At 48.4% G+C, this 142,518-nt stretch overlaps 2 protein-coding genes and 1 non-coding gene across 5 annotated transcripts in view; 2 read left to right on the top strand and 1 right to left on the bottom strand.

The window, feature by feature from the left end:
* Positions 1-50,063, top strand: part of SLC36A1 (solute carrier family 36 member 1) — a 50,145-nt gene extending 82 nt beyond the window's left edge. Inside the window, exons 1-12 of one of the 3 annotated variants that reach the window (XM_037044858.1) lie at positions 1-164; positions 12,044-12,210; positions 14,348-14,495; positions 19,564-19,654; positions 20,501-20,589; positions 21,251-21,346; positions 23,574-23,658; positions 24,101-24,319; positions 30,503-30,601; positions 33,189-33,355; positions 37,091-37,260; positions 49,520-50,063. The exon at positions 1-164 is cut by the window's left edge and continues 82 nt beyond it. In XM_037044858.1, coding sequence (XP_036900753.1) covers positions 14,353-14,495; positions 19,564-19,654; positions 20,501-20,589; positions 21,251-21,346; positions 23,574-23,658; positions 24,101-24,319; positions 30,503-30,601; positions 33,189-33,355; positions 37,091-37,260; positions 49,520-49,791 — 1,431 coding nt within the window. In that variant the 5' untranslated portion in view covers positions 1-164; positions 12,044-12,210; positions 14,348-14,352 and the 3' untranslated portion in view covers positions 49,792-50,063. Of the gene's footprint in view, positions 165-12,043; positions 12,211-14,347; positions 14,496-19,563; positions 19,655-20,044; positions 20,088-20,487; positions 20,590-21,250; positions 21,347-23,573; positions 23,659-24,100; positions 24,320-30,502; positions 30,602-33,188; positions 33,356-37,090; positions 37,261-49,519 lie in introns of those variants that run through there. The other 2 variants (XM_037044857.1, XM_037044859.1) reach the window with 2 other exon arrangements.
* Positions 25,062-25,164, top strand: LOC118986225 (U6 spliceosomal RNA). The gene has a single exon (XR_005066326.1). It is a non-coding gene; the product is annotated as a U6 spliceosomal RNA (small nuclear RNA).
* Positions 50,064-63,887: 13,824 nt separating the features above from the next.
* FAT2 (FAT atypical cadherin 2) lies at positions 63,888-134,372 on the bottom strand. The gene is made up of 24 exons (XM_037044856.1): positions 134,283-134,372; positions 112,323-115,602; positions 110,053-110,367; positions 105,574-105,632; positions 103,891-104,202; positions 102,685-102,895; positions 100,880-101,019; positions 100,011-100,292; positions 98,741-98,951; positions 93,828-97,886; positions 92,060-92,256; positions 90,953-91,106; positions 88,792-89,025; positions 87,134-87,517; positions 84,865-85,079; positions 83,795-83,932; positions 83,061-83,204; positions 82,560-82,757; positions 77,941-78,751; positions 74,974-75,119; positions 70,875-71,316; positions 69,000-69,117; positions 66,936-67,393; positions 63,888-65,873 (listed from the first exon to the last, which is right to left on the bottom strand). The coding sequence occupies exons 2-24, from the start codon at positions 115,579-115,581 to the stop codon at positions 65,341-65,343; spliced, it is 13,020 nt and encodes a 4,339-aa protein (XP_036900751.1). The 5' UTR covers positions 115,582-115,602; positions 134,283-134,372; the 3' UTR covers positions 63,888-65,340.
* Between the last annotated feature and the right edge of the window lie 8,146 nt (positions 134,373-142,518).

Raw genomic sequence — 142,518 nt, 5'->3', positions numbered from 1 at the left:
CTGGGTCACGTGGCGAGGCCCGGAAGCGGCTGCGGGGCAGCTCGGGGAGATGGGGAGACCTCCGCGCTGAGACGGGGTGAAGTGCACTGCACTTGAGGCGGGAGTCCCAGCCGAGGCCGAGCGGGAGCGGAGCCGGAGCCGGAGCCGGAACCGGAACCTGGGCGGTGAGTCCGCCCGCGCTGACAGGCTGCGGCTGGGGAGGTCGGCCGGCGCCTTCTTCTGGGCGCCGCGGTTGCTCAGGGTCCGCCACCGGCCGCCTGGGATGCGGGTCCGAGTCTCCCGGGCTCCCCGGCCTCAGCGGCGGTACCCCACGGCCACCCCTCCTGGGAGGAGGCGACCCGGAGACTCCCTTGTCCCCCACGCTCTCTCCCTTGACCTACCTGTCCTATTTGACAGGTGGGGGAACTCGGGTCCAGAGAGGGGAAACATCACCCAGACGACCAGCCCGGGCTGCGGACACGCCTCCGAAAGGAGTCGGGCTGTCGCGGGCAGGTCGCCAGCCAGTCACTGGCCGTGTGGGAGCCGCTCCGCGGGGACCTGCTAATTGTGGGTCTGCGGGTCACCGAATACCAGCCAGATCTGCAGGGACCTTGGAAATCATCTGCTGCACCGCCCCCCGCCCCCGCCCCAGCGCTGTCGGGGAAATCGAGGCCCGGGAAGGGGCAGGGCTTGCCCAAGGCCACCCAGAGAGCAGGTCGCAGCGCCGCGCTTGGAAGCCCGGTCTCCCTGAGCTCAGCAGCTGTTGCCTCTCCACCACACCGCCTCTGGCGGAAAACTTGACACGTGGAAGGCACCCTCTCCCGGGCCCCCTTCTCTTATTCCTCTCCCGGTTTCCCGCTCTCCACCACCCCGTTGGGTTGGCTCTGGGTGTGGTCCCCTGCTTGGTGGACGACTGTTTTCTGCGAACTCATCATTCTGTAGGTTTTGTTTCCAGCCATCCTGCGATTTTGTCGTAAATTCTATCAAAATAGGACCTGGGAGTCGGGGCGCGCTCCTGGAGGGCAGGTGACTCGCAGCTGAGGTGGTGGAGAGCCCTGGAGTTAACGCGGAGCGCACACAGATTGTTGCCTTCTTTTTCCCCGTGGCTGGTCCGATTCGGGAATGGTGATGGTTTCAGTGGATGTTTTGCAGTTGTTTGAGGCTTGCCGAAATGAGATAACGGCATGGTGTGATGGAAAGAACCGAGATTGGGGGATGAGGAGCTCTTGTTCTCGCTCTGACACTGGGCGCTGCAACCTTGGGTGACCCCCATCCTCGTTTGGATTTGGGTTTCCCAGCCCATACAAGTGGTGGAACTAACGTCCCCCAGGGCCTCTTCTGCCCTGACATGCTCTGCGACGAGGTCTGTTTTCTATTCAGAGAGTTTCTTCTCCCTGGTGTACGTTAGTATCTGCCTTGCAAAAGGCTTGTCCAGCAAGCAGTTTCCCTAGTTACCTTATTTCTTTGTAGGTTGCCATGAAATCCTCCTCTTCTTTCTTCCTATCTCTGCATGGTGGCCAAGCAAAGTGAAGACAGCAGAAAACGAGTTTGACTGTCTCTTTTTTATTGTTTAAATATAATCAAGGACCTCCTTGGCTCTTGTCAGATGAGGCTGGTAAACAGTAATCAGCTCGTACATGCAGAGCCCATGCTCTTTAAAGATGTTCTCAAAGTCAGGAAGTAAGGGGCTCAAAGGGCTTGGCCGTTTGCTCTGTGTCTGGGACTGCCTGTCTGGGATGCAGGCTGGTGCAGCAGGGGCTGCTCTGGCAATGGCATCACGTCTCTCTCCCTTTGTTTTCTGGTTGTGCCATTTGTAATGGCCTGCTTGTGGGTTCTTGTTTTCCCTTGACTGGCCAGTTGGCCTCATCCTTGTGGCAGCTCGAAGTGCTCAGAGTGGCCTCTTCCATTTTCAAGGCAGTGTGAGGAGGTGGACTCGTTTCCTTTGCAGTAGTCCAGAGATTACAACCAAGACCAGTCGATGGAAGTGCCGTATGGAAAGTGGCTTTTGCGTGACCTTAAGAACTTTTAAAGATTTAGGGCTTTCTTGCATTGCACCACAGCGCGTGGAGGTCCCTGTCACCAGAGCTAATTGTCACTGGTTGATTACTTTTGGGGGTGTTGTGGATTGTTGTGTTGGGTGGAGTGTTGGAGTCAGGTTTTAAGTTTTCTTCCAGTTCAGAGGTTCTGTGCGATTCCAGGGCTGAACTGGTTAGCACGTGGGATATGCAGCAGAACAGAGAGATGCCCACTTTGGGGAATTCTCTGTTCTTCCCCTTGCTTCAGATAGCTATCCTCATGTTAAGTACTACTGCTTTTTTGTTTTTCTTTTTAATCCCCCCTTTCCCTGCCAGTGAGAATCTCTTCTTTCAATTCTTATGTCTTCAAGGCTCAGATGCTGAAGAGTCCTTGCTGTTAATACATTTCGTCTTCCCACCTTGACCTGAAGCAAGATCCTGGAACTGGGTTGAGTCAATAGACTTTGGGGCTTACTTTTGGAATTTTTTTAATCCTTACCTGAGGACATGCTTATTGATTTTAGAGAGAGGGGAAGAGAGGGAGAAAATTTTGGAGGGATCGGGGGGGGGGGAGAGAGAGAGAGAGACAGAGAAACATCGATGTGAGAGAGAAGCATTGATTGGTTGTCTTTCATACATACTCTGACCTGGGATTGAACTTGCAACCCAGGTTGCCCTGACCAGGAATTGAACCCCCAACCTTTCAGTGTATGGGGTGATGTTTCAGCCAACTGAGCCACACCAGCTAGGGATTTGGGGTCTACTGTCACCTTCCAGAAGTGGGTGACCGACTAACCACTAACACCTAGCTTTTCTCTTTGTCAAATAGAAGAAACTCATACTGAGTCTGTTTCCCTCAGTCCGGGCCTGAGAGGAATCCTGAGCCTCCTTCCTTCAGCCAGGCCTCGCTGGCTGGGTCTGAACACACAAATCCAGCCTGTGTTGAATGGGTGTGGGGCCTGGTGAATGGGACATTGTGAGTACACCAAAAGGGAAGCCCCGTGATGCTGCATTTGGTGTGGTCTCTTCTTTCCTTTCCCAAACATTTCCTTGGAAGCCTCGATATCCAGGGCTAGTTTTCAATGACTCTCTCTAGTAGGAAAGACTCCTCTGTGCTTCCCTTTTCCATGAAATTCACAAATCTGTCTGCCTGGGTTTGTAGGATGGTCATGGCACATAGATCACCATTCTCATGTTGGGGACCTGGCTCAGCACTCCAAAGTGATGGAATGAGGAACTATTGCAGCACTTAATTTATAAAGTGAACTTTCTGACTTCCTGTCCTTGAACTTCTCTGCAGTAATCGTTACAATTGCTACCATTAACGAGGGTCCATTAGGGACCAAGCAACATATCACATCTTTTCTTTCTAGTTTTATAACAGTATTGTTATGTAGGTATTATTTTTTAAAAAAAATATTTATTTATTTATCTTTAGAGGGGAAGGGAAGGAGAGAGGAAGAGAAACATCAATGTATGGTTGCTTCTCATGCATCCCCTGCTGGGAACTGGCCCCTGCCGGGAACTGGCCTGCAACCCAGGCATGTGCCCTGACTGGGAATCGAACCACGATCATCTGGTTCGCAGGCCCGAGCTCAATCCACTGAGCTACACCAGCCAGGGCATGTAGGTATTATTAACAACATTTTTCAGATGAGGAAACTGAAGCAAAGGGAGATTAATTTGCTCAAGGTCACCAAACTGAGCTCTGAACTCATGTACTTTTTATTATGCAGAATTCCCTCATAGACCCAGTCATAGATCATTTATGGTATGGTAGAAAAACACTGGACGGGGAAGCTGATGTGCTGGATTCTATCCCAAATCCTTATCCAGCTGGGGTTTTGGTTTTCTCACCTCTAAACGGGAAGCTGGAGCTCAGTCTTCTGTAAGTCACAGCTGGCCCTAACCCTTAGTGATTTTTATGACCATGAAAAATCACGGTCATGATTTATGATGGTGAAAAACAAGTGTGTTTGCCTAGTCAGCTCCTTCTGTATGGAGCCCGCTGAGCTCAGCAGCTGTCTGGTGGCCACCCTCACACCAGCCTCTTTCAGGCAGGAGTCTGTTTGTGGAATGTACTTCTGTCGTAGATTAGATGGAGTCCTATCTGATGCTCTTTAAAAATAAATCACGTGGCAGAGGCCCACTTCAAGACACATCAGAATCGAAATGCCAAAGGTTAAAGATAAAGAGAGGATCTTAAAAGCAGCAAGAGAAAGGTTAGTTAGTTACGGGGGAGTTCCCATAAGACTATCAGCTGATTTCTCAAAAGAAAGTTTGCAGGCTGAAGGAATTGGCAAGAAATATTCCAAGTCATGAAAAGCAGGGACCTATAGCCACAATTGCTCTAACCAGCAAAGCTATCATTTAAAATCAAAGGGCAGAAAAAGATCTTCCCAGACAAGAAAAAACTAAAGGAATTCATCACCAGCAAACCATTATTATGTGAAATATTAAAGGGACTTAAGAAAAAGAAGATCAAAACTCTGAATAATAAAATGGCAAAAAATACATATCTATCAACAATTGAATCTAAAAAAATGAACTAAATAACCAAGAAGAACATAAACAGAATCATGTATATAGAGAACATTTTGATGGTTGCCAGATGGGAGAGGGGTGTGGGGAAATAGGTAAAGAGGTGAGGGGATTAAGAAGTACAAATAGATAGTTGCAGAATAGCCCTGGGGATGTCAGGTACAGTATGGGAAATGGAGCAGCCGAAGGATTTATAAGCATGACCCACGGACACAAACAATGGTGGGAAGATTGATTGCCCGAGGGAGTGGGAGGTGCTGGGTGGATTGGGGCAAGGGAGAAAAATCTCGACAACTTAATAGCATAGTCAGTAACATACAATTAAAAATAAATAAAATCTTTAAAAAAGTAAAAATGAATCGTGGCAGTCAGAAATGTTCACTCTTCTCCCTGTAGATTACTGCATGTAGCAGCACAGTCTGTGTCCTTGTTCATGTCTTCGAATTCCAGGAAGAGAGAAGAGATAATGCTGCTTCTCTGGGTTCCAAAGACCAACCCAGGGTAATAGTTTCAGCGTAAGGGGTGGCCGGCACCTTTAGTCGGCATATGGCACCAACCCGTGAACTCTGGTAGGAGGTGTGGTGTGGGGTGTAACCATCAGGATGAGACATAGTTGTTTTTAGTGCTTTATAGAAATCTACTTGTAACCAAGATGATCTGGTTCATTAAAAATAAAATGCTCAGGTTGAGTCAGATTGGGCCCAGAAATCCGTTTGAGATTTTTTTAGCAGTTTTTTTGAGATGTAATTCACATATCTCAATACAGTTCAGATATAATAGCATACGGTTCAGACATTTAAAGTGTACAATTCAATGGCTTTTAGCATATTCACAGAGTTGTGTAACCAAACCATACTCACTTTTAGAAATTGTCTCCTTAACCATCACCCCTTGATCACTCCCAACTCCCTACCCCAGACTCTGGGCAACTACTAATCTACTTTCGGTCTGATTCCCCACTCTGGACTCTCACATGAACAGATTCACACAATACATGGTCCACTGTGGTTGACTTTGTTTGGTTAGAGTAATCTCTTCAAGGTTCATCCATGTTGTAGCATGTGCATTTCATTTCTCTTTGTTGTTGAATGATACTCTATTGTATGGATATGCAATATTTCCATTTATCAGGTTATTTCCATTTTTGGCTATTGGGGATAATGCTGCTGTGAACATTTGTGTACAAGTTTTTCTGTGGACATATGTTTTCATTTTAATGTGTACTTAGGAATGGAATGGCTGGGTCACGTGATGAATATGTATAGCCTCTCAAGGAACTGCCACATGTTTTCCGAACAACTTCACCATTTTACATTCCCACCAACAGGATAGAGGGTTCCAGTTTCTCCACATCCTTGCCAGTGCTTGTAACCTGTCTTTATTGTAGCCATCCCGATGGGTATGAAGTGGCATCTCATTGTGGCTTCTGGTTTGCATTTACCTGATGGCTAATGGTGTTCAATATCTTTTTTTTATTGTTTTCTTTTTATTTTTTTATTTAACTCTTGTTCAAGTACAGTTTTCTTTCTTGTATTCCCAGCCCTGACCCCCAGTGCTCCCCACCTCCCTCCCATTTCCGCCCCCCACCTTAGTTATTGTCCATGTGTCCTTTATACTTGTTCATGTGAGTCCTTCCCCTTTTCCCCTGTGATTCTCTCCCTTCTCCCCTCTGGACCCTGTCAGCACATTCTGTATTTCAGTGTCTTTGGTTACATTTTGCTTGCTTGTTTGTTTTGTTGTTTAGATTCCTGTTAAAGGTGATATCATATGGTATTTGTCTTTGACTGCCTGGCTTATTTCGCTCAGCATAATGCTTTCCAGTTCCATCCATGATGTTGCAAAGGGTAGGAGCTCCTTCTTCCTTTCTGCAGCATAGAATTCCATTGTGTAAATGTACCATAGTTTTTTGATCCAGTCATTGACCGATGGGCATTTAGGTTGCTTCAATATCTTTTTTTAAAAATATATTTTATTGATAATATCTTTTCATGTGATTATTATCTATTTTCACATCTTTGGTGAAATGTCTGTTCAGATCCTTTGTCCATTTTTATTTGGCTTGTCTGTTTATTACTGAGTTATATAGTTCTTTATGTGTTCTGGGTACAAGTCCCTTATCAAAAATATGACTTGCAGAAATTTTCTTGCATTCTGCGGCCTAGCTTCCATTTTTTTGAAGGTGTAAGAAGCCATTGGTTAATCCAGTGTCATGAAGATTTATGCCTATGTTTTCTTCTAAGAGTTTTATAGTTTTAGCTCCTACTTATAGGTCTTTGATCCATTCTGGTTTAATTTTTGCATATGATGTGTGGTAGAGTTCCAATTCACTCTTTTGCATGTCAATATTCAGTTGTCCCAGGACCCGAAATTGAAAAGGCTATTCTTTCCCCATTGAACTGTCTTGGCACCCTTGCCAAAAGACTGTAGATGGCCCTTGCTGGTGTAGCTCAGTGGATTGAGTGCAGGCTTCCAATCAAAGGGGCACTGGTTTGGTTCACAGTCAGGGTGTTACGGAACAGAGGTCCAAGGGGGGGGGCAATATTTGGGCCAACGAGGGATGCCAAAAACTGCTACAGAACAACAGGGTCCCCTCCCAAGGACCGTATACTAATACCTACTGGGCTCATCTGTCCACCGCTAGTTGGAAAGACATCTCTCAATGCCAGAGATTTGTGAAAAGGAAAGGAAAGGTTTATTTAAAGCTGTATAGACTTAAAGTAGTGACCCGATGTCCCCATAAAAATATCAAAGTTCTTTAGATAACCACAGATGCCCACAGCACTTCCTTCCCCCCTACCGTGTCTCAGGAAAAGAAGCTCACGTCTGTGTTTCAGGCCGCTGGCACCGTCAGCTGTGTTGCTGTCCAGGCAGGATCTCCAATTAACCCAAAGTCATGGGGCACCTTCTCATGGCCCACTGGCAAGAGTTCTTTGTACCCATTTTTCCAGTCAAAGTCTCTCCTGCTCCCAGGCCATGTGGCCAAAGGGAGCATCCCAAAGCCATGTGGGCCTCTTCTACCAAAGCTGCAGGGGTCCGCATTCTACCAAAAGCTCGTGTCTTTCTTCTTCACCTGGCCGCAGGGATCTCCATTCTGGCAAAGCACGTGGTTCTTTTTCACCTGCGCAAGAGGGGGTCCTAACTCTGCCCAAACCACATGGCTCTCCCTTACATGACTGCAGGGGTCCTCACTCTGCCCCAAACCTCGTGGCTCTCCTCCAATGGCTGCGGTATCTGGGTTTAAATCCCTGAGCCAGTCCTCCCCTGCAGCCCCATTTTTGACTCCTCCCACAATCGGTTACACCTGCCAGGACTCCCATACCCTCCCAGCTTTACTGGGCTGCCATAGTGAGTCTGGGCAGGTGTGGCCCCATGGGGTGGAGCCAATCAATTCAAAGCTCTAGAGAAGGTGCTATAACTCAGGGGACCTGCCCCCCTCCCCCTTACATCCTGGGTAGGAGCCACTCCCTTCTCCCTGGCTCAAAACTTAGCCACAGATATTTAACATATCTATAAAACCAGTTAAAGGTTATAGAAACCAACTTAAATGACCATTCCAGAGGTTACCTGTGAAACTTGCTATGCAAAACAGCTCTCAATGGCCTTGCTCCTTTGTCCCTTCCCCCTGGGGGTGGGGGAGGTGAGGACATCTTAATATTTCCTGGACACCCTGAGCTCTGGACCTCATCCCAAATCCTTTTCTGGGGCCCCCCTTTTGGCTGCGCCCTGTTACAAGGGCACATGCCTGGGTTGCAGGCCAGGTCCCCATTGAGGGCCACATGAGAAGCAATCACATGTTGATGTTTCTCTCCCTCTCTCCTTCCCTTCCCCTCTCTTTAAAAATAAATAAATAAAATCTTTAAAAAAAAGACTGTAGGTGTGCGACTCTCAGTTCTATTCCAGCTGATCTGTGATGTCTGTCCTCATGCCAGTACTGTGTTGTCTTGGCTACTATAGCTTTGTACTAAGTTTTGAAATTGGAAAGTCTCCCAACTTTGTCTTCTTTTCTGGAATTGCTTTGGTTAATCTAGGCTTCTTGAACCACTATATGAATTATTTATGCATATTTTATTTATTTATATTTTTTAAATATATTTTGTTGACCTGGCTGGTGTAGCTCAGTGGATTGAGTGCCGGCCTGCGAACCACACAATCGCAGTTCGATTCCCAGTCAGGGCACATGCCTGGGTTGCAGGCCAGTTCCCAGCAGGGCCAGTTCCCAGCAGGGGCCAGTTTCCAGCAGGGGATGCACGAGAAGCAACCATACATTGATGTTTCTCTTCCTCTCTCCTTCCCTTCCCCTCTAAAGATAATATATATATGTGTGTTTGTGTGTGTGTGTGTGTATGTATTTTGTTGATTATGCCATTACAGTTGTTCTATTCCCCCCTTCATTCCCCTCCCCACTGCACACCCTCTCCCACCCATATTCACCCCTTTAGTTTATCACCACTCGTCTCAAGTTCTTTAGATTCTATATTTCCCCTACTATTCTTGCCCTCCCCCCCATCTATTTTCTACCTCTTGTCTATGCTATTTTCTGTACCTTCTTCCGCCTTCTCCTCCACCCACTCCCCTGTTGCTAACCCTCCATGCGTTCTTCATTTCTATGGTTCCACTCCTGATCTAGCTGTCCTCTTGGTTTGCTTTTGTTTTAGGTGTAGTTGTTAATAACTGTGAGTTTGCTTTCCTTTCACTGTTCATATTTTTCATCTTCTTTTTCTTAGATAAGCCCTTTAACATTTCATATAATAAGGGCTTGGTGATGGTGAACTTTTTGAATTTGATCTTATCTGAGAAGCACTTTATCTGTCCTTCCATTCTAAATGAAAACTTTGCTGGATAGAGCAGTCTTGGATGTAGGTCTTTGGATTTCATGACTTGGAATACTTCCTTCCAGCTCCTTCTTGCCCGTAAGGTCTCTTTTGAGAAATCCGCTGACAGTCTGATGGGAAGTCCTTTGTAGGTGACTGTCCCCTTATCTCTTGCTGCTTCTAGAATTCTCTCCTTCATTTTAATCTTGGCTAATGTAATTATGATGTGCCTTGGTGTGTTCCTTCTTGGGTCCAACTCACTATATGAATTTTAGAATCACTTTGTCAACTTCTGTAAAAAGGCAACTGGGATTTTGATAGGATTCCATTGAATCCGTAGATTGTTTTAGGGAGTATTACCATCTTAACAATATTAAATCTTCTGACCCATGAATACTGGGATTTTTTTTCATGTATTTAGGTCTTCTTTAATTTCTTTTGGTAGTGTTTTGTAGTTTTCATGTAAAAATCTTCCACCTACTTGGCTCAATTTCTTCTGAAGAATTTCATTCTCTTTGATGCTATAGTAAATGGAACTTTTTTCAATTTAATTTTAAGATTGTTCATTGCAAATGAATAGACATACAACTGATTTTTTTGTATATTGACCTGGTATCTGCAGCTTTGCTGAACTTATTAATTCTGATCATTTTTTGATCATATATAATTAATAATTATATATATAATGTATAATTCTGATCATATATTTTGTTGATTATGCCATTACAGTTGTTCTTTTCCCCCCTTCATTTTAGAGGATAATTTTCCATGTGTTTACAAGCCTTCTTTAAAAGTATTGCTTAGCTTTAGGCATGAAGCTAAGTAACACTTTGGTGTTACTTGTTCCTCCCTCTTGTTTCTCCTCCCTAACCCTCCCGTGTGCCCTGAGAGAGACCTACTAATAGGTATAAATGGATTCTCTCTCCTTCTTGGAAGCGAGTGACCTTGTTTATTGTTCTGAATTGGGAGTAGAATCCAATGAGTAAATTCTTAAATAGCTATCTTGAGAACATTTTAGTATTTTCTGAAGTGCATTTAGGATTTTCAAAAGTATGAATCTGATAGGTGGGGGAAAGAAAGTTTTTATTATTAGTGGTCTTCCCTGGAAGTTAAGGAGATGTAAAAACAAACAAACAAACAAACAAGTATAATGAGCCACTCCTCCATCTAAAAAAGCAAAAGTGAAAGTGATAAAATCCAACATGGGCAGGATTATGCAGAGACGGTCATGTCCATACACTGCTAATGACAGTGTCATTTGTGTGGTAAGAACCATAAAATGAGCCTGTTCACTTAGTTCAACGCCCAAGGATATGACTCAGAAATTAAGACCTATTCATGTGAAAGCATTTTAGCTGTGTGATAAGCCAGTTATTTGGGAAGAAAGAAGGAAGCCCCATGTCTCACTAGTGAAGCAAAGGGACTTGACTTTGGGAGGTGAGCGCATGGTGCGGTGTGCAGGTGACATGGTGTAGGGTTGTACACCTGAAACCCGTGTGGTTTTACAAACCAGTGTCCCCTCAATGCATCCAACAAAAAAGAAGTAAAATTAATAAGATTAATTTTATGTGACAGTGCTTTGCAACTTGTAAAACATGTTATAAAAATGATTTTTAGCTCTGGCAGGGTAGCTCAGTTGGTTAGAGGATTGTCTTATATGCCAAGTTTGCAGATTTGATCCTCGGTCAGGGCACATACAAGAATCAACCAAAGAATGCATAAATAAGTGGAACAATAAACCTTTCTCTCCATCTCGCTCCTTCTCTCTCCTTCCCTTCCATTCTGTCTCTCTGAAATCAATAAAATTTAAAAAATTACTATAATGATTATTTCTATTATCCTAAGGTATATTATCAATTTCCTCCAATATGCAAATCAAATGTAGTAATAATAATAAGAATAAGCAGCACCTTGAAAGCACAAACAAAAAACCCTTCCACATGGCGGGAATTGGCAACCGCAGCAGGGGACTTGGAAACCAGTTTGCATCCAAGGGAGGCCAGAGGCAGCATGGCCTTAAAGGTTAGCGCTCAGTGGGGACAGCTAGAAAACAAGAGGAGGAGGACTTAGTTGCCAGAAGGAACTTTAGGGAGTGACTGTACCCACCCTCTGTCGTGCTTGAATCTCTACTTAAAGCTCTGAGAAGGGTTTCTGCTTGGCCTTTTCCAGGGATGGGGAACACACTATCTCCCAGAGCGAACCATTACATCTGGACAACTCCTTTTGATAGAAGTTTATTCCTTTTGTCTAGCCAAAGACCTGCCTCCCTTTATGTTCCACCAACTGATCCTATTTCTGACTGATCTTTGAAGCCCCACAGAACAAGTCTTATCTCTAGGACAGCATTTAAAGGCAGTTGTTATACCTCCCAGTTGCCAGGTCTCCAGGCTGAGCCTTCTCAGTGCTTCCAACCATTCCTTATTTAGTCGGCATCCATCCGTTTCCTGATCCTGGTGCTGATCTCTGGCTGTACCATAGTTTGCCATTGTTGCCTTTATAGTGTGCTACCTGGAACAGAACACCGCGCGTTGCAAAACTGCCCAGTGATACATGCCATGTACCTGGGGTCTCTTGTCCTGGTGCAGCCTAGGATTGCATTGGCCTTTTTGGCATCTCTTATTATATCATTGACTTCTGTTACACTTATCAACTGAAACCCATATGTAGCATTTTGTTTTTCCTTTTCAACATTCACAGAGTTGCCAAGCCACATCTCCCACATCCTGCCGTTGGTTCTTGGACTTTAGATCTATGGATGTCAGCTTCTCTTTGAATAGTAATCTGCTGTGGGCAACTTCAGCTTTTATACATGACATAAAGAGGCACCTTTACAGTGTTTGGAATGAATTGAGCATCTATACCAAGTAAGCAACAGAGTGCTTTCTTAGTTAATGGGGAGGGATTGGGGAGCTTGTCAGGCCCTGTATGCTGTCCCTTCTTCCTCAGTAACATGCAGGACTCACTTGGAAAGCTTTGTTCCTCAGACACTTTCAGTATGTTGGAGGAGACTAGAAATTAGCTGTTGTTTGCATAGATAATTACTTCGTTGATTCCTGGAATATTAGAGCTAGAGAGTTGTTGAGAGAGATTTTACTTCACCCCCTTCTTCTTTTGCGTGTTTGGAACAAAGACCCTAGACATATAAAGAGAATTGTTCGGGTTACTAAGCAAACTGGTAGTAGAGGCAGCTTTAGAACCCAGGACTTGTAAGTTACATATAAACTAGCTTATTAACCTTTGTCTGAATGATAGCTTTCAACTACTTTATAATTTTTTCCTTGGCCCCTTCATGAGTTTAACCTCCCCAGAGCTAGCTTACTTTCTTGAGTTCCTCCAGCATGTGAGTGATTGGCACCCTCTTAGATACTTAGCAGAGAAGCCGGGCAGGATCCTCTCTGGGACTTGTGAGCCTTTTGCTGACTTTCTACCAGGTACTTTCCTTGTGAGATGACGTGGGGACCCACCTCCACTATAGCTGATGAGAGAAAACGAGGTCACCCTGGATCACTCAGGTGCCAGGGTGGGGGCAGTTTCTGAAAAGAGCCCTGGGACCGGACCTGCGGGAGCACTCAGCACAGAGCTACCCTCTGACAGCTAGTGTTGGGGGTCGGGTGGACAGCGTGTCGCCATGGCCGTGGGAGGTCTGTCTCCTCACAGGTCTCTGCGATAGCACGTCCGACGCAGGGCAGGCAGCCAGCCTCATGCTTCCGGAGAGTCCCTTAGAAGCAGGCAGCTATGCTAGTCTGGCATGTGTCGGAGAGATTTTTATTTGTGACTTTTAATGTTCATGTACACTTTTTCTCACTTGATTGCAGGTTCTTGGAGGGCAGAGAGTTGAGTCTCTTTTCATTACATTGTTCCCTTGCTGCTGCTGGCACGGTATTCAGTGTATGTTTCCAGACTCGGGCAGTGGCATCTACCCGGATGGAGCAGAGCGGACCCCTTCATCTTTTGTGGGGTTGATTTTTCCCCTATAAAATGAGCAGTTGGAGTGACTTCTGAAGGCTCTTTTTAGCACCAATCTCTAGGATTCGGAGGGCCCATACACATCCCCAAATGGATCTTTATTGTGTGTCTTAGAGAAGTCACTCTTCCTTCTGTAATAGTGCTACTGGGAAGTCTGCCCAGGGGGTACCGCCCTCACCATCCTTCCCCAGCACACAACAGGAAGGCTGCTTCTTTCACCATCTTTTAAAAATTGGCAAATCTGTGAAAATAAAAAGGAAGAGAGGTTGTGGAGGGGAGCTGTTGAGACAAGAGCCAGTGGTGAATACCTCACACACTCCTGGTCTTCCTCTGTTCTTTCAGCTGCCATTTCTCAACAGTCGGGCTTGGTTGCAAGAAAAGAGTCCCAGGGTCGGAAGGAGAGTCACTGTTAGCTCTTAAGAGTACAGGAGAGGCCAGAGGTCATGGCAGAGACAAAGAGAGAGTCATTTGTGGCTCTGAGATCTGCTGGGGAATTTGAGCAGAACTGGATGATCTGGAAGGTATTTCTTGAATGCAGCAAGGTTATTTCTCACCAATACAGAGGAAAAATAGGATACGGTTAACAACATTCAAGTACCTGTCTTCTGAGAGCTTGCTCTTGGGAAAGATAGAAGTAGGTACAATTTAACTGTTCAAAGTCCAATAAATTAGCTCAAAGGCAGGGATTGTTAATCCAACCTAAGGAACGGGGAGGTCTTCCTGCAAGTGTTTATATGCTCCCCTGCCCCTCCCAAGAACGCATCACCTCTGCTCTGTCCAGGAGATCTAGAAACCAATGAGTGTGGCACCAATTGGGAAGGCTGGGAGGTGGGAGCTGAGTCAGCGTAGCCTGCCCAAGTGAACTTTGCCCCTTTTCCATTTTCATAAATACAGACTCTCACATTGTACTTAATCCATAGTACAGTCACCATTGAGCTACTGAAGCAATGGCTGCCTCTGCCCCAGAGCCCACCATGGGCTTAGAGCTAAAGGCCCCAGACACTGGAGGTCCTAGCACTGACCCTGTCCCCACAGCTACCATGTCCACACAGAGGCTTCGGAACGAGGACTACCCTGACTACAGCTCCACCGATGTGAGCCCGGAGGAGAGCCCATCCGAGGGCCTGAACAACCTCTCTTCCCCGAGCTCCTACCAGCGATTTGGGGAAAGCAGCAGTACAACGTGAGTAGCTGTTTCTTCTACCCTCCTTCAAGTCCCTAAGTTCTGTATCAGCAACACAGTCTCCCTTGGAGTTATTTTTTTAAAAGATTTTATTGATTTATTTTTAGAAAGGGGGAGGGAGTTCGGGGAAACAGAGGGAGAGAAACATTGATGTCAGAGAGAAACATCTATTGGCTGCCCCTACCAGGAACTGAACCTGCCACGCAGGCGCATGGTTTGACTGGGAATCAAACCAGTGACCTTTTCACTTTCCTGGACAACGCCCAACCAACTGAGCCACACCAGTCAGGACTCTTGGGGTTATTTTTTCTCCCCATTTGACTGATTCCCCCACTCAACAGATTAAAATAAGGTTAGACTAAATAAGATTAAAATAAGGTTAGACTAAATACAGATCAAAGAAGTTGGGTGATGAACAGTGAAGAGATTTGAGCTCCTTGCCTGCCACTCTATAGTCTGTTACTCTTTGTTAATTTAAACTGTGTTGGTCCTAGAAGGTTGGACCGAGTCATGCCGAGTAAGACCATGAACATGAGAAAAACTTACAGGGAGAACATTCTCTTAATTTAGAACCACAGGCCACCTGCGCCAGAACCTCAACTACTCTGACCCCACTGGAGCCTCCTCTGCAAAGGCTCTCACTGCTGTTACCAAATAGCCAGTTCACTTGGCAGAAGAGGTGGGAAGAGGGAGGAATAACTTTTCCTGCACTTAAAAAAATCAAGGGGTTGATAGAGGAAGATCTGCTTTGTATTCCCTGAGAAGGTGTCATGTTTCATCCCTGGAAACCTGAGTCCCAAGGCTCATCTGTGCTGAGTTTGGACCTCAATTTCCCCCAAAGTAAGATAACATTGAGGACCTCGCTGTGAGTCTGTGCTCACTCTCTGGTGCTCTCCACTCAAATCAGAAGGTTCAGAGGAGTGTTTTCTATTCCACTGAGTTATCTGATTAGATCCCCAATCTCAGCAGACCCCTGACCTTTCCTTGGGATCTTAGCACCCCATCCTTCGCAGTCCTGTTTGTGCCTCAAGCTTCACTATCACCCTTGTTGTGTTCCCTTGTGGGTCGGGTGTGACTTACTCAGGGATTCTTTGTGACCTAGATTTATTCTGTTCCCTGTGGCCTCCCAGCGGTCCATGGAAGTTTCTCTTGGAGTTCATTACTAGTGAAGGCTTCTCTGGCTGCAGTCTGTCCTGGTGTAGGGCACTTTGCCAGGTGAATGGGGATAGAACCAGAGGATCTGGACTGATCACATTACCAGCCGCTCTCCGCCACTAGCTGGTTTCTGCTTGCAAATCTTCAGTCTCTGCAGTTTATTTGTCCTGTGGAATGCTTCCATGGAGTCCCCCATCTGCTTGCATGGTTAGCTGATGGGAAAGATTGCTTGGAGCACAACCGGGGAGCAGCGAGGACGCTCTTTTCTCCCAGTATTTTCCACCCAGTTGGCTTTCCCCAGGCAGAAGGAGCTCCACATGCGGCCAGTGACGTGCGTTAGCTTCCCTTTAGAAGTCACACTTGTTATTGTGAAATATTTCTTGCAAGCTTCCCTTTATAGTTTCCTTTCCAGTTTTTGCTTCTTGTTCTCAGGCAATTTGTCTATGCAGTGCTTGCCATATGGTCTAGATTTTCATTTTTAAAGGGATGTTTCTGAAGTTCAACACCAACCAGCTAACAACTTCAGAATGGTAGCTCATTGGTTTTATGTGTCCTGAAGCTGACCTACGCCTGCTAGCTGTCTGAATATCTCTTTTTTCCACATTGGGTTATAACTAGTAGTCAACCCCAATTATTTACCCTTGTTTGTTGGAAATCAAACAAACAAGAAGATACCTTCCTTGGGCTTTTATTGGGACATTTTTCCATGGCATACTTTGTTCTGAGTGGCATCTTGCCCTGATATTGTGATACTAGGTAGGTGACCTAAAAACCCATCTATAAGTGATGGCAAGTGTCATAAGTGAGACCATCACTGCAAGGAAAACAGTCAACAGTATTTGTAGCCCACAATAACATTTGAGCTTTCAAAATTAGAAAAAAAAACTTGTATCCAGCACTGTGACGTGGACAGCTTCCCACTGTTTAAAGATTTTCTGATGAGATCAGTGACAGCATTAATAAATTGGGTTTTGATATTATAAGATTCTTTTCACATATTATATTGTTCCCAGCAGTAAGGGAACAATGTAATGAATATTACATATTACAAGAATATTAGATATTCTTGGAGGGCAGAAAGTTGAATCTCTTTTCATTACATTGTTCCCTTGCTGCTGACATGTTATATTATAATATGTCAGCGTTTGGAAGAGCTGCATAACCCAGAGAACCATATCTTCCAGGAGTTCAAAGTGTGATGTTAGAAAATTGTGCATAGGTATAAGATCATTCAAAGAGCAAGATCACGAGTGGGTTGTAATGTAATAGAAGATGAAAAGTTCAGATTCCCCTTACAACCAACTTCCAAGTAATGACCACGTGTTGAGTTTTGGTGTGGGATCAAAGAGAAATCACCACAATTTTCTGAAGAGGTGATTAAAATACCCCTTCCTTTCCCAACTCCGTATCTATGTGAGGAGAGACCTCTGTGCACTTCCGCCAGCCCACAGCGTCTCACAGCAGGGGGAGTGCAGAGGGAGACAGTCCAGTTGTCTTCTATTCGGCAAGACATGGAAGGGGTCTGCAAAAAAATTAAGTAGTGCCATTCTCTTAACAGTTCATTTTTTTTGGAAAATAGAGTTACTTTTCACTAAAAATTTGTTATTTATTTATATCAATATGTAGTAAGGTTATTGTTATTTTAAATTAATAAATATTATACCTTGATTTTAATTTGTAGTATAGTATATATCAACAGACATAATGCACATAAGCAGAAACTATTTGGGATCCTCAATAATTTGTAAGTGTGTTAGGGATCTTAAGGCCAAAAAGTATAAGAACTACTGATTTGGAGCATAAACATAACCACAGAGATTTGCAAGGCTTCTTTACCTTCTCACCCCACTCTCTTGCCCTCCCCATAGTTAAGACTTTGCAGTCCCTGGAGCTGATTTTGTGATACTCATATGGTTTTGGGTGATTCCAGCTTGGGGCCATTGAGTAAAAGGAATAATTTTGGTCAATTGCATTGAGTCCTGGTGCTTCAGAGCTGAAGGGACCTTGAAGAATTTGTTGTCGTAGTCCAGTCCCCTCACGCTACAGGTGAGACATCTGGCCCAGAGAAGGGGAGGTAGTTGTCATTTGGAGTTAATGGCAGAGCCAGGGCTGGGAGGACTTGGTCTCCCACGAAACCCAGCTCAGGCATTTAGGGGAGGGATCTGGGAGAGCTCTGGGAGGCAAGCTGGTTTGGTACAGTGCTTACCCTTGCTAAGACGGAAATTGGATTGGCTCGTCATCTTGCCCATAGTCTCCTGGTCACTGGCTGCTGATAATGGAGGAGTCACCACCGGACCCTTGCAGTGTGGTCCTTAAGCTATTTCCTCAGAATAGTCCAGAAAAACACTCAGCCTCTTGTTTTTAGGCTGGAAGTAGTTTCCTTGATTTTTCCTGAAAAGCTTGGGGACAGTAGGAAATTCGAGAGGTTTTCTTCCTGGAGGTAGAAGGAAAAAGGTTACCAAAAGTAAAATTTCTTCCCAGAGGGTAACGATGGGTTTGAGATGGCCAAATAACATGTGTTATTTGCTTTCTGTTTCTCCTGAATTGCAGATTTGAAGAAATGTGCTTAAGCATCATTTTGGAGGGATTTAGGTTATTTGTGCAGAAGAATTTTAAGACAGTGCCAGGGATGAAATCTTGAGTCAGTCTGTGATTTGGGTGTTGTTCTGGAAGTAACAAAGAGTAGAAAATGCTGAGGATAAGGCCACTCCTCTGCTGTCAGTTCTTTGAGGTCTTCCCATTTCCTAGGGAAAAAATAGAACTTCGCTACCCATGCTATCCCCACTGGAGTGACCATGAAGCTGACACACCCTTCCATGTCGGCGTTCCACGTTTCTCTCTAGGCTCCTGTTCCAAGGCCTTTCTTCCTCATCAGCATACTCAGAAGCCCTGCCTGTCCCTCTGAGCTCTGCTCAGGTCTCTCCCTTCGGAGCCCTCACCCGCCTTTGCTCCCTGGATGTTGTTCCTGGCTCTTCTTCGGATAGGGAGCGATCTGTCTACTTCAGACACTGTTCCTTTCTAGAGACCAAGGTCCTTATCTGACTCTTATTTCAACCCCTGCATTAACACGATGTTTTACACAGGATACAAATTTGCTGAGTGAAAAAGTGAACAAGGAAGTGTGAGAGGCTTTCCAATTATACCTCAAGGGGACAGTTTGTATAATGGGTGAGGGGGAAATCGGTCCTCAAGGCAGAAGGACCAGCTCGGTGACTGAGAGGGCTCCAGTCCTAGGGCTCTATGGCATTTGACTTTTTTTTTAGGCAAACTGTGCTAAGGACATTTGGCCTGTCGAGGTGCTGCATGACTTTTATTCTCTTCACTTTCCATAAAACTTTCTTTCTTATTTTCAAACAGGAGAAAATCAAACTTAATATATGCACAAGGAGAATTCACATAAGTATGAAAATTCTCTCCATAAAATTTCTGTTAAGGGTTTCGGCTTCTCCTTTCTGTTTCCCCTGTTCTCTGATACTCCTGCCTGTCCTTCCCAGTCAAGTTTGTCATCTTCTGTTATAGTATGGGGTTCAATTCTTCCTCGCGGACAGATCTGTGGTGAAAACCAGGCCTCGGCACACTAGGAAAGGACAGAGGGTCAGAGACAGTTCTACCACCCCTCCGATCTGATCTCCAAGAAAGGGGATTCTCGGAGATGCCACAGGGCGCGGAGCTTAGAGTGAGCTTGGGGGTCAGACCGCCTGCGTTTGGGTCCTGGTTTGAGTCTTTACCAGGTGTGTGACCTTGAGCAAGTTGCTTTTTCACCCATCCAGTGAAGTTAGTCCACAACTCATAGGGTTGTTGTGGAGACTGAATGAGATCATACGTGAAGGCACATAGCACTGTGCTAAGTGCTTAATCAGTGTTAGCTCCCGTTGTTGTTAACGTGCCCTCCTCTACCTTCTTCTCACTTCAGATGGTTCCAGACCTTGGTGCACTTGCTAAAAGGCAACATTGGCACAGGACTCCTGGGGCTGCCCCTGGCGGTGAAAAATGCGGGCATTTTGGTAAGGGCTTGCGTCAGTGGGGGGAAGTTTCATGACAAATTAAGATAGTGGATTTAAAATTTGTTTTACTTCATTTAAAGCATTATAAATGGGAAGCTTTTAAAAAATTAGCTGGGAAAAGTAAAAATTCAGATGTTCATTTATCTAAACCTACTTATTGAGCGCCTTTTGTGTGCAAGGCAGTGTGCTAGACTCTTAGGGTACTTTCAGTGAATGAAAAAGAGGTTCCTGCCCTCATGGAACTTATTTTCTGATGTGGAGGATGTGCTTAAAATGTTAACTAAAGAATTAGTAACAGAAGTCCATCCATTTTCTATATAGTCTTTCTGTACCCTATCTCTAGATGACCAAGTCTGGGAATATTTTTCTTTTATGATTTACTCCCTGTAGACTGCCTGTCCAAAGCCATTCTGATTTTTGTTAGAGCTAGAGATAGCTCAGAGATGGGGATTTTTCTTAGCTACAGGCTGTCTTTTTTGATCTGGTATTGCTTTTAAAAGAATTTTGGCCCTGCCCACACCTCTTAATCTATCCCCTCTTCCCAAACAGTCACAGGAGCCTGCTGTTCTGTTACCGGCAGTGGTCTTAGAACAGCCTTATCTTGTGTCTTCGCCCGTGAGGTTAGCTCTCTGGAAGGCAGATAGAGGTCTGGACGATGCCCGCCTCACTGAGCCAGTCTCCGCAGTCACACTTCTGTCTCTGATGCTGGGCCAGAGGCTCTGTCACTGAGAAGTGCCTTAGTAGCCTAGTGTAGCGCTCTGATCATTAGCAAATGCGGTCTCTGTTGGCTCGCTCCTAATCCTTCCTGTGTGTCTCTCCCTCTCTTGCCCGTGACACCTATCCCAGATGGGTCCCCTCAGCTTGCTGCTGATAGGCATCGTGGCCACGCACTGCATGCGTATGCTGGTGAAATGTGCTCACCACTTCTGCCGCAGGTGAGAGCCCTCTGAGCTGCGTCTTGAGTGACAGATTGACCTTTTAGGTTTCATTACTTGAAAGTGAGCACTTACACAGATAAGCCTAAATTTTTAATGCTAGCTAAATGTCATTGCTGATTAACATTGCCCTGTTATTTTTGTTTGATCAAACTCTGACGCGTTTGATCATGTGTCATCTGTCAAATTTATTTACGTCTAGTGGACAGAGAGCACATTATATATACATTTTTTAAAATATTTTATTTATTTATCTTTAGAGGAGAAGGGAAGGAGAGGGGGAGAGAAATATCAATGTATGGTTGCCTCTCATGCGTCCCCTACCAGGAACTGGCCTGCAACCCAGGCCATGTGCCCTGACTGGGGATTGAACCGCAGTTTTTTGGTTCGCAGGCCCGAGCTCAATCCACTGAGCTACTCCAGCCAGGGCTGTTTTTATATGCTTCATAACACAGTATTTACCCATTGAAATAGTTCTACCAGATGGTTGTTGACTATAATGAAAGTAACTGTCCCACTGACATGACACTTCTGATCCTTGAAAGTATTTGATCCAGGATTCAGGGATGTTTCCAGGGTGACAGATGAGGAATGGGCCCAGGTCTCTGAGCTACCTTTGTGCTGTCTTTGTCTAACTCACACACTCTGCTCTTCCTCCAAGACTGAACAAGCCCTTCTTGGAGTATGGGGAGACAGTGATGTACGGACTGGAATCCAGCCCTGTCTCCTGGCTCCGGAACCATGCACACTGGGGAAGGTAACTGGTTTCCTTTCTCATTGTGACTGTAGCCTCCAGATAGGGGTGAGGTGTGGGAGACAGTGTAAGTAGTGGGAAGACCATCATTTGGGTTAGCAAGCTTGAGTTCCAGTTTGGCCCCCAGCAGTAATCTTAATGACCTTGGGCTGTGTGACCCCTCCCTTCTCGGGGCCTTAGTTTCCTCATTGGCCTGAAAGATCTCTATAGATTGTTCCAGCTTTGACAGTCTATGAGCAGGGATTGTATTTAATTCCCTCATTGTGCTTATATATATAAAAGCACCCTCTCATAAGTGGTATAAAATAATTCTAGGTATATGGAGGAGGGGTTCTCTGAGGTGAATTATGTGGTCCCGGTGCTCCAGGGGCTTGTAGTTTTTCTGAAGAGAAAGGTGCGTGAGAATCTTGTGAGCAAGAGATCAGGAGTGGAATAAACCAGGAGGAAGAGAATGTCCTGAGCTGTGAATACATCCCAGGCACTCGGAGGGGAGACACTTTCAAGATTCCCTTGTATGCTGTGACAGATGAGAAGTGCACATGATAGGTGCTTTATGGGCAGGGTGCTGGGCAGGAGAAGGAAACCTGCAAGGAGGAGGTGAGGTGAGCTGGAGCAAATGGGTTCAGTAGGGAAAGAGACATTTCAGTGGAGGGGGTGGGGTGTCAGGAAATTTCTCCTCACGGTAACTTGTCGGATGCCTGACAGGAAATATTTTATGTTTTGCTTTCTGTTTGTGGAAATAGTACATTTGGATGTAGAGAATTGATACCATTAAGGGCTGAGTCCTTTTTTTAAAAAAAACTATTTATTTATTTATTTATTTAGAGAGAAGAGGAAGGAAGGAGAAAGAGAGGGAGAGAAACATCAATGTATGGTTGCCTCTCAGGCGCCCCCTACTGGGGACCTGGCCTGCAACCCAGGCATGTGCCCTGACTGGGAATCGATCCTTTGGTTCGCAGCCTGTGCTCAGTCCACTGAGCCACACCAACTAGGCTCCTTTTTTTTTTTTAAATTGAACCATCTTAAAACTATATTCTTCAGAAAAGCTCCTTTTTGTGGTTGTAGGGAGACCTTCACCTTCACTCCCTGTCAGCTTCCTTCTGTGGCAGAGATTTGTGTGATTCTTTCATCAGAATCATTTTCTGTGACCAGGAGATCACAGATTGCCAAGTGACTGCTGTTGGTTGGTTGGTTGGTTGATTGGTGACCAGTTCTTCCCTCTCCTGCCCTCTCTCCCCACCGCCTCTCTCTTTCCCTCTCCCTCTGTCCTCTCCTGTTCTCTCTCTCTCTCCTTCTCTCTCCATGGCTCACTCTGTCCCCTCTCTTACCTTCTCACTCCCTTCCTTGCTTTAATAAAATTAATGTGTACTTACAATAAAAAAATTATTTTTGAACAACATAAAAGATCAGAAAGTAAAAAGTAAGAGTATATACACTGTTCACAGTTGCATGGGTATCCTTTTGGAATACCTGTATACATAAACATGGACATGATCTTAATTTTTTCATATAAATTAACCATACTATGTGTGCTGTTTGGAAACTTATTTTTCCCCTTAAATCTCTTAGTCATTTCTCTATTAACCCATATAGATTTAACATATGCTTTAAGAGTGTGCCTGCTGTATACTCTTCCATTTAGGAATGGCCTATAATTTAATCATTTTTCTTTTGATGGCCCTATGGGTTGTTACCAGCTGTTGTAACAGTGCTTTACCTAGGAGTCTATTAGGGTACATCTATTTCTGTGTACTTATGTGAGAGTAGGTTGGTTCTTGGATTCAAGTTATAGAAAGAGACTGTGAAGGGGCCCACACTTCCCAGGCTGTTATGCTAAAGGTTTCCTGTGGCTTTAGAACAAATGGTGTGAGATGGGACAGGCGGGCCACAGGGAGAGGGAGATCAAGGGGCTGGGTGATTGTGCTGCTGTGTGTGCTCTGCTCAGGCCCTCTGGCCTGGGGATTGCCTGACCTCACACAGCATGGCAGACGAGAAGCCAGGAGGGGGACCTGGGAAACCACTAGACAGCAGCTGCTTCACCTTCCTCCAGAGGCCCAGACCGGTGGCACTGAGCATAGCTTCTCCTCTCACTGGGGCACACTGATCCTTGTCCCCTGGTGGGAAGGGTCTGTGATGACTGGGGCGCAAGCACCGTTCAGACGCCTGTCTTTCTGGGAGTCTCGCTCTTTCTTGTCATGATCTTTCATATTGCTGTCTTCTCCACCTTCAGGCACATTGTGGACTTCTTCCTGGTTGTCACACAGCTGGGATTCTGCTGTGTCTATTTTGTTTTTCTGGCTGACAACTTTAAACAGGTATGGCCCTGGTTAAGGGAGATGGGCAGGGAGAGGGAAAAGGAGGAGGGGGAGAAAGAAGGGGTGGGGGAGAACGGCAAGAGGTAAGTGGGCTTTCTTTTAAGGACTTCTTCACAAACCAGTTTTGATCACCAAAAGAATTGAGATTCTCTTCATAGAACAGGGTCTTCTGTTTGATTTCATCTGAAGACCTAGGGCATTGAGAAACTCCAATATCTTGTCCATCATCCTGTCTTTAGGTAAGATATGGTCAAACCCAGCTCAAATAACTGGGTAGCTGTGATAATTACGAAGATTGCAAAAGACAGTTCACCAGCCACAGACTTCTACACAGCCCTTTTCACACACCGAACCTTTAGTCAGGAACCCCTTCTAGTGGGAGGTTCACTGGCCTTTGTCATTTGAGAAGCTTCTTCTGTTTCTTGTCTCCCCCCTCTTCTAGGTGATAGAAGCGGCCAATGCAACCACCAATGACTGCCACAACAATGAGACGGTGATTCTGACACCCACCATGGACTCGAGACTCTACATGCTTGCCTTCCTGCCCTTCGTGGTGCTTCTGGTTTTCATCAGGAACCTTCGAATGCTGTCCATCTTCTCCCTATTGGCCAACCTCACCATGCTGGTCAGCCTGGTCACGATCTACCAGTTCATTGTTCAGGTACGAGTCCATTGAATAATCAAAGAAACAAACCAAACAAGGACATGAACCATAAATAGGGATAAGTTAACTTATGTGTGATATAGTCAATATGTACAGTGGGGGTTCTCAACTTCAGCCCTATTGACATTTTGGGCCAGATATTTCTTTGTCGTGGGGGGCTGTCCCGTGTCTTGTGGGGTATTTAGCAGCCTCCCTGGTCTCTACCCGCCAGGTGCTAACCCCTCCTCCCCAGCGGTGACAATCAAAATGTCTCCAGAAGTTGGTAAACGTCTCTGGGGGTCAGACTCACTCCTCTTGAGATCACTGACTTAAATTTTTCCCCAATTAGACAGTTAATACATACATAATTTTACAAGACTGGAAAATAGAGAAGAATTTTAAGATAAAAATAAAAACCAAGTCTTCTAATCCATGTTTAGATAAAATAATTCCTCAGCACTCCAGTTTTGTACTTGTCAAACTTATAAATCCAGTTATGGTTCCTGCTCGCACAGCCCGTGTGGGCAGACCTGTGGGGCTGTGCGTGGGAGCATGTCCGTGCAGACGAGCAGGAGGCCGGGCTGACCGAGAGGTGTCCTTAAACCCTGTGGCTGTCCGTGGGCACTCCATTGCATGCTGCCAGAACCCGAGAAAAGGCAAAGAGTGATAGCAGGAGAATAAAAGCCGAGCTTTTCAAAAAGCATTTAAATTCAGTTCCCCAGATAACTCGTCAGTACATACTCATTCAAGTGCAGGCAGCGCGTGCTTCGGCAGCGTGTACCGACACTGGAACGATGCAGAGAAAGTTAGCATGGCCTCTGCGCAAGGATCACAGACAAATTCGTGGAGCGCCCGTGCTCTCCTCTCTCTAAAATACATACATAAAATCTTATTAAAGTGTGGGCGACACCAGTGCCTGCCGAATGCCACCCCCCCACCCCGAGTCCCCTCCGCTCAGGCACCATGGGTGTGACTGGTCTGCCTCCTAGGTCCTGTGAGTGCACCGCACACTCCGTTAGTGTGTATAGAAGTCCGTAAAAACAAAAGCGTATTTTTGTTTTATTTTTTATTATAATTAAAAATATTATTGTATGTAGTTTTGGTCTACTCTTCCTTCAATGATAACTTAGAGAGCTTTCCATATTGATACCCCTGGTTTTACCTCATTCTGTTATATTGCTATATAGTGTCTCAGAGAATAGATGTGCCCTAGTTTATGTAACCAGCCCCCAGTCAACGAACTGTCAGGTCACTAATAATTTTTAGTATTATATCAGTATTATGACAGAGTTTTCTTATGCCTTCTTTTTTGTGGGCATGTATAAACATTCCTCCAAGATATTTATCTAGAGGTACAATTGCTGAAGAGTTTGCACTTTTGAAATTTTTACATTGTCAAGTTACTTTTTCCAAAAACTACTTACCAAGGACTTCGGCCAAGATGAAGGCGTAGGTGGAAACACTGTGCCTCCTCGCACAACCAAGTTTAAAGACAACAAAGTTTTAGTAGCAAAAATGGAGCCAAAACACAGAAAATTGAACTGTACAGAAGTTGGACAACAACGAACCATTCAGCCAGACCGGTAAGAGGGGTGGAGTCGGCGGCTGGGGGGGTGGGGTCACGAAGAAAAACTCGGCCAGACCAGGTGCACAGGCAGCTGTTGGCGGATCCCAGGCATGAGGTGGCGATGAGCGGACCCAGTGAGGGTGCAAGGCGGCTGGTTGACCACAGTCACACATTTGTGTGCAGATAAACCAGGCAGAGGAGGGAGCAGTGAGACAGACCGAGCGGGCTAGGGCCCCAGTGCTGGAAATTAAAGCCTAAAAGCACCAATTGAAAAGACTTCCTGGGTTGAGGTGCCAGGAGAAGCTCCCAGGCTCACAGAGACTTTGTTGGAGAGACCCACAGGGTCCTGGAGAATACATGGGCCCACACACCTGGGAATCAGCACCAGAGGGGCCCAATTTGCTTGTGGGAAGCCGCAGAGGGGACAGAAATTTGAGAGAGAGCAGAGCAGAGCAAAGCACCATTTTTTTCCCTCTCTGACCCTGCTCCCACATAACAGCGTCACAACCCAGCAACTGGGTCGCCCCACCCTGGTGAACACCTAAGGCTCCACCCTTCAAACATAACAGGTGCGAAGAGACCAAAACATTATGGCTCAAGCAGAAAAAGAACTCAAGGCCCCAGAGCCTATAATTCTAAGTGACCAAGAAATTGCCAGCCTCTCAGAGCACAATTCAAGACACTATTTATCAGGATGCTCACAGAACTGGTTGATTTTAGTCACAAATGAGAGGAACATATGGAGAGTACACTGATTGAAATGAAGGGAAATGCACAGGAAACCAACAGTGATGGAAAGGAAACTGGGACTCAAATCAAGGGAGTGGACCAGAAGGAAGAAAGAAACAACCAAACAGAAAAGAATGAAGAAACAAGAATTCAAAAAAATGAGAAGCTTAGGAATCTCCAGGACATCTTGAAACGTTCCAGCACCCGAATTATAGGGGTACCAGAAGGGGAAAAGAAACAGCCACGAGTGGAAAATTTATTTGAACAAATAATAAAGGAGAACTTTCCCAGTCTGGCAGAGGAAATAGACTTCCAGGAAATCCAGGAAGCTCACAGAGTCCCAAAGAAGGTGGACCCAAGGAGGAACACACCAAGGCACATCATAAGTACATTAGCCAAGATTAAAATGAAGGAGAGAATTCTAGAAGCAGCAAGAGATAAGGGGACAGTCACTTACAGAGGAGTTCCCATCAGACTGTCAGCTGATTTCTCGAAAGAGACCTTCCAGGCAAGAAGGGGCTGGAAAGAAGTATTCCAAGTCATGAAAGACAAGGACCTATATCCAAGATTGCTCTATCCAGCAAAGCTTTCATTTAGAATGGAAGGGCAGATAAAGTGCTTCTTAGATAAGGTCAAGTTCAAGGAGTTCATCATCACCAAGCCCTTATTATATGAAATATTAAAGGGACTTATCTAAGAAAAAGAAGATGAAAAATATGAACAGTGAAAGGAAAGCAAACTCACAGTTATTAACAACCACACCTAAAACAAAAGCAAACCAAGAGGACAGCTAGATCAGGAGTGGAACCATAGAAATGGAGATCACATGGAGGGTTAGCAACAGGGGAGTGGGAGGGGGAGAAGAGGGGAGAAGGCACAGAAAATAGCATAGATGGTAGGTAGAAAATAGATAGGGGGGAGGGCAAGAATAATATGGGAAATGTAGAAGCTAAAGAACCTATGACACATGGGCATGAACTAAAGGGGTGAATGTGGGTGGGAGAGGGTGTGCAGGGTGGAGGGGAATGAAGGGGGGAATGGGACGACTGTAATGACATAATCAATAAAAAGAAAGAAAAGGGGAAAAAAGCTACTTACCAATCTCACATGGCCTCCCTTCCACAGTGTAAGCGTTCTATCCTAGCCAGCACTGGATGTGTCAGTTGTTTCCATTTTGATCCCTCTGACGGGTGAACTTTATCTCATTGCCATACAGTTACCCATTAATGTGGTTTCTAGGAAAACTGGGTCGTAAAAAGTAGGGATTTCTGGTGTTAAAGGAATGACAATGAGTTTAGATTGTACTTAGTGAGCATTTACTGTCTATTCTGTGTCCTAGTAAGTCAGGTGGTGGCAGATACTGACTCTTCTGCAGAACTATTGTTTGAAGCATGAAATAAACAGGTTGCATGTCCCATTTTGTTAGGAGACTGGGAGGAGGGCCTGTGAATGCATGGGGGGTTAGTTCCAGAGTCTCTTTCCCCTGCCTCTGGCAGATGAAGTTAAAACAGAGAAGGGTAAATAAATTGGTTTACCTTGTAATGAGAGATCTCAGTCAGTCCCTAGGAACCACTGCGGCGGACACTCAAGATGAGGTAAGTGAGTGGCACACACACACCACGTTTAATCATACGCAGGGATCGGACTGTGGTCGTTCATTGCCAAGCACAGAGGGCTGAGGGGGGAACGTGGGTTGTGATGGCATCCCAGTCTCGGGTGAAGGTCGCGTCTGGTCAGAGCATTGTCTGTGCATAGTACACCCTGCTCTTTTGTCTGTCCATAGTACACCGTGAGGTGGTCCTGCTGGTTTCTTGAGAGCAATTCCAAGCCTCTGGGCTCAGCCAGGAGGTGTGTGGGATCAAGCGGCGCTGTCTGCTCTGCGTGCGGCATGGGAGAAGGCTGGTTCAGCCGTGTTGAGCAGCTTCATTTTGGCGTGGTGTGGGGCTAAAGATGCTCCCTCGGGGTCGTTTTTGTTGCTGCTGCAGCTGTTCCTCCTGCCCGTTCTTAGCATTTTGCTCTGCTTACCATGAGGATTCCACTGCTGTTTGATGTTCCTGAATTTTTACCTAATCCCGGTCATGTATGTGATCGGTGCTCTTGCTCCTCACACGCATGCCATCATAGGCAGCTGACCCAGGCCTTCCACCGGCGGGCTTCCCGGAACGAATGGGTGGCAGCGCGGCTCTGAGCAGAGTGCCTTGTCCAGAGGGGACTCCCAGTAAATATTTTATCACTGCATATCCTTAGTTCTGAGATGCATTTTTTCACAGTGTTTCCAAAACTGGAGTACACCTTTCCATGCTTACATACGTTCATCAGCATTTCCTCAAAAAGCTGTTATAATTGACAGCAGTGTAGAATTGAGGTGATAACATGTTGACAGTGAGCTGATTTTAATTTGTATGTTTCCTTGCATGTTAAACTTTTTTCTTTTACTTGGTTGGTTGTAAGTCAGTATCAATGACTGAGTATATAGAATTTTAAATTCCTTCTGCTGGCCTCATTCACAGCAAGTCCCCAGACATATATTTTGAAATCCCCTCTGCCACGCAGCCCGACCTGACCTACGAACCTGAACAGTAGTCCTCCCCTCTCAACACATGGCTCCTGTCTCCAGAAACCTGTGACTTGGGCGTCATGACAGCGCACTCTCACTCTGCTGTCTCATTAGAGAGCAGGAGTGTGCATTGTCTGTCTTCGTTCCAGTTACTGAAATGCTGCTTGTAAAGAGACCTAACTGATATCTTAGCAGCGGCTCAGTTAAAAGTATTTTTCAAATTCTTTATGTTTTAGGGAGACTGTAGTATAATTACTTTGAAACCTTTCAAAGAAAAGCCTATTACAGAGATTAGTACTAGATTTTCTCTTGCTCACTCATATTATTCTGTCAAACTGTTAGAACATGCCCCATACTTATCTCATTAATGCCTCTGTAGTTAAATCAGTTTTAAAACATTGTAAAAGGCAGTTGTAAAGTCAGTTTTTCCTTTAACCTAAGCAGTGTATACACAGGATTTAAAAAGCCAGATGCTAGGACAGCAGCTTCTGCCCCACTCCGTGCCCTGTCCCTTCGATGCTCTTGAGCGCTGGGCACTGCTGCCCGGTGGCGAGCCAGGCGGGGTCCTGCGTCTGCATGTCCTGCTCGTCCATCCTTACCTTGTACCTGCAGCTGACATGCGGCTTGGTCTTTATTTGCCTATTTTTAAATGTTCTTTTTGCTATTTTTCCCTCAAATGTTTCAATACTTCTGTCATGGGCCTGTCAATATTTCCCAAGTACTTGAACTTATTTATAAGAATTTTTTTAAAGAAAGAAAAGTAGAGAGGAAAAAAAAGAGCTCATCTAAAAATTTACCATCTTCCCTTCCAGCTTTATCTGTGTGGAGTGTTTAAATAGCTGTATCACGGTGAATATGTAAATTTAAGGTTTTTTTTTACTATTACTTCATAAGCAGTTTTCATGTGCTACTTAGTTATTGTACTTTTTATTTTTTAAATAGTGCATGGTATTCTATGGTATAGTTGATGTGAGTAAACTGAATGTTCCCTTGTTTGGGAACGTTTAGGTTGTTTTTAGTTACTAATATTAACTTTTTTCTATTTCGATTTTTTTTCTACTAAGATTAAATTTCTAGGGATGGGATCACCTAGGAAAAGAATGTGACTATTTTTACGCAGCCTTCACCATTTGAGTTTTTATGGTACATTGGGCTAATCCTTCCCCAAAGCAAGGAGGGTTCTCTCAGTCTGAAGAGAAAAATATACACAAGCTAAATGTCTCCCAGCCGTCTGCCAGGTGTCAGACTTTTCTCTCTTCAGAGACTCCAGGATGTAGATGCTGTTGGGATTCAGATCTTGAAGCTCCATGTGTTTAGCCTTTGCTTTGTTTTGTTTTCTCTTTTTCAGAGGATCCCAGACCCCAGCCAGCTCCCCTTGGTGGCTTCCTGGAATACCTACCCTCTGTTCTTCGGCACGGCCATTTTTGCATTTGAAGGCATCGGGATGGTAAGAGTGGCATGGCGATCCTCTGGTGCCCTTAGTGTCCCTGAGGTCTGCTGTAGGGAATGCTGAGTAACTGCTGTTGGCGATGAGCTTGTGACACTTAATGGCCAGTTAGTGTTTTAGGGATCCCATGGAAGTTCCTCCGCTCCAGCTTTTGGAAATAAATAGGATGTGATTTGAGAATGTTTACGTCTAAACCAGCTCTTTTGCACACCCACCTCCTGAATGTTCAGTAAGCAATAGTACGTGGCAATTAGGAATGCAGGATCTAGACTGGGTGAGGCCTCCTGCCAAAGAGTAGCCGTGTGACCTTGTGCATGGACTTAACCTCTCTGAGCCTTCACTGTTTGCCTCTGAAAAGTGATTTTTAATGATTAGTAATTGGTAGGGTTAGGTGAGATAGATATAAAGTACTTTGCACAGTTTCTGGCATATGAGCATTAAATAATATTTATTTTTATTAATAATACTATTGATTTTATTATTAAGTTAATAAATGTATGAATACTTGTTCCGTCCTGAATCATTTATGTGTTGTATTTTCTTTTTGTGTGTGTGTGATGTATTTTCTTTGTGTGAATGAACAGCTTTCACTCCTAGCTCAGCTTTCCCCCATCACTGCTGTGATTTTACCAAATTCTTCTCCAAAAGAGGGGAATCTGCCACTCATTTGTACCTAATTTGATTTTTATTGATATTTTTCATAATAAAGGTACAGAATTGTTCTCTGAAAAAAATGATTAGCTCTGCTGGTCAGGGCCTTAGGAAATGAGAAGATACTTCCCCTTTCATAGTATTTCATTTTCTCCCTGTTTGATTTCCCTACCACATTATATAAGCTTTTGGGAAAACCTAGAAGCTGAACTCATTTTTGTCAAAAGAGTGAGGAATTGTCCCTGCAGTGTTATGGACCACGTTAAGGCTCTGACATCACGCAGGAGGCTTTCTGAGTGAGGGTGTACAGGTTGTTGTTCTGAGGTTTTAAACTTTTTTGTATTCCTTCTTGGGACTTCCCACCACCAGGAAGAATGTCTCACCTTGACTCACAACACCAGTGCTTTCCTGCTGCTGGGGCAGGGGCCTGAAATGGGTCCTTGGTACAGCAGTGAGAAAGAAGTCTGGGTCCTCAGGACTGGGGAGAAGAGGTCGAGTACGTGTGGAAAGATGCCTGGAGATCCCGGCGTTGTCCCGAGTTTATCCGTTTTCCCTAACAGCGCAGTGCAGTAGTCATGCTTTGCTTCAGTTCATCAGGCAAGGCCTGCGTGTGGAGTCATTCTGTAATCATCATCACGTTTTCCTTCAAGGTCTCGCTCTCTCTTTTCCATTTCTACACTCGAGAGAACACGGCTGTTACGACTTAGTCTGGATGCGGGGGCTGTCGAGCACATCCGGGTATAGTGCCACTGCTCACTGTTCACTGCGCTCTCTGTGTTTGCCCCGCAGGACCAGGCCTGGCGGACATGGAGGAGAGGAGCTCCCTGCCCTCTGTCTCTTTAAGATTGTCCACAGGAGGACACTGAAGGAAAGCTTAGAAACAGACTCTTACTGGATGTGGGTCAACTGTAGCTTGAGAGCCTTGAGTTGGTGGGGTGGGGCTTGCTAAAGGCTAGCTGGAAATGCTCTGCGGTGCCCCTCAGAGCCCTGGGCTTTGGCTTGCGGGTCTGCTGGGGTGTGTCTGGCACAGGCCTGCTCTGCCTCATGGCCACAGGCACTCAAGGCAAATGAGTGTGGTGACAAGGCCAGAGATAGTTTGCAGGCTTTGCCCTGCATTGCTTTTCCTTGTCTGTCATGCCAGAAGCAGTTGATGGCAGATTGTGAAGGCCATCACAGTTATACCTGCTCTATTCGCTGTTGGGAACCAGTCTTCCTAATCTTCCTTTGCTTTAGTGAAGGTTAAAGAATGTCCTCTGCTCTGAGGGAGGAGGTGGCAAGGGTCAATGTTTGAAATGGGAGTCTGGAAACTGGGTTTTGTTACTCATCTCCAAGATCCTGAATATCCAAGGTCCTCTATGAAATCCTGCCGCCATCAGTACCTCAGTTTCTTTAACTTTGGGGGTTTGACTTGTCACTGCTGGTGTCTACCCCCTTTCAGGCAAGGTGACAGCATCTGTGGACTAGAGTGGCAGTTGTCCCTGACCTTTGTTGTGTATTCTTTGGACAGGTTGGCAAAGCTGTGATCTGGGGTGAGGTACAGCTGGCCTGTGCCACCGCCAGCATCTGTTCCAGGTGGGCACCATGCAAAGGGCTTGCTAGTTGCCAGGCGGCTGCATTCAGGGAACAAAGAGAACTCCCGCCTGCGGGGATCTCCTAGCAGGAGGCAGAGTACTAGCCGGGACGAGGAGTGTGGGCGCCCGTCCTGCCCATACTAGTGACTCAGGACTTCCCGACTGAGATAGTGGGCTTAGGTCTCCAGCTCTGTGAGGAGAACTCCTGAGGAAATGGCTTGCATTTATTTGTTTGTCTGATGAAGGATGGATGTGCTTTTGAGGAATCCTAAGGATGAACCACTATTTTCCAAGAATATGAAATTGTTTTTCTTGGTTATTAATGTTCTTTTCTGTGTTTTCTCTTCTCTCTCACTATTCCATAGGTTCTGCCCCTTGAAAACAAAATGAAGGACCCCCAGAAATTTCCAGTCGTCCTGTATGTGGGAATGGCCATCGTCACTGTACTCTACATCAGCCTGGGGTGTCTGGGGTACCTGCAGTTTGGAGCTAGTATCCAAGGCAGTATAACCCTCAACCTGCCCAACTGCTGGTATGTGGGGGAAGGTGGAAGCTTGGGGGCACTGTATATCTTTTGAATCAGTTTTTTATTTTTTTAATATTTTATTTATTTATCTTTGGAGGGGAAGGGAAGGAGAGAGGAAGGAAACATCAATGTATGGTTGCTTCTCGTCCATCCCCTGCAGGGAACTGGCTCCTGCCGGAAACTGGCCTGCAACCCAAGCGTGTGCCCTGACTGGGAATTGAACCGTGATTGTCTGGTTCACAGGCCCGCGCTCAATCCACTGAGCTACACCAGCCAGGGCCCAGTTTTTTATTTTTCAATTACAGTTGACATACAGTATCATACCAGCTTCAGGTGTACACTCCAGGGACTAGACGCTACGTAGCTTACTGAGTGATCATCCCCGGAAACCCCACACCCATCCGACATCAGACTGTAGCATCCTATTGACTACACTCCCCAAGCTGCACTCCACATCCCCGTGACCGCTCCGCAACGGCCAACCTGCATTCCCCGTCCTCCTCCCCTTCGCCCCTCCCCGCCATCTGGCATCCGTCAAAATGCTGTGTGCATCTGAGTCTGTTTCTGTTCCGCCAGTTTGTTTGCTTTGTATTTTTTAAAATTAATAGGTCAGAATGTGGATTCTTTCTCCTACTGATCTCTTAAGTCAGCCTGCATCACTTCAGTCCACTGCTGCCATCACCCGCAGGCCAGCGTCCCGCCCACCACGCCTTTTGAGCCACCTCCCAGCCTGAGTCTTAATCTTTCTCCAGATCTGGGCTGCCCCTTGTTACCTGGGTGGGCTGCCTGAGACCCCTTCAGTCTAGTTGTGCTTTCCCTTGTTGAGAACTCCTCAAAGGCTTCCCCGTGCCTTCCTTAATGTGCCCGTCAGGGCCCTGCAGGTTCTAGCCTGATTCCCACTCTGCGAGGAGGACTTGGTCTAAGAGTCACTCTTTTTTAAAAACTCTCTGATGTTTCACTGACTACAACTTCAAGTCTCAGTCAGATGCCCCTTCTTTCTGCTCCCATAGGACCCCATTAGAATCCTGTGGCAATTTTTATTCCATTGTCTTATAATTGTTCATCTCCCTAAACTACAAGGTCTGTGAAGGCAGCAACCACCCTGTTTCCATTTTATCCCAGCATGTGGTGCATGATCATCTCCAAGGGATTTTTTTAAAGATTTTATTTATTTATCTTTAGAGAGGAAGGGAAGGAGAGAAGGAGAGAAATATCAACGTACGGTTGCTTCTTGTGAGTCCCCTGCTGGGAACTGGCCTGCAACCCAGGCATGTGCCCTGAATGGGAATCGAACCACGATCATGTGGTTCGCAGGCCTGCGCCCAATCCACTGAGCTACACCAGGCAGGGCCTCCAAGTGAATGATTTTTGAACAAAAAGGAGGAATAGGCACTGAGACCGAGGCATTTTCTAAATGAGGAGATGTTATTAGGAAGCACCTGGGGCACAGAGGACAGCAGTGACTTGCCATGTCCTGACCCTGTGGCCTTGGACAAATCACAGCTTCTCTCTGCCTCGGTCCCTCTTTTGGGAGAGAGGAATAGTCATTCTTCCTGCCAGGGTTGTCATGAAGGTCAAACGACATGCATGAGAAACAGCTTTGTAACAGTGCACTGGTGTGATGGAGAAGTGGGCCAGCACCCTGAGCTTTGCTCTTTGTTTGGGTGAGTAGTTTGTATGGAGGCACATCTAGAATGGATTGTTTGATCCGCTGGTGGATGTACCATTTCTCCCTGGAAATCTGAGCCTGGAAGGGCCAAGTATCTAGTCCATTCACTTTAAACCATTCCAAACAGATGAGGGGAGAGGGCACATCTGCTTAGTTCCCCACCTGTGCCGTGCCTCTCCTGTGCAGTCGCTGACTTGGTGTGCACGTGGAGGCCTCTCACCGTGGACCGCAGGTGAGAGGAGCCCATCCACATCTCACTGTTCTTTGCTCTTGGCTGCTGTGTTATGAGGAAACACCGAGACGTATTGAAATGCCTTCCCGAAAAGTAGATGTCACAGGGTGTGTCCTAAGCAACAATTCTGTTTTGAAGATTAAAATTTCATTACGGAGAGCAGCTGTGAGCAGACACGGAGATGCCTGCTCAGTGCCCTGGGGACCAGAATAACCTTTTGGGCTGGCCTGGTTGTTGTCAGTGTTGAGCAAAGGACACCCTGCTGAGCAGGGGTCTGGGGACTAAGTTGGTTGTGTGGCCAGCCAAGTGGTAGCCATGAAGTAGGTCATCGTTTTTAGAAGCTCTTTCTGTCTCTTCCCTCTGATGCCTGCTTTTACACTTCCAAATGCTCTTGCCCTGTGGAGAATCAGATGGCAACTTGGCATAGCAAGACAAATGGATAGGGAGCTGCAAAAGGAGCCCACACAGCCTGAAGACAGAGACGAGCATCTGTCTTCTTTCCTCTGATATTCCAAGCCTGGCTATTCTAATCTTTCTGCCTCCATGCGGGAGCGGTTTATTTGGCCACCCCTGCAGGTGACTACCCTGATTCCAGGCTTCCCTGCACTCCAGCAGGCTTTGGTGCTGTGCTGAGTTTAATTATAGAGCCAGGAGCTGATTTTTCCAAAGAGTTTTTATCATCTATTCTTGGAGCAAGTGAGACCTTTTGTCAAACTCATTCTCTCCCCGGTGTTCTGCTTCTAGCATAAGAACATCTTCCAGGCATTAAGCTCAACCACAGAGAAATTTAGTGTACATTATAAATGATATAATCACCACTTTGAAATAGATTTCCAACAGGAGGAAGGCCAGTGTTTCTTGCTGCTGAATGCAGTAGGGTCTTGTTTGATGTGGCATTCTGCTTAGGGGCAGGGTAGTATTCCCTTTACGATCACGTGAGATCCTTGAAGACTTACAAGACTTCTTTTCTACTCTGCACAGTCTTAGGCATGGACGGGGTGGATGGAGGTATCTCACGGTGAGGCCGTGGTCTTCCTGAGACTCCACCGGCGGAGCAGTGGCTGCAGTGGGGCGGGCACATGGATTCTGCTCGTGCCACCGGGTCCTGCGTGGTCACCTTCCGATTCTGGGGAGCTGTGAATGGGATGGGGAGGACATGTATAAGCAGGCTTGCTACATCTTAATTGTATTTTAATTGCTTTCATTTTTGAAAGGATATATGCCCCTAGTAAAGATTCCAGATGTTCAGAGGATGTGCAGAGAATGTTAAGTTTCCACTCACCTCCTCTAGTCCCCAGTTCTACAGTTTTCTATTTCAGAGGCAACCGTGTTAGCCCGTTTCTTATGTTTCCGTCTGGAGATGTTTCGTGTATGTAAGAATGTCACTTATATGTGTGTGTGAGGGAGAATGGTTTTTCCCCTTTAAATGAATTGTAGCACACTGTAGAGACTGTACAGCATCGTTATTTTTTCACTTAATAGTATATCACGAAGCTAATGCCCCGTCAACACTGAGAGTTCTGCCTCACACTTTTTAAGTGCTCTGTGGGGACACCATGACTTACTGAACCAGTTCCCCACTGATGAACATTTAAACTGTTTTCAGTCTTTTGTTCTTAAATAATGCTGCAATGACACATTTTGAATATAAGTTTTTGTGCATATGTGCAAATATATCTGCAAAGTAAATTGCTATACATGAAATTGCTGGGTCCAGAGGACATGTGTGTTTGTATCATGGACAGATATGGCCAATTACAATGGGACCATTTTGCACTGTCCCTCCTAGTATATGTGCTTGTGTAGCCAGCTTTTAAATGTATCTGGGTTCTCCCCACAGGCTGTACCAGTCAGTGAAGCTGCTCTACTCCATTGGCATCTACTTCACCTATGCCATCCAGTTCTATGTCCCAGCCGAGATCATTGTCCCCTTCTTCGTGGCCCGTGTGCCTGAGCACTGGGGGCTGGTAGTGGACCTGTCTGTGCGCACCGTGCTGGTCTGCCTGACATGTGAGTAGAACACAGGGAATTGTGCTGTTTGTTTATTCCCAAAGGGCACCCAGCCTCCAGGGCTTCCCCTGAGGGAGAGCTTGCATTGGAGTGAAATCGACCTGCATGGGGTGAACAGGAAGCTTGGCATGCTCTCTGTTTCAGAGTGGAGGCGTGTCCTGATGGGGAGGTGAATTGATGACATGGGTGCTTTATAGGACATGGGAGTGGGGACCATTATTTATTTGTCAACATGGTATGAAATGCGACAGAGGTAGTCCAAAGTTATAGACGTATAATTGCTATTCTATATAAAATATGATAAAGGACTAAAAGAGAGCCATTTAACTGTATTTGTAATGAGTACATGTTACTTTGATAGTGGGCACATGTTTTTTTTCTTTTTCTTTTTTAAATGTATTTTATTGATTTTACTATTACAGTTATCCCATTTTCCCCCTTTCATTCCCCTCCACCCTGCACACCCTCTCCCACCCACATTCCCCCCTTTAGTTCATGCCCATGTGTCATAGGTTCTTTAGCTTCTACATTTCCCATATTATTCTTGCCCTCCCCCCTATCTATTTTCTACCTACCATCTATGCTACTTATTCTCTATACCTTTTCCCCCTCTCTCCCCCTCCCACTCCCCTGTTGCTAACCCTCCATGTGATCTCCATTTCTATGGTTCCACTCCTGATCTAGCTGTCCTCTTAGTTTGCTTTTGTTTTAGGTGTGGTTGTTAATAACTGAGTTTGCTGTCCTTTCACCGTTCATATTTTTTATCTTCTTTTTCTTAGATAAGCCCCTTTAATATTTCATATAATAAGAGCTTGGTAATGATGAACTCCTTGAACTTGACCTTATCTGAGAAGCACTTTATCTGCCCTTCCATTCTAAATGAAAGCTTTGCTGGATAGAGCAATCTTGGCTGTAGGTCTTTGATTTCATGACTTGGAATACTTCTTTCCAGCCCCTCCTTGCCTGTAAAGTCTCTTTTGAGAAATCAGCTGACAGTCTGATGGGAACTCCTGTGTAGGTGACTGTCCCCTTATCTCTTGCTGCTTCTAGGATTCTCTCCTTCATTTTAATCTTGGCTAATGTAATTACGATGTGCCTTGGTGTCTTCCTCCTTGGGTCCACCTTCTTTGGGACTCTGTGAGCTTCCTGGATTTCCTGGAAGTCTATTTCCTCTGCCAGACTGGGGGAGTTCTCCTTTATTATTTGTTCAAATAAATTTTCCACTCGTGGCTGTTTCTCTTCCCCTTCTGGTACCCCTATAATTCGGATGTTGGAAGGTTTAAAGGTGTCCTAAAGGTTCCTAAGCCTCTCCTCATTTTTCCACTTCCCCCAAGCAAACTGGGCCCTTCTGGTGCTGATTCCCGTGTGGGTGGATCTGTGTACATTCTAGGACCCTGTGGGTCTGTCCAACAAACTCTCCTGTGAGGCTGGGAGTCTCTCCTGGCACCTCAACCGCCACAGGTGTTTTCCGTCAGTTTTGAGGCTTTATTTCCCCGCGCTGGAGCCCTGGATTGCATGGTCTGTCTTGCTCCCTAGTTTTGTCTGGTTTATCTGCGCGTGAATGTGGGACCACCTGGTCAGCCAGCGGCCTTGCATGACTTGCCCAGCCTCACAATCACTGCCTCACTGGGTCTACCCATTGCCACCTCGAGCCTGGGGTTACCGGCCGCCACCTATGTGCCTGCGGTCTGTCCACTGCTGCCTCATGTGCTCGGTGCCACCGCTTTTTTTACTGCAACCCCTCTCTGCCTGGCTGCCTGACTGATTCTTCCCCTCCTACCGGTCTGGACGAATGTGTCTATTTTAACTCCTTGGTTGTTGGACTTCCAGACAATTCAATTTTCTGTCAGTTCTGATTGTTATTTTGTTTCTAAATTGTTGTTGTCCTTATTTTGGTTGTGCAAGGAGGCACAGTGTGTCTGCCTACGCCTCCATCTTGGCCAGAAGCCGCCTGTTTTTTCAAGTAATCAATTTTGCAGCTTAACAATCTGAAGATTTCATTTCAAGCTACCTGGTACTCTTCTAGACATTTGGGGATGTTGGTCAAGATAAATGTGTTTCTTAGATATTTTTCTATCAATTAACCAGGTGTTTGATTTATTACTTTGTGTTTTAGTCCTCTTCCCCAGACCACACACTCAGGGGTGTGAATTAAGAGCACACCCTATTTTCTCTTGGTTGGAACAAGTATAAATTTAAAACAAGAATTAGTCCTGTTTTTTCAGAGTATGTGAGTTGATACAACAGAGAACCCAAAATGATTTGATCTGCGCTATCTAATTTAAATTACTAGGGTGTTTACTAATGCTTCCCAAACTGAAATGCTTGAATCGTATATTTTCTTTAGGTTGTATTTGGCTTTTTATGTTATTTTCAAAATTTTTATTCTTTTGGGACAAGATGTCTTACTTAGTACATTGAGACTTCCCCAGAAATCTCAGATTTTCTTATTATTCATTTTGTCTTTGGAATAAGTATAGGTCTCTATGATTTTTTAAAATTGAACCAGAATAGTGTTTAGGGAGAAATATGTGAATGTTGTCTGGCTTTTACTCATAGTATGGGAAGTCAGAAATGATTTTATTGGTTGCTGTTAGCAAGAGAAGGGCAGGCAAGAGACCATCCATCCTTTTTGACTGCCCACACGAAATACAGAGAGCAGGGTAGTGTCTGTCCCAGAGTAGACCCCTCGGGGGACAGCCTGGTGCCTGTACCAGAGTGGGTGTCCTTTGGGGAGTAGATTGGTAGCTGCCGTAGAGTGGACCTTGTCAGAGGAGCAGACTGTTCCTATCTGAAGACAGGCCTCTTCAAGAGAATGGCCTTGTGCCTGTCCCAGGATGGGCCTCCCCAGGGAACAAGCTGGTGCCTCTAACAGAGCGCACCTCCTCGAGCCATGTGCAGTTCTTTTGCGTGTCACTTAGAGAGCAAAGGGTAGAAGCTTATCATCCAGGGTATCTGTGGAAAGAACTCATTGGAGTGAGAAACTAAAGCCTTTTGTGATTTTTTTATTTAACCCTGGGCAGCACTCCTGCTGAGGATTTATATCTGATTGGTGCTGGGTGGGAGCCAGGCAGAGGGTGGACACTTTGATTTTTCCAGGCCCAGAGAGCTGATGGCAACCAAGAATCGGACTTCAAATTGTAGCCTTTGGTGGATCTTCAGTCTCTCTCTAGTCCAGCCTGTAGAAACAGCACACTCAGCAGCCCACCCAGGGCAGCCTGCAGGTCACTGCTGGCCCAGAGCGACTGCAAAGAAAGGAAGGTGACATACCTTGCTTTTCCAGTAAATTGCTTTGATGCGTGCTGATGGGATGCTTGAACTCTAGGCATACATGAAAGATTTTACCCCTGTCTTCTGCCAGCAACTCTGGATGCTTTGATTCAGATGTGTATGTTTCTTCTGTGGATGTATGAGCTCTAAGTATTGAGGAGATGGATTCCACATGTAGGTGTTTATAATGTTGGCTCTCAGGGCCCTAATTCTGGGGTCCGAAGGGGGTTGGGAGAAAAGGTGGGGATATTTCACGTAACTGGCTTTCTTTCAAAGTGGTTCCTCTAGAAAACCCAGGCCTGTCTTGGTGAAACCTGCTGTGACTGCCTAGCGAGCAGCTTTTCCCTGACCCGAGAGCTGGGGCGGTGATGCTGGGCCTGGTTTCCCTCACTGCTCATTTCCTTCTATAGTCTGGCCTTGGCCTCTGGCAGCATGTGTCTTGCTTCCTGCCAGTTTGCTTTCTGCTGCACCCCACAGGAGCCACCACTGTCTGGTTCACAGGCCTCATGCTGTCCTTGCTTGCCTCTCGGTTTTTGCTTCACTTTTCCTGGCTCTGTCTGTGGGTCCCACCTCCCTCCTACAGCATGGCATGCCGCTCAGAGGACTTGAGCTGCATTTGATCTCGAAGTGGGCAGTCAGTTGTTTTTTCCCTTCTGTGATCTCTTATGACTCCGCATTGAATTGTCATCCTGTGAAAGGAAGCAGCCCCTTCATCTCTGAGCGCTCTGGTTTCTCTAACCTCCCTGGAGACTTTGAAGTAATTGTGGGACGTGAGAGAGGCATTTCACTGTAGCACCCGTTTGAACGTAGTGATGTGAGTTCATTTGGTGTCTGCTTCTTTGTACTTCCATGTCCTTTTGCACAAGGTTAATTTGTACATGATTTTAGAGCTTTGATATAACACATTGTTTTCAATTATATCAATACATTTTAATGGCAGCTTTTAAAATTTTTATTTTGAACGTTTTCTTGTATTTTTTCTCCTATTCCTCACCCTTCATCCCCAAGGAGAGCAGGGTGATTTGGTCCAGCTTCATTTTTTTCCACTTGGAATTGAACTTTCTCAATAATCTCCCCTACCCAGCAAAGACTGCTGAATTTCAGACTGCGGGGGAGGAGGGGTTGGGATAGTAATGCATATGGAGAATGATGCTCGTTTTGTGATGATTTCTTATGGAACAGTATTTACTTCCAGCCCATACGTTTAGAAATGCCAACTCAGCCAGTCACCTTGTGCCCAGAGCTTGTGGAGAGGAGGAGGCTGGAAGAGGCTGCTTACCTGGAGAGCTCAGAGGCACAGAAAAATAGTTCCTTAGGGTTTCGTGAGGCGCTAACCTGTCCTTCAGTGGTTGCTACTAATTCTCTGTGGCATTTGCCACGTGAAACATTGTACTTCAGTTAGCTATGGGAACTTCAGAAACCTATTGCTGTAGAAGTAATATCGTAAAACCATATCAACTGAGAGGCCTGTTGAGACCAGAAGGTATAGCTAAATGTAAAACATTCCAGCAGCCAGACCCGTAAGAGCAGTGGTCCCCAGTCTTTTTGGCACCAGGGACCGGTTTTGTGGAAGACAGTTTTTCCCACACACTGGGGTGGGGGTTGGTTTCAGGATGATTCAAGCTTCGCCTGAGAATCTACTGCCAGCACCCATCTGATGGGAGGTGGAGCTCAGGCGGTAATGGGGGCGATGGGGAGCAGCTGTAAATGCAGGTGAAGCTTCGCCACCTTGCCCGCCCCTCACCTGCTGCTCTGCAGCCCAGGTCCCAACGGGCCTGGTTCGTCCCCTGCTTTAGCACAGAGCTTCCAGGCCCAAACAGAGTGGCCTCTCACACTTGGCAGTCTTAACGCTGATGAAGAAGTGGAGCAGCGTGAATGTGCTGTGCCTGTGCCCCAGCCTCAGGGACTCTTGGGAGGCCTAGGTTTCCTCACCTGTAAGGTATAGAGGGTGTCCACTCACTAAGGTTCCTCTCAAGTTCAAAATTCTGTGACTCTGCACAACTGTTAACTATAAGACTATTATCCGGCTACTCTGAGCCTGATTTTAGGTTTTGATCAAAATATTGCTTAAAAAAAGAAAGTTAATGTAAAGATATTTAGAGAATGCTTAGATCTGAGGTTATTGAAGAAGAAATTCCCATTATCCCACTGTTCTAACAAAATAATTTTCTTTGACATTTTATCATCTGTGTTAATCCTCTTGCATGCATTTAAAAAAAAAGTAATTTTGAGCAGACTTCCGCCAAGATGGAGGCATAGGTGGAAACACTGTGCCTTCTCCCACAACCAAGTTTTAATACAACAAAGGTTTGGAGAACAAGGACACACCCAAAGACCAGAAAACTGAATTATACGGAAGCCCGACAACTACGAACCATTCAACGGGGATGGTAAGAGAGGCGGAGCCAGCAGCGGAGCTGGGTTGGGCAGGACAGATCCCCCGACCTAGGCGCAGGCAGCCCGGAACCAGTCGGGGTGTGGGGCAGACTGACCACGGTTGCACATTCACGCACAGTGAGACCGACCACGCAGGCCCCAGGGGGCGAACCCAGTGGTGGAGGGCTGACGGCGGTGACACACTCACGTGCAGTGGAACGAAACGCGTGGGCCTGGTGACGGTGGTGGCTTCGGCGCCGGTGGGGGCTGCGGCGGCAGGCTGCAGACGGGAAGCCATTGTCCCTCTTTGACCCCGCCCCCACATACAACGTCACAACCCAGCGACTTAGTTGCCCTGCTCTAGTGAACACTTTAGGGCTCCGATCCTGCTACAGAACAGTCACGAACAGCCCAAAAGACGGTGCAAGAAGAACTCAAAGTCCCAGAGCCAATATCTCTAAGAGACCGAGAAATTGCCAGCCTCTCAGAAGCACAATTCAAGACACTATTTATCAGGATGCTCACAGAACTGGTTGATTATAGTCACAAACTAGAGGAACATATGAAGGCTAAACTAATTGAAACGAAGGGAGATGTCCAGGAAACCCATAGCGATGGAAAGGAAACGGGGACTCAAATCAATGGAATGGACCAGAAGGAAGAACGAAACATCCGACCAGAAAGGAATGAAGAAATGAGAATTCAAAAAAATGAGGAGAGGCTTAGGAACCTCCAGGACATCTTTAAACGTTCCAACATCCGGATTATAGGGGTACCAGAAGGGGGAAAGAAACAGCCACGAGTGGAAAACTTATTTGAACAAATAATAAAGGAGAACTTCCCCAGTCTGGCAAAGGAAATAGACTTCCAGGAAATCCAGGAAGCTCAGAGAGTCCCAAAGAAGTTGGACCCAAGAAGGAACACACCAAGGCACATCATAATTACATTAGCCAAGACCAAAATGAAGGAGAGAATCCTAGAAGCAGCAAGGGATAAGGGGACAGTCACCTACAAAGGAGTACCCATCAGACTGTCAGCGGATTTCTCAAAAGAGACCTTACAGGCAAGAAGGGGCTGGAAAGAAGTATTCCAAGTCATGAAATCCAAAGACCTACAGCCAAGATTGCTTTATCCAGCAAAACTTTCATTTAGAATGGAAGGACAGATAAAGTGCTTCTCAGATAAGGTCAAGTTCAAGGAGTTCATCATCACCAAGCCCTTATTATATGAAATGCTAAAGGGACTTATATAAGAAAAAGAAGATGAAAAATATGAACAGTGAAAGGACAGCAAACACACAGTTATTAACAACCACACCTAAAACAAAAGCAAACCAAGAGGACAGCTAGATCAGGAGTGGAACCATAGAAATGAAGAACACATGGAGGGTTAGAAACAGGGGGGTGGGAGGAGGAGAAGGGGGGAGAAGGCACAGAAAATAGCATAGATGGTAGGTAGAAAATAGATAGGGGGAGGGCGAGAATAGTGGGGGAAATATAGAATCTAAAGAACTTGAGACACGTGGTTATAAACTAAGGAGGGGAGAATGGTGGGGGAGGGAGTGTGCGGGTGGAGGGGAATGAAGGGGGGGAATAGAACAACTGTAATGGTATAATCAATAAAATATATTTTAAAAAAGTAATTTCAATCATAGTAGAACTAACTCTGTCTTTTGCATTTTATTTCATATTAGATCATGAATATACATATTCTTCATGAATATTTTCATGACTGCATGACGGTCCATTTATTGGTGGATCGTATTCACTGAACTACTCTTTAGTATTGGACATACAGGGTGTTCCCCTTTTCTACTTTTTGAATTTATACCCCCATTAAATGAAATTATATATTCTGCCCAAGACTATAATTAATTTAAAGGTGTATTTCTAGACATGTAAGAATAACATGGGTGGGCTTTACCAACATCACTCATAGTAAAACAGCAGAAAGAGACCTGGCCGGTGTGGCTCAGTAGATCGAGTGTTGGCCTGTGGACCAAAGGGTCGCAGGTTTGATTCCCGATCAGGGCATGCGCCTGGATTGCGGGCCAGGCCCCCAGTGGGGAGTACACAACAGGCCACACATGGTTTCTCTCCCATCTTTCTCTTCCTCTTCCCCTCTCCCTAAAAATAAATAAATAAAATCTTTTAAAAAACAGCAGAAAGAGCTTCTGGACCCACAGGAGCTATTAAGTATCCGGTTGGTATATGATTTTAGATCATATTTCTGTAAGTATGTTTGTGTTCTCTTAAGTGCTTTCTCTTCTCTTGTGTATTAGTCCGCTCTTTCTGCTCCTGGTCTAAAACCACAGACTCCAGAATCCCAATCAGTTCTTTCTCTGCAAGTGGCCATTTACCTCATGTTATCTCAGCCGTTAAAACATCCTCTTTGTAGTCTTTTAACCCAAAGGGAAGATGTTTTGTAATACCATTGGAGCCCCTTAACCAGTCGTGTGGTCCAGTTGAGTCGTCCTCAGCCCCCACTTTCTGCACAGGGGGCTGTGGACCTGCCAGTTGGGCGTTGGCCATCTTCCTGTTCTGTGGGGTGTTTTGGGGGGGAGTGCGGAGAGAGTGGGGAGAGGGTATTCCTAGTTGGTGCTTCTTGAGATCTCTACCTTCTTGAGTTTTTCTTTCTAGAGGGCTTTAACTCATAATTACATTTAAAGGTTTTAGTTGCTCTCATATCTTTCCTAAGTACCTGATTCCTGCCTCTGGAATTAGTTAAAACAAGTTAGCCACATATGGCATGGTGGCAAAACACATATCCCTAATGTCGAGCCCTGGGGGCTTATGCTAATTTGGGCCTCCTCTTTCTCTTCCCCATATTAGTGGGAGGCCTGCTCCCTTCGCTTTCTCCCATTACCTTTCTCCAGTCACAAGCTTTATTTAGGGTTCAGTTGTGGTATCTGGGCAGGAGGAGGCTGTTTCTTTTCCAGCCCCATGGTCCTGGCTTTAAGAGAAAAAATTGGCCTGTTTAAAAAATATCTATTACACAGAAAAATAGAGACAAATGTACTTGAACAACAATAAAATATATATATATATATTTTAAAAATATCTATTAAGGACATTTATTTATTTATTTATTTATCTTTAGAGGGGAAGGAGAGAGGGAGAGAAACATCAATGTATGGTTGCCTTTTGTGCGTCCCCTGCTGGTAGTTAGCCTGCAAGGAACTGGCCTGCAACCCAGGCATGTGCCCTGACTGGGAATCGAACGGCGATCGTGTGGTTCGCAGGCCCGCGCTCAATCCACTGAGCTACGCCAGCCAGGGTTATTAAGGATATTTTTGTTAAGCATGCTTATCTTGTATGTCCTTTGTAGTAAAAACAACAAATTTTTAGATTGCTTTTAAAATATCATGATAAAGTAAAACATCTCTCTGTTCAATCTGAGAAAAGATTCCGATCACACAAGCTTCTGTTTCTGTTTCTACTTGGTTCTTATCGCAGAGTGCATGGAGCACATCTGACTTGACTTCCACTTGTATCGTGAATGTCCATCTGTCCTTCGGGTTAGTGTGAGCGATGGATAGGAAATGACAGACTCGGAGGTGGGAGCCCTCAGGCAGGTTATCTGACTTGCCTCCCCCCGCTACTCACTGGCCCTGATGAAGGCCTCCCTGAGTGGGCTGGAGCAGCCGGAGAGACCAGGGGAGTGACGCACGCTCCCTTTGCTGGTGCAAAGCCAGGTGGGCTGGGAGCTACCGTGTTCTGGGAGAGGAGTCCCATGGCTCTGCTGTGCGGCACACGGTGCTTTCCAGTTGACAGTGAGGTGGGGGACATATCCCAGAACACATTCCTAAGATACTGAATCTGTACTGTATAGTTGCTGGAAACGCAGAGGTGGGTGAGACCTCAGCAATCAATCAGTGTTAGTACCGTCACCTATTTCACAGGTAAACAGTCCCAGAATGGTGAGCCAATTTACCCTGGATCAGTCTGCTACTGAACGGGGATGGTGATTATACTAGTTGACATTTATGAATCATTCCCTATGTACTTCTCTAAAATCTTTACATTTGACCATCCCTATTCAGCAGTAGGGCAGATAAGAGTCTTAAAGAGGGGAAGTAACTGACTGGTTTATGGTGGGCCTGGGGTACGAACCTAGGTTCTGAGTCCAGAGCCTGAACTCTCAACCACACTCCTGTGTTGGTGGAGACGCAGACCCCAGAGAGGGCAAGTGTCTTATTCCGGGACACACAGCAGATCAACTCTCGTTGAGCACGAGGCTGTCCATGATGAGGATACCGTTTGTCATCAGCTACAGACACTTTACCTCCAGCTTCAACCCTGAAGATTTGAGGAATGCCACTAACTCCGTTTACTTGGAAATACATGAGGGCTGAAACAGACTGGTGTTAAGTGGCTACGCTTTTGTAGAGCTTCTTACAACCTCAGAACAGTGAAGGCGCTGCCTTGGCTGGTCACTGGAAGGAAAGAGGACAGGGTTGCTCCAAGGCTGTGAAACCGTGGCAAGGCCGAGTCTGGGGCACAGGACTCCTGCACTCTCTGTTGTTATCAGGCTTCAAAACACTGGTGCTATTTTCTTTCCAAAGCAGAGAGAGGTCAGGGCTGACTGTGTGCAGGGTTCTCTGCCAAACCATTGTGGTGTCTCCCTGGCGAGCCCACCCAGCATCTGACTCCCCGAGTTCTTCACAGACAGGATCTTTCTGGTCAGTCCGATGCCCTGTCTCCCTTCTTTTGTCTCTGTTTTCTTACTAACTGAGTTCGTGATAGAACTGTACCAGGGGCTTGAGGTCCTGGGTTCTAGTCCCAGCTCAGTCACTTTATATCATGCAACCTCTCTGGGCCCCTCTCAGTGGGAGACAATCCTGTTGTGGAGTTACGTACCCATGGAGCACAGGCAAGTTCAGCTCCATGAGTGCAGTGTGGGCCGTGCAGTCGGCCAGACGCTAGACGTTCTGCCGTGATGGAAGTGTTCTGGGACTGTGCTGTCCAGGACAGTAACCACTAGGCACAGGTGGCTGGTGAGTCCTTGGAATGTGACCAGTGTGAATGAGGAACTGAATGCATTTAAATTTCAATAGCTTGTGACTAGTAAGTGTGAGACGGGAGATGTGAATCTGCTCCTCCCTAATAAATCTCATTTCCCACGGGCCTCCTCTTACTGCAGGGAGTGGTATTCCAGTCGAAAAGTAAGTGTTTCTTGTGAAACCCGGCCTCTAAATGCAATCCAGGACTTTCGTCTGAGGCTCAGCTAAAGAAGCAGCGACCAGTTGATCGATGCAGACAGTCCCTCTGAAGGGTCAATTGGCTGCACTGGACTCAGATGTTCTGACAGTCTCAGCAGTGTGACGCCTTCCTCAAAGTAATTTGACTGCATTTTTGCTTTCTGAAGTTAGAACTGAAATCCCCGTGGCAAATGTGACTCGTTGGGGCTCAGGGAGGTAACTATGTGACCTGGGTTGCTGTTCGAATGCTGAGGGCTTCCAGTTGGAGGCGGGCGGGGGGAAGGCAGTCTTTATGATGCATCTCCGTACTAACGAGTCAGGGGCGCAGAGTGCACCCTCATGCTGATGGTGTTAACCGTACTGCATGCCTGTCACCCACTAGGCCTTTTGTTAAGTGCCGTGTAACCTCCTTTAATCATCACCACGTCTCTGTGATGTAGGAGCTGTTGGTATTCTCATCTTGCCAACAAGAAAATTGGGGAGTAGAAAGGAGCCGCAACTTCCCCAGCGTCACTCAGGTAGAGACAGGGTTCAAACACAAGAGCCTAATTCCAGAGCCCATAATCCTTGATAAACTTGGGAAACACTGGCCTTCACCTCCAGTGGAAAGCTGAGTTAGACGGAATGGTGGGATCGACGGGCACTGGATCGATGTGGCCAGTGAGGCCTCCTCCCCTTGGTTTTAAACCGAGCTGTCTGAGCAGCCTGACGGAGGTGCAGTCCTTGGGGTGGTGAGGAAGCTGGTGGCCAATCCTAGTGCAGCCCTGCTCATCTTTGCCATCCCTACCTTCTTCACACACTCCCGTGCTGGAGTTTTGGGTGTGGGGGCCACTCACTAGCCTGTGCTGGCACAGGGACGCGGCCATTGTGCGCGCTCAGCCTGCACACAGCTACTCCCGCTTCCCCTGCGGGATTGTGCTCCGTGAAACCAAGTGTACCGTGGCGTCACTCCGGGAGGAGGTGTTGCCTGTTTGGATTCTCATCAGTCAGGTAGAGGAGATGCTTGTGTTGGAGGTGTGCTCAGTGGGAAGACAGTGAGCAGTCACTCGGAAATGGTCCACTTCCTTTTTTGCTCCACACTCTCTCTCCTTTGTAGAACCAGAATGCATTGGAATGCCGTTTGGTTCCTTTTGGGGGGGAAGATGAAAATCACACGTGGCAGTAGGAAAGCTGAAAGCCAGATGACTGGAGCCAGTCCCAGTGATCTTGGTGATCTTGCAGCAAGACCCAGGTTCCTCCACCTTCTGGGCATTCGTTTTCTCATCTGTGGGATGAGAGATTGGACCAGACAATGACTAAGTCTCTCTGGAGCTCTATGTTCTATGAGGAGGACACTTGCTAAATTTTTAGGACAGTGAGGATGTCCCTTCCAGCTCTGGGCAGTCTTGAACATCCATGTCTTCTCTCCCGCAGGCATCTTGGCCATCGTCATCCCCCGCCTGGACCTTGTCATCTCCCTGGTGGGCTCCGTGAGCAGCAGTGCCCTGGCGCTGATCATCCCACCTCTCCTGGACATCACCACCTACTACTCGGAGGGCATGAGTCCCCTCGCCATCGCCAAGGACGCCCTGATCAGCATCCTGGGCTTTGTGGGCTTTGTGGTGGGGACCTACGAGTCTCTCTATGAGCTGATCCAGCCAAGCAGTGCTCCCATTTTTGTCAACTCCACCAGCGCCTCTGCATAGCCGTCTGGGAATATCCCCTGCCCCTGCCCACCCCACCCCCCGGTGTTCCCTAGCACTTGGCCCCAGAGCCTTGGGGAGGGTCCAGGCTCTTGGGAAAAGCAAGGTTGCTGTTCAGGAAGCCCTGTACCTGGCACCTACGTTCCCTGGGCCAGGCAGGACTAAGGGCAGGGGGAGAGTGGCTAGCAGATATGCCGGAGGCACCTTTAGTGGACGTGCCATCATCGTTCATTTGTGCTTATTTAACCAGAACCTAACATCACACCTGCCTCTTACCTGCCTCTTACCAGGTAAGAGAGGCCTCTTACCTGCCTCTCTCCTCTGATCCACCTCCCCGAAATTATTCTTTTTGCACAGCTCACTTTATTTAAAAATTTTAGCATTTCATTTTCTGGTCCAGGCCTAGACTAAATAAGTAAGAACACTCTCTTTATAAAGTCGGGCCTATCTCTTTCTCCTATCCCAAATATTTTACCTCAAGTCTCCAGCAGGTGTCTGGACGTACCTAGTAGTTTAACCCCCACAGCTGGAGTTCTTCATCTTTACGCTCTCTGGCTTGCTGTGACCCTTGGCTACACCTTTTGCTCTCTGAATTCCTTGTGTGGGTCACAATACTGTGTTCTTAGTTGCTTTAGCTCCCAAAAGACATCAATTGCTGCCTCAATTGAAAACATTTATATTTTATTTTATTTAAAATCAGCTTTTGTTTTTCAACTCTCCTGATCTGAGATTATTGTGAATTACTCGTTCATCAGTCAACTTGTATCAGCCTCTCCTGCTGAGAAGAAACTTGTTCCAGGAAATGTCTGTGTAGGTCCTAAGCCTCGTGTGCTGAGATTTTAATCAGGATCACCTAAACGTGTCCCTCTGTGGGGAGGCCTGGACTTGGCCTCCCATGGCCCAGCCTGATTTCATATTGAGTAGATAGGAAGGACTCGGGAAATATCTGCTAGTGCACTAGGCCAAAGGAATGGATGGCTGCACCTTTCTGCCCATGGGAGGCTTATGAAATGGTGGCTTTGTGAGTTCAGGCCTCTTTTTCAGCCTCAGTCCCTGGCCTGCAAACAGCATGGCAGCATTCAGTTGCTGTCGTGCCAGGAAGATGCCCACACTGTTGCCCCGGGCGAGACCGTGAGGTCGGTGTGCACAGACCGTCGAAATTAAGTTCAGAGAATTTCCAGCAGCTGGTATGACACTAAGTGTGGTGCTTGGTTGTTTATAGTCAGCGGGCGGTAGGGCAGACACAGTGCCCCGTCTGGCTGCCTCCAAGACCTGGACTCTAAAGTTGCCACTTAGTTGGGATGTCAGTCCCCTGTGTTCTAAACACTAATTATGATGCCTGTCCCTCCCCCTGAGTGTCAGAAGTAGCCTCAGGGTTGGCTCACCTTGAGGTCAGCCTTCAGGTGTGGGAAGAAGCTGCAGAGAAGGCAGAGGATGGTACACTGCCTTGCTTTTGGCATCCCCGTCCTCCCTCCAGCTGTGAGGAAGCACTGAGAAGGGCATTAATCGCTGGCTCTTTCCCACCTGGGCCGTGTGCATGTATGTGTGTGTCTGTGCATATGTGGTGGGGTCCTGCTGTCCTCCACGCCTGTCGCCAGGCTCTGGCTTCCACACCCGGAGCTATAGTTTGCCCTGCAAGTTGGGAGAGCAGTACAACTTTATCAGGGCTTTTTTGGTTTTGTGTTTTACCAAAGCTCCTAAGGGCTCTGACCCACCTTTGTAGCCCCAGCTTTTTTTTTTCTTTTCTGTTCCAAAGCCAAACTTTCTCATTGTAGTGACTCCTAAGTTCCCTAACAATTTACTTAGGAAGATGTGATCAGTGGTGACTTGGTCTCTCTTAGGAGAAGGACATTCTTCATCTACTGTTTCTTCTGCTCATTGGTGGTCCTGAACAGGTGCTTATATAACCAAGATTCTAGCTGGAGGTGGCAGCAGCCCTGCCTTCTGAAGCCTCAGGCTTATATAGAAATTACCAAAGTGGGCTCAGGAATTGTCATCTCCTCTTTGCAAGCCTGGGCCCCAGCAGTCTCTGCAGTGGGCCTGAGGGTGAGAAGGTGCACGTCAGTAGAAGTGGGCCAGGTGTGTGTCCTGCCCACAGCTTATGTGGGGGAAGCTTCTGTGTGTGCAGGGAGCTACTCGAAGCCATCCTTTCCAGGTGGGCAGTCACACTGGGACTCTGATGCTGGAACTTGAGGGGTAGGTAGCACAATACTGAGCTAAAGTCTTAGCCCCAAGACTCTTTAGCTAAGACTTAGTCCTCTGGCCCCAAGTCTTAGCTAAATGCAGGCTATTGCTTCAGGATCCCTGACCCAGAGAATGTGGTGTATAGGTGAGGTGGCTCTGGTTTGGGGGCTTCTGGAAGCTAATTTGGCTTGGCTCTCCCTCTGATCTCTTTTCTGTGCTCCTGACTTGACAGTCTGATTGCCTGGCTGACTCCGAAGACCAGGCAAGGTGAACCCAGTCAGTGGGCCTTTTGGTTGTGCAGTTGCACTGCAGTTTGGCGTTGAGTAAAGGGCTCAGTCAAAGGATGGCAGTGGGAGGGAGCCCTTCCTCCTCTGGAAGCAGCTGTCTGGGCCCACTGAGGGAAGCTTCCCCTTCTGCTGCCTCCGGGTCTTCTGTAGTCAGGGAGCCCTTGGTGTCTTCTCGCCACTCTTTGGGAACCAGAACCAGCTGCCCAGCCGCTTCCTGTGCCTTGCTCCAGTCCCTGGAAAAAAGCTCCAGCATAAGCAGGAGTCTGATCAGGAGCAACAAAGCAAAGGCTTTCTGTGGTGTGAGGCTGCATCTGCCAAGCCAAAGGCAAATCCTGGGTTTTCTGGCTTAGTACTGTTAGGCTCTGTGTCTCTCCCCCAGTCTCCTCCTGCAGCCCCAGATTCTTATTAGCTCAGAGGTAGCTACTCAGAGCCACTTGTTCTGACCTGCAAACGCCACTGTTGGGGGCCAGTGTCCAGCTCCCTGTCGGCAGTGTACCTCCCCTTAAATGCAGGTGCTGGCCGGCAAGAGCATGACCTGGCATGTTCTATTCAATTTGCCTAGAAGTTGTCACCATTCACAAGTGACATTATTTATAGTGTGCTGCTGTCCAGCTGCTAGGACCCCTGCATCTGCGCAAACCCTGGCCAGATACACGTGAGCGCAGGGCACGTTGTCGTAGTGGAGCAGCTTGTGCCCTGCCCTGTCATTCACCTCCCCAGCCGGACCCGCTGGCTGGTGCTCACGACTCTCCGCCTTCACAAGAGTAGAATGTGCAGTCCCAGCAGTTGTGAAGTGGTGACCCCACCAGACAGGTGTGTGGGGAAATCTTTACCCTCCCCTGTGCTCCTGTCTTGCTTTTTCCCCTCCAGTTTCTCCCAAAATTATAGAATGTCACTTCTGTTTAACACTACATGTTTGCCTCATGTGTTTTTGAAGTGCAAAATCTCAGTCTGGATCTGTTTACAGCTTTCTGTACTCACTGTTCATGGCAGGTGGGTCTGTATGAGTGGGTTTATTTCGTAGCTGCTAAGCAGGCCGCAGCATTCACCCCGGCCAGAGCACGGCCCCGGATCCTCACCGTGGAGACACCCAGTGCCAAAGGCACGGCTTGCTAATGAGGGAGTCGGCTCCAAGTCTGCCGCAGAATTAAATTTTCCAAAGTACATTACAAATCTCCGGGACTGTGAGGGGAAGAAGAGACAGTGTGGTTTATCTTTGCAATTATGGTCGGTACTCTTAGGCAATTAGCCCTGCGGGCTGCAGGGCTGTTAGCTCCAACAGAATCAGTTTGTTGCATTTCTTCCCTGTGCTTTGTACCACTGGGTCTTTCCCTTGCCGGGGACATAAATGGTGCTGATATGAGGTTATCAGAGTGTAGGGGGTGGGGTGGCAGATCAGGGTGGAGGGTGCCTATCATAAGCTGTGGTTTTTCATTTAAATCAAGGTGACTCTGGGGAAGCCATTTTGTTTTAGTGACCAATAGGATTATGTGACTATTGTAAATCATGTCAGTGGGTGTGTGAATAAGAGGAGTATAAAACCCGCCATCGGCAGGTCTCGATAACCACACAGCGCTGTGTGTGTCGTGTGACCACATGAATGTGTGCTCTGCATGGTCTGTGCAGGGCCGGATTGTGCAGGAGCTTGTAGAAGATTTCGTTTGGGCTTCTGCACACGGATCATGTGTTAAACTTTTTCTTTTCAATAAATGAATTTAATTTTTATTTTTGAAGGTTGTGGTCTGTGTCTTTGTTTTCACTTTTTAAAAAAAATGTCACTGAGATCCCCTTACTTGATCTTAGAATGTTTCTAGTTTATTTCATAGAGCTCGTGATTGGGGGCGTAGTATGAACAGTGGAACCACCTGTGGGGTTGAGTGTCCCAAAGAAGAGGGCCGGGCGGCAGTTTTCCTGCCAGCCAGTCCTGCTGTCCTGTCTGCTTTTCTCACCCTTTCTGTGAGTATCGGAGGACCACACACACTCAGGGGGTGGTTAGTGTTATGTGTCAGTGTGGCTAGGCTACAGTATTGAACAACCCAGCTATTCATTCAAACAGTAACCTAGGTGTTTCTGTGAAGGTATCTTGTAGATGTGGCTAAAGTCTACAATCAGTTGCCTTTAAATAAAAGATTATCCTCAAAATGTGGGTGGGCCTCATTCAATCAGTTGAAGGACCTTAAGAGCAAAATTAAGTTTCCTTGGGGAAGAAGAAATTCTTGCCTCAAGACTGCAGCATCTGTTTTTGCCTGAGAGTTTCCAGCTTGCCAGCCCCAGCAATTACTTAAGTCAATTCCTGGGAATCAATCTATATGTATATGTATATGTGTGTGTGTATGTGTACATACATACATACATCTTACTGGTTCTGTTTTTCTAAAGGACCCTTACTGATATGAGAGGTAACACCCAATTTTCTTGAAAGGGGAAGATTGATTTCAAGACAGTGGAAGAGGTGACTTCCCTTCTGCTTTTATGGAACTTAAGAAGAAAAATGAGGCCATCTGACTGGCCCTTAGATGATTTGGAAACTGACCTCTGTTGATTACTGAATTAGACTTGTTCAGAAGCAGAGCCCTCAAAGAACACTATTGAAGTATAACACTTTCCCAAGAGAGGCAGGCAGGGCATATATATGACCATTGTCAGTTATCAATATTGTTGCTGGAACTGGAGGTCAAAGAAATTCAGTGACTTCCAAGTGACCAGCCACTAAGTGGCAGAACTGGAATGTACACGCACGCCCTGTGATCCCAGAACCCCAACACTTCCCAAGGCACTGGCTGCCTCCCTCTCTTTGTTACAGCTTCGGCAGGGAGGTCTCCTTTCGGGATTGTTAGGAGACTTAGAATGTTAGAAGGTGCCTGGCGTGAAGGGCTTATAAACATTGTTTGGAGTATTAGCTGAACTGAAGAAAACCAAGACCCAGAAGCAGTTTTACTAGTTTTTCTGGTTATGCATATATTATAATCGTATATTGCCCACCTTGTATAGAGCGTTCAACCCTTTTTAGATTGCTTACCTCTTCACGTTTTTATTCCTGCTCACGTCCATACTTAATGGTCGTAACGCTTCCTTCCAGGTAACCAGGGCTGCCCAGGCAAGCCCCCTGCACTGCCGGAGGCATAGACTTGAGTGGCCGTGGACTGAATTTGGACTGTACACCTGGCTCTATACTAGTTAGGCTGGCTTCCTTAGACTCAGCCCAGTGCAAACGCTTGCCTGCTGCTGTATTGAGTAAGAAACTGTGTGTCTTTACTGAGTGTGCTTTGCTAGACCCTTGGCTATTGGTCTCCCTGCACCATTTATTTTTTGAAAAAAAATTTAAGGAGTAATCTATATATAATAAAATTTACCTGCTTTTTTAAGTGTCGAGTTTGATGAGTTTTGACAGATGCATGCAGTCATTTGACCACCACTTCAGTCAAAATGCAGAGTGTTTTCTTTACCTCAAAAGTTCCCTGGCACCCCTGTGCAGGTAATCCCATCCCCACACCGCTCAGCCCTTTGCAACAAATGACCTGGTTTTTTTGTCTTTAGTTTTGTCTTTTCTAGAACGTCATGTAAATGAAACCGTTAAGCGCGCAGTCCTTTCTGTCTGGCTTCTTTTACTTGACATAATGCTTCTAAAGTTCATCCTTGTTGTTACGCGTGTCAGTAGTTTGTTTCTTCTTTTTGCCAAATTACGTCCTGTTGTGTGGATGAGCCATAATTCGTTTATTTAGCAGTTGAGGGATGTTTGGGTTGCTTCTAGCTTTTGGCTGTTATGAAAAAAGATACCATAAATGTTCACGTACAGATCTTTGTGTAAATCTAACTTTTTATCTCTCTTGGGTAAATACCCAGGAGTGGAATTATGGAGTTTATGGAGTTATATAATATGTATGTACTCGCTGTGTAAGAAATTGGAAGGTTGCTTTCCCAAGCGTCTGTGCTGTTTTGGGTGCCGCCAGCCACCGACGAACGTTCCCTTGCTCCGTGTCCGTGTCATACTGTGCGCTGTGCTCCTTTTGAGTGTCGCTGCCTTAATGGGTGTGTGGTGGTACCTTCTTGTGGTTTTAATTTGCATTTGCCTAATGACGTTCTACATCTTTTCCTGGGTTTATTTGCCATTAGTCTATCTTCTTAAAAGAGGTATTTGTGTAAATACTTGTCTTCTTTCAAAAGTTAGTCTTTTTAAGAAATTTTAAGCTTCTTGGTTTGAGGTAATTGCAGATTCACAGGAAGGTGCAAAGAAAGGTGCAGGAGACCCGTGCGCCTCCCTGCACGTCAGCTCATCACCACCGACTCCTCATGCCACCTTTTTTAGACACACGTTCTGTGCTCCCCCGTCTCCCTAAATCCTGGAAGAATCCATTCCAGGATTCCAGAATCCGTTCTTCGTCTCTGTTATTTCATAAATGTTATATAAATTGAATTGTGTTGTATGTATCCTTTTGATGGGCTTCTTTCACTAGATATAATTTCCTCGAGGATCATCTGAATTATTGCCTGAATCAGTTATTTTTCCCTTTTCATTACTGAGTTGTATTCCATGACATGGACGTACCACAGTTTGGTTAACAGGTCACCATTGAAAGAAATTTGCATGGTTCCCAGATCTGGCTATTACAAATAAAGCTGCTATGAGTATTCATGTACAAGTTTCTACATGAAAAGAAACCTTTATTTCTCTGGGATATATACCCAAGAGTGTGATTGCTGATTTGTAGAGTAAGCCCATTTTTAGTTTTAGAAGGAACTTCCAAACCAGCTTCCAGAGTGACCATACCAGCTACGTATGAGTGATACTGTTTCTCTGTGTCCTTGTCAGCATTTGGTGGCATTATTATTTTTTGCCGGTTATTAATTGTGCAAATGTTTTGTTAGAGACATGCCAAAGTATTTAATTTTCCTTGGAGTGATTGTAAATGGCAATGTGTTTTTAATTTCAGTCGCCACATGTTCATTGGTAGTGTATAGACATTGATTTTTTAGTGTTAACCTTGTATCTTGTGACCTTTCTGCACTCAACAATAATGCTATGGATTTCTGGTTAGAGTTCTTGGGATTTTCTATGTAGACAGTTGTCTGCAAATAGAGATAATTGTATTCTTTTCCAATCTGTATACCTTTTTTTTGCCTTATTGCAATGGCTAGAACTTCTGGTTAAAAAACAGTGGGCACAGTGAACACTCTAGCCTTGTTCCTGATCTCATTGGGAAAGCATTCAGTCTTTCACCTTTAAATATGATGTAAGCTGTAGGCATTTTATAGGAGTTCCCCTCTATTTCTTTGCTGAGAGATTTTTTTTTATCCCGAATGGGTGTTGAATTTTGTCATGCTTTTTCGGCATCAATTAATAAGATCATACAATTTTTTTCTTCACCTCTTGATGTGGCAGATTAATTATATTGATTTATTTTGGAATATTGAACTAGCCTGGTTTACCTGGAATAAATCCCACTTGGTCATGGTATATTATTCTTTTTTATATTGTTGGATTGCCTTTTGTTTTTTACTCACCCTGAGATTTACTTTGACAAACGTAGAATTCAAAACGGTGCCTCTTTATAAATGTGCGAACTGTCTGCCATGACTGCTATTCTTGACATAAGGGTGCTTTTGCCCCAGGCCAGGTGCCGGCTGCTGTGGTGCCGCGTGAAGGCCAATGTGGTTCCTTAGGCCAGAGTTTCTCATCCTCAGTATTACGAACATTTAGGGCCTAGTAATTTTTTGTTGTGGGGGCTTTTCTGTGCACGGTAGGGTGTTCAGCAGCCTCCCTGGCCTCCCCACACTCGATGCCAGCCACACCCTGCCATTTGCAACAACCAGAAATGTCTCCGGATACTGCCACAGGTCTCCTTGCATATGGGGGTAAGGTGGGGAGATGGTGGAAATAGCACCCTCTTCCTGTTGAGAACCACTGTCTCAATATATTTAGCCTCTCCCTAGCCGAGCTGGGGGGAGGGACATCCTTCCATCTGGGCCATGGAACAAAGGTAGGCTTGTGGTCAGGGAGACGACAGAAAGATCTTCCCTTTTAGTAGTGATGGTGAAATAAGTATCTACTCTCTCTTGAGCATTCACAATGCCAACTATGTTAAGCATTTTGTCCTATAATACTTAGATTCACAGCAGAAGCAGAAATAAAGAAAAAAAGCCCATTTGATATAGCAAAAACAAAAATAAAATACCTGGGAATAAACCTAACCAAGGAGGTAAAAGACCTGTATGCAGAAAACTACACAACACTGAAGAAAGAAATCAAGGAAGACACAAATAAATGGAAACATATACCGTGTTCATGGATTGGAAGAATTAACATCATCAAAATGTCCATTCTACCCAAAGCAATTTACAGATTCAATGCAATACCTATTAAAGTACCAATGGCATATTTCACAGACATAGAACAAACACTTCAAAAATTTATATGGAACCATAAACGACCCCGAATAGCAGCTGCAATGTTGAGAAAGAACAAAGTAGGAGGGATCACAATACCTGATATCAAACTGTATTACAAGGCCACTGTAATCAAAACAGCCTGGTACTGGCATAAAAACAGGTACATAGACCAATGGAACAGAACAGAGAACCCAGAAATAAACCCAAATCTCTATAGTCAATTAATATTCGACAAAGGGGGCAGTAACATAAAATGGGGTAAAGATAGCCTCTTCAACAAATGGTGGTGGGAGAACTGGACAGCTACATGCAAAAAAATGAAACTCGAGCACCAACTTACATCATACACCAAAATAAATTCAAGGTGGATAAAAGACTTAAATATAAGCCGTGAAACCATTAAAGCCCTAGAGGAGAGCATTGGCAAGAAAATCTCAGATATTCCACGCAGCAATATTTTTACTGATACGTCCCCTAGAGCAAGGGATATAAAGGAAAGAATAAACAAATGGGATCTCATCAAAATTAAAAGCTTCTGCATGGCTAAGGAAAACAGTATCAAGATAAAAAGAGAAGCAACAGCTTGGGAAAACATATTTGCCAATGATACCTCAGATAAAGGTTTAATCTCCAAAATATACAAAGAACTCACACGACTTCACTCTAAGAAGACAACTAACCCAATTAAAAAATGGGGAAAGGACTTGAACAGACACTTCTCCAAGGAGGACATACAGAGGATCCAGAGACACATGAAGAGATGCTCAATATTGCTTGCTATCAGAGAGATGCAAATTAAAACCACAATGAGATGCCACTTTACATTAGTGAGAATGGCTATCATAAACAAAGCAATAAACAACAAATGTTGGAGAGGGTGTGGGGAAAAGGGGACTCTGGTCCACTGTTGGTGGGATTGCAGACTGGTACAACCATTATGGAAAACAGTATGGAATTTTCTCAGAAAACTAAAATTGGACCTGCCTTTTGATCCAGCAATTCCACTGCTAGGATTGTATCCTAAGAACTCTAAAACACCAATCCCAAAGAACCTATGCACCCCAATGTTCATAGCAGCACAATTTACAATAGCCAAGAATCGGAAGCAACCTAGGTGCCTGTCAGTAAATGAATGGATCAAAAAACTATGGTACATATACACAATGGAATTCTATGCAGCAGGGAGAAATAAGGAGCTCCTACCCTTTGCAATAGCATGGATGGAACTGGAAAGTATTATGCTGAGTGAAATAAGCCAGGTATTGAAGGACAAATACCATATGATCTCACCTTTAACAGGAAGCTAAACAACAAAACAAGCAAGCAAAATATAACCAAAGACACTGAAATAGAGAACAGGCTGGCAGTGACCAGAGGGACGAGGGGAGGGAATTTCAGGGGAAATAGGGGAGGGATTTAGAGGGACATATATAAAGGACACATGGACAACAACTGAGAAGGGTGGAAATGGGAGGGAGGGGGGCACCACGGGGGGTAGGATGGGATGGGAGTAATAGACAAAAAACTGTATTTGAAAAATAATTAAATAAATTAAAAAAAAATATATTAAAAAAACCCTTAGATTCAGTGAAGGAAGATACTGGTGACATCCCCAGTTTGCAAACTGAGACAGGAAGTTGAGTAACTTGCCTGAGGTCACATGTTTTCTAAGTGGTGCCAACTCTGCCTGCCTCCAAACCTCATGTCTCCGCCCCTGGGATCTGCTTCCCTGCTCCTGATTCTGTCACTGCTCCCTTCCCCTCAGCAGACACAGCACATTTCCAGGCCCTAATCTGGGTACCTAAGTCCTCCCATATTCTAACCTGCCCATCAGAAATACCCACCATTGCCCAGATGCTCGAGACATTTAGGCCCTCGCTTTAGACTGTTCTCTTAGCCTCTCTGACTCTACGCTTAGTGCTAAATCTGGAGTTCAGCTTTAAGACCCAGCTCAGCAAACTCACAATTGCTAACAACCACACCTAAAACAAAAACAAAAACAAACTAGCAAGCAACTAGAACAGGAACAGAACCACAGAAATGGAGACCACAGCGAAGGTTATCAACAGGGGAGTGGGTGGGGAGAGAGGGGGAAAAGGCACAGAGAATAAGTAGCATAGATGGTAGGTAGAAAATAGGGGGAGGATAAGAATAGTATGGGAAAAGTAGAAGCCAAAGAACTTACATGTATGACACATGGACATGAACTAAAGGGGGGGATGTGGGTGGGAGGGGATACACAGGGTGGAGGGGAGTGAAGGGGGGGAAGTGGGCAACTGTAATAGCATAGTCAGTAAAATGTATTGAAAAGAAAAGACCCAGCTCAGATGGCTGCTCCTCTCTAGAACCTTCCCTAGTCTCATCAGTAGGAATTTATGGTTCCCTCCCTAACAATGCCACAACGTCCCCTCTTTGGTTAGCCCCATCTCTACTTATGCTTGGCCAATATTATGAGCTGCCTGAAGCCTGAATCAGATCAGGCTTGCTCTCCTGTCCATGGGGCTAATCATGTACCTGGAATTCGTAACCAAATTCAGTGTAGTCTCCCTCAGTCCGGAGTGTGGTGCCTGGCCCCTGAGGAGTGAACATCACTATATTCGTTTGGAGTTTGGCACCAATCTAACTGAGCACTCCTTGCTTGGATCCTGTAGATGTGTTGATGAGTCTTGAAAAAATTGTAGAGCTTGTCTTTCTCCAGCCTGGTCTCTGAGAAAGTCTGTTCATTCAAAGAGACAACTTGTGCCTGACCTCAAGACGGTACTGGCACGGGGTGTCCGAGGGCTTCCAGCGCCTGTCCTGAGGCACTGCAGTGTGCGTTGCTATTGAGCCCCTGGACCCAGTGCCCTCAGTGGTGCATTTCACCAGTTTGTCACGTGGTGTAAGGAAGGTGGTCTGGCTGTGCTGTGCTGAATTCCCCGTGGGCCCTTGGCAAGCCACTGGATATCTGAAAAGTTTGGGTATCTGTCCCCTCTATCAAAATCTCTGTGACCTTCATCCGGAAGGGAGTGGCTTTCCTCCCAAGGCCTTCGGCTCCACCCTTCTTACCGAAGCTTCTTCAAACCTTTTGTGAGGTTCTAGCCATGGCTTCCATCTCCCCCCAACCCATGACCTCATGTGTCTCCTTCCAGCACTGCTCTGGTTTCTGGAAGGTGTGTCTGCCTCCCGTGTAGGGCCCTGAGAAGCCTCATGTGAAGGCCCTTCTCATGGGAAGGCCCTTCACACATGCGAAGGCGCGGTTGTGCGGCCCGCTCACGCTCCTGCCATCTGGAGGAGCCGTCTCAAATCCCTTTCCCGCTTGTCCTGGTGGATCCCAGCTGCCCCTTCTCACAGGACTTGGTTGTAAGTCCTGCCCCCAACCCCCACCCCTTCCTGGCTGCCCCCTCTAGTAATGCTGAAGGTTGCTGTGGGGCTCTTACGGTCCGCCCTCAGAACTGGAGCCAGGATCACAGGAGTGGCCTGGAGTTCAGCCCCAGGTTTGAGCAGAGTCCACCTTCCCGATTCCGGACACCCTGGGTGTTAATATGACCTAGAATTATAGTGACGTTCTTGCCTCCACACTCAGGTGAATCATTGGATTAAGCCCTCTCGGTCCTTCGGGCTGCTGTTCCTCAGCCCTCTGATGTCCTGTGTTTGTAATTTATTTTATGAACCCAAATATAAGGTATGGATCTGGAGTCAGGCCACCCTGATTGAATCCTAGGCCTGTCACTCATCAACTGGGTGACTCCACTTTAAGTTACCCACATAAGTTACAAACTACTTAATTTCTGGGTGCCTCTGCGCCTCCATCTAAAAAATGGACATGATTTGATCCAACATAGTGGAGGAGTAAGTAGAAGCTGCTGAGGGGAGGGAAGCATACAGGGACTAAATAGTAATGGAAGAATATATATAATGTAGATTAAATTAAAATATAAATAAAAATGGGCATGATAGTACTTACCTTGTGGGGTTTTTGTGAGAATTAAATAAGACAGGACATGCCAAGTGCTTGTGCAGTGCCCGGCATACAGCAAGTGTTAGTAAGAGGTGGTAGTGAGGATGACTATGCTGACTGTACAAACGCCCCATCTGGAAGTCAGAAGCCCTGGGTCTCTCCTTTCTCTGCCACTGTTATGCTGTGTCATTCTCAGGGCATTTGGAGCGCCAGTGGCCTGATGTGGGAGGATTTCCCTGAAAAATCTTTGGGTACTAGTGGGCTGGGTCTTGAGCTCAGAGAGCCCTCTGGTGGCGTGTCCATGAAGGTGCAGTCTCCGGAGGACAAAGGGAAGGAGGGGCCTGGTGTGTGGAGAGGCGGGCTGGGTGGACAGAGGCTGGGAGAGGAGTCTTGTAGGGAGATTCCTCAGGCTGGGTCTTGTCCCTGCGAAGTTCCAGCTGTTTGACCTCAGACAAACACCTCCTCTGTGGGTCTCAGTGTGAGGAGTGCGGGAATGGAGATGGACTAGATTAGGCGGCCCCAGGACAGTCATTTTTAAAAGTCTGAGTGGTAATGCATTTTCACGTGTGCTGGATGAAACTTGCAAATCTTTCAGCTCATTATTGTTTTAAAGGGAGTAAAAAAACTAAAAAATCTAAATGTGCTAAAAGAAAAATATTAAGTAAATAATAGTACAGGTGGTAGCCTATTGGGCCAAATCATAGAAATGGTAAGCACAACAGAAATGTAGGCAATTCTGGGCTGGGTTATTTGTCATTTCTTGCACAGTTCTGATAAGTCAGTTCTACCTGCATACTACCTGGTATTATTTCTTAGCATAAAAATCACCATTTATTGTCTGTGCTGCTGTGAGTTCTTTGTGTTTATTCCTCAGAACAGTATTATGGTGTAGGTGTTACTTACTGTCTTAGTTTTACTGAAAAATGAGAGGCCAAGTCATACCCACCCGAGCGAGAACCGGTCTGGACTTAAGCCTGGCCCAGAGCCGCAGTCCACGGTGAGAGCCTGGGGCGGGGCCAGCTCTCCAGTCTCTGGGCTGGTCAGTGAATGTCCCCCTAGCTGTGGACAGTTGTGTCAGAATTGGAGGCATTTTTTTCCAAACAGTGTCCTGGGCCCCACCCCCAGAGGTTCTAATTTTGTATGTCTGAGGTAGGGCTTAGAGATCTTTATTTTAGCTGTTTTGCTAGATTTGGGGATGACTTATAGGGTCCCCCCGAATTCTGTGAACCTCAGCTTGGAAGGGCCTGTAGGCCCTTGAGCACTTTCTCTGGCTCAACCCCAAACAGGGTAAGTGACACAGAAAATAACAGTAAAAAAGATATTTTATTGTCAAAAAAAATGACCACTGAAACCACGCACGCCATCATTCACACTCAGTCACACGCACAGCCACGAACCCCTGGCACGAACGCCCTCACCCACACAGCCCTCCTCCCCTGTGAGCAGCAACCCTGTGGGTGAGAGTCCTTGTTGCTCTTCCTTTTGACTTTTGTCTCCAGAAACAACACATGAAAAAGCAATGGACCAGAGAGAGGATGTGGGGGAGGGGAAGTAGCGAGGCCACCAGAATTCTCTGGTCGCTGCCACTCTGGCTACTTACACTCTACACATGTGTACAAACATATTATTCACGGGTGCCCACATGTGCAGATGTGCGCCCACACTGACCCTCCATGCATAGGGTTGAGTCACTGCAGGGAACACTTAGAGACGGAGGGGCAGGCGAGGGCCTGGTGCCCAGTCTGGACACCCCGCTCTCTGACTCCCTGCCCCCACCCTCCCTGAATGGACATTCTTGGGTCCCTTGTGTCTACAGAAGAAAACTCCCTTTGGGGCAACTCATCCAGACAGCAAGGTTGAAAAGTGCCTAAAATTGTTTTAAACGATAAATTATGTCCTTCCTTCCTTTGTCCCAAAGTGCATGTGAAACTTGGGGTGAAGAACCCAGAGTTCCATGAGGTCTGAATTCTTTCACAGAGAAGGTCCAGGGCCCTGCGAATCCTGGCTGGCCCTGGCTGATAGAAAGTCCTGTGGCTTAAAGAGGCTGAGCAAGTTGCTTTGTTGGAATTTGGATTAGAGATTCCAGGAGACTGAGGCCAAAGTGATGCTCCTCAGGTACCCTCGTCACCCTCATTCACAATCTTATCCCCGATGCCCAGCACAGTGCCTGGCACGGAGCGGGTGCTGCCTTACGAATGAGGCAGGGTGCCTAGGTGACTTTTGGTAACTGCTCGCCTGCTGCTCGCCTCTCAGTGCCTAGGAGGACACCCTGTGGCCCTCCAAGGTCAGTGACCCTGGGACCTGGGCTCTGTAGTGTGTGTAGCGGTAGCCTGTGAGGCAGGAACCTGCCTCTGCCTCCAGAATGGAGCTGTGGGCAGGCGCAGGAACGTGCCCCAGCGGAGCTCACCCAATAAGTAGTTCAGGCCCCTCCTCCCTGGGCGCTGAGAGATGGCACGTCGGAGACAGGCTGCCTCTTGCCCATCTCAGGAGTCAGTTTTTCCTGGTTTTCCAGGGTAACTGCTCCGTGCATCCCCTCTCTGCTGGGGACCCTAGTACTGTTTTTGGAGTTCTACCCTCCACTTCCCTCCATCCTCAGGGACCAGGTACGGGTCTGGAAGAGCACATTTCAAAGTGTGGCAGCCCAGAATGGGTGTGGGGCCTTCCCCCCCGTTTCCCAGCCGTGCTCTACTCACTCTCTGCAAGGCCAGAGGAAGGTGCCGCATCCTTGGCCTCCCACCTGCTTTCCTCTGAGGACAGCTAGAACATGACCTCCTCACAGCTCCCATAGTCACTCTCTACCATGTCGGAGCCCTCATAGTTGGGGGGTGCCTGGGGCTGGCCCTGGCCTATGGGAAGCCTACCCCCCACTTCGCAGTCGGCATAAGAGGGCCCAGCCCGGCTGAGGCGCATACTCACCCCCTTGTAGCCCCCCTCTGCCAGGCAGGGCCCTCCCCCTTCCTGCTGGAACTGTGAGTGGTAGTAGCTGATGGCTGTGTACTCATTGAGACAGGGGGCCAGCAGGCGCTCCCGGGGACTGGGGGCCCGTGGGGGCATCAGGTCTTCCAGGTTCTGATTGCTGTAACGGGGTGGGAGGGGTGCCCGCTTGTTTTCCAGCTCCAGTGGGAAGGGGAAACCCCCGTAGAGACCAGCAGGTTCTGGCATCGCCGCTGGGTTCTGGTGCCGGTGAGGTGAGGGTGGCAGAGGGCCCGGGGTCACTTCAGAGTGGGGGTATTCCCAGCGTTCCTTCCTGGAGTAAGTAGGGGGCCAGACTGGGGCTCCTCCCGGGTACACTGAAAGAGAATGGCAGTATTGGGTGAGCTTTGCATGTTCCTGGTGAAGGTTCCAGCTGGCCGGATAGCTGCTATATATAACTTAGCAGGAGTTAGAGAGGCCCAAGGAGTCGGTAGATGTGTGGCCGGTCTGTGCATGTTGTCTCTGGCAGCTTAGACTGATATCTAGAATCCAGTGGGGCCAAGTTGAAGGCCAGAGGCTTAACCCCAAACCAGTCTGTCTTGTGACTGATCGAAGGGTCAGGGAACAGGGAAGGGTGCAGATGGCTTCACGCAGCCCACCCCCAGTGCTGCAGACAGCATCTGCATCCCAAGGCTTACTGGTGGGTTTCCTCTCCTTGTGTGAAGGGAACAGACACACAGTTCGGAGCAGGTGTGATGGCACGTATCACAGAGCGTGATGGAATGGGGTGTGTCTTGGAAGCCCGGAGACCAGGTGTCTTCGGTCCCAGTTGCGCCCCTGCTACTGAATTGCCGGGTGAGGTCACTGCATCTTTATGGGCCCTAGCTACTCTGCTGGCAAAAAGTTAGTGAAAATACCAGTTTTAACTATTGGTGAATATCCCAGCAATTATAAAGCGCTTACACATTCACCTCCTTTTGAGCCACACATGAGGGGGGGCGGAGGTGCCTCCTCTCAGCCACCCAGGTCTCACGTAAGGGGCTGTGCCTCCAGGCCTGGCGACAGAAAGTTGGACTGCGGCGTCTCTTCCCCTCCTAGGAGGGTGCACGTGTGCGGCGGCCTCTTTCTACCCCCGGATCCTACCCGCTCCTCTCCAGAGTCCGCAGGTTTCTGCCCTTCACATCAGACCTGTGGGGTGTCTTGGAATTTAGAGGACCGGACTGTGATGCAGCAGAGTGAGCCACAGACTCTGAGTCCAGACACCTGGCTTCTGTTCTGGTCCGTGAGTGCTCTGTGGCCTTGAACACACCCCTTCACACGCCATTCCCAGGGACCGACTGAAGGTGCCCCACATCCCTTGTGCCTTTGATGGTGAAGAGCTTAGGTCTACCACCCCATTCCATCAGTCCCCAGGGCTGAGGGCCTCTGGCTATACTGACCCATCTCCTCGCCTGACCAGGTCCTCTTCATGATGGGCTCGTTGTCAGAGCGGGAGGGAACGGCGGCTGGTGGGAGTCTGGGAGGCACACTGCAGACCACTGGCTGGTGCTTGGAGCTGGGTCCAAAAGTGATGAGTTCGCTTGGACCTGAGGTCTTGCTGGGCTCTGCTTGGTTGGAGTTGTCGCAGGTGCTGGTGCCCAGGGGGTTGAGCTCAATGGCAGGCATGGCTTGAGTGTCAACGCCAACACTCCTGGCCAGGAGGTCTGGGTCCTCCATGGCCACAGGCTTGTGAGACTTGTAATGGCGGCAGTAGAAGAGAAGCCCAACGGCAGTGACAACAGTGAACAGGAGGGCCACTGTGATGATCAGAATCTCCTGCTGCCCCCAGTCCCCCCTCTCGATGTCAGGGGTGACTAGGCAGTGTTCTTCTCTGCAGCCACTTGCCTTAATTTCACACCTGCTGAGACAGAGCAGTGGGTGGGGGGCTGAGTCACTTCCTGTCCATGCCCCCTCTTACAAAGGTCCATGGGATGGAGAGCCCTGCACTCAAGCCCGCCCTCTCCAATTTTCCACCAAACAATTGTGTATGATTGTCAGACATACTCATGTACCAACTTCAGAACTTTCCATCCTCTACCATAACGTGTAGGACTCAGCTCCACCCTCATTCACGACCATTTGGATGTGGGCCCTGAGCACATCCATTATGTTCACCCAGGAGATCCAGACATTGGGCACACTCTCCACCAATGAGGTCAGGTTTCCAACCACAAACCGTGATGGGGGCAGCCAACACACCTAGCTGTCCTCTAGCTGCACTGTCAGGGGCCCAGATGCGAGTTAGCAGTCACTCAACAATGGTGATCAGACATCACCAGCGGGGCCCAGGGACCCCCATGGCTCTGCGCGGACCTTACACTGGGCAGCGTTTTCAGAGAGAGCCCCTGGAATTATATGATCTCTCAGGTCACTTTCAGCTTAGTGTTCCGTGATGTAAGGCTCTTAGGAAGGAGACTTCTATGGCTGGCTTTATCCACTTTAAAAGTTTGCTCCATTCTACGTGAGTCCAAAACATCTCCCAGTGCCTGAAATTTTAGCACCAACAGTTTGCCCTCTGACGTTTAACTCCTCCCCAATTCCTCTTTTAAAATGCAAATGTTGCTTTCAGCCAAGGAGTGTCCTCCCAACACATCTACCAAATGGAGGGCCTTGTGTTCTGCTGAGTGGTAAGTGGAGTGCGGCTGGGAGTGCCAGTTGCTAAGAAGGAGGACTTGGGTCCTAAACACACGAGGAATCTTGGGTAAGCCCCCTCCTTCTCTGGCCCTCAGTTTCCCCAGCTGTAAAATTAGTGGGTGGACTACATCATTAGCTCACGTAGGCACAGCCTGATGGCAAAGGGTGCCCTTTGGAGTTTGTAAAAAAAAGGATCCCAGGAATCATTACTTAGAGATTCCGAATTAGTTGCTCTAGGGATGTATCTTTTTCACTAGTCTCCCTCATGATTTTTTAGAGGCTCATAGTTGGGGAGCCAATAAAACCAGATAATTGCCCAAACCTCTTGATCTCTAGGATCCTTAGATGATTTGCCTTCTCCTGCAACACCTGCACCCACCCCCACCCTCCGCCAGCGTAACAGGTAGCTTGCAGTGCGATCACACCCTTAGCAGTGATCGTTGTCCCAGGTCACTTTCTGGGAAGTCACAATCTAGAGCAAAAGACTAAAAACTTTAGCTATTCCCAGACTTTATCAAAGATCAGAACGGCCCGAGGAGCTGGTTAGACATGCAGATTCCTGGGCCCCAGCCTGGGGAGTCTGATTCAGCAGGTTCATGGGACTTGGGAAATATCTTATTAACAAGCACCTGCCTCTCCCGGAGTGTTCTGAAGCAGGTGGTCAAAGGGAGAAGCCTTGACCTGTGGAAAAGGCTGAGAACCCAGGTCCTGGGACACTCAGTCCCTTGCCTCCCATTGGCCTTTCCAGAGTTCAGAGAGCAGAGCTCATTCCCCAAGGGCGCCTCACCCAGGGCGAGGAGCCAGAGGTATGCAGCCTCTCGTGTGCTTACCTGCCTCCTTCAGGGGAGGAGGTGCAAGTTCCATCTTTCTGGCAGGTTGTCCGAGTGCAGTTTTCCCCTTGTTCACAGTGTTTCCCAGAGGACTGTGGGGGACACTTGCAGACGTAGCCTGAGAGAAGAGAGGGGAGGTGAGAGAGTGCACTGGCCTCAAAGTCAGGCAGTCCAGGCTGAGTGCCAAACACCGTGTTAGGCACTGGTATCCTGCTGGACAGGAAGACTGGATCCTGGCCCTCAAAGAACTTACAGTCCTGCAGACAACAGGTTGAAAGACTAATGCACGTGCTTCTCATTTAGCCAGACAACACTTATTCTAAGTGAGAATCCTCATGGAGGAGCTTATTGGAGCCTCATGACAACTCTGAGATCTTTTATTGTTGTCATCCTCATCAGGGGACGGGTACAAGTTGATGGCAGATGAGGAAATGAAGCAGAGAGTGTATGACATTTGCTTAAGGCTGTGCAGCTTAGTAAGTGGCAATATTAGGGCTCAGACCTGGACAGTTACATATAATATCAGTACATTAGTGGTTATCATAAAATTGGTTTTACTGAAGGGAAGTGTTCGGGGAGGTTTCCTGGAGCAGGCACAATTTCTGTTGAGACTTGAAGGGTGAATAAAAATAAGGTGAAAAGATAGAGGAGCAAAGAGGAAGGTGTTTCAGGCAGAGGAGAGAACATGTGCAGAGGCTTAAAGGAGAGTGTGCATAGCAAGTCCCGGGAATTAAAATGAGGCTGGGGTGGGCGAACCTGCTGGAAAAGGGGGGAGTGGGGGCTGCAGGGATGGGAGAGGGGAGGGGGCAGGGCGTGGGGGGGGGATGAGCTACATGCAGGAATCAGGGATTGGGACTCCATTCGAACAACAGGGGGAAGACACACCAAGGTTCTGTGCAGAAAAGTGACATCCTCAGATCTGCACTATATAAAGACCAGTCGTTTAATAATAAGTGCCCTCCCGGAAGGTGCAGGTAGAGCGAGAGAAGCAGGAGAGGCGACTGATGTAGTGGAAGAGAGGAGAGGGGACAGGGGCTTGAGTCAGAGTGAGGACAGAGTACAGAGTAGTGAGGACACTGAAGTCTGTGATGAATGCAGCCTTCTGCACCAGGGTCCCCCACTCACACCCTTCCTCCTTCCAAAAGGGAGGAAGAGACTTAGAAATCTAAGACACTTTCTCAGAAAGAAAGACTTGTTGAGTGAGAATTAAGACTCCTGGCTTCACTAGTATAGACCTGGCAGATCTCATCTCGTCATGCACCAGGCAGAAAGGAAAAGAGAAGGACACTTGGAATCGGGGGTGGAGTGTTTTCCCGAGATCTGGACCCAGAGCACCCCTCTCTCATTTAACTGCCATGTGACCAGGGCAAGCTCCTTCACCTTCCTGGGCTTCCCTTACATTGCGCAGCAGTTTCCTGAGCTGCAGAATGGGGCTATCAATGGCTCTCTTCCCTCCCTCCTTTTCTCCCTCCTTCATGGGGTTGTGATGAAAGGATATGCTTTGTAAACTCAATAGTGATACGTGAGTGCTAGTCCAACATGCCAGGGTCCTCTGAAGTGCCTCCTGGGGTGAAANGAGTGTTTTCCCGAGATCTGGACCCAGAGCACCCCTCTCTCATTTAACTGCCATGTGACCAGGGCAAGCTCCTTCACCTTCCTGGGCTTCCCTTACATTGCGCAGCAGTTTCCTGAGCTGCAGAATGGGGCTATCAATGGCTCTCTTCCCTCCCTCCTTTTCTCCCTCCTTCATGGGGTTGTGATGAAAGGATATGCTTTGTAAACTCAATAGTGATACGTGAGTGCTAGCCCAACATGCCAGGGTCCTCTGAAGTGCCTCCTGGGATGAAAGCCTTGGTGTCAGCCCTGAGCCCCTACCTGTCCCGTGTGTCTGTAGGCACGTCCCACCATTGAGACATGGGCTCTGGCTGCAGTCTTCACTGTGGGGGCAGCACTGGGTGAGGGCCTGCCCCTCCAGCAAGCCTGCCGCCTTCCCACCGCGGGCCAGCAGCTCCAGGGCCTCTCCGTTGATCATGACTGCGTCCAGGCAGCCTTCGAAGCCCTGGGAGACGCTTGCAGGAGAATGAGAGAGGACAAGGCCGCCTAGAAAGAGGTCGCTTTCCGGCCCCAGACCCTGGCAGTTTTCTGGGAGCAAGAGGGAGCCGTTGCCTGAGCTGTCAACCAGCAGGCGAATGGAGGTGTCCGTCTGCTTCACCAGAACGGAGTGCCACTCTTGGTCATTCACGTGGAGCGAGGAGGAAAGGTTTGCAGAGAAGCTGCCAGGGCAGCGGTATTCCAGCTGGAGCACTCCATGGACCAGCTGCAAAGACAACCAGATGGCCATCAGCAAAGCCAAGAAGTCCTCATAAAAGGACTGCTCTCAGGCTGCCAGTGGGAAGAATGTGGGTTGTGTTTTCATGGGTGGGCGGGGTAGTGTTTGGTGATTCTCAAGGCTGTTTTAGGGAGTGTGTTGGTAGAGAATAAAAGCCTTCAAAGTGCTCTTGTCTATGGTTTCATTCGGCCCTCACCGCACTCCATCGGGTGGTCTGGGCAGGGATGACCAGAGGAGGAAACTGAGGCCCAGCGATGCCTGGCTGGCTTTCCGATTCTTCTTCACAGGCCTCTCCCATGTTCTACATTCCTGAACACTGGCCTTGAAGGTCACCAAAACCTCGCTCTCATTGCCACTCCCTTATTCAACAGTTCAGCAGTTCTTAAGGTGGGTGTCCAAGCGCTACTCAGGGGATCTACAAGGGGAACCTAGTTTCATGACTGACCTAAGACGCTATTTGCCTTCTCCATGCTTGCCCTCACACACACAGTGGGGGTCACCGCAGCAGATGGAGGCAGAAGCAGATATGAAGAGCCAGCTGTCCTCCATTTGGCCGGACGTCAGAGAGCTTTTCAAAAATGTAAAACAATGCCTCTTTTCTTTATTTTGGAAAATGTAATTGTTTTTCATAAAAATATAGTTTTGTGGGACCATGTAATGGCTTTCTTATATTTAAATGAATCAACGAATAAAGATTTTAACATTTGTCAGTTTTAATTTCTAATACTGAAAATGTCAATAGCTATATACAACCCATATAAATAAAACATCTTCAGGATCTTCAGTCATTTTTTAGGAGTAAAACGTCCTGAAATCAGAAAGTCTGAGAACCATTGGGTTCAATCATCTCAGTTCCCCTCACCCTAGGAGTGGGGCGGCTGGCCGTCAAACCCCTCCCTGGTCACCGCTGGGGTGGCAGGGCTTCTGGGTGCGATTCGACGATACAGCGCGGTGTCTTCAGGAGTCAGCTGTTTGTACATCCCCTTCCTAATTTTTGCCCTGATTCAATACTACCTATATCTTTATTACTTTAAAGAAAGCTTGCTGTTATCCACTAAACAGAAAAATGCAATGGCAAAAATAAGTACAACTCAACTTGTCCTTAACTCCTTTGACTTTACCCAGGACCACAATCCATCAATCCCACCATCTTTTGACTGTCTCTCGCCTGCCTCCGCAGCAGTGCCCTGCCTCCTCTCCTAATCCAGTTTAAGCTCCCTAGCTGAATTCCCGCCCCCTCTCACTTGGTCGAAGTCCCTTGGCAAACCCACAAAGCGGGTAAAACTCACCTCTCCCCTGTTCTGTGTGAGCACCCGGAGCCAGCACGGCTATGGAGACACACACAGCCTTACTTCCAGGTCTCCCTTTAGTTTCACGACCACGAGTCTCAGGTGAGCCCTTCATGCTGCTCAGAGATCGTTCCATCTTCCTTGGTCCGTTTTCTCTCCCACATGACTACTTCCAAAACGTCTGTCTCCTCAGACCCCGAACACCTCCCTCCCCATTCTCACTGTCAGCAATCCGATGGGAACTTGCAGACACTCACAATCACCTCTCTCCGCCTCGGTGAAAGCCAGTCTCTCCATTCATGTACTAGATTCCCCACCCGCCCCGCAACTTATTTCCTCAAGGATAAGATTCCTTTCTCCTGCATCTTTGTTCGTTCTCTGCTGGATCCTCCCAGTTGTCATACAAACATTATTGCCCTAATACTATTTTTAAAAAGCTAACTTGAACCCAGTTCTCTTACCCAACATCGCTTCTTTTTCTGTTTGCTTCCCTTAGCAGCAAATTCCCACCCCACCTGCCACAACAGTGGGACCACTGGCGTCAGGTATTCAGTGACCTCTGCTGCCAGAGCCAGCGGTTACTATCACCTCCCATCTTAGCCGACTTCTCAGCAGCGTATCGCCCAGCTGATCACTCGCTCCTCCCTCCTTAGTACATGTTCTTCATTTGGCTTCCCGGACGCAATACTCTCTCACCTTTCCTCCACCATCACTGGCTGCTCCTTCCCCATGTCCAGTGTTGGAGCCCCCTCTTCTGCCAACATCTCCTTGTCTGAATGTCTCAAGGATGGATACTTGGTCCACTCGCTTACTAATCTACACTCCCTGGTGATCCCCATCTCAGCCAAGGCCTTTCTCCCAAACACTAGACTTATTCAGCTCCACTCGGAGGTCTAATCGGCGTTTCGAACTTACAGGTCCAAAACCGAACTCCAGACCTCCCCCCCCAACCCTGCTTTATCCATATCTCTTTCCCTGAGGTCTCTTGGCGGCAACTTCATCCCTTCTAGTTTCTCAGGTCAAAATCTTACTCCTTGCTTTTTCTTCCAGCCCTCATTCAACTGACCAGGAAATCCTGTTGGCCTTGTCCTAAAATCTGTTCAGAATCTGACCTCTTCTTCCTAGTTCCACAGTCATAACCCTGATCCAAACCACTGTCATCTCTCACCTAAATTATTGCTTTTTGACTGGGTCTCTCTGTTTCTATCTTTGTTTTTCCAAGCCTAGTATGAGCACAGTGGCCATGAGGACCCTTTTTGCATATGTTAATTCTCTGCTCAAAACCTTCTGATGCCTTCCATTTTGCTCAGAATAAAAGCTGAAGTCCTTAAATGGCCCGTGAGACCTTTATTGCTTGGGGCCCATTTCATTACATCTCTGACCTCAACTCCTGCCATTACTGCCCCCTTGCTCACTTCAGTCAAGCCATGTCCGCCTCTGGGTCATTCCTTAAGCTTGCTAAGGAATCACTTGCCAAGTACTATTTCCTCTACCTACAGATGTCTAGGCTGACTCCCTTACCCCCTTCAAATTACTATTCAGTTATCACCTCAACAAAGCCTTCCTTGACCACCTTATTAAAAATCGCAACTCCCTAGATTCCTGATTTCCCTCAACCTTTATCTTTTTCTTTTAACCCAAAGTACTTGTCACACTCGGACAAACTATAATTTCCTGAATTATTGTGGTTATTGTCAGTCTTCCCTGGAGGATGAAAGTAAGAGAGGTTTTTGCCTTATTCACTGATGAGACCCAAACACCAGAACCATGCCTGCCACTTAGTAGATGCTCAAAAAATATTTATTGACTGAATTAAATTTTAGCCAAAGTCTGTTTCTCTTTGTCAAAGTGGGAGATTGACATGGGTGCCAGAGGTGTTGACATCAGGAAGGTAAACTGAGACTTTCCAAATGACATAGGCAGAAGGATTGAAAGACCATTAGGAAGGAAATTCCTTTTTCTTCCATGTAATGCAATGCCGGGTTTGTCATCTGGAGCACCCCACAGGTAGCCAGCCTCCCCCTCTTTGGAAACATTGTTCTATTACTCAGCAAAAGGGATAAAGGCCCTAGGGCGACGTGGCCCCACCTTTTGTCTTTTTGTCTTCAGGGACTCTCTTATCTCATTGAACAGCCTGACCTCGGCCTCTGTAGGTGGACATGTCTCTGTAGGTGGGATGCTTTGGCCGCCATGACCGGAAGGCCTTGTGTCTTGACCCAATAGTCAAGACCCAGCCTCCCTGAAAACCGTGCAGGGGTTTCCTCGCAGAAACCGGCCTTCTTGGCCGTGCTCATGTTGCCCCCACCTCCCCAGCCTGGCTCTCTCTCATGAAATCTCTCAGCTGGTAGGGCCTTACCTTCAGGGAGATATGCCCTGTCCCATTGCTGAACAGAACAACGGCCTGTGACTGGAGTGTTTTCAGACTGAAACGAATGTGCCAGTTCTGAGTCTCTGGGGCACTGTACCGCCCGAAGCTCTGGCCGCTGAACCTTGTGGCAGTACCTGTGAAAACAACCAGTGGGGTCAATGCCATGTGAACAGGCCCCACGCAGCCCTCCAACGGACCGTCTCGTTCAACTCTTGGATGGCAAGCAGAGGCATTGCTCATTTTATAGATGAAGAAACGTTGCTGGGGGGGGTCACTTACCCAAGGTCACATAGCTCGGCAAGGGCCATCACCCTGCACACCCTCCTTTGGCCCCAGGGACCCTGCCTTAGCTCCCAGCCTGGGTCAGAAACTATGACTCAAACCATTCAGAAAGCAGGAGCCAAGCCAGAAATGTAATCAGTCAAGGGTGTGGAAATCAAAATTTCTGTCCTACACTGTTTCCATGTTATTTATGACCTCCTTTGGGGAAGAAGGAAGTAGAATTGGAGAGGATTTTGTGTATGTATGTGATTTTGGGGACACCCAAGGGGTTATTTTTGCCTCAAGATATCTCCATTATTAGGAGTATGACAATTTGGGGTAAACACTTTCCAAATAAAATGCTACCAAGAGACTCTCTGTGGTAAAGGATGTGATAGACCAAGTGGCCAGAACTTCTGTGAAGCCCTGCAGCACTCCGACCCCCGCAGAACTGCTGACACACAGTTGCACGAGGATTCTGGGATTTCACCTGCACTGAGTTTCTCAAGCTTATATGACCACGAGACCCTCTTATATGGACCACCTATCCACAGTCCTTGCAAAAAAGCATTCTGTGGGGACCCCCTTTTGGAAATGCTGTGTTATATGAAGCACCGCCCTCCTAAGATTTAAAAATCCTCCCTCCCCAGAAGTGAGTTCAGATCTTAAGTCCCAGTGAATAAGCTTATAGTTCTCGGGGGAAAGGATTAGAGGCACAGGCCCCAAGACCTACAGAAGAGGAATTGTTGAAAGCCGAAAGGAGGAGAAGAGAGAACCAGAAAGCCTGAGGCATGCAGGATTCTAAAGTCCTACGAGGCTCTGACTCTGACCATTCCATTGTGGTAGCTCGTTACTGGATGGGACATTGAAGGTGATCTAGGTGAGGAGTTCCCAAACCTGGCTGAATATCAGCGTCACCTGGAGAGTCTTTAAAGACACAGGACACTGGGCTCTGCCCTCAGAGTGTGGCCAGTGGTTCTGGGGGCACGTGGGGATCTGTACGTTAGAACACTCCCCGCGGTGGGTGCGGGGACTGGGAGAGAGGTCAGGGGAGGAGTCCGAGATGCCAGTTGTGTTCTGATCCCTGATCTAGGTTCTGGTTCTGGTGACGCTGGTATATTTGGTTTGTGGAAACTTGTTGAGCTGTGCACTTACGGCACATGGCTATTTCTACATGTCACAGCCCCCTAAAATTAAAAAACAAACAGACTTCTTTCCAAGTGATTCTGGTGGTCTGTGGGCCAGCCCATCTATGTTTCTTCAAGTGCAGCCCTTGGACCACCTGCTTCAGAATTGACTGAGGTGCTGGTTAAAAATGCCAATTCCAGGTTTCACCCAAGACTTTCTAAGTAAAAAAACCCTGGAGGTGACACCCAGGAGCACATCTCTTTAAAAACACACTCCCTGGGTGATTTGCACAATCTTTAATTTTAGGACCTGTTTTCCGATGCCAGATGGTCAAGAAAGAATCTTCGGCCTTCGCAGCTTCCCCTGCAACCCACTCGGGGCAAGAGAAACAAGAAGGGAAGCCCCCACCTGGAGAGTAGCTCACCCAGCCTAAACCCAATAGGCCCAGAGAAAATCCACAAATCTGAGAATTTCCCTAATGCGGACGGTTGGACCCAGTGCTCGCAGGCCATGCCAGGCAGGGGGCGATGGTGAGGCAAAGTCATTCTCTTTTTGCTAATGCCCATGGGCCGATGGGGTGAATCCTGTCAGAAAACTGGGTTTCTAAAGAGCTGGGCAGAGAGCTCAGGCTTTAGAGTGGGATGCACAGGTATTTGAAAAGCCAGCCCTTCGTGGGAGGCTGTGCAGCTTCAGGCAAACCCATGTAATACAATCCCCACGTTAAAGTTTCAGCTGTAGATGGGGCTATTGCCCTGCTTTGTAACACTGTGGTGACAAAGAGTTTAGGTAACATACACAGAGCCTGGCACATAGCAGAGTCCTTATGGCAATAACTGCGACCCTGTGAATGACAGCCACCACTGATGGGCTGCTTCTTACAGGCCAGCCAGTGGGCAAAGTGCTTTTATATCCAGTGAGTAATTTATTCCTCAAACCAATTCATGGAGGCAGATGATAATACTTCCGTTATTTTATGGTTGAGAAACTAAAGCTAAGAGGATTTTACTAAACCCCCAAAGTCACACAGTTCGTAAGTGGTGGAGTTGGGGCTAGAGCATGAGCTGTCTGGTCTAAACCTTCAAGTTATAACCTCCGGGCTACAGTGACATAGCGGTAGTATAGGAACCTTTGGGTATTGGCCACTTCTTATGTCAGGCGCTCTTCTGAGCGAGCACTTTATATTCAATGCTTGTTTAATCCCTACCACAGTTCAAAGGTACAGGGGTTAAGTGCTTTTCCTAAGGTCACGTGGCTAGCAAGGGGCAGAGCTGAGATTTGAACTGAGGCAGCTTGACGCCTGAATCTGTACTCTTAGCCACGATGCTAAACTGCCTCTTGTATCCTTACCATTATTTTCAAAATTCCAAAAAGTGGCCAGGAATAGGGTGCCAGTATGTGACTAGGTTTTGTGAGGCTCCACTGGCCTCATGGTGGCGGTCCCTGGCCTTTACCCCTGTTGAAACTTCCCCGTCACTACCCCGCAGCCCCTCCCTGGGACCTCCATCCCTGGAGTCAAGCGGGCTGAGCCCACCACGCTGGCTGCCCTGGGGAAGGCCCATTCCTCACCGTTGCAGGAGCAGCTCCTCTCCAGGCGGTGCCGAGGGGTGAGGATGCTGAGCCTGGCTGTGCTGTACGTGGGCCCAACCCTGGGGTCCAGGTGCACTGTCTCGTGGCAGCTTTGACCCTGGCAGCTTGGCCCCTGGCAGGGCACCACAGGCGTGGCTGACCTCATCTGGATTCCCACCGAGTGCTCCATCTCCCTGGCCGAGTGAGTGAGGATGGTCGCCAGCTCCTGCCGCTTATGGAAGGTCCCGGAATGCCCCTCAAAGACCAGAAGCACATCCACCCCAGCTGCGGCCTCTGCAGGCTGAAGGCTGGCCAGGTGGATGTTGGCTCTTTTGATGTCCAGCTTGTTGCTGAGGAACCTCTGCAGGTTCCGCCAGTGGTCGCTCACCAGCTCCTCTGGGGTGAGCTGGCCAAAGCCCATCCACATGCTCTGCCGCAGAGCCTCCGGCCCCACGTGCCACACGTGGACGTGGACCCCTGCAGGGGTCATGAAGGTGCCATCGCTGACTGTGACAGTGAACGCGTAGCGGCCGTGGGGCAGCCCCCGGGCAGCGATAATCGTGCCGTCGGACGCGCCCACCGAGAAGCGCCCGTGCAGGGTCTGCTCGCCCGCCAGGCTATAGGTCAGTGTGTCCTGTGGGTCTCGGTCTGTGGCATGGATTTTGCCCACCATGCCGCCCTGGAACTCCTGCTCCCCGATGGTGATGAAGATCTCCAGTGGGAGGGTGGAGGGCGGGTAGTGGCTCTGCTCCGTGACATGGACTCTGACAGACGTGGAAGACGAAAGGGGAGGGACGCCGCTGTCTGACACCTGTGGGTGAGAGAGGCGCTGCATTAGCATGGGACTGTGGCCCACACAAGTCCGGCCTCCTTGGGGAATGGAGTCTCTCTACTCGAGGGGAGGCGTGGCATGTTGTCACACTTGAGAAATGGAGGAATAACTCCCAAAGCACTGAAGGTTTTGTTGGGGGGGGGGGCGGGTTATATTCGCACTACACAGTAAAACTGGGCTCCACTTCCCCATTTGACATCTCTCTGGGCCTCTCCCTAAGTTCCTCCACACATGATCTGGCCTCCTTCCTCTTGAACTTCTCTCATCCCCTCTTCCTTTAAGTGAGTCACTGAAGGTCCCCTACTGACTCCAGTGGGTGTCCTTCAGGGCCCCTGTCAGCCTCAGGAGGTTCTCTCTGGGAATCCCCTCTACACTGTGATGGGGCTCGGGTTGGGCTCGGGGTTGGGTGCCCCTTCAGTCCAGCTAACAAATATTCGTTGAATGTTCCCTATGGGCCAGGCCCTCTGCTGTGATCAGGAGAAAAGAAATGGTAAGTTGCTAAATACACCAGAGGACGTCAGACTTGGATACAGTGTATGGAGGGAATAAATGGAGCAGAGTCACAGAGACACGGATGATGGAAAGAGCTAACCTAGATCAGGCGGGAGAGAAGATGTCTTGGAGGAGGGAACACTTGGGCTGAGTCCTGAGCGATGAGAAGAGGTGAGGACAAGAGGTGACAGACAGGGAACAGCTCTGGGGGCGAGGGGTGGGCGTGGGAGGAAAGAACATGTGTGCCTATAAAAACAGAAACAGCCTGGGCTGGTGTAGCTCAGTGGATTGAGCACTGGCCTGCAAACCACAGGATCGCGGTTTGATTCCCAGTCAGGGCACATGCCTGGGTTGCAGGCCAGTTCCCAGGGGGGGACATATAAGAGGCAACTGTACATTGATGTTTCTCTCCCTCTCTCCTTCCCTTCCCCTCTAAAGACAAATAAATAAAATATTTTTAAAAAAGATGCACCCCCTTTAAGAAAAAAAAGAAAGGGGCTACTGTGGCGGGGGCAGGGCAGAGGACTGGAGGTGAGGGCAGAAGGGCACAAGGTGACATTTTATGTCACAGCCATGAAGAGCCATTGATGGTTTTAAGCCAGGCAGTGACATGATCTCATTTAAATACAAGGAAGATAATGTAAGTAAAAATTTCACTTTCTGCCCTGGGCAGTGGGGCTCAGTCGGGTGGAGCATTATCCTGTAACCTGAAAGGTTTTGGTTTCGGTCCCTTGCCAGGCCACATACAAGAAGGCAACCAGTCAACATTTTTCTCTTGTGTCAATGTTTCTCTCCCTCTTTCTCTCCCTCCCTTCCCTCTCTAAAATCAATAAGCATGTCCTCAGGTGAGGACGGAAAACAATTAATTTTTTTCACATTTTACCGAACTGTCCCTGCAACTTTCTACCCAGATACCAAGGATGGACTTTTGCTTCCTCTCCTCAGTGACATTAGAGCTTTATCGATTGTCAACAAGGGCCTCCAATTTTACCTTGTTCACATGCGTTCCATGGCTTTGAGTGAGCAAGCAGGCTGTGAGGTTACACCTACTGGGAACTGTGCGTAATGACACTGATTAATATCAATAGCAACAATAATAATTACTACTGCTACTAAGCATAATGTAGAACTAACATTAACAGAGTACAAACTGTGTACTTTAAATGCACGATCACAGTTTGTCTTTCTTATGAGACAAGAGCTGTGATGTTTCTCATTTTACAAAAAATATAACTGAGGCTCAAAGGGATGAAGTAACTTGCCTAAAGTCACAGAACAGGCAAGGCCAGAGCAGCAGATGGATGCCTGCCTGTGTCCATAGCCTGTTTCTTTGCAAGCTTATAGTGCCTCCCAGTGAACAGGAGTGGACTTGCAGGACAAATCAAAGAAATGGCGATGCTGCCAATAGCTTCGGAGAGGTTGTCTGGGCTGGGATACAGAAGTCAGGAAGCTGTTCTGTCTAGTCCTCCCTAGGCAATTCTGTCCACTTCTTTGGCTTTGAGCATCCTTTACATTAGCCCATACCTGTCCTCTGGTCTACAGACTCCCAGTTCCAACTACCTACTGCACACCTCCACCTGGATGTCTCATGGACACCTGAAAGGTAACATGTGCAAAACAGAGCCCTCACTGTACTCCACAGATGTGTACTTCTCCCATCCCTACCCTTGTCTCTCCAGTCTCATAAATGACCCAACCACCCAGCAGTCACTGGGGCCAGGAATGTGAGACTCATCCCTGATCCTTCTCTCTCTTTCCTCGGATCCAGACCATCACCACCCATGTTTATTTCCATGCAAAACTTGTCCCAGATCTATATCCACTTCTTGCATCTTTACCATCATGTCAAGGTCTCAGCGTGACTCTCCAGTTTGAATGACTTCTCATTGTTATCCCTCAATAACAATAACAAACAACTCTTTCCCCCTCGTTTGTTCTTTCTGGAGTTTCAAAAAGGAGCCTCTGAGACCCGAGAAGTGTCATTTCTCTTTCTGAGACCCTGTACCACTTCTCCGTGCACTTAGATTAGAATCCGAAAGCATTGCCACAGCTTATACTTGGGGTGACTGTACTTCCTTGTTGGCCCAGGACAAGCCGATTTTCATCTGTTGTGGGCCAGTTATCACCACTTAACTCTTTTCAGTGCCTCTGTCACTCTCAAGAACATGACAGTTTGGACCTCAAATGATACAGTCACTCAAGCTATGAGGCCTCCATGATCCGTCTGCCCTCTCATCTCTCCAGGGTTGTTCCCACCACTGCTCACCGTGCTCTGACCCTGTTGTCCACATCTCAGGTCACCGCCAGCTCTTTTCCAACTCAGGACTGTGGCTCATCTCCTTCTTCCTGCCTGCGACACTCTCCTGTCCACTTTTTACGTGGCTGGCTGCTCAAGGCTCAGCTCAAAGTGTCCCCTCTTTCATGAGGGCAGCCATCCTTTGACTATGTCTCTCCCCTGTGCCTTAGGAGCCTCTCCTCACTTCTTTCATCTATTTATTGGGTTATCTCCATAACTAGAATCAAAAGCCCGTGAGGGCAGGAGACATTCCCTCCTTTCCCCTGCTTTATTACTAGAAGCATAGGGTTCGGTGTGTGACAGGTGCTCCGTAAATAGCTGTTGAAAGACTGAGTGAATGAATGACTAGCTGGCTAGCCGAATGGATGAATACATCCTGAGCCCAGAGAAGTTCACAGGCTAGCAGGGTCCACTAGACTTGAGATTTAGGAAAAGGATTTGGAAGGAAGTGAAATGGGAGAGAAACGTTTGACCATCTTCTTGGCCACTAACACTGGGACAATTTTCATGCAACCCGTAACAATACCACCATGATCCCCTACACGTGTATATATGTTCTTTCACCTGACCCCACACCAATTCTCAGGGGTAGGTCTTTAACAAGACCTGAAGTTCAGAGGGCTGTCCTGACCAGCCTCAAGGAGACGGAGCCAGGTGGAGGGTGTTCTGCCTGGGAACAGGGCAGAAAGAAGGAGCTCAGTTTCTGGGGTCAGAGAGTTCGGGTTTGAAGCAATCCACCTCTGCTGCTTACTAGCAGAATAGTATTACTTGGAGTCAGTCACTTAACCGCCGAGTGCCCCAGTTATCACATCTACAAGGTGGGGGTGATAACTGTCCCTGCCCTGAAGCATGTTGTGAGGATTTAATGCAATGATAAAGGGTCACCTGGCTCACAGTAAGAGCTTTGTACATTGTTTTTCCTCATCATTGAAGCACCGGTAGTACTGTTGCCAACACGTTACTGTCCCCAGGGTTACCACCACTGGTCTGAGTTCTTACCTCGATCTGAAGCTGATACCATTCCTGGACTCTCCTGCTCAGGTACGTGGTGGTCACCAGCCATCCATCTGGGGTCACTCGGAAGGCGGAGCCATCATTCCCCTTGATGATTCGAAAGGAGTAGGGGGGCCCGTTTTCTGGGGAGTCTGGGTCGCTCAGGATCAGCTGCAGGACTTTCCTGCCAATGGGGCAGTTCTCCTGAGACCGAAAGTGACAGAAAATCAAATTGCAAAATGAGTCCCAGTTCTTCGTCTCACGCCTTTTTAGATCCCCTTCTTTCGGATGAGTCCTTGGCCCTCTGGCTGCTCCTGGCCCCTGCCTGCCCCCTGCCTGGAGCTGCCATTCATTCATGCTGCCTGCTGTGAGTTAGTTGCAGACTTTGTCATTCTAGACCAATCACAGCCACTGTTGGGGTAGGCGGGTACTAGCTGTGAGCACCCTCCTCTAGAAGGGAAATGTGGGCATGGCGGGTCCAGGATACCTTTGGAAGGTCAAACACACCTGAACAGAGACGCTGTAGTTGAGCTGGAAGAATCTTGGCGGGTTGTCATTGACATCAACAATTTGGACGGCAACATCTACGTCCTCATGCAGTGGGGGCCGCCCACTGTCGGTGGCTCGGATCCTCAGGGAATAGCTAGATGTCTGTATAGCAAGATACCCAGTGGAGAGTTAGCAGTGAGACCCCTCAATTCCGCCCACTAATATTTCTGGAAAAGTAAGAAACACTCTCCTCTGCTTACTCTCATTGCCCAGACATGGTGTTTTAAAGCCCAGGTTTGGGAGACAGGCAGAAATAGGTTTGATTTCCAGTTCAGTCATTTCCCAGCTGTGGGACTTTGGGAAAGTGACCAAACTTCTGTGGGAATGATGTCAGGACCATGTCCTAGGATTCTTCTAAGGACCAAATGGTATAACAAATGTAAAGCACTTAGCAAAGGTCCCGGCACAGAGCAGGTGCTCAGTGAATGAAAACATGTTATAAGGATCTAATTAATGATTCCTGGTCAATGGTGAAAAGTGGGCCTGAGCTCCTCCAGGGAAAATGAAGGGCCACTCAGTCCCTCTCCTGCCTGTGGGCTCGCAAGCCATAGAGACACCACAAAGAAAACAAGTGGGGGAGGGTCTGAGAAAGTGTCAGCAAGGGAGGCTAACTACGACTCATTCTCCTGACCAGTAGCAGAACTATATTCTGCTTTGATGAGCTCACATTGGGCCCCTCCCCCAGGGCTCACCTGTTCCCAATCCAAGGCCTTGGCCACCTGTAGCTCCCCCTTCTTGGGGTGGATGGTGAAGTGCCCCAGCTGGTTCCCTCCTACCAGGCTGTAGGTGATGGCACTATTTAGGGGTCCATCTTCATCAGTAGCTGACACCTGCAGTGATGGTTGTGAATTGAGGGGCAAGAGTGACCAGAATGTCGTCTTGGCCCCTGGGAGTATAGGAAGCACATATATGTCCCCTCCCCAATGAATGGATCACAGTTATCTCTCCAAAGAAATCTTATTATTTATATCTTAGTATGGACTTCAGATGCCATGGTTCATTCATCCATCCATTCATTAATTCATTTACTCATTGACCTGTACTGATAGGATGCTAGGTTCTGTGCTAGGAGGTGAGGGATGCCCACAAAAAGCTGAACATATGATTTTATGGATGCTTCTAACTTGGGGACCGAGTAAGATCAGCTTTAGAAAGCTGACCAGCATAGAGAACACAGTGGTGGATTCCAGCTAGGGAGATCAGAAAAGGATTCGTGAAGCCCTGAAGGATAAGGATGGCGTCCGGGAGAGGAGCCTGCATCCCAAGCAGAGGAAACCGTATGAGCCCAGAGTGTGAAGGTGCAGAGGGCGTCTGGGGAAAGGCATATCTTCCTGTGTGGTTGGAGCATAGGCTGCAGGGCGGGGGTTGGAAGGAGATAAGACGAGAAGGCAGAATGAAGGAGGGTCAGGGAGAACCTTGAGTATGGTACAGAGTTTCATTCCCTGCAGTTGGGGACAACTACCTGTTCAAAGGCAAAGAGGTGCTATTTGCTGTCCCCTCTCTTCCTCCCCTCCCACGATGACACTCCCTGTCCTGCATGGGCCCCTCCCATGCCCCACTCTATCAGTACTTGATCTGGATCTCATCAAACACGTCGATGAGGCGCTTTGTCATGAGAGACAGTTTGGCCAAATGGTTACAAGTCAGAGTCAGTGAAGTCTGTAGTGTATTAATTGATGAACTCATCCACAGCTGACTGGGGGAGAGACAGATGCCAACGCAGGGCCCATGTCCCCCGAACAGGGAAATTGCAGATCCTTACTGTGAGCACTGTGTCGCCCACGATGGCATTCTCGAAGACCCTCGTGCTGTACAGATCCTGGGGGAATCTGGGTCGGTGCTCGTTGGTATCGGTGACGTTGACCACGATTGTGGTCATGTCACTGAGGGAGGAAGAACCTTTCCGGCTGCACTCAATGGACAGGAAGTATTTGGGGCTTGTTTCAAAGTCCAGGCTCCTATTGACGTATAGGATCCCTGAAGAAAAAAGAGGAGCACTGAGACCCTTGGACCACAATGGCAGAGGGCTGAGAGGCCTTGAGCCAAACCCCAGAGGAGGCAGCTCAATAGGGTTAGGAGAAATAGATCTCCTCCATCACCTCCTCCATCACCTCCTCTACCCCCTCCATCATCTCCTTCATCATCTCCACCACTCCCTCCTTCGTCTCCCTCTTTATTTACCCTCCCTCATTCCCTTCCCCTCTCCCTCCATGTCTTCTCGTTTTCCTTATTATTGTTCTCCACAGCAGAGCTTTCCTCATTTATTTCTTTAATACTTCTTTGAGACCTCATTGATATCTCATTAAATATATAATATTAAATCTGTGATTCTCATTTTGTAGGTGAGTCAGCTGATGCTCCCAACATCGAAGTGATCTGCCCAAGCTCATTCTGCTAGTAAATGACAGATGTTAAATTACAAAGAGTTCTATAATGCCCAAAGTTGCTCAACAAATTGTTAGGGCATAGGTTTATTATTCTGAAAACTGGAAAAGAATAGGGGTTTTTCCTGCTGTTCCTGGAGTTAATTATGGAAAACCCTTTTTATAAGAGAATTCCAGTTAGTAAATAAATGAGGAGTGATAGTAGTAGAAAGTCAGCATTTTGCAGCTCCAAACAAACTAATATATCTAAAAAATAGTCATCAAGGCTGCTAAAACCATCAGGAGAAGAGCTGATGAAGAACTCTGTGTCGGATGAATCAGGCTGACAACTCTAAGCCCAGTGTCAATCAAAAAGGACCAGTTAGCCCCCTGACACAGTGCAAAGGAGAGCCCAACATTGTCTACAAAGGGTTGTTGCTAAAAAAACTGAGCTTGACCCTCAGGTCTTTGACCCTGACCAAAGTCTTTGATCCAAATGTCATTTATAAGATATGATAGAGGAATATGTTATATTATGACATCATAAAGATACAGCTAGCCAATCCAAAATACAAAAAGTTCTGACTAACACATGACCCAAATTTTTCATTACATAAATGGCAAGAGGAAAACATTAGAGATGAAAAGAATCTGAAGATGTTGCATATAAACCAAAAGCAGTATGTGGGCATTTGGGGGATGTTGACAGACAAAGCAACTTCAAGAAGACATTTGTAAGATAATTTGAAAAATTATCTGGTTAGGTATTAGATGATATTAAGGAATTGTCTTTTAGGTGCGATAATGTCTACTAAAGGAGGTCTTCTTGTTTAGAGGCACCCACCGAAGTGTTCATGAACAAAACGGCATGCTGCCTGGGGTCTGCTTTAAGGTGACTCAGCGGTGGGAAGATGTGGGAGGGCGGTGGGCAGAGACGAAACCAGCCTGGTCTGTGTGCACAGCCCCTGAGGTCGGGTGATGGGAACAGGTGGTTTATACTGTTTTCTATTTGTTACTTGTTTCAAGTCTTCATAACGCAAACTTTGAGAAAATATTGTTCAACAACAAGGTGGCTGCTTTAGGAAGTAGGTGGCATTATTGAGGGTGGCATGGGGAGGACTCCACCAGGGCGGGGTCTGACCTGGGGAGCCACCAGGGGCCTTACAGGAGGTTCCGTGAACCTGATTTAGACTCTTCTGCGGCTAGAAGCAAAGAGGAGGGACGGTCTCTTAGTTCTCTCTCTTCATTAGAATAAGGGGAAACTTAGGGATGCCAGGATATTTGGGGAGGGCTCCAGGAAGGAAGCAGGCGGCCTTGTCCTGGGCTGCTTTAGCCCCACATTCCAGTAGGTAGTTCTACCTCCGCAGCCAAGAATGGAGGGTGGCCTCAGCCCCCCGGGGCTGGGTCTGAGCTGAACCTTTGAAGCTACAAACTGTAGGAGGAGAGTGGGTTGCCTAGGGTCCTGGGTGGGAGGTAGGGGGTGTGAGGGGTTCCTACATAAGGTGGCCCCAGGATGCAGAAGGGACCTGGCACCTGCAGAGATGCAGAATGAAGAAAGGGCCAGAGGAGGTTGGCCCAGGAGGCGTTCACGTAACAGATACGACCTAAATGTGAGGAATGCAAGTTCCCCGAGACTGGGGGCAGGGGCTGCCTCAGGTGCTCCCTCACCTGTGCGGACATCCAGGCGGAACCTCCCCTGCTCATTTCCACTGACCATGCGGTAGCCGGCCTTCTCAGAACCCGGGCGGGTGAGGGTGGCCAGCTGCAGCACCTCTGTGCCCAGTGGGGCATCCTCAGGCACCTGCACGCTGTGCTCTGTGTTCAGGAACAGGGGCAGGTAGTCTTCGAGGCCTACCACGGACACCGTGACGGTGCCCAGCGTGGACAGCGGGATCGGAGCGCCCAGGTCAGAGGCACGGACAGTGAGCTGCAGTGCAGCCTGCGGCCTGACCCGCAGGGGCTTCTCCAGCCGGATCACGCCAGTGGTGGCTTCGATGGAGAAGTGGCCTTCCGCAGAGTCCGCCAGAGAGTAAACCACCTGGGCATTGGCGCCTGCGGGGGAGAGCGAAGGTGTTTGAAGGGTTAATGGTAAACTGGTGTAAGGTCAGAGAATGTGTCCTACGAGAGTGGTCGGATTGGAACCTGTGCCTGAAGTCACTAGAGCTCCTGCTCTGGCAAAGGGAGGCTGGGACTGAAGCAGATGGTCACCACCTCCTAGTCTTGGGGGGCCGTCATGGGCGAGGGTCTAGGAGATCGATGTGGCTGCAGGGGGCAGGACCAGGACCGACGATGGTCAGCTCCTAACAGGTAGCACTTGCTAGTTATCTGAGGTACCATGGAAGGAAGAGGCTGCCTAGGAAGTAGGGAGCTTCCTGTCTCTGGAGGTGAGTAAGCACTGGCTAATTGAGCATGTACAGGGCCTTATAAGCCATTAGCTGCATTTGCACTATGTGCCCTCCCTAGAACCCCTGCATCCCACCAAAATCTCTTACCTCCGTCATTGCCAAGCTAAAACTCACTTCCTCTAGGAAGTCTTAAATTTACTTTGCTGGGGTCAAACAAAAGAGGGTGTTTTAATCCCATTTTTATCTTCGTTGGTATCATATCCCATACTGAGCTGGCTGCTTTGACCCAAAGACATTTTTACCCTATCTCAATTATACAATTGGACTCAAGAAAATTGGACACACACCCACACAGGTGACATCAGGTACATGTGTGTGTTTGTATGTAACCACAGTGAAACACTGGATGGCAGAAGCTGTAATTGGCACAATATGGAACAAATACTCCCAGATGAATCCGATTTGCCTTGTAAATTTTTAAAGGAAATGAATGAACTCTAATGAAACAGATGTCATTAAAATTAAAATGTAAAATGTTGAAAAGGATTCCACTTTATTGTATAGAAAATTGATCAGGGAATTTAGTAGGCTTAATGAAGTTTGTGCCCCAAATTCCTTTCTTACAGTGGATCCATCAGAGCTGAGCAATTTTGATTGGTGTATTTCACATTGAATATTTGCATTTAAAATGCAAATATTTAACCTTTTCTTGAGGTTAAATGGCAGGACTGAAAGGGCTCCAGGTCTAAGTGGCAGTGAGAAACAATGAGGCTGAAATGCCCTGTACTGGCCTCAAAAAATTGTCCAGATCTTTTGTCGTATAGTGCTGAGGTGTGCAGTTTGTGGACCAACGTTTTCCACTTGTGAGTGTCTGGAGACTCATTGAGGAGGCACAGTCCTCACCAACCCCAGAGCAACACAGAGTCAAACCCTGGGCCAAGGTGACCCCATGAGCAAATGGCTTCCAAGACATCTTCTCACCTTGGTCTGGATCCCGAGCCAGTACCACTGCCACGGGGGTCTTAATCGTGGTGTTGTCAAAGACAGCCACGGCACAGTGGCTGGGGAAGAAGCGTGGGGCATTGTCATTCACGTCCTCCACATGGAGCGTCACATCTGCCTGGCAGGATTGGCCGCCTCCGTCAGTCGCCTTGGCAACAAGGCTGTACACATCCTTCCTCTCTCGGTCCAGAGTTGTGAGAGTGGTCAGTACCCCTGGCCATAGAAATGACAGCAAGTGAGCTTTCTCTGGGGGAACATAACCCCGACACGTGTTTTCTAGATGTCTATGCAAGATAGAGCTTCGTCCCAGAGAAATCAGCCCTGCTCTACACATTCAGGAAAGAAGCTCAGCCTGTGTCCACTCCCCCAAGCTTGCTCACATCCCTAATTCTCCCAAACACACTCCGCCACCACATCATGAATTTGACATCCACCCCAACAAGCTATAAAGAGGCACGACCTTTTTAAAGGGCAATTAGGCAATTTTGAACAACACATAAAATGTGTTTATCCTTTGGTCCACAATTTCTCTTCTAGGAATCTCTCCTACAGAATGATCAACCCAATAAAGACATTGTTTATAATAGCAATTTACTGAAACCATCCTATATGTTTTTCAAAAAACGGTTAAATACACAATGACTTAGCCACACAGTAAAATACCGTGCAACCAAAAAGGAATGATGATAGAGCTGTACACACTGCCTTGTTGATTTCTCCAAGATACTGTGATGTGAAAAACAGCAAGTCGCAGTATAGTGTTCTGTACAGAGATTTGGGAGAGAGACGTGGAAAACCAGTGTGATAAAACATACCCCGAGAGTGCTCGTTGGAGGGGGATGCTGGCTATTATGTAGACTTTCCAATTTCTGCCTAATATACACCTACACTGTTTGAGTTTTTGCACAATCGACATGTATTATTCCCGTATTCAGAAGAACCACTCATTTTTTCACTCCATTGATCATCCTGCAGCTGAACAAACAGCAGCAGAAAGAGATCAGGTAACCCACCTGGGGTGACTCAGCACCCCCGATGGGAGTCAGGAAGGACAATGTTGTCTCCTGTCTATTCAGACAGCTTCCTGGGGCAGACTCTCACCTGCCACCTCCCTGCTCAGGAATCTCAAAGGCTGCTGATGCCAAGCCAAGTGTTGGCAGCTGGCCTTCTGTGACTGGGTCCTTCTGTACTGCCCTCCCCTAGAGGAACAGGACAGGGTCCCCACCTCTGTAGCTTGCTCCTCCAAGAGGAGCAGGCTGGACCCCACCCTGTCTTCTCCACCAGCCTCTCACAGCCCAGCCTCTCCCAGGTATTTGCTGTCTATCCTGGGGACTTTCTGCTTCCCGCTCTCTGCTTTGTCCCCCAACTAATGGTACTGACAATGGCAACCACACCTGTTGAACTCTTATTATGTGCCAGACCTGGGCTAGGCTTCCATATGCTTTATCTCTGATCCTTACAACAATATAGGTTTTATCCCCAATCTGAAGCATACACATCTTGACATCATGTCTTTGACCTTGGTGCTCACCTGCCTAAATATTTCAATAGCTCTAAGGGCAGGATTTGGTCCCCCTGTCCTGAGGCTCTCATCCTTCGCCCTCTCTCCTCCCCTTCTGTGAGCCAGCTTCTAGCCCTCTGTCAAGTTCTGATGTGCATGCTCTTTTTAAAAACTAGGTCCTTGTATAAATTCTTCTGCCTGGAATGTTTGTCCCTACTACTTACTACTCCTTTATCCCCTGGCGAACTCCTGCATGCCCTCAGGTCTCACATAAAATGGCCTTTCTTCAGAAGCTTTTACTTCATCACATTCCCAAACCTAAATCAAGTTCTCCTACCAAAACTCCTCTTAAAAACCTGCATTTTTCTTAACTCAGCACATTTTAAACCACTGATTCAATGGCTGCCTTTCCTATTAGATTGTAAAGACCAAATTTTGTCTTATTGTCTATTGGTTCTGTACCCCACATCTAGTGCAATGCTTGACACACTGTGTATGCCGAGTAGATGGATGGAAGGATGGATGGATGGATGGATGGGTATGTTAATTCCTGTCTTTTTCCCCAAGGAGCCTAGCATAGTGCTGGGCACTTGGTGTTGGGTAAATAAATAGCTCAATCTTGTAGCTCAGAAAACCTACCTGTGTGAGGGTCTAGTTTAAACTCGTCTGCTCCAGGACCATGCAGAGTATACGTGATCTGAGCATTGGTATCAGAGTCCAAGTCTGTTGCAGAAACTTGCAAAATGAAGTGTCCTGGAGATATATCTTCACTGACTTTGCCGGTATAGAGAAGCTGGAGATGAAAGACAAAGAAGAGGGAAATTGTGGGACACATACTCTTAGATCAAGAGAGAGGTAGAGTGACAAAGAGAGAGACAGAAACAGAGAGAGAGACTGGAGGGGACAGTTGGACACACACACACACACACACACACACACCACAGGAAATTCAGGGTTGAATTACATAAGGCCCTTAGGGAAGTATCCCTTATCAAAAATGTAACTGCCTTGTCTGCATGTTTGTGAATATGCTTAAGCTGGAGGAGGTTACCTGTGCTGGTTTGTGTTACCCATGTAGGGACATGCATGTATGAGCGTGGGGAGCAGTGCAGGGTGTCTCTGTGGATGTATTTGATAATAACGGTCCATGCTAACAAGCTGACCTGTGGAGGGGGGTTCCCATTCAGTGTGGCAGATTGTGTTTGGAGAATGAAGAAGTTAATTTATTTTGGGATATGTTTTGCATTAAAATGACCCTTTCTAGGGAGTTTAGGGGGAGAGGTATACACCATGGGTCCTCAATTGCTTGATGACATTCTGCCCCGGTTGGTGTAGCTCAGTGGATCGAGCATTGGCCTGCAAACTAAAGGGTTGCTGGTTTGATCCCCAGTCTAGGGCACACACCTGGGTTGTGGGCCAGGTCCCTGGTAGGGGGCACTCAAGAGGCAAGTACACATTGATGTTTCTCTTTCTCTATTTCTCCTTTCCTTCCCCTCTCTCTAACAATAAGTGAATAAAATATTTTTTAAAAAGAGGTTGATGACATTCGTATGGGGAGGCCAAGGAATTATCTAGAACGCTCCCTGCCCAAGGGACTAGTTTGAGGCTGGCTGGGGAGAAGCAAGGGCAGGTGTGGTTGGTGATGATCAGCATCAGAGATGGTCCCCTGAGTCTTTCTCTTTCCTTTTGCTCATCATTCCAGCTTCCTTGCCTCTACTCCCACCCAACCCCTTACCAAGCTCTCACCTGCGAGCACTGAGGGCTGTTATCATTGATGTCCAGAACAAAGACTTCCACAATGACTGAAGCCTGGAACTTGCCATCAGAAGCTGTGATTTGGAGGAGGTACTTGGCCATGTGCTCACGATCCAGGGTCTTCCTTGAGAATATCTTCCACTCATCTCCAACTTGGCTGATGCCAAACTGGCCCAAGGGGTCTCCCTCTAAAAACATGAGAGATATTCTAGAAACTGAGCAATGGGAATGAACCATGTCTTGTGCTACAGGTAGCTGCCCATCTGACATGTTTAGAATTGCTAGGAAAGACTAAAATTTACCCCCTTAACTAGGGGCCCACAGTTCCACATTAAGTCAGTTATTTGCTGTTGTGAAACATAACCATGTTTTCTGACACCAAGGGCTCCCTGTGGAATGGAATTACTAGTGCAAGAAGCACCACTCCAAAATATGTGGACAGGTTTCTTTTGTGTGTGTACGTGTGTGCATACATGCTTTAGAAGAACTTGGAGGAAGTTAAAGGGAAGAAAATTTTAAGTTTTTACAAGAACCTTCTAGTATATGTTCAACAGTAAAGGAGGGGAAAGTGATCAACAGTACTAAACTCTCTGAGGTTTCAGTTTACAGCTGAGGACACACTACCAGATGATTACCAGGTTCGCTTCTGGGTTATCTTTCCTCGACAGCAATCACTGGTAAGGGGAGGTGGATTTCTAAGATTCTAAGATTCCAGAGTTCTAAGATTCAACTGTTCTGAGTTGATGATATATTAACATTATCCTATGATTCAAAGATTTTAAGTCTTTTGTGTTTTTAAGAGTCTGATGTAAGATGATAACATTCTATTTCCCTAAGACTCCATATTTCAAACAGCTCTGATCCAGAGTCATCTGATCCAGAGTCATCTCCAGAGTCCTGGAGACATCCAGGAGTCTATGCTTCTTGGTTGAAACTTCAGACTCATTAATTCTCCTCCAGACACTTCCTGATAGCCTAAGGAGCCATGTCCATGGGAATGAGATGACATGGTGCCTGGAAGTGGGGAACAGGGGGATTGAGAAGTAAAGAAACTCTTTTGGCCTCTGCTTGGCTGGTTCAGCCATTGGATAGGAATTGGGGTAATTTAGGTGTGCAATAGGCATCCCCTGAGGAAAGCAGTTTGTAGGATGTGGTTTTCATCTCAGCCCTAGCAGAAGTTTGGAGTGTGACCTTGGCTGAGTTTCTCGCTCTATCTGGGCTTTGGTTCTCCCATATGTGAAATGAAGGAATTTGGTTTGTATCAGACCTAAGGAAGTGTTTTCATTACAACACTTAGGTTCCATGATTGTCTAAGAAGCATCTTCTACTACCCGCAACTTGCTCTAGGCAAAATACTACTCTACAAGAACAGCCACGTGGCACAATTGTCATGGATCACGTAACTGGGATACCTTCTCCATCTCCCAAAAGCTGAGAACAGTTACAGAATATCACTTCTATTCTATCTACTCTACCTAAAGTCATAAAAGATTCTTTTTGCAAAGCACTTTCTAATGTATGGGGGCTCTCAGAACTTTTTCAAGTTAGGTTTTACCAGTATCCCTGTCAGGTGAATGAAAACAGGCATGCCGAGTCTATAGATGGAGCAGTTGAAGTTCTTGAAGGTTAAGTGATTTACCCAGGGTCACACTGTTAATAAGTGGCAGAGCCAGAACTCAAACCCATGTCTTAGGGCACCTCTTTCTGAACTTTTTTCCAATGCACCCCAGTGCCTTCACTCCTAGACAGGTATCCTTACCTGTGATATAGCAGGTGACCTGTCTGTTCTGCTCAGAAATATCAGCATCAAAGGTTTTAAGAGTGGCCACAGGTTCACCAGGTTCACTGTTCTCAACCACAGATCCTCTGTAGTCTTCAGAAGCAAACTGGGGAGCATTGTCATTCTCATCTGTAATGGAGACTTCAACTAGGACCTGAGAAGATAGCTGGACGGTCTGGCCATGGTCATAGGCTACCACATAAAAGTGGTAGGTCTGGCGAGTCTCACAGTCAAGTTCCTGCAGTGTGGTGATCCAGCCAGTCTCACTGTCAATGGCAAAGAGCTCATGGATATTGCTGTCAGGCTCCACTGGCAGCCTGTAACTCACCTGGCCATCATTCCCAGTGTCCTGGTCATTGGCAGTCACTTGAATGACTGTAGTCCCCACTGGCATATTCTCAGTGAGGACAGCCTTATACGGATCAGCCTCAAATATAGGCCTATTGTCATTGACATCTTTCACTTGGATGTTGGCAGACACCAAGGAAACCAAGTAAGTGCCATTATGGGGGCAAAGCGCCATCAGATCAATCTGGTACCACTTAGTGGACTCATAGTCCATGGCCTTCCTCACCTTGAGAGCCCCTGTGTTTTGGTCCAAGGAGAAGACACCATCCCTGTTGCTCTCTGGTGTGGTGCCCTGCACTAGGCTATAGATGACTGGATCGTGAGCTGCCACTGCTTTAACAGAACCAATTTCAGACCCTTCTGGAAGGTCTTCAGATGCAGAGAAAGCATACAGAGGTTCAGAAAATTTGGGCAAGGCTACTTCATTAGCAACTACCTGAAGTCGTAATAGCACCTGAGAGATCCAGTGAGGAGGGCCCCCGTCTTGGGCTTTGATTTTTAAGTCAAAGGTCTGATTTTCCAGTCCCACCAAGCTCTCTTTCACCTTAACAACACCAGTGGTTGGGTTGACTTCAATGATCTGTTCATCCAAGTCCTCTACTGAGTCCACTGAGTAGGTGACATCTGCATTTCGACCTTCATCTGCGTCATAAGCCAGCACCTGGATAACTGGGGAGTCTTTACTGACATTGGATTGGATGGACACTGTGTACTCAGAGGCTTTGAACTGCGGGGCATTGTCATTTTCATCTGTGAGGATGATCTTCACAGTGCAGAAGGCCACTTTTCCTCCTCCATCCTGAGCCATGACCTTAATAGCAATGACTCTTTCCGTTGAATTTTCCCGATCCAGTTTCTGCAGAGTAGTGATCTGGCCATGGGGGTTTATGGAGAACTTCTCACCTGCTAGTTTATTGATGATGGTATAATCTACAGTGCCATAGGGGCCACTATCTTTGTCTATGGCTAGCAACTCAATAACCTTGGTTCCTACCTTTGCATTCTCTGCTAACTCCGCCTCATAAACGTGCTGCTGGAACTCTGGGTTATACTTGTTGGCATTTGTAGTGTTGATATACACAGGCACAGTTGCTCGGAAAACCCCATCAGAAGCACCTACCCTCAAATTGTAAGAAGAGTCCAGGTGCTTTTTGCAAAGGTTCCACATAGAAATTATTCCCGATGAGCTGTTAATGGAGAAGTGCCGGTCCTGATTGCCAGAGAGAATCAGGTACTCTAGGCGAGAGGTGTCCCTGCTGTCAGGATCAAGAGCTTGGACTTTCAGAACCAGGTGTCCACAGGTTGCCAGCTCACTGACATTGGCTTCATACTGAGGTTGCCTGAACTCTGGGGGGTTGTCATTGATGTCAGACACACCAACAACCACAAGGGTATCACTAGTGAGTGGAGGGTTTCCTCTATCCATGGCCCTGACTTTCACATGAAAGTGCTGTTGGGCTTCATAATCCAGCTCTTGAACTGTGGACATCTCCCCTGTGCTCCCATTGATCTGGAAGAACTTGGAAACATCTGAGCCATCCTCTACAATCTGATAGGAGACATCACGGTTCTGTCCTGAATCCTGGTCAGAAGCCAACAGTTGGATCACAGGGGTCTGAGCAGGCAAGCCCTCTGAGATTGAAGTGGTATAGACCAACTGGGGGAAAGTGGGAGGATTATCATTGACGTCCTCCACCAGGACTTCCACAGTAGCTTCCGAAAATGACCCCAGGGCTGTGTCTGTGGCTCTGACTGTAAACACATGTTTGGTCTTAGACTCATAGTCCAAAGGGCCTGTTACTGTTAGGACACCAGTTTTAAAGTCAATGCTGAACAGCATCAAAGGCTCTTCCTCCACAATGTTATAGATGAGTCGGAGTCCCTCTGGACTCCGGGCCTGGGTGTGGAGAATTGGGGTGTACAGTGTGATATTTTCAGGCACTCTGACTTTGTAGTAAGGACTCTGAAACAGCGGGTTGGATTTATTTCTTACAATGACAAGTACCTCTTCCTCAGTCTGGAGCGATGGGGTTCCTCCATCCTGAGCAATGACTTTGAGGTGATACTTATTTAAAGCTTGGTAATCAAAGGGTTTTCTCAGTGATATGTCCCCAAGATAGGGGTCAATTCGAAAATATGTGTAATCTTCTGCAAATGCATATGTGACAGCACCATTTACCCCCAAGTCTTGATCGCTGGCAGATACCTGGAAGAGGACATCCCCTGGCTCTGTGCCATCTTGGATGATAGTGTAATAGGGCAGATCTTTAAATTCAGGGTGATTGTCGTTGACATCCTCAACAGAAACTATGACCAGAGCCTGAGCCACACGCTGAGGGGTCCGATTGTCCCTCAATTCCACTGCCACCTCATGCGTGTCCTGCAGTTCTCGGTCAAATGCCACACCTCTTGTCTGCAACACGCCTGCTGACTTGATCATGTAAAACATATCGGTGCCATTTAAGAGGAAGTAGTAAATGGTGTCATTCAAATGATTGCCCTGGACACCAAGCATCACCAGTGCCTTTCTGTCTCTCAAATTCTCCTTCACTGTTGCCCTGTAGACATTCTGGTCGAACTGTAAGCTTGTATTAAGAGCTTGTGTCAAAGAAATTTTTACCAGTGCAGTATCTTGATACAGGCCATCAGAAGCCCTAATGGTGAGCTCCCGGGAGTGTCTCAGGAGAACAGGATTCAGCACAGATATTTCCCCATCGATGGGATGGATAGCAACAGCTTCATCAGCATTGCCAGTATTGATGCTATAATTGACTTCCGAGTCATCGTCACTGGCGCACACCATGAGGAGCTTCATACCCCTGTGGATGGGCTTCACTATTGCTACTTCGTATATCTGGTCTGAGAACCTGGGGGGAGAGTCATTTACGTCTCTGATATAGAGGATGACCTGGGCAGGCCTGGGTGCAAATAAGATGGGGCTTCCTTGGTCATGAACATAGACGCTGAATTGCAACAAGGGCATGCTCTCATAATCCATCTCGGATATGGTGGTTAGTGTTCCCATGCTGGGATCAATTTTGACAAACTTCAAGGCCTCTTGCTCCAAAATCTCATAGACCAACAAGGAATTAGCTTCTTTGTCACTGTCAGAGGCATGAATCACAAAGGGGTTGTTGTTTTCATCCATGATCATGCTGTACAATGGGGCTGCTTCACTAATTTGGCCCACAAAAGTCGACTTCAAGAACACGGGAGCATTGTCATTTTTGTCAATGATGTAAACGAGAACCACAACGTCAGTAGATGCTCCTGCCATATTGCTGCCTCGAATTTTCAGCTGGTAAGATGGAATTTTCTCATGGTCCAAGTTCTTCTGAGTGGAAATGAGGCCGGAATATGAGTTCATGGAGAATACGCCATCCTTGTTTCCCTCTCTTAACTCATAGGTCACTTCAGAGGAACTTGTAGCTGAGACAAGGAGGATTGGGGAACCAACAGGGATGGATTCAGGAATCTCGACAAAGTACTCGGCTTTTGAAAAGACGGGGGCACTGCTTTCTGAAGGGTGGATGTGAATGACCACTGTAGCCAGGTCATGCCACGGTGGGGAGCCTTGATCTTCTGCCTTCACTGTCAGAGTATACCGGGCGTGATTTGCCTGGTTAGGTTTCCGGGCTAGAGTGATAATGCCTAGTAGGGCGTTGATGTTGAAGAAACCTTCGCTGTTCCCTGAAACAAAAGACAAGACAAACTGATGTTTATCACACCCTCAAGAGGTACCAACTAGGGCTTTTTAGATCAGTAAAGAGACTCACACAAAACTTGGGCAGGGCAAAATTAACATCCTGTGCCTCTTTGGATTTAGTTATGATACAATGTATAGGGTACACACACACACACACACACACACACACACATATATATATGAATTATATGTATGTATATACATATATATAATTATGAATGGACATTATGAGGGCAGAGAACAAGATCATCGAAATTAGTTGGATACTAGATATTATCATCTTTGTTACATCAATTACCTATAATTAACACTCACCAATGATAGCAGTAACCCTGGCATTTGTATAGTATTCTACAGTTTACAACATATATGAACATACATTTTTTCTTTTGATCTTTACAAATACTTTCTGACACAGGCAGTATTATCCCATTTTTGAGATGAAGAAAACTACATATGAGATACAAAATCATGGTGTGGCCTTAGCAGGAAAAGAAAATTAGTCCTAAAACTATGCCATGCATCTTATAAAGTAATTTAATTATAGGTCCCTTCCATTATATAGGCATGTAGATATTATATTTTAAATATTACATGCACTTATAAGCATCCTCTCTGTGCACAGTCATTGGTGGGCTTATATAATAAACATGTAAATTCTCTCCAAACATGCATAATCTCTTAGTTATTGTTCTTACCATCTTTGGAAGTGCATTCACTTAGATCATTGTAGTCCCAGGGAATGCTCTAGAGTGATAACTTCCAAATTCATGCCTCTGGTGCTTCTCCTAATTACCAAAGCCCTTCCCACTTCTGGATTCAAAGCCAGGCCTCTCACCTTTCAGAAGGGAATAGTGGACTTCAGCATTGGCTCCCTGGTCGCCATCCGTGGCTCGGACTTGGAGCAGCTCTGTGCCCGGGGCCGTGGTGTCAGGAACACTTGCCTCGTAGTGGAGCTGGGTGAAGTGGGGTGGGTGGAGGTTTCCATCTTCCACGAGAATGGATACCCATACAAAATTCCTCTTGATGGGCATCTCCTGGTCTCGAACCTATGGGCCCAAGGAGGTAATGGGGTGAGGAACAAATGGAATGGGAAGAGGCTGGGTTAGATTAAGGTCAGTGAAATAGAATGCCAATGGAAAATATGCCTGATTGTAGCTTTAGTCCTTTAAACTTTGCTCTCATTTATGCTCTTTTTAAAGCTTACTAATTATTGATTCTTAGGCTTAGCTATTTTAATGGACAGTTTCACTTTAGGGGAAAGGCAGAAATTAACAGAGAAACAGTATTTTGCAACTTCCATCACAAAAAATATTAGTTTTTCAAGATGTTAACTTGTGAGGCGGGGGAAAAAACATTCTACGGTCAAGTAAATTTAGGGAGCGCTGAATTAAACAAAGTTAAAGTGTTCTTTGCTGCAGAACTTCTCTGAGCCTTTAACACATATCAATGTGCCTGAAGAACGGTAAACTACCACATCAAAATCCCGAAACTCAAATCAAGAAGGCTGGAGTCCAGTTCTGGTGCCGCCATAAAGAACCACAGGATGTTGAGCACACCCCTCCTTCTCTGTGGATCTCTGGGGTAAGGTAAGAGAAATGGGCGGGATCAGGGCTTAGACTGGAGTGAGGCCAAGGGAGGCACGTGGGAGGCACTCCTAAATTTAAGGAGGCACTCCCTCTCAGTGTCTTGAAAGTGCAGACACAAGACCCTCCGAGTGAGTTCTCCTTAAACTGTGTACTCTGTACAGCTGGCTGGCCTCACCCTAGTGTTTGCTCTGGGTGGGATGATCTCTGGGTCCCTCCCAGCTCTGACACTGCATGTGGTTTCACCAAACGGAAGGAGAGCTGCTGGGGGATATTTGGAACAAGTCTAAGACTGCAGGAGTTTTCTTGGCAGCTATCCCATCTCTTTCTTCACTCCCAGGCATCCTATGGAAGGTACCTCTGGCAGGCTGTGAAATGTCACAACTCATCTCACGGGTTATCAGTATGAGCATCAGTGCACCTGGCCCATCAGGGGAAATGGAGCTTTCACATGCCTCCAAGCATCCACCCCCGCACATCTGCATGCGAGTACATCCTCGCCCGATTTTTCAGTGAACTCACCATAACTGTCAGCGTGTGCTGGGAGGGCCCTGAGCTCAGGTCCAATTTCCCCACAGTTACCAGGACACCACTGCTTGGGTCCAGCTGGAAGAGGCTGGCACTTGCTGGGTCTTGGCTGCCGTGTATGGTGTAGATGAGGCCCTTGCCATTGTCTTGATCTGTGGCCTGGACTTGGAGGAGCTCAACCCCAGGCAGTGTGTCTTGGGGAACTCTGACCTCATAATGAGCTTCCAGAAACTGGGGCCGATGGTGGTTGACATTGGCAATCATGACGATGTAGACCTAGGGAGGAGAGTGTGACAGAGGTAGACGGTAAGCTCTGTAAAGTCAGGGGCCTTGTCTGTCTGGCTCCCCACCTCAGGTGTCATCTGTGCCTAGCACAGTGCTGGGTGCACAGCACTCAGTAAGGGTTTGTAGAATGAATGATACAATTTCACAATTGCAAGGCTTTCAAGTAATGTGCAGGCTAGTGTTTCTCAAAACAAACTTACTTTTGTTGTTGTTAAAGGGCCTTTTCTTTAAATGAAATTTTGTGTGAAGTCTCAATATGTAAAACAGATAAATATCTGAGACCCCCCCCATTTGACCACAATTCCTCACACTTATGGTAGCCCCATGGCACTCTCATCAAACACGGCTAATTTAGACAAACCGCTTTGATCTACAGAGACCCACAGTGGGAACGAGAACCCCTCCCAAGATCACAGAAGTAGAAAGTGTGTCAGATTGACTGGGACGCACAACCGTGACTACAATTTAGCATTCTTGGAGGTATACTGCCTCCACAGAACGGCCTCTGCAGTCTCATCCCGACTAAGCAGGACTTCCATCTCCTCTCAACTTGGGAGCACCCAGCTGAGGCTTCTAACCTGCGTGGCAATGATGTGGAACCCATCGGTCACCTCCACAGTCAGGTTATAACTCGACCTCTTCCTCGTATCGAGAGGCTTGGCGATGACGATGCTGCCCGTGGTCTTCTCAATGTCAAAGTCCATGTCTTTGTCCCCACCTGGAGTGCGATCAGGTGGGAAGCACACACAACCCCAGTGACTCAGGCAGCAGGAGCACAACACAGGACTTGGCTGGTGGATTTAGAGGAGGTGGGAGTAGATGCCACCCTTGGCTGGCGGGACTGCGGGAGTTCAAGGGTGAATCTGAATCAGGGATTCTAAGACTCACAAAGAGTACGATATCTGGGTGACGGGCTGGAGTTCATCCCTCAGGAGTCCCCCCAAAAGTTGATTTATCTTGTTAAGTTATTGTCAAATTATTGTCAAGATCCAAGTAATGATATGGAGAAAGGTGAAACTATATGGATTGAAGAGTCCCAGAGGAAAACCAGAATTATTCACAGAACATATTCTGCTGCTAGGATTGAAACAGGCAGGAGTAATGGAGCTCTCAGGCAGTTTGCATGGTCAAAGGTACCTATGCCCCCAGGCAGTTTGCATGGTCAAAGGTACCTATGCCCCCAGGCAGTTTGCATGGACAAAGGTACCTATGCCCAGGGGGTAAAAATGAAAATAACTTTGTTCAACAGGAGGGAATTGATTTAATGAACTGTAAGAATCTAAAATATAGAGTTAGCAGGCAGTTATTTAAATGTCTCCTGAATATAGATGTGTTGAGTAACATGGAAATATATTCATCATGTATTTTTAAAAGTTAGAAAACAATATTTTAACATAACCCTAAGCGTGTGAGTGTGTGTGTCGGTGTGTGCAAAAATGACCAGAAGGAAACACATCAAAAGCGTAACAGTGGATTAGCTTCTTACTGTTGTGCATTTAAGTGATTTTTATTCTCTTCTCTGCATTCATTTGTGTTTTCTAAATGTTCTTTAGAGTGCATGTATTTATTTTGTGTAAAAGTAAAAAAGCCAAACCATGAAAAAGAGCAGTGAATCAGAACTGGAAGTAAACGCAGGAGGCCGAAAGCTTAGGTCGCGTGCGTATCTGATGTCTGAACCCAGCTGGGAAACTGGAACGGGAATCCAGGTTTCGCGAGGTGCTGAGACTCTGAGGTTACAGATTCTTAGCTTGGACTCCTGGCTGGGCTTCAGGGAATCTGTGAACCCCCTGAATTGGTATGTAAATCTATGTTCATGAGTGCAACTTTCTGGGAGGAGGGCTGCAAGCCTTCACCAGATTCCCAAAGGGGTCTGGACCCCCTCCCATGTTTTCACAAAATCTTGGGTTAGAGACAGAAAGGAGTTTCAGAGAAGGCCATCAGAGCTGGGACCCAAGTATCTCCTTCAATAACAATGGACTCTTTCCCCCGATCTTGAGCATGGAACCTGGGACCAGCACATGAAGCACAGCCCCGGGGTACCGCTGGCCTCAGGCCCGTGGTCAGTGAAGTCAGCTCTACGCTGATTTTCACAAGGAGGCAGAAGAGCAAACATAAAACCTGTGCTTTCTCCTCTGGGTTTCTCTGGACCACCCCCTTAGGTCTCCCAGGCACTTGGGGTAACCGAGGCACCACCCCACTCTGGCCACAGTTACTGGTGAGGCTGTGGAGGTCCCACCTGAGGTGTGACTGGTGTGGAAGTTTGGCACAAATGGGACTCCTACTACTCACCGACCCAGAGAACCAGGGAAGAGGCCATCACTACTTGTGGCCCTAAGGGGGGCTGTCAGGGAGGATGGGGCGCTGGCCCTCCTTGGGGCCTCACCTGAGATGTTGAACCAGAAGAGGCCAGGGCGGCCCTCGACACTGATGACGCCCACCATGTGGTTCACGGGGTCTGTCTCCATGACCGTGAAGCTGTAGTGGGGCTCATCGAAGGCCAGTGGGACGGAAGAGGGCCGGGGCTGGGGGATCCACTCGATGTGGAGCCGGACACTGGCTGAGAGCGGAGGCTGCCCACTGTCCGTTGCCTGAATCTGAAAAGAGGCCAAAACTGAGAGTGAGGCTTTGTCTGTGGGCTTGGGTCCGAGAAACAAGAAGACCCAGGTGGCCAGGCAAGAAACAGGGCACCCGGTGACTCAGTGAGCTGGCCTGTCCTCCACTCATTCATTCGTTCATTCATTCAGCACACAGTGGAGGGCTTGCTGTGAACAGGCCCCATGCTAGTGGTCACAGGCACCATGGGGAACAAAGTATGTAACCTGTGCTCAGGAACCTCATGAGTGGTGAAGAAATAATCAAAGCCACTACTTAGCTGAAGGCTTACTGTGTGCTAGTGCCTAGACCACACTTTACCCACAGGGTCCCTATACCCTTTCCAACAACCATAAACACAATAAACTGAAGTTTATTGAGCTTTTTCTATTATCAGGCCCTGCTCTGAGAGCAGTTGGTGACAATCTAATTTAATCTGCACAACAGCCCTGAGAGAGGTACTGTAATCTGGCACCTGCCTTTTGCCAGAGGAAACTGGGGCCCAGCATGGTAAGTTCACTGCCCCGGGTTTTCTGCCTGGCCGGCAATGAAGCTGGCTTGGATGGAGGCTGTCTGACACGAGACCCCACACCCTGGCCACTTGCTACATTGTCTTCCTACAAGGAAAGTGTTCTTAGCCCCATTTCACCAATGATAAAACAAAGGCCCAAAGAGGTTAAGTGATTTGTCCAAGGCCACACAGGTGTAACCGGGCAGAGCAAGGATTGGAGCCCTGGCCCCTCTCCATTGCAAAGCCCCCTGCTACAGCCACCGAAATCCTCATCTCTGAGAACAGAGTGGATTTCCCAGGCAAGGATCTTATTGCCCTCAAAGGAAAAGGCCCAGAATTATGATCCTTTGGCTGAAGCTGGGGCTCCCAGTCCCTCTGGGAGTACCACCCACATCCTGCCTCGTGGCTGTCTCTCTCCTGAATCCTCTGAGAAAACCCCTAATCAGTAATGTCACCCCCAACCCCAGGCCTCCACCCACCCCTCACCGTCAGGATGTTGTACTCTCCGGCTGTGAAGGTGTTGCTGGATGACACCACGCCCGTGACCGGGTGGATACTGAAGCCCTCCTTGTCACTCTCTTCAATACTGTAGGTGACCCTGCCATTGAGACCCTCATCCATGTCTGAAGCCACAAGCCTGTACACAGGCCCAGGGGCCACCGGGCTCAGTCTCTCTGGTAGGCGGACGTTGAAGAGCTTGTGGGAGAACACGGGGGCGTTGTCATTGACGTCCAAGATGCACACAACCACCCTGGAGGTGGACCTTAGGGAGGGCTCCCCGTTGTCCAGCACAGTCACCTGGGGACAAAAATCTAGCATGAGTTGCCAAATATAAACATTGAACGTGTGTCACCACCCACTGCAACCCCACTGCTACCCCTGCTTTCAACAGCCTGGAAATGTCAGGGTGTTCTTTGCTATATAATGCTCGTGGTTTTTATTATCCCCGCCTCACCTACTTGGAACCCAGCTCTCTGGTAACCTCGCCCTCGGGAAAGCCAGCAAGAACAGAGAAGAGACCAGAAAGAACTGGAAGAAGACAAAGCTACGGAGGCTCTAAACAGAAGCTGGCACTCTTTACTCAGGAGGCCTACGGGCTGTTTCTCGGAGACCATTTACTTTTCATTTGCCCGTAATCCTCATAAGCTCTGCCCTCCAGTCTCTTTAAGCTACTGGAGGGGAAGAACAAATGAGAAGATGTTTGTCAAGGAGTGGGTGGTAGCTTTTGAGTCAGACAGGCAGCTTGATGAATGAAATGGAATCCAGGGTGAGAGAAAAGACATTAAGACAATTTTAGAATCAGGGAGTATTTTGTGTAGGGGCAGATTGTCCCATGCATCGATGACCCCAAGGGTACATGATGGACATTTCTACTCTAAATGGTTCCAGATTTTTAGTGTATGTTTGGTGTTTAAAGGTAAATGCCATTACTGAACTCTGGAGAACACTTCAGTCTCTAGAAGGCCAGCTCGCTGCTGCTTACTAATAATACCTGTTCCTTACAAAGGGCATGGGCAGAGCCTGGGGGCACAGAAGGCGGAGTTTATATCAGTTCTGCTGGGGAATGTGTGTTCCTTCCGCCTATGTCTTTAAGACTTGAAGAGAGATGCGTGTTCATCGGTTATGGGTAGCCCAGGAGAGGGCATAGGTAGAGTCCTTTGATTTAAGGCCAAGATCGATACCTCTCATCAGAAATGGGAACCAGGCAGGGATGCTCATGAGGTTTTAGAGACACTCTAGAAAGAGCACAGCTCTAGAGGAGAAAGGTCTGGGTGTTCACTCTGACTCTGCCACTGACCTGGTGTTTGACCTTGGGTGACTCTCTGAATCATGGGGGTGGGTTGGAAACCAGACTGAAGTGCCTAGCCCGGGCGTACCGCTCCCTCTTCCTGCACTCGCTGGGGCATTGCTTACTCAATCAGTGCTTCCTGCCCAGCCCCACACTGTTTCAGAGTCTTCCCCTTCACACTGCTCAAGAGCCAGCAAAGACCCTTGGAGTCCTCACCACCAACGGGAGCAAGGCTCAGCCTACGTAGCAGCTCCTCCATGAGCCTAGTTCCCTCCTCAGCCACAGTGGTAGGCATGGGTGCCAGGGCCTGCCTGGCCTCCAGCTGGGCATCCTTCAGAAGGTTTTCAAAGCCGGCGAGTGGGTCCACCACCATTACTCACCTCCAGGATGTGCTCATCCTTGGTCTCTCGGTCCAGCTGCCGGGCGGTGGACAGCAGACCTGGGGAAGAGATGGTAGGAGGGGGGCCTGAGCTCCTAGGGCTCCCAGGACCACTTTACTGGGGATAAATAAGTTCAAGGGTACATTCAAGTCCTTGATCAGGATCCTGGTCTTTGGAGATCAAGAACATTAAGGGGAAATGGAAGTTTGGGGAAGGGGAAGGGCAAATGAGGAGGTGGGAGAATACAGCAGAGATGATGGCATCCGAGGAGGTTCCCGCCCACGGCCACTTGGACCATGAGGAGGGTGCTGTGCACAATAGATTGCTGAGTGGAGAAGGAGGCTTGTCAGGAGTAACACCCGGGGGCACAGTCATCACAAAGTGGTAGCTTTATGCTCCTTTTCTACTATCGTATTATTCACCTGGGTGCGAGTGCCAGCAGGTGACCTGTGATCTCTTCCTGTGACCTGCTGGCACAGATGAGCCAGAAGAGGGCTCCTCTCCGCTCATCTGTAAATTGAGGAAGGGGGACTTGCTAGTTTTAATTTTGTGAGGCACTACAGCTCTTCAATGAGGCCACAAAGGAGAGAAGGTGCCAGTTCTTTGCAAGCATTTGGGAAGTCAAGACCAAGGTTAATAGGGGCCTAGGGGGCATCCAAGCCCATTGTAGACTGATCATAGCTGATAAGGAAGGTCTCTTTTAAATGAAAGCAGACCTATTTGTCAGCCCATGAGCTATCTGAAAACTTTGAATAAGTGTCTTGATCTTGCTTAGGCAATTAGATAATGATGTTGTGGAGTGAAGTATGGAGATGGAGTCATTCTGTGGGGAAGGGGATTTGGGTTGGGTGGAGAATCCAGGGCTGGGCCTGAGGTGTGACGTGAGGGGTGGACTCTGTGAGGGACAAGCTGTTGCCTTGTGCAGTAGAACAAAGTCATCTTGAATTTTTCCTCCCTAATTGAAGGCAGGCACGAGAGGGATAAAAAAAGTCCCTGGGAAGCCTCACAGCCAGAGGCCCTTGTAGTCAGAAGGAAGGCACATTTCTCTGGGACAGTGTGGGTACTGTTCCAGGTCCCCCCCCCACTCATCCCCCAGCTAAGGGGCCAGGTGAGAAGGGGCCCACAGTCTGCACCCCCTTTCCTGGAAGAGCACAGAGGCGAGGCAAGGGGGCCTTGGCAAGTTAGCCTTCCTTCTGGCTCAGTCCTTGCTTTCCTTTCTGCTCCTTCTGTCCTTTCTTATTTCTCTGTTTGTCTTATTTTCTCACTGCCTTCCTTCTCCTCTTGTCCAGGTCTCCCTCTCCCCTTTCCCCTCCTGGCCTCTCTGAATCCCAGACACTCTTTCTCTGTCTCTCCGCCCCTCTGGTGTTTCTTTTCTCTCTCTGCCTTTCTGTCACCACCGCCTCCTCCCACCTTCTACGCCAGCGTCCCTAGACCTGCTGCCTGCCGTTGCCCTATTCCCAGCCCCATCCCTGCTCTCAGGCTGGTGTCAGGGGGCCTGCATAGAATGGGGACATCGCAGAACCAGCCCCCAGGGCTGTGTGAGGGGCTACTAAAGGCTCTTCCTGGTAGGAGGTGGGGACTCCGCCAGTCCAACACTTGTCATTTCTCTCCTCCAAACAAATTTTCCCCCTTACCTCTTCTTAGGTTCATCTTTGACCCTCCCCTCCCCCCCTTCCTTTTTCTCATCCAATAATTTTCCAACTGCTGTTGACTCCAACTGTAATGGATTCCTAGTCCTTCTGCTCCTTTCACCCTGACCCACTCCAGTCTAGGTCTAACCCCAACTCCCTGCCCAGCTTTCTCTGACTCTTGCCCTCCATCAGGACCATAATGGCCAGCGCTCTGATCTCTTACATGTCCAGATATCCTTCTGCACTCCTTCTATATCTCTTCTAACTCATTTAGTCTTTACAGCTAACCAGGAGGTAGCTATTATCATCTCCATTTTACTGATGAAAAAAATCAGGCATAGAGCTGTTAAGTAGCTCTCCCAAGGTCTAATGGATAGTAAGTGGTGAAAACCAATACACCTTCAGAAAATTGACCTACTTGCCAGTGTCTTCAATAAGACCTGGGGCTTCTTCCCTCCAGGCTGTTGCTCCCGTCACTCTCCTTGCCCAAGGGCCCTCCCAGAGTACTGCCTGGCAAAGTCCTCCCTGTTCTTCAGCTCAGTATTATCACCCCAGTTCCTGAAGCCATTGCAGACCTGCCTCATTGAGCAGCTTCTGCTCTCCTCTGAGCAATCCCCGCAACACGCCACATGTATTGTTAGCATGTGCTCATTCACACTGGTTCTACAGTTTTTATATTTGGATCTTCACATTCCTGATGGACTGACTTTCCCAAGGCCTGAAATTGTGTTGTATTTTCCTTTACATCTCTCCACAACACATAGTTTAAATGAATGAATCTTGGGCTTAACAAAAGATTGTGGATACTGACAGAGATTCATTCATTTGCTTTCCAATTATTTATTGCGATTCTACTGTGTGCCAGGCACTGCAGATACACAGTGGGTGAAAACAATCAAAGTTCCTTTTCTAGAAGGCCTTTGAAATCTAGTGAAGGATGTAGAGAGTTAATGGAATAATCACACAAATGAATATAATGCTCTATGTTCTATGTAGTATTTTTTAAAAGGAGGCAGGTAGATAGTGCTGGGAGATGTATTATAGTGTCGGAAAAACTCAAAGGAAAGAACAGCTGGGCTGGGATCTGAAAGAAGAACAGGAGTTAGCCAGACAAAAGGAGAGGGGAAGAGATGGGAAAAGGAACACCATGGCAACAGCTCGGCGCCAGGGGAGGTTCTGGACCAAAGCAGGCCATGTGGCTTGAACCAGAAAGGGGCAAGGTGAGCGAGGCAAGATAAAGCCAAGATAAAGGTCAGCTGGAGCTCAGTCAGGCACAAGCGTGGGGGACACAGCAGTATCTGGCTTCATCTTCAGGGCACAGGGACACCATTCATGGGGTCCAAGCAGGGAAGCAGGATGGTAACATGGTGGTGTTAAGAAAACTGGGCTGGGAGCTCATTGCCAATTATCTTACTTTCAGACCTTTTTCTTAGTAAAAGTTTCTTCTCCTCAACTGCAGGAAGAATAAGAACATGTCTGCCCTCTGGGACATTTTGCCAGACCCCTTGCCAGAGAACTGTTGACAGTAAACAGAATAGGGATATGGAAGACACTGAGAAGCTAATGCCTTAGGTGAGAGATCTTTTCCCTCTTCTGAAAAGGGAGGGGTAGGGCAGAACCGAGTAGAAAGCCAGCTAGGCCTGTTTTCCAGGGTGAGGGCATCCTTCTAGGAAGGCTAACTCGTTCCCTGAGGTCAAAGGTTAACAGGAAAGGCTCCAACACCAGTGTCTCTGTGCTAGTGGACACGTGTGTCCCTCACCCACTGTCTGCCTCAGGACCCCGGGTTCATGCTTTTCCTGGTTTCCCTGAGTCAAGGACGGGGGACCGCCTTTTAGCTTTCTCTCCCCTTCCTCCAATCTTGCCAGGCTGAATTGTTGGAGCTGGAGAACAGAATCTCAGGTTCAAAGCCAAGAATGCCAGCCTTCTGTGCAATAGGGTTGTTGTTCATCTTCCAAGAGGAAGGTTCAGCGTGAAGAAGCACCGGCATGGTGGGGACTGGCTCTCAGACACCAACACCTGCAGCTGAGCAGGTGGCACAAATGCAGGGAGCAGCTGGCAGTGATGCAGGAGGGGACGAAGGGACCGTGGGGACCAGAGAACATGTGCCTTCTCTGGGTAGGGAGCTGCTGTTGCCTCTAGGCAATTGTCATCCTGAGGGAATGGGGGGCTGGGAGTCAGTGTTACCAGACCTTCTAATTTTTAAAAACCACCAGAAACCTGGAATGTTTTGTGGAGTTTCCTAATTTTTAAATGTTGGCAACAACTTGAAAAAATCACTGTTTAAAGCTTGTGCAAGCCAAACAAAACACGTGTGTGGGCTACATCTGACTCCCTGCTGCAAGCTGGTGACCTCTGGAATCCTCTAAACCACATACCATCTTCACCCCAGGCGGCCTTGGGCCCAGGAGAGATATTTGTGAGGTGGTTGACCTCACTGAAGTGGGTCTCTATTGCTACCACACTGTGGGCAGGCTGGAGATCACTTTGGAAGTAGGACTAGAAAAGTCTGGTTTGTAACTCAGGGGAGTGGTCAGTTGTGCCCCAGGCAACTGGCTAGCATCCCTAGGCCTCAAGGAAAGAAAGCTGACATATCTTATTTTCCCATAGAGATGGACTTTGTTGAGCAGTGGTTCTCAAATTTAGCACCCATCAGAACTGCTGGATATCTCATTAAAATACAGATTTCTGAGCCCCATCCTGGGTTCTGATTCAGTAAGTCTAAGATGGGACCTGAGAATGTGAATTTCTAACAAGTTCATAGGTGTTGCTTACTGTGCTGGTCTGGGACCACACTTTGAGCAGCATCGTTTTGAAGAGTCCTGTCCCCCCAGATTTCTGAGGCCCTTACCTGTGAGAGGGTGAATAACAAAGAACCCCATATGGTTCCCACTGGTGATGTTGAAGGTCAGCTTCCCCTTGGAGCTGGAGTCCGGGTCCCAGGCATCCAGCTGAAGCACAGAAGTGTGCAAGGGCGCATCCTCCGGGACAGAGGGGTAGAACACGGGTCTGGACATCCGGGGTGGGTTATCGTTGACATCTATCACCTCGATGTAGACTTCAGTTACAGCAGAGAGGGGTATGGAACCCTGATCCACTGCCAGTACCGTCAGCCAGTAGCAGGACGCAGATTCCCGATCGAGGGGGGCCAGAGTCTGAATCATTCCTAGGGACAGTTGACACCAAACCCAAAATATTTTAGAGCTCAAAGTAGCTTTAGAACTCATCTTACCCAACACTCCCCAAAGCGTTCTCTGGAAAGGATATAAAGAGGTATTCCATGAGAAAAAGAAACTGCTGGTGCCCTGGCCGGGGTGGCGCAATGGATTGAGCGCTGGCTGCGAACTGAAAGGTTCAGTTCTCAGTCAGGGCACATCCCTGGGTTGTAGGCCAGGTCCCCGGTTGCGGTGTGTGAGAGGCAGCCGATTGATGTGTCTATATTTCTCTCTCTCTCTCTCCCTCCCTTCCCCTCTTTCAAAAATAAATAAATAGAACCTTAAAAAAAAAGAAACTGTTGGCAATATGGTGTGGGAGCTGCTGAGTTAAACGTGGGGGACCCATATCCTTGCTGTTGAGGTTCTCAGAGCCTTTCTCTGCTGAAACCGGCCCACGGCTCTGGCATATGGGCATCTGCAGGGTTTCCAGAAGACAGTGGTAGTTGACCTACTTCCTCCTGGCCACTTTATCCCGAGCCCTGCTGATTGCTTTATTTCACATTGTCTAAGGGATTTCCTCTCGGTTGTCCTTAAACTGATTCCTTCAAGCTTCAAGTATTATAGATACAATGTAGGGGTGAAGGATTTGACAAATACATTGCTTTTGACCTCTCCATTATCTTTAGGATTTTAGCGACTTAGCTTGACAAATTGCTTACTATGGGCCTGCACTTTTCTAGAAGTTGAGGGTCCATTCGTGAGCAAAAGAGGCTTACACCCTAAGTTCTCATGGATCACACTCAGCAGGAAGGGCCTATGTGAGAGACGAGGGTCCATGCTCACAGCCCTAGCACGTCAGAGCTGAAGGAACCTATGGTTTTGACAGGTGGGGAAACTAAGGCCCAAAGAAAGAGCGTGGCTTGACCGAGATCTTGTAGTGATAGGCGAAAGAGTTGGGTCTTGACTGACTCGCAGTCTAATGTTCTTTTTCACCAGTCACCCTGGCCTTAGCTTGGAAATAAATCACCCATCAGATTGGAAACTCCTTGAGGCCCCACCTTTATTCACCAGGGGTCTCCCCCAACAGCCTGTGTCAGGACCTCACAAGGAGAGGGTGCTCCGTAAGTGATTACTGGATTGCACTCATTTTCTATGGAGCTTGAGAGGAATAACTAAGTTGGTTCTACCTCGTCGGAGGGCGATTTGGAAATGTCTATTAACATAGAAAGTATGCCCTGCCCGTTGGCACAACAACTGCATGTTTAAGGGTTTTTCCTATAGACACTCATACATATACGTAAAAGTATATGAACACGGATGTCACATCTATATGATGGAGTGAAAAGCAGCCATTAAAAGGAACGACAAAGATGTACATGTACTGACATATCAGATATCCTAAGGTTACGTGAAAAAATAAGTTTCAGAATTAGTGTCTATTGTATTATGTTTTCATAATAATAGCGTGAACAGTGATCATATACTAGATACAAAGAAGAAAACTTTAGTAGAAGATTATAGAACAAAGTGTTGATAAATATTCTATCTGGGGAAATGGGTCACAGAGAAACATTAATTTTAAAATTAGATATAAAAATTTATAACCACGATGTATTACCTTTATAAGCAAATATATATAACATATATTTATGTGTGTGTGTGAATATATGTACATGTATATATACTGTATGTGTACATATATACATACACACATACAGTGATATGGTTAATTTGACTTAAATGGGTATATACATACATATGCATATATATATATGCATATACGTATATCTCCCCAGCATGACACAAATTAGATTAAAAATAAAATCAAAGGGGCAGAAAGGAGAGTCACCACGTATTGCTTTTCTTTTCAGCCTGCAGCCCGACTCCTTTCAGGGCAGTCTCTGACTTCCCTCGGTCTCACCCTGTGCCAGCACCAGGCCCTCCCGTCCTACCCTGCTCCTGGTACCTGTGTCCTGGTTGATGCTAAAGGCCGTAAGACTGGTGCCAGCCCGCAGGAAGTACTGGAGCTCCCCATCCAAGCCACTGTCATCGTCGTGGGCAGCAACTACTGTCACCTGGGTTCCCGGAGGGCTGTTTTCCTGCACCTGGCCCTGGTGCACGAAGGAGGCAAAGCGGGGAGGGTGGAGATTCTCATTTACATCCAGGACTATCACCTCCACACGGCAGGGGGTCCTGTGAGCCAAGGGCCTCCCACTGTCACTGGCCCACAGGCTCAGATTATACCCAGCCTTCTTCTCAAAGTCCAGCTCTTTCTCCAGAGTGAGGGCACCCGTCATCGGGTCCACCTGGAAGGTCCCATGGGCATCATCTAACAGGACATGTCGCACTTCTCCTGCTGGGCCTAGGTCAGGATCAAAGGCATCTAGAAATGTTAGGGTAGTTCCTGGAGGCAGGTCCTCTGGGACCTTTAGGCTGCTGAGTTCTGCGATGCACTGGGGAGAGTTGTCATTGACATCTTCCAGTGTGATGATAAGGTCTGTGACAGAGAAGAGCTGGTGGCCCTTCCTGGGCTGATCCCTGGCTTCCACCTTGAGTATATACTGAGGTTTTGATTCCCTGTCCAGGTGTCCTGTGACAACCAGTTCCCCAGTGAGGGGATGGAGGGAGAACTTTTCTGTGGGGCTCAGCAAGGTGTAGAGAACCCTCCCATTGTCATCCGAGTCAGCATCTTTTGCTTTCAGCTCTGCAACTGTGGTTCCAACTTCCGTGTCTTCTGAGACGGTTATCTGGTACCCACCAGGAGGAAATCTGGGTGCATTGTCATTCCAGTCTTTCACATGCACTGTCAGTAGCTTCCAAGAGGACTTCTGGGGAGTACCAAGGTCATACACTGTCACATTGAGGATGTAGAAACTGGTGGCTTCATAGTCCAAGGGGGCAACTACAGTGAGCAGCCCCGTCTCCAGCTCAATGTCAAAGCAGCCCTCTTCATTGCCATCTGCAATCACATAGACCAATTTGCCATTAAAACCAGTGTCAGGGTCAGTGGCTGCCAGGCGGGCCAGGGAGGTGTTGAGAGGGACATGCTCAAGGATGTCGATGGACTGTGGGAAGTGGTCTGCAAACTGTGGGGTGTGATGATTGATTTGATATTCACTTAAGGAAGTGAAGTCCTCATTGTTAGAGTCCTGGTTTTGGAGCCCGACCGAGTGCAGAATGGTCTTTGTGAAATGTTTCAGGGCCCCTGTTTTATCACATGTTATAGGAACCTCAGAATGAAGGTCCTTCACTATAGTAAGATTCAAAGTCATGGGTGAGGCATAGTACTTCCCATCTGAGGCTGTAATTTTCAGGGAATAATGGATGGGTTGACCAGTAGTATGATTTGTAAAAGAGCGTTTGAGGGATATCACTCCAGAGAAATGATTTAGATCAAAATACCCCAGTTCATTGCCTGATACAAACTCATATTTTAGGTTCTGGAGTTCATCCACATCTATAGCTGACACAGTCATCACTGACTTTTGTACTGGCCAGTCTTCTCGAATGGACCCAGTGCAGTTGACTTCCTCGAACATAGGTTTGTTGTCATTCAAGTTATTGAGACTAAGAGAAACAGATACTTCCTTTTCCTGGCGAAATGGGGATCCCCAATCTGAGGCCCGTACTTGGAAGGTATAAATTCTTTTCATGAGCTCATAGTCCATGGGTTTGGAGGTGGAGATGATCCCCAGGTAAGGGTCGATAGAAAAGGGCACATGTTTCGGATGAGTAATGGAATAGGTGACATAACCATTCTCTCCATGATCCAGGTCAGTGGCAGTAACCATCAAAACACTGGTGCCAGGGGGGATGTTCTCATCAAAGGTGCCAGCGTAGGAAGGCCTGTTGAAGAGGGGGGCATGGTTGTTACAGTCCACGATGTCGATGGCCACAGTGGTGGAGGCCAGGCCAGGTGACGTTTTGATGTGCAGCTGGTAGTGGGCTCGGTCATGGAAGTCCATGAGCTTCGTGGTGGTGATGAGCCCAGTGCGAGCATTGAGTTTGAACCCTGCACTCTCTGAGGATGGCTTTAGAACATACTGCAGGTTGGGGATGGCTCTGGTTACTTTCACCATCACCACGCGGCTGCCAGGAGGAGAAAACTCACTAAGCTGTACTCTGTAAACAGCCTTCTCAAATTGGAGGGAAGCCAGTTTGGAAGCGGGTAGGTGAAAGCCCCTGATCTGGGAATAAGAAGAAGGACTGGCCCCACTCCTGGCCTGCAGGCTGAGGTTGAACCCATGAAGGTGCTCCAGCCAGTTGATGTCTTTGACAGACACCAAACTGAACTCACTGCTCCTGGCGTAGGACTTGATGGCTTTGAAGTACTTCCCAGGGTCACCATCAACAATTTCCAGTGAGTCCACTTCAGCACCTGAGCTGTTTGCATCTACCACTACAGTGGCGTGGGTGGCAGCCTCACTGCTGTCTGGTGGGGCCACCACCACAGAGGTGATGGCTGGGGGCTTCCTGAGGGCGGGCTCCACATGGATGACCAGTGCAGCCAAATTGCCAAACCCATTGCCCTCTGAGATTTTCCGCATGCGGTCCACAGCCAGCACCTGGAGTTCATACTTTCCTCTCCAGGTGACATTGAGCTTCCCAGCCAACGTGACCACACCACTGGTGGGATGGATGGCAAAGAGCTCCGACCTCGTGTTAAAGGCATAATAGAACTCGGCATTCTGGCCCAGGTCAGCATCTGTGGCGGTCACCTTGCAGATGGGGCTCTTGAGGGGCATGTCCTCAGAGATGGTGACTCGGTAAGAAGGTGGGGAGAAGAGGGGCTTCAGGTCATTCTGGTCCAGGATGTGGACCACCACCCGCGTCAGAGCTTCTAGCTCCAAGGTCTTCTCCGTGGCTTGGACAATGAGGGTGTAGCTGTCTTGAACCTCCCGGTTCAGAAGGGCCGTGTTGCTGCTCTTTGTCCTGATTCTCAGAAAGCAGAAGTTGCCCACCACGTACTCCTCCGTTTTGAACACATTGCCCACGTCTCCAGAGATGATCCGATACCTCACTGCCCACTGGGGCTCAGCGATATAAATGCCCATTTTCACGGGGCTCTCCACGTAGGTCTTGGGAGCAGAGTTTTCGTAGATGGTTGCATTGTAAAGAGGGGATGTGAAGTGCCAGGCGGCAGAGGCGATGATTCCTTGTAGGGGCTTGTCACAGGTTGCACAATGGAGCAAGAAAATGACAAAATCCAACAAGACAATATTCATGGTGGAAAAACTCCAGAAATCCTGAGGAAAAAAAGGAGGGGTGCAAGTTAGGGAAAAACAATTTCCACGGCTGTAGTTCCTAACCAGGGGTGACTTTGCCTCTCCAGGGACACTGGCCATGTCGAAAGATATTTTCAGCTATCCCAGCTTGGGGGAGAGGCTGCTAATGGTATCGAGGGGGTGGGGTCCAGGGAGGCTGCTAAACACCCTACTTGTGCGGGACAGCCCCCCCGCAACAGAGAATGAGCCGGCCCCAAATGTCAGCAGTGCTGAAATCGAGAAACCCTGTGTTTGAAGAATAACAATAACCAACCAGCCTAAATGCCTCTCCAGGGCACCTGGCAGACCCGGCCCAGTCCTGCACCCTTCCCTGCTTTCCCCCAAAACCTTCAGTGGCTCCCCAGTGACGGTAAAATCTTCCAACCAGTTTAGCAATCTGTCCTTAAGTACTTTCTACAAGACCTTGCCGCAGGGCTCAGTCCCAGCCAGACTGAACTGCGTCAGCATGTGTAGGAGCTGCAGAAAAGCCAAGTGACCACAGTCACAGGCCTGGCATCAGGCTGCCTGGCCATCCACCCTGGTTTCACCATTTACTAGTGGGTGACTTTCTGGGATGTCATTTAACCTCTGTGAGCCTCAATCTCTTCTTCTATAGAATGAGTATAAAAATATCATCTACCTCCTTGGATTGTTGTGAAAACTAGATGAAATAACAAAGTAAATGGCCTGATGGGGTGCCTGGTGCATAATAAGTTTTAACTTACTATTAGCTATTATTAGTAATAGGAAACCAAGTGTCACAGAGGGAAAGGAACTGCTCAGGGCCTTCCAGCCACTGACTCTGGCTCACCATGTAACCTTGAACTCCTCAGCTCCCGGCATGTCAGAGCTGACAGGGACCTTAGAGTTGATGGGTCTCTGACCCCACTCCTTGTGCCCAAATGGGGAAATTGAGCCCCAGAGCGGGGAAGCAACTTGCCCTGAGCCCCATGGTCAGCGGCCAGGGGAGGCCGAGTCCCTGGGAATTGTTGAACAACCTAATGCTCTGCCCCTCAACACTTGCTGCTGCCCCCATGCTCTGCCTTGCTGTTTCCCACAGGGCTTGTCCCTGAACCCAAGCCTGTGTCAAAATGTGAGGCAATCGGGGCCAAGGACAGGACAGAGCAGGGAGGAGGGCAGGGAGGAGGGCAGAGCCTCTTGCCAAAGGGGGCCTCCTAGAAGCTGATGCCTGCCCACTCACGGGAGTCTCGACTCCAAGGAGCCTGGTGGCCGCCAGCCAGATGTGCCAGCATTCCTGGATGAAACAGGCAAGACTTGTTTTTCCAGTTGCTTCGCTCCTCAAAGGCAGGGAAGAGTTAAACGTCCAGAGCAAGGGGGAAAGAGAAAGGCTTGGATCCTTGTCTGCCCTCTGTCTGGAGTTTTGAGTTGAATGCAGGTTCTTTAAGGTAGCCAGCGAGGGTGGGAGGCAGGATGCAGGCAGGCATGGGAAAGGCAACCCTTTGTGGGGTCTGAAGGCCCGTGGCAGAACAGAATTGAAATGTGCCCCATCCTCCAGCCTCCCTCCTACGTTTCCTCACTTAAGATCCTGTTGGTGGGGCCCTGAGCCCAGGCACCTCAGGAAAGAGAAGAAGGAGGGAGGCAGATTCCACACTTGGGGCACTAAAAGCAGTCATAGAAAGAGCACCCTCTGTTATCCACCCTTCCTGCTCCCCTACTCTCACTCCTTACTTACCACTGCACCCCAGCAGAGCCAGCCTGGGCAGCATCCCCAACAGAGTGCCCTGCAAGCAGGAGGGGACCCTGAGTTATTCGAACCCTACCCCCAGGATAGCATTGTGTTTGAAAAATTGAAGCCCCGGGGGAAAATGAGTCCTTACCCCAGTCCCAGATCCACTCACGCCATGCACAGCCCAGCGAGCCCAGGGTGCACGCAGCCTCCAGCTCTACTTGCCCTGCTTTGCAGGGAACTTCCTGTTCACCAGGTCAGTGCCCGTGTCAGGCAGGCCCCGACAAGACGCCCTGCTGAGCAGCCGCACAGATGGCTTCAGAGTGGGGGAGCCGTTAAGATGGACTGGAGGGAACAGAGCAGGGGTGGGGTCTCCCTGGAGGGGGATCACGTGCAAAGAGAATGCACCTTTGGGTGGGGGTTTGATGCTCATGGCTGTATTCAAGCTGTGGGACCTGCAGACCTGGCCACTAGTTTGCTGAGGGAGGGACCTGTGTCTTGACATTTGTTTCCTGGCTAGTTAGTGAACAGGCTTGCAGGGTGCAGAGGCACGCTGGGCTCCCTGAGACCCTTCCAGCCCACCACCTAGGGCCACAATGTAGAAACACCTTAGAAAATGTAAGTCAGTTTGTATCACTTTCCTGCTTGAAATTTTCCAGTGGCTTCCCGTAGCATTTATTATTATTATTATTATTATTATTATTATTTTAATCTTCACTTGAGGATATGTTTATTGATTTTAGAGAGAGAAGAATGGAGAGAGAGAGAGACATTGATGTGTGAGAAACATCAATCTGTTACTTCCTGTACGTGCCTCAACCAGGAATTGAACCTGCAACCTAGATATGTGCCCTGACTGGGGATTAAACCCATAACCTTTCAGTGTGCAGAACTATGCTTCAACCACCTGAGCCACCCAGCCGGGCAGCTTCCTATAGGGTTTAAATTAAAACCCAAACCACATCCAGAAAGGCCCCGTGCCACCTGGGCCCTGCCTGCTTCTCCAATGATACCTCTCAGCACTCTCCCCATTGTTCAGCGAGCTGCAGGCACCTGGCTCCTTTCTCCTTTGCAAACACACCAAACTGGGATCTGCCTCAGGGCCTTTGCACTTGCCGTTTCCCTCCGCTTAAGGTTCTCACATGGCTGGCTCCTGCTTGTCATCCAGTTTTCCACTCAGATGTCACCTCCTAACCCTTCTTTATTGCATCACTCCATTTTCTCCATGGCAATCGTCACCACACAGTATGTTCCCATTTATTTATTTAATGACTCTCTCTTGCACTAAACCCTGGGTTTAGTGCCAGGCTCCCTGAAGAGAGGTGCCTTGTGTCTCTCGTCCATGAGTGAGTCCCTAGTGCCTAGATCAGTGCCTGCCACATAAATGCCAGTTGCAAAATGGAAGCATCTGGACTTAGGAAAACTAGTGGCAGAATGAGAGCTGAAAGAGACTTTAGTGTTCATCCCCTACTTTTTGAAGCTGGAAAATAGGCTTAAAAAAAGGGACTTGCCCAAGGTCACATGGTAAGACCTAAAGCCAGGTTCTTTCCTCCCAACCGCGCTGCCAGAAAGAGAAGCTGCGGCCACGTGAATCCAGCGGTCGGGGTTCAGGCTCTGGCTCCCCTACTTGCTAACTGTATCACACCGGTGAGTTACTCTTCATCCCTGAACCTTCATTGTTTCAGCGGTAAGATGAGGCTATCAAGAGCCCTGCTTTCTAGGGGTTTTGTGGTGACTGAATAAGATCGTGCACATTGATCTCACCTATGAGTGGAACCTCATCAACAAGCAAACAAGCAAGCAAAATGTAATCAGAGACAGTGAAATACACGCTGACAGTAACCAGAGGGGAGGGGAGGAAATAATGGGGCGGGGGAAAGGGGAAGGGTCGTCAAGGAACCTGTATAAAGGACACATGGACAAAGCCAAAGGGGGGAAGGATCGAAGGTGGGAGTGGGGGGAATGGCTTGGGTGGGTGGGAGTGGTGGGGGGGAAATGGAGACAAACGTACTCGAACAACAATTTTAAGATGAGAGAGATAAAAATAAAAATACATTTCAAATTTAAAAAGAAGCATAAAAAAGATCGTGCACAACAACACACTAAGCATGGTGCCTGGCCTGTAGAAAAGCACTCAATAAATATTACTGAGTTATTATTAGTTTTCAAAGTCAAGGCAGGATCAGAGCCTAAAGTTGGGGTGAGAGTGGTGTCCCCTGATAAGGACCAGCCTGCACCCTGGCGCAGCAGGAAGCCACCGGTCGATGGTTGAGTCGAAGCTTGCTGGCCCAGCCACAGGCTGTTCTGGGAAGCTGCGAGCAGGCGCTTGCCTGGGGTGGGGCCACGCACTCTCCGCTCCCCGGCCTGGAGAGAGATTGGCATGTGGGCGAATGTGCACATTTGCAAGAGAGCACACATACTCTTAGGAGGCAAGTTTTGAATAATTGTGTGGGCACAGTAGTTGTGCGTGCCTACTTGTCAGAATGAATACAATGTAAGTAAATTGGTAGCGATAAGGCTTGTATGTGCCCTGATATGAGCACGTACTGGTGTGGGAGGTCACGAATAGACCTTTTTAGGGTATGTGTGCTTCAAACTCCGCTTCCTTGCCACTCCCAACCCCGTTTCAAAGAGAGGGGCAGATGGCAGAAAGTGGTTCTGGCTGTGTGACCTTGGGCAAATGGCTTACCTTCTCTGATCCTCAATTACCCTACTTCAGAATACCATTTTGATAATGAAATTAGTCAATGTACACAAATGTTGAACGCAGTGCGCACCCAGCTTTCAACAGATGCCAAGTACGATTACTTTCTAGCTGCTGACTCATACTCTTGACTCTTGAGAGTGAGGACAAGGAACACTCTCAGATGGATTATCACTGTTCCTGTGCAGGCTGATCTTCTGTGACTAACCGCTGTAGGACTTTAGTGAGTAATGTCACCATGTGTTTCAGCCCACTGCTCCGGTTTCTCCAAATCCTGATGTTACAACTGGCGGTTGTAACAACCACGTTTTAACCCAAGTCAGTGATAAAAGTCTGTGCAGAGCTGGGAGGAGCAATGCTCTGAGACCTTTCCTGTTTTCTTGGTTGGTAATCTCAAGTACAAGTCCTCTCAATATGGAGAGCTCCCCGTCACCAGGAGCATCCAAGCATGGTCTAGGTGGCCACCTGTGAAGGATGTGCTACTCTAGAGGGACATTTGCCCTTGGGGGAGATGAGAAGAGCTCTAAAGCCCCTTCCAACTCATGCAGGTGTAGGTCTTTGGCCTGTGTGAGCCCGTGGTCTCCGTTAGACCCCGAATGAGCTCTTTAAGGCAATGAAGGGACTTCCTGCGTCTGTGGATCGGGGCTGCACACTCACCAACGCCTGGCTTTTGGGAGACCTAGATCTAAAGTCGCTCTTCCCTGTGTGGCCCTGGTCAAGTCTGTCACCGAAGCCCTGTGGACCTCTTTCCTCATCTGTAGTGACATGTGTATATTGGAGGAAGGGGCTGGGATGGATCAGTGACTTCAAACCCCTCTATTGCCTTTAGGGGCAGAACCTCTTTTTCCCTCATAAAATCATACCTGGAAGTGCCCTCCACAAAGAGATCCAAGCAGAACTGCTCTATAAGAAGCAGGGCTGGAGGCCTAGGACTCTGCCCCAGGCTTGTCCCTTATCCCCTGGGAAGCGCGGGTGAAAAAACTGGGCTAGAAGGCCACTAAGAGCACCGGCCCCTCACCACCGATCTGAGAAGCGGGGTGCTGCTCTTCTAACAGTCTGTGTGCTGTCGTCACAAAGCTCCAAGACCCATGGTTGGGTGTGCTGTGATTCCAGAGCTCTGTGGTCTGCGTTTGTGATGGTGGGTCCCTGTGCGGTGACTCGGAATTTCAGTTCCAGATGTCTGTGGTTCTGACCAACTCTGTCCCTTCCACGTGGAACCACATGTGCTTAGAGGAATTCAAAGCCAAATCGAATTTTACACTAAAGAAGCTCCTACCAGATTCGTTCAAAATGCTAGGTTTCGGTCCTGAGGATGAAATTCCTCCCTGTCACTGGCTGGAGTGCCCAGGTGCAGGTCGGCGAAGACGGTCTCCCGCACGGCCCAACACTGCCCCTGCCTCAGGCCTGACGCAGGTGTTAACTCGTAACCCACGTGATACTCCTAGGAAACACGCCTGCCCTTCTACTCCCCTGTCTAAGGCCAGGGAAACTGACATTCGAATCACACACCCAAGGCCACCCAGGAAGGTGGCGGCTGAACTGAAAACAGACAGCCAGATTTCCTAAACCTGCGTGCTCTGGGGAGAAGCAATAAGATAAGATTTTTTTTTTTAACTCTGGAGAGACTTTCACAAAAGAAAGAGCCACTGGGTTCATTCCTCTGAATTGGAGAACGTCCACTCTCCCCACAAAATCTAAAGGGAAAATGACCATGGACTTGGGTACCTCAGTATGTATTTTCTGACCCCACTGTCCCTCCTGCCACTGCGTCTGCGTCTGCGTCGGGCATTCAGTGTTGGGGCTGGCTTTCGTGCCTCTCGAGAAGGAATCCAAAACATATCCTGTTTGTCACAAAAGCTTAGAGGTGGCGGTGTCGTGGTGAGGGATTAGGGGGATTGTGCCTTTGAACCAGAATTAAAATCGTAAGTGAAACAACGGTGATGTTCCAGGGAGCTGCTAGACTGGAAGTCTCTGGTGAAATAAATTTTCCCCTTAGAAGTAGGGAGCCATTGAAGGTTTTTGAGAAGAGGCAGGACTAGAACAGAAGTGCATGGGGGGAAGAGTAATCTGACATCAGACCTGAAGGTGGGGTTCCCACTGAAGACTCCTGCTCTGGTGTGGACTGGGTTTGAACACCAGCTCTGTGGGTTCAGGCCAACTGGATCTCACTGTGGGGAGGAAGGCTTGGTTTACTTCCGAGAAACCTGCAGGGGCACCGGAGTCATTTGCTGGTTTGCAGGCAGCAGCCACTGCTAGGTTCTCATGTAACAAAACAAGTCAAAGCAATGAATATGGGCCAACAAAAGGCCAGTGGCTTGAGCCCTTGATGCGCCGTGTGACCTTGGGAAGGCCACAGAACCTCCTGTGAGCCTCAGTTTCCTTGTCTATAAAGTACAGGTGATAATAGCTACTCCTACCTACTTCCCAGGGCTGCAGGGAAGGCAGATCATATGATAGGTGAAAGCACAGGGCGGAGAGACGCAGAATAACACCTTATTAGCCCAATAATGGCCTGGCGAATGGCAGCCACAGCACCTGCAGACCGAGGCTGTCTTAGCAGAGCTGTCTGTAAAAGCCAGGTATGCACAAGCCTGGGATTAGGAGGGGAAGAAATGGTTGAAAAGGAAGTTCACCTAGAGCGTGGGTGAAAGGGGGCTGAGAGTGGGGGTCCCCTTTATCAGTGCTCTATTACAGAAGACAAAATTATACTGTCCTGTGTCTGTGTAGTAACCTGTAAGTTTTCAAAGAACGTCTTCATGCATTATCTCACTTGGTCTTCAGGTAGGACGTGCAGTGCTGGGTAGAATTAATAGGGAAATAGTGGGCTCTGAGTCAGACAGACCTTGCTTCAAATCCCAACTCTGTCACTCACCAGCCATGCGACTGTGGGCAGCTGTTTAACTTCTCTGGGCCTGGGAAATGACAGAGTCTCAAACAACTCTCTCACGGAGTCGTTGAGAAGGCCGAATGAGCCAATGCATGACGAAAGCCCAGAACTGGAACACACTCAGTACAGGTCAGTCACTGTACCAGCCTCACCCCAGGATAACACCTATAATTAGTCTCATTTAGTCAATGAGAAACTGAGGCACAAATATTTTGAAGCTCTGCCTGGGCTCACCCACCCGGTAGGTGGTGGGTTTAAGTACCGTCCAAAAACAGGAATCTGCATTCCAAGAAGAGAGACTTGGGAGGCTGCAGGAGCTGGAGCGAGTCCCCCAGAGCAGCGCTCTCCAACAGAACCTTCCATGGTGACGGAGACACCCCACAACGGAGCTGTGCAGGGGGGAACTGCCAGCCACGTGTGGCTGTCAAGCATTGGATGCGTGGCTGGTGCGACTGAACAAGCGAGTTTGTAATCTTAGTTAATTTTAATTCACAGAGTACCATGTGACTACTGGTCACCGCACTGGCCAGCTCAGGTCTGGACAGCGTGGCACAGAACCAAGGATGTGCGGGGTCAGAGGGGGAGTTGAAGTCCGTCCACCTGGTAGGCACGGCGGCACACTCAGGGCCCACAGTACTTTTAGGGACCCATCAGAATTTCTCTTAAATTCAGAAGAAAGAAGACAAACATTTCAGTTGAAGGACATGTTTTCATATATAATAATATATTCATCTTTATAGCAATGTTGTCAAAAAACATCTCTAATTTTTTTGTAGAGGAAGGGACCTGCAAAAGATAAAACGCCTAGGGCCCTCGAAAGCCATGACGTGACTCTGGGTGGTGGACATTTGAAGGAAACAAAGAGCTTCCAGGAGCCTGGGCTTTGGGAAAGAAAAAGGGACAAAGTAGAAGATGACGAGAAGTATTTTGTTATCAGGTCTCCTCTGCCAAAGTCATTCATTAATTTATTTAATCCTGTCTTAGTGAGGGCTTACCCTGTGACGGGCATTCTAGAACAGAGAACAAGACAGAAGAGGCCACTGCTTGGGCGGTTGTATTCCAGTGGCCGAGAGAGAATAAAAAATAGACACTTTGCCAGGTGTGAAAAGTGCTATGCACAAAAATCACGCAAGGGAGGGTTAAAGAGTGACGTGTGCAGAGTGCCATTTCGGAAAGGGTGGCCAGGGGAATTCTACACGACAAGGTGACATGCGGGCAGGGAGAAGGCCACAAAGCCATCTCAAGGAAGAGTTCCAGGTAGAAGAAACAGGCGGTGGAAAGGCCCTGAGGCAGGAACAGAGGGGTCATTTGGATACATTAGAGGGAGCAAGTAGGGACATCGGGGAGGTGGCCCGGGGCCTTCAGGCCGAAGAAGAGACTTGCAGTGGAGTGGGCCCCCGTGGCGGGGTGTGCGTGGTGGTTGCCCAGGGGACAGGGGAGAGAGGGCTATGGTGTTGGATGAGAAATCCTCGAATCACTAGAACCAGAGCCCAGACCTTCCGTCCTGGGCTCTCTGCACTAGCCAAATGGCTTCCTCTTCCCCAGCTTCTCTCCCAGGCTGCGGGCTCCTCGGGATCCCATGGTTCCATGGTCCTTCTACTCAGTAGCCAGGGTAGGGGGAGGAGTCAGGCATCGGGGTCAGACCTGCCCTCGATCTTGTCTCTGTTTTGTCTGGGGGCTTTGCTTCCTCTGCCTTAGCCTCAGTTTCTCCATTTGTGACAAGGGGCTAGCAGCTCAGCTCACTGGAAGACTTAGCGAGCTTATGCATGGAAAGCACTTAGCGTAGTGCCAGGAGCACAGAAAGTATCACCAGCATTAGACACTATTACTACTATTGTAATAATTATAGTAATGTCACCAACTATCACAATATGTGTTCAGAAATAGGCGTGCGACGAGGGAGCCATGCTCTGCCTGTGTACTGATCACCGCCCATGCCCCAGCAGGCCCTGGCAGGCGCTTTCTTCTACACAGACACACGTGCGCGCACACACACACACACCTGTGGTGTTTGTGACATTCCTTCTCTCCTTGTAACAATTTGCAGTAAAGCTCAAGCCATAGCTTATGCAGCATTAAAACCGTAATTGCTATTTCTGTTACCCTGTGGGTGCAGAGAGGTCACAGACATGATCTCCTTCTGAGTGTGAGGGGTGGCAGGTGGGCATGAAGCAGGGAGTGGAGGATGGGCAGGGAAAGCAGGAGGTAGAGGAATGTCATGCACACCCTACAACAATGTGAGTTTCCTGATCTCTTTCATATTGCGCCTCAGGTGACTGCTCTTGGCCTCATCTTACATGATTTGTAGAATGAGGCCATTCAGCATAGCCCCCTCTCTGTCCATGACAAAACACCCTTGCTTTCCAGGGAGCTAGCTGGTCCTTGGTCACTAGGGAGGCGAACCCTGTTCCCCTTGGCTGGCTCTGGGACTAAAGCCTCTGCTAGGTTGCTTGTGCACAAGACTGTCAGCCACCTATGACCACTCCCAGCCAGGTCTGCATCCAGCCCAGGCACCCTGGGGGTGAGGAGGTTACAGTCAGGGCCACATAGCAGGTGAGGCCACCTGCTCAGGCTCTGGAGTAAGGCAGCCTGCTCCGAGTCCTGCTTTGGGCCACTGCTGGGCTTGACCTTGAGCAAATCATAGAACCTGACCAAGCCTCAGTCTCTTTCTACATGAACTGAGGAAAGTAATCATCAGGCTGTTGTGAGGATCAGTGAAGACGAACAGTTGGCACAAGGCCGAGCACGTGAGCGCTCCCACGGTAACTGCTGTGGTGCACACATGTCCTGTTTTTATGGGGCTTCCACTTGTCCCTCTGGGAAATAAGACTAGTCCCTGTTCTCCTATTTTACTGAGTAATCCTCCACTGAGCTATTGTCAAATGCTGCCCTGATGATGGCGAGGTTTGGGGACAATGAAGTGCCTACAGAGGCACAGACAGTCATCACAGCTGCCGTTTATTGAACATGTGCTATGTGCCAGGGCCTGTGGCAAGCCCTTGCCATGCATTATCCCTTTTAAGCTAGCTTACAGCATCCCTATAATTATCCTCAGTTTGCAGATGGGGGTAAATGAGACTCAGAAAGCTTACCTAACCTCCAAGTTCACAAAACTAGTATATGGCCAAGCCAGGGTTAAAACTCAGATCACCCATGTGTCCTAACAGTTCCCTGGCCTGCCTCCCTGTGCCCTCAGGTTAGAAAGAGCACTTGGGAAGAGGGAGGGCTGTAGGATCCTGCCTCACCGGGATCATACAATGATGGGTCCTCAAACATCAGCAAACACAGATTCTCCGAAAAGGCTTCATCTCCAGGTCTCCCTCTCAGTCCCACCCCTCTGGCCTGGCCTAGCCCAGCTGCACTATTATTCCATCCAAGGCCAATCCCCTCTGAGTAGAACAGTGTAGGGACCCAAAGCCGGCAGGCAGGCAGGCCTGGGCAGGTAGGGAGCGGCTTCTAACAGTGAGGCAAGACAGGCCGACCTGCCATCCGAGGCACCTGGTTTTGCAGTTTTGCAGGCCCAGCCTGACCGAGGGCCAGAGGGACTAGAGGGGTTAGGGATGATTTGGGAGCATCAGGGTGCACAGTAGTGAGCTGCAATCAAACCTCTAAAGGTGGGCTCCAGGCCCAGACCCAGGTTCCACGTTTAAGCCCCCTAGGCTCTGTGCACAGTGCTTTTCTTACCCATGGTAACTCTGTGCCCCACCCAGCCGTAGACACAGAGCTCAGCCAAGCTGTGTTCTCACCAACAGGGCTGGCCACTGACCTGAACCTGTGGTTCCCACCATTGGGAACCCCCTAAGAAGGTGGGGGTTAGAAAGACATATTCCCAGCCCCAATGCAGATCTACTGAATCAAAATCTTTAGGGGTGGGGCTTGGGGATAAATGTTTAACAAGCTCCTGGAGGCGAACTGGGGCAACTGGTGTTTGGGACCTGCTGGAAAAGGGAATCTCTTTCCTCACGATCTTGCCTTTTTGCCGTATTTTTTGACGTATTTCAAAGCTGATATCCCATATGTGGCCCTCTCCTAGGCCCCGGGGGAGAGAGGGTGGGAAGTTAGGAAAAAGACCACAATCTTCTTGATGTTTTTAGGCTAGAGGCATATTTCTCACACGACAGTATATTAACAATCACAGCTTCATCCTCAAGAAGCCGGATTTATGATTTAGTAGGGCTGCCGTGGGTTCGTGGTACACATTTTTTCCTGTAGGCAGTCCCCTAACCACTCTCAGGGGAGCACTGACCCTCAGGCAAAGTGGACACAAGGTTATCGCTCAAGTCAAGTAAAAGAAACAGGAGGGGGAAGGCACCAGATCTGATTCTTGCACCTGATTTTCACCTGGAGTCTCTGAGTCTGCCAATCTCTCTGTTCACCAGCACCTCAAATGCCAGAGGCAACAGATTGTCTTCCCACAGACAGGTCTGTCTGTCTCTCGGCTAGAGACTCAAGCCCACAGTAGACTCAACTGTGTTCTCTTTGCAGTGAATAGAGCTGAACTTCCACATACCTCGTGCGTGGCCTAGCAATTCCACTCTCAGTTATATACCCAACAGACGTGTGTGCACACTGCATGCACCAAGATTCACACAAGAACGTTCAGAGCAGCACTACTTATCAGAGCCCCACACTGGGAACAACCCAAATGTCCATCGAGAGCAGGTGGATAAGTAAAGTGTGGTATGGTCATACAGTGGAGTACTACACAGCAAAGAAAATGAAGCATTGCTCTGGGCACCAGTGCAGATGAACCCCACACAGGTAGTGTGGGGTGAAAGCAGCCACATACAAAAGAATACACACCGTGCTATTTCAACAGTATGCGGTTTGAAGACAGACACAATCCATGGATTAGATTAGGACACAGTTCCCCCGGGTGGGGCAGGGGTGGGAGTGACAGTAGGGTGCTGCACAGAGGAGTTTGCAGAGCTGTGGTGACATGCCATTTCCTTCTCTGGGAGCTGGTTAGTTTCTAGAAAGTTCGCTGGGCTGTACACTTAGGATTTGTGCACTTTTCTGTATGGATATTATACTTTATTTAAAAGTTCCCTACCGATTCTAGTAAAGGACTTCAAAGAGGACTTGTAATAAGAGGGAAGACATTTATAACAAAACCCTCTGACTGGCGAATTGCACAGGATTTCAGAGCTGTGGGATCTTGGACTCTTCCTGCCCCAGGAACCAGGAAGGAGACGGTTCTCAAAAACCAAGGCGTGTGGGAGGCTGCCAGGGCACGCCAGGGCTGCGGAAAACCGGTGCCTCCACGGTTCCCTTTCCCCGCCCCGGCCCAGCCCGCCCTCCGCGGAGCCACGAGTACAGCAGCAAGCCCGCTGTCCACTAGGTTCCCAGGTTCCACTGAGCTCCAGCTCTTTGGGGGTTACTTCCTACAATAAGTTTCTGTCCCGAGAGCAGTTTTCTGGTTCATTTTCTTGTTTCATTTCCTCAAGGACCCTCTGAGGGGAGCATGAGGAAGATGAGACCCAGAAAAGGGTGGAGTCCAAAGACTTGTCGAAGGTCATCCTGCCAGCACGTGGCCCCGCTGGGACTCAGACCGCTAACCCCACACTCCTTGGCTGTACCACAGATGGGCTGTTCCCAGTAACGACCATGCTGTCGCTCAGTGAGCACCTTCCCTGGGGATGGGCCCAAGGAAGTGGGTACTATTATTTCACCCCCACTTGACAGATGAAAAAACTGAGGGTCTGAAAATCCAAATGCCTTGTCCAGAGTCAATGGCCAGCAAGTGCAGAGCGCAGATTGAAACGAGTGGTCCGTCTGAATTGAGTCTGGGCTCTGAACCGCTAGTCCCATGGTCCTGCAACACAGCCGGACCTCCTCTGAAATTCCTGTGGAGCTTGCAGAACTGCAGGTTCCCTGACTGCAGCCCAGACCTCACATTTTCATTTTGTAGACTTCGAATAGGGCTGAAAATTCTTTACTTTTAAACAACACTACCAGGCATTTGGGAAGCTCAGCTCTAAATGAGGCTGCCCCTAAAATATAACAGTGAAAGCAAAAACAATTCCAAGGTGAAGATTAAGTTAGCAACTTCCAAATTAACTCACTGAGCCTCTTTAATAATTAGAGTTCTCCTAATGACGGTACACACCCCACAAGAAGGATTCGGGGATAGCCCGCCGGCTGGGTAATTCTGGGACGGGCGGTCAGCTACACTTGGGGTGGGGTAGTGACCGGCAAGGGGTGCCGGGCGGGCTCTTGGGGGACTGGGGATGTCCGCTCTGGTTGCTGGTTAGCCATCGTCTGCATTCACTTGGTAAAACTTCATCAAGCTCTAACTTAGATTGTTGCGCTCTGGTTCTGAATATTCACAAAACGAAAAAAACTCAGGCTGACGGTCTGTCAGAGACACTGTCCGAGGAATCTTTGCACAGAGCAGAGCATTATACCAGGGATCAGACAGGGTTCTTCTAATTTTCCACTCCAGAAGTTGGAGATTCTAGGATTTAAACTCTCCCAGATGCTATGATTCTCTGAGTCAATTCCTAAGACTTCGGGAGCCCCCGAGTCTACAAAGCAGCTAACGATTAGTGAGCTTTTCAAGTGGAACAGTTACTGTGCTAAGGGCCTTACATGTGTTGATGCAGAGCAGCCCCTGAGGCAGAGAGCATGCTGCACCCCTACACCCTGGGAGAGCAGAAATGCTGTGCCCGAGGTCACGGAGGTAGGATGTGGCAGTCAGGACAGAGCTCATGTGCCCAACCATGATGCCCTACTAATATTACGCTCTACCCCTTCCCAAGGCCAAACTTCTAAAGGTCTAAAATGATGCATTTTGTGCCATCTCGCCTTGCATTTGTTGGAAGGCCCCCAGAGGGAAGGGGATGCTGCAAGGACAGACAGCAAGCAGCTTTGGCCTGGGACTTGTGAGCACACACAGGCCGACACGCACACACACGCTGACGTTACCCCACGGCCGGCATGTACAGTCCTGCTGTGCCTGCTCTGAGGCCAACTTCTGTGGGCACTGGAGCTGAACGCGAGCTGGGAACTGGAGAGTTCTCCAGTGTGGGCTCCCTGCCCCCAGCCAGGGGGCAGCCACCTCACCGGCGCGTCCCTCCTCACAGGGGCCACACCAGTCTCAGGACTGGAAAAAATACTCAGCAGGAAGTGGGGCAGAGAGGGATTTCTCGCTTCTGCAGGCTCCAACCCGGAAAATGCTCAAGGCATCCCCTCTTTCCAGTAGAGATGGATTTTAGGAAATAATTTGTTAATCAATGGGTAATGATAAGAGTATCAGGCCCTGCAATTGGCCAAGGGGGAAACAATACATTTTAACCTTCTACTCTGACCCCCCTTAAATCTGTGCTGCACCCCACAGCCACACACACCCAGCCAAGGTGCTCTTTGATTTAACCTCTCTCAACACAGTCCTCCAGTATCTACATAGTACAAGCCATGCTCCTCTGATGGTTTTCTGAAGTCCTGTGTTTTGAAGATATACTTGGAAATATTCCCAGTTAAAATTATATACTGAGATGTGCTTCAGAATAATTTGGGGAGGCAAGGATCAGTGGGTATAGAGGAAACCTAATTGTAGAACCTGAGTGATGGGGTTTTAAAAATACTATTCTGCATACACTCGTGTATTTCTATAATTTCCCATTAATAAAAAAATTATATGTGAACTACGTTTTTTAAAAAGACATACCGCTCGGCCTGGCACGCAGGCCCTCAACGACCTGGTCCAGCCCAGCTTTTCTCTTTGCACCTCTGTGCCTTCGCTCATGCTACTTTCTCTTCCCGAATTGCCTTTTCCTCATTTCAGCCTTATTCTGCCATCCAAACTGATGGTCAGTGACAGTTCCTCCAGGAAGACCTCACTGATTGTATAACTGGTTTCTGGGCCCCACTCTAGCCCATTTGCCTCTGTTTTACTACTGACCTCAAGGTAGTCAAACCCTCCACGTACGGGCCTGCCTCTGCCAACTGCGAATAAAGTCTGGGGGTCTGACACATTGTTGACTACTCACTCAGTGTCTATGGAACTGAGTGTTTGTGAGAAAACCAAAGCTGTGTGACTGAAAGGAAGTGCCTTAGCTTCTCTGAGTCTCTATTTGTCTCTACAGTGAAAACAGCAATAGCAACAACAGAAAGAAGACACACAGGATAGTGACGAACAGCCTGCAGGGCAGTTGTGTGTGGAGTAAAGAGAAAGCACATGCAAGACAGTCTAACCTGGTGACAGGTGCGTAGAGAGGCTCCAGAAATCAGCTTTTCTTTTCAACATTTAAATCCCACCCTCAGAAAGGCTCCCAGAAATGACATACCGACCCAGGACACCAGCACAAACTGGCTATTGAATTTGGGCAGGTAATACAAAATCTGTGGTTTCATCTGTAAAAGGGTACCAATAATTCTTTAAAGTAAATTTCAAGGAACTCCCGAGGACCTCTCTAGTTGTACAGCGGCACATACCTGCTGCCTCGCTGGCAGGGGGTATGCCATGTATATGTACACGTTGGTGCGTGCATGCGTGCGTGTGTGTGTGTGTGTGTGTGTGTGTGTTGGTGGGTGTTGGGGGAAGGGTCTGATTAGTGTCCCCTGTCCTCTGAAGGGCAGCTTGAGTTTGTTGTTGATCCCAAATTGCCTCCAGGGTCTATGGGGACAATTCACTGGCCTCCGAGCCTGACCACCCATGTAGAAGAAGGGGTGGTATTACCGGCTAGGCAGAGAGAGGCAGAGGAAAGTGAGACGGTCTGGCTGGTGGTCCTGCCCTGCCCCTCACTGGCTGTGAGACCTCCGTCTAGTTATCAGTCTTGCCTGGTGAGGCCCCAGCATCCCCATCTGCCCCTTCCCCTCCCGACTCCTGTCTATGATTGGGTGGGGCTAATGCTTAGTCCCCCTGAGTGTCAGCTCTCAGGTGTGACTTAGAAGTGAAGATTCATTCATTCTCTCAGCAGCTATGCAGTGAGCTTCTTGCATGTGCCAGGCCATGGGCTAGACACAAGTGCTAGGGCAGAGAGCAGCACTCAGTAGGAGAGACAATACCAAACAAAAAATATCCAAATAACTAAAATTCCAAGTGTGGTTTGCCTTAGGAAGGAGTACTTCGGGGTGCTGTGGGTGATCTCCATTCCAGGGGAATAACCAATGACCCTGCTGAGGACTGTGAACATAATAAATAAGGCCCCGCACACCAATGCATTACCTCAACTGATTCTCACATTGGTTCTCTGAGAAAAGGACTATTACCAGCCCCACTTTTCAAAGGAGAAGGCTGAGCTTTAGAGATGTCATGGCCCAGGTCACACGACAAATACTTTGCAGGATTTAGGTCCACACTTTTCTTTGGACAATGGGGGTGTCCAGAGACCCCATTGTAAATGTTAGCATTAGTACCATTGGTCATAGAAATAGTGGTATTGAAGTTTGGAGCTAGCTTAGCTTGTGCCGGGGACCCAGGAAGCATGGGAAGCTTCCAGAGGCTCTGCCCATCCAGTCCGGAAGAAATCTGAAAGGCAGGGCCCAGGTGGAGAGTTCAGGCCCCTGTGTGTAGCAACCTCGTTGCCCCCAGCTCACACTGGCTTTCTCTGAGGTTTGTTGCCTGCCTCACAGTCTCTCCCACCTGACCCCACTTGGCCGGCAGCAGAGCCGGTGCCATGGCCTGTCACGTGGCATATGAAGGGAAAATTTCCAGGCTGAGGTGAGTTCCGTTGCACTCAGAGAAGAGGGTACAAGGAGCGGAGCACGGTGTTCCAGCTCACCAGGGCCAGGTGCAGGGCAGCTCAGGTATGGAGGGAGCCTGGCAGACCCGGGAGGCCACAGGGAGCACAGGCACAACTGACACGTAGTGATGGAGACCGTCAGTGTCCCTCTGCGTCTGGTTTCCCGAGTCCTTGAGGAGGCCACTGAGAGTCATGGAACCAGGGAGGCAGTCCAGGGAGAACTTCTCTCCCTCCAGTTACTCCCCTGGGACGCTTAGGTGAGAGGGGGCCCCTCTGTTTCCCTCCTGCCGGCTAACTGACGGCATGGACTCAGCACCTTCCTGCCAGAAGGGGAACCTGTGCTTCAGTGACCCGTGTTCCTGGGGAAACCCAAGCTTGCCGCTAACTGACCATGGGACACTGAGCCCTTTGGGTTCCTCGCCTGCAAAATGCAATCATTCCTGTTTTGCCTACCTAACAGGCTTGTCAGTGTGAATCGATTAATGACTGATCTTAATCATCCAACCACCTTTATTTTATAAGCAGGGAAATCAGTCCAAAGAAGCATTTGTTATCCTGGGCCACAGAGACTGTGAGTCACAGAGACACGAGTAGTGAAATTCTCCTTTCACCTGGGCTGCTTTGAAAACTCAGAATTTTCAAAGGCACACTCAGGTACAGGCTCCAGCGCAGAAAGCACGGAGGAATACCAGCTGGAATAATAGCTGTTAGTGCCATCCTGCGGGGAGCGCGCTGCTAACCTGCCCGGGCTCAGCTCCCCGTCGGTAAAACCAGCTGAGGAACTAGAAACACGGGAGTCTGGAGCCGGCTTCTCTACCCACCCCCACTCCGGAGCCCAGGCGTCAGCTCTGGAGTGTGCCTGGGGACAGAGGCAGCCTTTCAGAGCTCTCAGTAGACCCCACTCTGGGACAGGCAGCACCCTACCCCCTGCGGAGGGCTGCCCTCTGGCCTGGCGCCCACTCCAGCTCCCCTGCTTCTGAAGACACCCATCGGATCTCTGCGCCCCCCAGGACGGGGAGCGGAGAGGCTCCCACTCCCCCGACCACACCCCAGGGTCGCCTCTGGTGCCTGGGAGACTTGCAGCTTTTCACAGACCTCGAAGATCACGAGCACCCCCATTTTATAGCTGGGAAAGCTGAGGTTCTAATCCAGTACCGCTGCAGAGTCACAGGAGGGCCAGTGCTGGCCAGCTTCTCTGCCTCCTGCCAGCTGTTCCTTCTCCTCACCAGGCGGCCCTGTCTGGCCCTCTGAACCGGCACAAGCAGCCAGCACCTCTCTGTTCTTTGGTGCCAGCACTTCCCCCCAAACCACAGGGAAAATGACCCTCACATCCCCCTGAAGGCTCATCCTCAGAAAGCCCAAGCAGGGGATTTCATTCTTCCAGGGACAAGAGTCCAACTTTCCATTTGTGCAGATATGCCCTTGCTCCATGGAATCAAAGTCCTAGCCTGTCCCTTGCTGAGCCCCAATTCCCAGGCCCAAGGTTCAGGCTGGCTACATCTCTGGCTCCATTCAGCGTACCCAGGTGAGCCAAGGCCCAGGTGTCCCTGTCCTAACCCTCCATGCCTGCCTCAGCCATGCCCTGGTTCTGTCTCTGCTTTCCAACAGCCCCCAACGCCCGCCTTCACTAGGACAGGGCACAAGAATGAATTGGCTTGGCACCCCTCCCCCACCTTCCCACCCTCCAGCAGTTCTTACCTGTGCCCTTCAGGTAGGGGAGGGTGCCCCCAGCTGGGCTGCTGGGCTGGAGCCCCTTCCACCAGCTCGGGGCTGACAAGCTCAGGAGGGAGGAGCGGAGAGGGAGCAGGAAGACGCGCTCTCGGAGAGGCTGCTGAGAAAGTTGGAGTAGGTGTGTCCCAGCCCAGGAGGAGGAGGAGGGAAAAGGAGGTGGGAGAATTGGGGCGGATCATCCCCTCCTGCCAGCTCTCTGTCTCACGGACAGGGAGGGAGGAAGCCAACTGGTTTGTGGCCCAGAACTCATGGTGGGGAATCGAGTCATGGAAAATGACGGCTGGAAAGTTGCTGAGAAATCAGGCCCATGTCCACCTCCCTTCTCAGTTTTGCGGAGAAATAAGCGGAGACCTGAGACAGGTAGCATTTGCCGAGGACACACAGAGAACATGAGGGGACTGGGAAAGGGGCCCTGTCTCTCAGCTCTTGGGCCAGGGTTCTCCCCACTGTCCTCTCCCACAGTACAGATTTGAGAGACAGCTGCCACCACCCCTTCCCCCAAGGCCCGGCTGTCCCAGCTGAGTGACTTAATCTGAGCCTCAGTTTCCTTTTTGAAAAGAGGGAGATAATAATAACTCCTACCTCATGAGGTTGTTATGGGGACTAAATGAGAGAAAGGTGATGGAGAGCATTTAGCAGAGAAAGTCCTCCATAAAAGGTAATTCTTCTCATTGTCATTAACTGTGATTCCCTCCACAAGCGACAGCCTCTCTGAGCTTTCCCTGTCTGTCTGTGAAGTGGAGGTAACAGGAGTCTCTGCTTTGAAGGTTGTGCAGATAATGTGTGTAGAGCGCAAAGCACAATGCCTGGCATTGCGCTGGGAAGCAAGATATCTTGGTTTTGCCATATTTTACGGGGTGCCTCTCTGCTCTGGCTCCTCAGATGTTCCAATGTGCTGCTCCTTGTGTGAAGAGCCTGTGTTTTAAGGGGAGAGAAAAAGAATTAAGCTCTCCCTGTCTCTCTCTCATTGCCACACCTTCTTTGTTATAGATGCATTTATCTGCTTGTTTCTTGTGCCCACACACAGTGGAGACCCTACACCTTCCCTTTTTCTGGCATGGAGGACATAGAGGGAAATGAAATGGTTCCTGCCGCATGGAGCGGAAAATAGCTCTGCAGCCATCCTGTCTGATTCCTTCTCCCACAACAGGATTTGCAGCCTCTCTGCAGCTTTCCTGGCAAGTAAGTCTTTTCTTGCACACCTCTAATTACAGGGAGCTCATTACCTCTCCCAGCTGTCAGTTCTGTTAGCAATTCTACTTGATGTTCAGCTGAACAGCCACCCTTGAATCTGGTGAATAATCAGGAATTCTACCTATCTATGTTATTACTGTTGCTGTAAGCAATGGGACCCAAGGCAAATGACTCATATTTGCAAAGTCTCTGTTTTCTTATTTGTTAAATGCGTCCACAGCTGCTGGAGGCACTCGGAACAGACCTACTTCCTCTGCCATGTGACAAAAACTGAGGCCTGGATCTCTGGTTTAGGACCTGGCTTCCTAGAAGTTGAGGCTGGACCCCAGTGAAAATGGAACCGTTAAGGTTCATAGGCTCTTAGCTGTTCCCCAGCTCTTGGGACATATTCATTCATGGAGCTGTTGCAGCCACTGTGAGCTGTGCCCTTGGTGACCTGTAATCGCGGTGGTGCGTTGGCCGAGACACCCAGAGGAGCTCCCTGAGAGGAGGACTCCCCCAGGCCTCCCTCCTACAAGCTGACTCACCCCTGCATGAGGTGGGGGGTGCGGTTTGCAGCCTGAGGGAGCTACTGTGATTAACTCTGGTAGGAAGGCTAACCTGGGCCGTGACCCACTCGGGTGATTGCAGCCCAAGTCTCCGAGCCGGGGCTGATTAGACATTAACCCGAGGGAGAGTGGCTGGGCGGCCCCATAAGCCCTTTGACTAGTCATGTGCAGAGCGGCAGGCGACCCTCTCTCTTCGGGCCCCCATCTGGATCAAGACTGGCCTCCAGCCTGCCCAGCACAGGGACCGTCTGCAGCCTGGGATCGGGGGCCCGCGGGGAGAGGAGATGAGTATTGGAATGGACTGCAGAACCCCATAATGCTACCAAGACCCATCCCCTCCTCTCCAGGTCCCCTGCCACTGCTGAGCCAGGCCCTAATCCTCCTGCCTGCTGGCCCCAGCACCCAACTAGGGGGTTGTCTGGCCTCTAGTCCCTCATGTACCAGGAAATGGACTCCTCAGAGTCCCCCAGTCATGTTTAAAAGCTTCTCATCCCAAGCCCCTGCTCACAGCTTCCTGGGCATCTAAAACTGTACCTATCCATTGTGGTACAGCCCATATGCTACCTCCCCTCTGTGGGCTCACCCGATCATGCTCCTGACCTGATCAATCAGTAGTAGTAGTGGTAATAATGGTAATAATAATGGTAGTTAATCTTTATGTCAGGCACTAAACTCAGCACTCCGCTGGGATTATCTAATTTCTCTGAACACTACCACAATGGATTAGGCACTGTTACCATTCTCTTTTTCAGATGAAGAAGCTGAAGCTCACAAAAGCTTCGGTTACTGGCCCAAGGTGGCCGGTCTAATCTAAGCCGGGTTTCAAGCCCCAGTCTGTCTGAACCAGGGCTGAGCTGCACTGCCCTGGGCGTCTCCCTCCAACCTGCCGCCCTTCCTCGGCGTAGCCCACTCTGTGAGCGGCCCTCGCCTTCGAGTCCTGCTTCCACGTGCTCCTCCCTTCACTTCCAGTCCAGCCCCTCTCTGTTTCAAGCTCTCCAGGGATGGATCTCTGTCTAACCCAGGGGTTCTTAGCCGAGGCTGCACATTAGCACCCCTGTGCCCCAGGAATCAGGGGCAGGGGGCTTCTACAGATCCTGGTGCCCAGGCCCCACCCCAGACCAATTGTGTGGAACTTTCTGGGGGTGGGGCCCACATCAGGATCAGGTTACTACACAGGGGCAGGCATGTTGTAGGCACTAAAAAGAATTACATCTGATTGTGAATCTCCTGTCTGGACCTTGGTTTCCTTAGTTCAATGAAGCAGGTATTGAACTCTGGCCTTTAGCATCTAACTCTGAGGCTCTAAAGCTCTGATATTCTTTGCAAGGACGTTGTAGGCTTCTAAAGAAAGGTCTGGCAACAGTTGCTGTCCACTCACTGCCCCTGCTTGCCTAGGAAAGCTGCATTCTCCCCAGTGGGCTGGCTGAGCGGTTCCTCCCCATCTCCTAGGTTTTCCTGTGTTCCCTGGCGGGGAGAGGATAAAGGAGGGCCTGAGCCCTGATGAAAACTCTAAGCAGGTGGCCAATTTCAGGGTACCCACAGAGTCTGGGAGCACAGACAGTATTGTTTTCATTTTTAACAGACTGGGCCCCTTTGATTCCTTCTGGGGAAGGCTGAAGGCTCAGGCTTCTTTGGTGGAAATCATAGACCCAAATCACAAGAAAGTGAGCATCACAGATGTGTGTGCAGGGTTGGCTGGCCAATGTCCTGGTTGGCCCAGGACTGAGAGGTTCCCAGGATGTGGGAAGGGCCCAGGGGGAGGTGAATAGTTGGTCTCCCTTGTGGAGGGAACCACTGCCCTGCTGCATTCCCTGCACCTGTTGCAAATCCAGAGGAGGTGCCAAGTGAGTGTGGTCCACAGTGGAAGACCAGTCTCCAGAGAAGATGCACTCACTGGAAACAGTTGGCTGACGGACCAGTTACACTGAGATGATGTGTTCAGTGGCCATGAAATGCAGACTGTGCTTTCCAGAGCAAGGGTCCCTCGGTTGTACTGCACTCTCCCTGGGGAGGGTCACCCAGCCAGGTGGGAGACAGGGACTGAGCAGAGACCCTAGAGTCTGGACTGCGGACCTGTGGACAGAAAAGGCTCCAGAGGCCTGGCTGTCAAAGGGACATGATGACTTTAAGGAAGATGAAATCATCGGGGGTGGGACGGGGTGGGGGATGAGGCCACCTGGCTGCTTGAGGGCTGCAGTCTGCAGCCTAGAGGAGGAAGCAGAAGGTGGAAGGCAGGTGGGCTGTGGGGGCGGAGCCTGGGATGTGAGCTCTGTGGCTGACAGATGGGACCCAGCAGGAGTGGGATCGGCCAGACCTGGCGTTGCCTGGGGTGCCTGGGAATGTAATCAAACACTCAGCAGACCCGCTGGCCATGGGCATCTGGATACCACCGGGCCCCCCAGCTCATCCCGACCCCCAGCTGGCAGTTCTGACAGGATCCTGCCAGGAGAAGCGTCCGGCCTTGTTGGCCAGGCCCGTGAGCATGAGCTCATTCATCTGCCACCAATCCAGCCTGTGGTCTGGCTGCCCCAGGCTGGCACTGGAGGGTGGGGCTCTGGTGCTGAGAGCCAGTGGAGCCCGGTAGGCTGCTTCAATGGCCTTGGTTAGGTTGCCCCAACTGGAAGCCTGGGAGGTGGACTTGAAATAGAATCTCTGATGTTATCCCCACCTTTACCTTGCCCCAAACTTGGGGATCTGATGTGGCCCTGGCCCTGGGAACCGGTACCCCTCCCAGGTCTCCTTCTCTACAACCATGAGCTCCATTTCTAGCATCATTTCCCATTTCTTCCTGTTGTACAGTAACAAAGCAACAATAGTGATTGTGGTAATAATAACTAATATTTGTTTTGATTTAAGTACATCAATTCATTTAATCTTCAAATAGACCCTCCTAGTGAGGTACTATTATCATCATTCTCATTTTGCAGAAGAAGAAACTGAGAGTCACAGAGATAGATTTAAGTGAACTGTCCAAGGTCGTCCTGCCCTTAAACAGTAGAGCCAGAATTTGGACTAAGTGCCTTTCGCTCCCAAACCTGCACTGTTGCCTTCACCCTAATATTCTGCTCCAGCCAGATCACAGGACTGGGACCCACGAGCATGCTGCGCGCATGCCGAAAGGCCCTGTGCTCGACTGAATGCTCTGCTGTTTCTATCTTGCAAACTTCAATTTTGAAGGTTTGCTTCAAACTTCAAGGTTGCCTGCTCGGTAGCACTCCCTAATCTCCCCCACCATGCTCCCTTATGAGCTGCTGGGGGTTCTGTTCCCTGACAGAGCACGGATTGCTCTGTTCTGGTCTCCCAGGGAGGTCAGGGCCTCCCAGGTTTCCCTGTGTGGTCCTCGCTCGGCTGGCTGCACTCATCGGGGGCGGGGAGCACCGGGTGAGGGCTGTTCTTCAAGTTAGACAGCAGGATTCAAACCCAGCTCTGCCATCTTGCAACTGTGTGGCCTTGGGCAAGTTACTTAACCCTCTGGGGAGCAGTTCTCTCCTCCGCCCATTGGAAGTGGTAACAGTTCCTGTCTTGCTGGGGCTGTCGGGATTAAAGGTGATAAAATCAGTAAAACACGAAGCACTATGCCTGAGGCAAAANCTGGTCTCCCAGGGAGGTCAGGGCCTCCCAGGTTTCCCTGTGTGGTCCTCGCTCGGCTGGCTGCACTCATCGGGGGCGGGGAGCACCGGGTGGGGGCTGTTCTTCAAGTTAGACAGCAGGATTCAAACCCAGCTCTGCCATCTTGCAACTGTGTGGCCTTGGGCAAGTTACTTAACCCTCTGGGGAGCAGTTTTCTCCTCCGCCCATTGGAAGTGGTAACAGTTCCTGTCTTGCTGGGGCTGTCGGGATTAAATAAGGTGATAAAATCAGTAAAACACGAAGCACTATGCCTGAGGCAAAAAAGAGGAAGTTTCCTAGATCAGTTTGGTGCTTAATCTAACCATGAATTTCTGATAGCTCTTCCTGTCATGCTAATAAAATATATTAGGAGCAGATGGATAGATGCAAAATTACTTTGGAAGTGCCACAGTGTCACACGTGTGGAGAAATTGGACATGATTTTACAGATGTTTTAAGAAACTGAGACTTAGTGAGATTTGCTGCCTGTCCAGGCCCCCCTGCCCTCCCTGTCTGCGGGTCCCGTTGGGTCACCGCAGGGCCAGCAGGGCCGAGGTCCTCGGGGGCAGGAGGCTACTTTCTGATGCCTGAATTCCCGAGCGGTGCTGGCAGCCCAACCAGCCTGTCTCCCTTGGCAGCCGCATTCCAGACATTGTGCCCAGCCTAGGAAGAGGCTGGCCCTGAGGGAGGAAACCCGGGAACCCGGGCCTAGACAGGGGCCACAAGGACAGAGGCCAGTGTCTCCTGGGAGCAGGGATTTCTGGCCACTCCAGATTCCTCAGCCTTTCAAGCCCTTCACAAGGAGCGGGCCTCAGGCTCACCCAAGGCCCAAGATTCAGGGAGGGTTGCTCAGTGGAAACAGACTAGGAGCCTGGTAGTGGTCTAACTTCAGACTTCATAGGAATCATCTGGTGGGAGTGCAGGTGGGGTGTTAAAACTGCGCATTCTAGCCCCTCCCCCACCCCCCATTCTGGAGAAACCCAGGACTCTGCCTTTTTAAATGAGCCTCCAGCCCTGGCTCGTGTGACTCAGTGGGTCGAACACTGGCCTTCGAACCAAAAAGCTGCTGGTTTGATTCTCAGTCAAGGCACATGCCTGGGTTGTGGGCCAGGAGCAGCTTCCTGGGTTATTCTGGGGCTCACTCCAGTTTGAGAACCTCTGAGCTGAATGAATTCTGATATCACATCTTAGGAGTCTGACTTTGACATAGGGCAGGGGCAGGGGCAGCGGGATACTTCCCAGGAATGAGGGGATGTCCGGCCTAATTGGAGTGTCCTTGGCACTTGGAGCTGGACCCTACTGCTCAGATATTCCCTAGCAAGGGTGTGGTCCCCTGGGATCCAGCCAGGGCCTCCTACTTCCCTTCCCTTACCACCCGCAGGGCAATTCCCTTTCTCCCTTGCCATCCCTGGTCACCTTGATGTCATCTATGCAGGCGAGGCTGACTCAGGCTCTCTCCACCACCCGGAAGGCAGCTCCCCTGGCTCTCGATGGGGCCTGACTGGTTTGACTTGGTGAGGCAGCCTGTGGTTTCCAAATACCTCCTCTCCGGGGCCTTCAAGCACGCACCATCTGGTTCTGTGGGGAACTCCACAGCAGCCTCGGTCCCGAGTAGTGACATTCTCTTTGCCATCCTCAAGGTTCTGCCATGGCTGTGAGACCTCAAACAAGCCCCTGTCTTCCTCAGGGCTTTCCTCTCCCTATCTGTAAAATAAGATTGTACTCATTAATTCCTATGCCTGCAAAAAGCATCTAGTGAGCAAATCTATGCAAGATTTGTTGAATGAATAAAAGTTAAAAAGTCTGTTCCAACTCTGAAGGACCGTGAATTCAAGCCAACCAGTGGGAACAGAGTGCTTACCTAGATTGGGAACTGAGTAGGGGAACACCCTGCCAAAGGCATGGTCCTTGCAAACAGCGGGGGTAGGGCGGTCTAGTCACCCAGTAAATCAATGTTTCCCTGGAGTCTAGCATGGGGTAGGGGTGGGGCCAGGGCAGGGCAGTCAAGGAAGGACAAGGGGTCCACCCCGAAGCGATTAGGGAAGAGTGCGAGTCAGGAGAGAGCCAAGTGGAGATCATGGCCGTACAGCCTAAGGGTCCTGCAGAGAAAGGTCAGGAGAGAATGTGTCTGTGGGAAGATGAGGTATCTGGAGAAGGGAGGCAGGAGACACATGTAAGAGCATTTGACACATGGCAGACTCTGCATGGATGTTTGCTAGGTTGAGTAGATGGGGTGTTGTAAAGACAAATCGTGATAAATGGATACAAGAACTAGATGAGTATATTAAACAGATGACAGATAGAAATCAGCCGATGAAAGTAAGTTAGCAATGCATGGATGGATGGATAGACAGATGAATGGTGGATGGACAAATGGATGGGCAAGCAGAGACAGACAGGTGATCTTGTTCCAGGATCATTGAATTTAGGCTCAGATGTCCCAGTTTGGTTTTGGGCCCTTCTGCTTACTGCCTCTTACTGGCCGGGTGATCATAAGGATTTTGTGCTAAAAACAGGGATGACCAGTCCAGATTGCCACCTTCCCAGGAAACCATGAGAATTACCTGAAATAGCAGATGGGAGGGACCTCCGCCTAAAGCTGCACGCAGGTGTCAGAGGATAGTGTTTATAAGCACATCTAAAGGACTCCTCAGTCCTGGATACACATCAGTAGGACAATGCAGGAGATTCACAACTGATACGGAAAGTGACTCACAGAGGAACCGACATAGGAGGGAATTTACATTACATAACAGTAGCTCCTACTCCACCAAGTAACGGCTGAGCAAACTGAGTCTGACATTCTGGGGCTGCCTGAAGTCAGTGTCTGGCTTACTCACTTTTGTCTCACC

This window comes from Sturnira hondurensis, unplaced genomic scaffold, assembly GCF_014824575.4.
Source record: "Sturnira hondurensis isolate 20B ecotype Veracruz unplaced genomic scaffold, ASM1482457v3 Scaffold0004152, whole genome shotgun sequence".
In the NCBI taxonomy this organism is placed as follows: Eukaryota; Metazoa; Chordata; class Mammalia; order Chiroptera; family Phyllostomidae; genus Sturnira; species Sturnira hondurensis.
The sequence above is the reverse complement of the archived record's forward strand: the minus strand, read 5'-3'. Positions and strand labels throughout refer to the sequence as shown.

Coding starts and splice junctions, on each gene's coding strand:
- FAT2 (XM_037044856.1), bottom strand. CDS start 115,581: ATGAATATTGTCTTGTTGGATTTTGTCATTTTCTTGCTCCATTGTGCA. Junction 82,758..83,060: donor ACTACAGCGTCTCTGTTCAG/GTGTGTTTGACC, acceptor TTTCGGTCTCAG/GAGAACTGCCCCATTGGCAG. Junction 78,752..82,559: donor GGTATCAGCTTCAGATCGAG/GTAAGAACTCAG, acceptor TCTCACCCACAG/GTGTCAGACAGCGGCGTCCC.